The sequence below is a fragment of the Schistosoma mansoni genome, assembly GCF_000237925.1.
Source record: "Schistosoma mansoni, WGS project CABG00000000 data, chromosome 1 unplaced supercontig 0071, strain Puerto Rico, whole genome shotgun sequence".
Lineage (NCBI taxonomy): Eukaryota > Metazoa > Platyhelminthes > Trematoda > Strigeidida > Schistosomatidae > Schistosoma > Schistosoma mansoni.
The window spans coordinates 948,924-1,093,102 of NW_017385989.1; the positions used below are offsets into that span (position 1 = coordinate 948,924).

A 144,179-nucleotide genomic window follows, 5' to 3' on the forward strand; every position below is an offset into this window, starting at 1 on the left:
GGATACCAGGATCGCCCAGTAAGAACGTGATGGATGGAGTATTCCTGCTGATCACCATTAGAGCTCTTAAGTCACTGATATTCAGTTCATTTACATACGGTATGAAAAGTAATGGACCTAGGACAGAACTTCACTCAGATGCTCCACTCAGTACTTGTCTTCAGGTAGAACACTTGGAACTTATTCTTAATTTCTGTCCACAACCTACCAGGAAATCCGTAAGCCATTTTCGGAGAGGTCCGTCCATGCCTAGATTTTCCAGCTTCAAGGACATTCTCCACTCGGATACGTAATATCATCACCTGCTGTTGATAAATTCAAAGCAAACTTGGGTATCACAGTACTACAAATTGCAAGGATTATTATAAGCCGATTTACTTCCTATCCTTATTACAGAAGGCTGAAGTTTGTAGTTTGAAGGCTTGGGCGCGGGTGCAACAATAGTTAAGTTACATTTCGGCAGGCCGTTTGCTCGGCAACCTGACAAGGGTATGTTTCTCGTGACACTGCAGTTTTGAAGCATAAGCGAGGTAATTTGTGTATGCAAAGACTTCACTCGGGCCAAAAGTATGTTTTAAAACCATTTAGGTTGAACAGAATAAAACTACGTATATTCGGTAGACAAATTAAGGGTAAAATAATAATATACTGAAAACATTGGGCTACTTATTAGCCAATCAGGAAGCGTTGCCTAGTTGTAAAACAATTAGCAACGCAAATTAATAGAATCAAAACTTTGACAATAAGAAGTGAATGGCATTAAAAACCCTGACACTCAGTCTGCCTTCGAAGCAGTTGTATCACGTAATTTAGCCTCAGCACCATCTGAAATTCACTTCGTTGTTATATAAAAAATATCTCTACTGATTTCAAACATTTTGGGAGCCGAATACTGCCAATTTTTACTTAGTTGACAATAACACGTTAGCTATCGGTTTTGAATTATTTATTCAAACACATAAACATCAGTACAAAGAGGCACCGACTACATATGTACGACACTGTCATCCGATTTGTGTGAAAGCTGGAATACTGTCCAGGTGCCCAAACCGAAGGAGGTAGTCTCCTTTGTCTAATCCACAACGCAATGAAACAACGTAGGGCGATGCAATTCCATGGTAGCCGTTGACCGACAATAGGTTCATACGCCATTTGTTTCCTTAGAAGCCTGGTGTCCATGTGCACTATTGGTTCGGAGTCAGGGTCTTCCAAATCCTCTAGGTGGGTTTTCCGTATCCACCAACCTGGTTAAAGCGCCGGACATTCGCTTTTTGTCCTCTAAATTTCGTAAACAGCAGTAATGCCACGAGAAGGCAGTAATTAGGACCTCCCTGTCTGTGGTTGTGTACACGTGGCCATGTGAGAGCATTTCAAGAGGGAGAGCAAACTCTACACACTCCAGGCCGTGCCTGAGCATTTGGGGTGATATCACCATAATATGCAGTCTTTGGTAGGTCTGGGTCTGATCTAAAGGTACTTTGTGTGCTCGGAGATTGTTGAGGGCAGCAAGTGGTATAATGTAGAGGAAAAGATAATAAAGGAGAAGGTAGGCTGAAGACTCACTAAGCACACGGAATGCACTTATATTTAGTAACGGAAGCATTTGACAACAATCAGAAATAACACGAGCGTGAATGTAAGACAATCTGATAATTGAGACAAAAAGTTGACAGTATAAGGTTTCAGACATATGTACATCGCTTCACTTTAAACCTTGGGCGTTTGTATATTATACTTTTACCGATTCATGTCGACAAATTTGTAAAATTAAATCACCTGAAGTCCCAGGTCTAAAGTAGAGGTTCACAGTTGTTTATTTGGATTGTCTTTTTCCGTTGATAAGTTATTTAGTGCTAGCCTTGTCGAAAACTATTACCTAAACCTAGGTACATCGCTTCAATCAGACTATATGAAAAAGGTAAGTTTCAAAGCTAGTCAAGAGTAACCGCGAACAAACTCCCTCTAAAATAAAACTAATTGCAAACTAATAGAAGCATCCTTTGATGCAGATTGCTATGCATGTTACATAGTTTTTTCCTGACTACGTCGTTTGCACTTAAATTAACTAAGGCAATCCTCGAAGGGACATGAGGACGTATTAGAAATAGGTCAAATGTATAACACTTGGAAAATAACCGACTATAGGTTTATGAGCCTCCGCAGAATACCATACAGTGCGAAAATGAGCCTACTATATTCTCATTTTTAATACCTCTGTTAAACTATATTATACTGCTAACATACAAAAGTTCATACTTTATTCCTTGAAACTTATAAGTTTGCTAATGCATATTTACCCTTGGTTTAGTTAGTCAAGTATTTGGTTCACTAGCGTTATTAGGCTTGTGATCTACTCATCCTACTCAGACCTAATTTGAGTTTTTCAACATACACTAACCAATACTTCATTGATTCATTTGAATGCTTATGGGGAGCTTAGTGTATGTTGATCGTTTTAAACTATATCATGCAAACCATAGGATGAGATAATAAAAGAAAGGCCAAACATTATCTAAAAAATAAATTGTTGCAACTGCGAGAAACAGTACACCAGATAAAATGGTCTCCCTCTTCATCTTCGTCCGCATGAGAACTGTCTGGCTGTCAAACACCATGATGTATCTTCACTCAGCCCCCAAATGCCCTGGTACGGCCCAGAGTGGGGAGAGTCCGCTCTCGCTCTCGAAATGCTCTCACATGGCCACGCGAATATACAGCCTCTACCAGGGAAGTCCTACTCACTGCCTTCTCGTGGCATTACTGTTGTTTACGAAATTGAGAGGACGAAAACTGAATGTTCGGGGCTTTAACCGGGTTGGTGGACACGGAAACTCCACCTAGGGGAGTTGGAAAACCCTGATTCCAAACCAATGATGCGCATGGGCTCCAGTATCCTGAAGGAACGAATGGCGTATGAATCAATCGTTGGTCACCGGCTATCATGGGACTGCATCTCCTTACGATGCTCTAATGCCTTGTGGATCAGACCTGTAGGTCGAAGGCTCGGGATGTGGCCTCTTAAGAAAACCACCTGATTCGGTTCGGGCACCTGGGCAGTATCATAGCCTTCACACAATTAAATGAAATGACAATTTTTTGTGTGGCGCATACCTATCTATCAATATTTGTGTTCAAATAAATAAATCTACCTGAAGTTTGTGCTGACGGTGTTGTTTAGAAGACTAATCAAAACTTCACAATTAAATCATCTAGCTCAGAGAGCAAAACTCCACAAAAAATACTCACTGATATTGATGATAAATTCACTGAACCTCAAGTGATATTCTTATATAGTAAACCAATAGGTCGTACTGTTTTAATTTTACCATTTATTTTACTACCGTAGCAACCGTCATTGATTAACCATAAAGAGAAAATAACTAAATACGATAATACCCAAGTAAGTGCAGTACTAAAAGCTTGCTACCACTCCACTTCAAATCAGACTGCCCTTTACCAGCGCCTTCAAGCAAACTAGTCGTACTATGCGCAATAACTGTTAATTATTATTGTATTTACGTTAGTTGACTTCTATCACATTTCGACGTGTGACAGTTTGAAGGTGAAGCATAATGTTTTAGATCTGGTACTCAATATAGAGAGGACGATAAATACTGAATGGGTCTGGGCCATTGTAACCTCTTCTGAATAATATCACACAACTCTCTGATCACCGATAGTGGTTATCGTACTGACCCCAACTAGGTATTCTCCATCTACCAGCATGGCTCAGACCAGGAGTCAGTAACGTCATGGAATGATGTTACGTTTTAGTTTGACCACCCCGAAGTTTCTTACAACCTGCTTCTACACGAACTAATATCGTCGGTTGAGGTAGGCGGTATTTAGGGATGGGTAATACATGTACTAACCACTATAGGCGACCAAGATTCATAACTACGTCGACCGATATGACACCTTTGTCTAGTATCTTTGGTGTAACCTCAGTATTACTGACTCGGTCGTTTTGGATTTTGATAATATTGTTTTAACAATGATTTTAAGATTGATTTATGAGATTAAAGAAGTCACTTTTTACTGTACTGTTTACTCTACTTTTAACAACAACTAAACACTTTTCTGTTATTTAAAACTCATTGACTTTCCTCTGTATTATTTAGTATTCAGTCCAAAGTAAAGAACGTTAGTTATCGTTATAGAACTATGAACCCTAGATACTGCTCAATCCATTGAATTCGGATTGAAACTACACAAAAATGCATCCTTGTTACAATTCCTCGTCTATGTTATCTCCACCTACTGTAACTACTTTTCATTCATCACAGTCATTAAGTTCATCATCTCAATCATCATATTATCAGTCCTCAACACATGATGTGTCCAAACCAAATTCAAGCGAGCAGTATAACTTGGCTCATAGTCGACATCATCTTTATCAAAATGTGATTCTTCCTAGTCCATCTATACAACGTTTTCCTAACTCATCAAGCAATCACTTTACTCACTATTCGCAATCCCATATCCGAACAACTACTTCATATCCTTCTTATGACTGTTATCGGAACAATTCTACACATTCTCAACCGAATATTAGTAATGGTTTGCCTATTATGGGCTATCCAATCGCACTCAATTCTACAAAAAATGTAAGTTGTGTTCTTCAGCTTCTTAAATAAACTATAGTTCGTATGTGTTAAGCATCTCATTTTTTAGCCACCTCTTCAATCCGTGAACTAACCTTGGCCAATTCTACACACTGAGTTGCTCTTCCTAGCTTGCGTATGTAATAAAATGCAACATGAGAGCATGCACAATGTGTAGTATTAAGATTATTTAAAAAGCTAGCCGTTATCAACCAAAATATCACTAAAAGCCAAAGTACATTAAGTATTTTTCAACCTAGTTTAAAATGCAAAACTTTGTGTAATTTCATGATTTTGAATATTGCCATCATTTTTAGTTACTGTTAATCTTTTTATCAGTTAACTAATGACGGCCAGTATAAAGTAGTAGATTATGTTACTGATTACTCACTTACCGCATTCTATCCAATCACGATCTTAATAACACAAGCGTAAAGGTTTAAAACTTGGAAAGAAATATTTGATTCGCTCAAATTTTAGTTGCACTTCCTCGATAAGCAATAACTAGCACAAAACTTAAGTCAAGGACTTTGTGTTAACTCCTAATCAATCAATAGATATGTAGTGAAAATTCGTTTATTCATAAATAGCCACGGATTCAAAAAGCTCGTTTGGCTTTTGCCAACTTACGTCACCTATGGCGAAGACGAAGTATCCGTCTATCAATTAAGGGACGAGAATACTGCACAGCAGTTCGCTCTGTTCTACTTTACGGCTGTGAAACGTGGCCACTAAGAGTAGAAGATACTCGCAAGTTACTAGTATTTGACCAGATATGACTTATAAATATTGCTCGCATCTGCTGGAATAACCGGGTAAGTAATGGTGAGGTTAGACACAGAGTATTAGGGAATGATGGTTTATCAGTTGATGAGGTCATGAATCTTCATCGACTGAGATGGTTGGCCTACGTGTTACGTATGCCTGAAAACCGATTACCACGACGCGCTATGCTGACTAGTGTAGGGGATGGTTGGAAAAGAGTTAGGGGCGACCATACCAAAACGTGGCATCAGTGCTTGAAGTCACTAACTTCTAGTCTGAGCCATGTTGGCAGATGCAGACTACCTGGTTGAGGTCCGCGTGACTATCATAACCAATGGTTGGAGACTTTGTGTGACATGGCTGAGAATCGATCACAATGGCGTAGGTGTATACACTCTTCATGTTCCCTTAAACCTTGAGATTAAAATTGCTTCATAACGTTCTTCCTTCCTATACTATATCCTTATACACAACCTTTCCTTTATATACAACCACCACTAAATGAACTACTTCTATGAATTTGGTGTTGATCTTATTGTGCTAACGAGATATGGGAACTTGGACGGATGCATAAATGTGCCTGGTCCTACGTTGTAGCTGACTGACTGACGAAATAGCCACTTAATATTATCGGTTTGTGTGTAGGTGGATTCATGTCACATTGATATACCTTTGTTCGATAATTGTTTTCTTCATGTTTGTCATGGTTATTTACTTTTATTGCTTCTCTGTCAGCATCATTTATTATTTTCTACCATTTTTACCATATAAATAAATGTCAAATCAGTTCTTGCAATGTTTAAGATTTGCTTTAGTTAACAACTTTCTAGACTGTGTAGAGTGACATTAATAATCGTACTGATGATTCACTGTGATAGTTTTTTTCTTGTATGTTCACCAAGTTCCAGTTTTCGTCAATGTTTAAAGAATGTCAAACTAATTTTGATGATTTTTTTTGTGATAGATATTAATAATGTTCACTATAATAGGTTAGTAATTGGCTAGTTAGTTTAAATGTTGAACACGGATTCATTTGTCTATTCAATGTATCAAGTGAAGTAGATTTTTATCATGTAAAAACAAGTGTATACATGTGTGCATGTGTTAACATTGAAAAAATTCCAAAAGAAGTAATTAGTAATATGAAATTGCTTAACCAAGTCATTGACACTACTGATAAAACTTTAAAATTAAGGAGGACAAGTGCTATCTATAAACGATTTTTATAGCTTTAATGAAATTATTATATTGGTAAGTTAGATAATAACAACGTAATATCTATAACGAATCCGTACTAGTCAAAGTTACTACATTTCATGTCAGCAGGGCAAGAAAAAAATGATAAGATGAGAAACATAAAAAGGACTACTATCACAATCGCCCCCAAATGTCATGGTACGGCCGAGTGGGGAGAGTTCACTCTCATTCTTAAAATGCTCTCACATGGCCATGTGTATATAGCCTCCGCCAGGGAAGTCCTACTCACTCACTTCTCGTGGCATTACTGTTGTTTACGAAATTGAGAGGACGAAAAGCGCATGTCCGGCGCTTTAACCGGGTTGGTGGACACGGAAACTCTACCTATGGGAGTTAAAAAACCCTGATTCGAAATCGATGGTTCACATGGGCTCCAGTAGCCTGAGGGAACAAATGGTGTATGAATCAATCGTTGGTCACTGGCTACCATGGGACTGCATCTCCTTACGATGCTCCACTGCCTTGTGGACTAGACCTTCAGGTCAAAGGCTCGGGGTGTGGCCCCCTAAGTAAACCACCTGCTTCAGTTTGGGCACCTGGGCAGTATCACAGCCCTTACACAAATCAAATGAGATTTGTGTGGCGCATATGTATTTGGTGCTTCCTTGTACCAATATTTATGTGTTTAAATAATAATAATAACATAAACCTTGTGAAGGCTCTTTACTCAAACACTACCAGTCGAGTCAGAGCTTATAGCGAACTATCATCTGATTTTGCTACCTCAAGTGGTGTCCAGCATGGCTGTCCACTATCTCCATTTCTGTTCAACTTCATCATAGACCTACTGTTGAAAATAACGTTCTCGTCGAATGAATTTTCAGGAATTGATCTCCTATCAGGAGGTCCACAGGTGAATAATCCTGTGTGATGAAGACGCTGGTAAAATACTATCCTTTGGTAGCACTGAGCAACAATGCCGGGATGTCTGGGATACACTTCTCCCCCTCTAAATGCAAGTTGTTGTTTCAGGACTGACCTACTTTAACATCTGAACTAAGGATAGGGAGTGATGTGGTCGAACGCGTCAACAACTTCACTTATCTTGAAAGTCTGATCAACCCTAATGGGTTGGTGTCTGACGAAATCTCAGCTCGGATTCGAAAAGATCGTCTGGCTTTTGCCAACTTACATCACAAAATCCCCTTGTGATAACCACAGAGGAATCAAACTAATGTGGTGTCTAAAACATCAACTCTAGTTCGTGAAGAGCGAATCGCTGAAAATCAGGCTGTATGGTCAAACCAAATATTCACCCTTCATCAGGTTCTAAGACATGTTTACTGACCCCAGACCACAGTTGTGTTACTAGACCTTAAGGCAACACTCGACTCCGTAGATTGAAGAGTTTCGTGGTAGTGTCTGTCATTGGACGACATATCAAAGAAAAACATCAACCTTGTTCAGGCTCCCTACTTAAACACTACTGGTTAAGTTAGATCTCATAGGGAATCGTCATCAGAATTATCAATAACAAGTAGTGTTCTTCAGTTTTTCTCACTGTCCCTCATTCTATTTAACTCTGTCATAGATATCCTTCCACAGGTAATTCTCTCATCGTCTACATTTTCAGTAAATAATCTCACACCAGGAGATTCCCTTATTGACTTGCAATATCTCGTTTTTATTACTACTGATGCTGTTACTACTTCCAATACACTGGGATTGGACTAAAAAGCTTCATCCCAATTAGGTTTGGCAACTGTAGCCTGACTCACATGCATGCCAGGCTCTACATTGCGTATAACTGACTGACAACGCTGCAGAGATGGTCACCGATACCTGACGTATTACCGACGAGTCTACATCGGCCACCCTAGCAACCCTTCTGTTCCTAAATGCACTCTCCATCCAACCCTGTCCTGAGCAATCATTTCCAGTTGTTATTGATCTTTTTCATGTCTGCTTCCAATTCCCGACATAGTGTGTTCTTAAGCCTTCCTCTTTTCCGCCTCCCTCCAGAATTCCAAGTTAGGGCTGGCCTCATGATGAAGTTTGGTGATTTCCGTAATGTATATCCTATCCACTTCCAACATCTTTTCCTAATTTCCTCTTCAGATGGAAACTTGTTTGTCCTTTCCCATAGTAGGCTGTTACTGTCAAGTTAACTAACTATAAAATATCAGTTTTCAAAATGAAATTGAATCTTTGTTTTCTCTTTGTTTCATTTCATGCCCCCCAGACAATGTTTTATTCATTGAAAGAGGTAGGAGATTAAAAAAGGCATGAATTGGCAAATAATCAATGTCTATAATCCCAAATACACTACCATTTATACATATATTTTTGTATGTATGCTTAATTGTGTTCTGATTTGTCTGTTACTGTCATTCAAATAAAATCCTTTTTGGATTAGGGAAACTGAATGGGTATATATATTCGTATTTTTTTAAAATCCACTTAGTTCCTGTCCTTGTCTCTCACTTTGTGATTAATCAATCAGTTAGAACAAAGTAATGGCATTAGTTATATTATATTATGTCTATTCCCATTATGTTCTCAGTAAGTAGCAATACGTCTAATAGTTGGTTTCTTTATTTGTCTCTTGATATTTAACATTATGGGTTATGTAGTAAGTTTGACAGTCACATTTAAAGAAAACGGATAACAACTGAAAAGTTTCATTTGCTCAGCTTATTCTCCTTTTTCTTTTGTTCCATTGTTTCATTTCGTATGACATTTGTGATCCATTTCTTACGAGGGTGTAAACGTTTGATTCGAACTAGCAGCAGCAGCTGAACCTTCTTCCTTCATAACTTTGTTGCAGTAATAAGAAAACTATGTTCTTATTAGGAAGGAAGTGTTTTCTCAAATAGAGACTGGTAGGTCCTGAGTTGGAATCTCGCGAGGCGAGGTCGTGGATGCGCACTGCTGAGGAGTCCCACAATAGGACGAAACGGCCATCCAGTGCTTCCAGGTTTTCGATGGTGGTCTAGCTTCAATTGACTCACGCTTTCAACTATAAAAATATTAATCAATTAAATTTTTGTCAGTGTTAACAAAGGAATCCAGGTGTCCATGTTCTTTTATTGTATGGGATTCGTTGACTTGGTGTGTGTATATAGGTTCAAGTGTTAATTTTCATACTACTGGAATCCTAGGTTTCATTGTTTAAAACGTAAACCGTTTTATCTACTAAGTTATTGAGTCATGAAAGTCATAGGATTTAACTTGATCAGTCTTTTTTGATATGATAGGCTCTCTAAACAGATGTCTCATTATGTTCTTTAGCTCTACACATAAATTATATTTTGCATTTTATTTTTTTAATTTTATTTCAACACATAAATATTGGTACAAGGAAGCACCAGATACATATGCGCCGCACAAATCCCATTCGATTTGTGTAAGGGCTGTGATATTGCCCAGGTGCCCAAACTGAAGCAAGTGGTTTTCCTATGGGGCCACACCCTGAGCTTTCGACCTGAAGGTCTAATCCACAAGGCAGTGGAGCATCGTGAGGAGATGCAGTCTCATGATAGCCGGTTACCAACAATTGGTTCATACACCATTTGTTCATTCAGGATACTGGAGCGCATGTGCACCAATGGTTTGGAATCAGGGTTTTCCAACTCCCCTAGGTGGACCAGCCGTGTCCACCAACCCGGTTAAAGCCCCGGACATGCGCTTTTCGTTCTCTCAGTTTCGTAAACAACAGTAATGTCACGAGAAGGCAGTGAGTAGGACTTCCCTGGCTTCCCTTGTTACTTAACAAATATATTAGTCACTTTAAATGAACCAGGTTACGGAACCTCCGTTTGTGTATTCTTCTGTTTGATTTAAAGACTAATCGTTCTTAGTATTAGATTGATCGAAATGATGTACAATCATATGTATGTGTATTCTTTTTATTCACTATTTTTCAGTACGTTGTATATGAGGCCAAAAATGGTCCAACTCAATCAATAATGAATAATACTGATGAAACATTACAATATACTAATCCTTCTGTAATAATGAATATTCAGTCACAAATTCCATATTCCCAATATCGGTAAGTTTCTAAAAAACAACTTTTCTAATGTTTATTCAAAGGGTTTCGTATGCATTCAGTTCATTTTGCTTATTCTGTCTTCTGTTTCTTTGATCTTACTTGTTGTTATAACTTGTGACCGAGTTGATGCCCTGTTAACGTATGACGTGATAAAACCGCCAATCAGAGAGCAGCGAATTATCGATTGGAACAGTGACACACGAACCCGTACGAGCAGTCTATCGGTCCAGCTTCATGCCTAGCCCAGTCAGTTAAGTTCAAAACAGCCTCTGCGGTATGAATCATTATACTTCAAACATACTGAGTTTATATACCAAACAGACTGACCACATCGTACCAATAAAATAGAAAATAACATGTGTACATTTTGCCAAATGTGGCTGTGATTGTGGGAGTCAGTAATTAATAGACTAAGAGATAACTCAAGAATAGTAAACCGTATAATAATAGTTTATAGTTCAAAATAAAGCTCATGATTAGGGGAACATGAATATGAATAGTTTAGTTATTTAGCAATTATACGATAAAAAATACATGCATAATATTGGTCCATAAATGGATCCTAAAGTTACCACTCACTATTGTTATCAGAACATAGCACTTCTTTACTGAAAGCCAAATGATTATTTTGAGTTTAGTTTATTGATATATTCTACTTTTTTAGAGTGAGTGATCACTTTCAATTTATAAGTAGTAGGTTCAAACTTCGCTTCATTCACATAAGTTTAAGTATCTAACATTATTCGCAATGTTTTCCGTTCTCACTAAGTGGGTTGTACCCAGTGATTCTGGTCATTTTCCCGTTCAGTCTTAGTTAATGAATGCTACACATCAGAGCATAATTTTCACCAAAGGTTTCATTTCAGGCTTCTAGAGTTATCCACAACTGTTTGCCATAAACATGTCCACATACCATACCTAAACATGCCCAATGGAAAATTCCAAACTAATTAAAAGATGGGGGCCAAAATAAAGTGTCTAATTAAAATTATACTTATATGCTCAGCATACTCTTTATGTCTCTATGTCTCTATCTTTTCTCACTTTCCAAATTTATTTCACTGGATTATACTCCTTCAATAACATCTTCAAACCCTTATCTTTTACATTAATTCTTATACTCTTACTACTTCGACCACTATGGGATTTGAATGGACAACTGCATCTCTGTGCTAATGTGGTATGGCAACTCGAGCTGATGTACGTACGTACGAAGTTCTACGTTGTGACTGACTGACTGATAAGCCATTGCTGGCCATATTTGGGTCGAAGAAAGGGATTCTGGTATATACAGCAAACATACTACAACGATGGGGAACTACACTCTTAAATTGCGACTTCAAGGTTAAGTAGGAGCCCACTCCTGATTTCGAACTAACTGACTCCTTGTCTAGACTGACTGGTTCAGAAGTGAGACGTAAAGAAGATACTCTCGTGACAGCAATTGAAACGGATACAGGAGTTCACTGATTGTCGGAAGACGCAGTTGATGGTTTACCAGTTACTTTCAAGACTGTCAAAGAAGTTACGGAAGATGACGAGATATTAGGAGAACACTGAAATATACCAGGAAAAGATACCCTTCGAAAGTGGATTGTTTTGGACTCCTGTTCAATTAATATGGATAAGTCGAACTCATGAAATAGTTACTATTTTACAAATTTTAGTTTAACTAATATCAAAAGTAATCTTTCGTGTAGCCCAGTGACTTAGTGATCACACCAGTTAACTTTTAATGGAATATGTTGTCGGTTTGAGCACATCTCAGCCTACTTTGGTTTAGAAAGCTGGGTGGTATTCCCAGCACATACTCTTCAGTTATGAATTATTAAGCGACTTACTTTAAAACGATGTGTTTGATATGCCGAAAGGATTAGAGATAGATGTGTTTGTAGTTGGTAAATAGTTTTACTTTAGAGTTGGACATAATGTGTCAATCTGATGTGAATGAATTCGGTGGTAATTTATTTACAGATAGCGGTAAATATTCCCTAGAGAATGCCAACGACTTATATGACTAAATATGCTTCCGCAAATATCGGTTTACAAGTTTTCACATTCAGCATTGGAAATGTTACCACTATGAAGTATAAACATTACTAGCAAAGTTCACCTTTAATCTAAGTTATTTAAAAAAGATGACTTATATTGAAATTCAATAAAGTGGATCAAAAATGTAACGGAAAAAGTCTAAGCTAGTTTCATTGTCTAAGCTGTTTCTTCCGAGTCCTACACAGACAAAACAGCTGCCCCTTGGGCTTCAGCGGTATCACGGCTGAGATCAATCTACGATGAATACCGTGTACAGGGAATGTTTATAGTTACTAGACAAGAACTGTGTCGAAATCGGATACAATTCTATTAGCTGATATAATGTTATTGTATTTTCTTTCTTTTCACTTTCAAGTGAAGTCAGTCGTCAACCTTCTAGGCGTCCTCGGCCTCCACCACCACCTCCACCGCCTCGTAGTGGCAGTTGGATCGGTAAAATACCAGTTTCATCACCTACAATAAATGATAATACAACGAATCGACCATGTATTCAGTATGATTATGAACCACCATCTTCATGCTCTCAAATCAAAGTGAATACATTTTCTGATAACCCCACTACTACTCAATATACAAACCAACAATCATGTATTAGTCAAACGTTCCATACTAGTCCTTATAGCAATACATATTCATCACTTCCGAATGGTTCCGTTGGATTAAATTCACACTCGAACTTTAATATAAAAAGTCAGTTGCGTGAGTTTATATATTTATCGATATTATATTAAAATTCTTTTTAAGAAATAGATCATAAATACTGTATGAACTGGTGAAATTGTATATTTCATAGTGGTGCAAAGAAAAGAAATGAAGAAAATAAAGGATACATCTATATACATCCATTTATCAAGAAACATTAAGTGTATTGAATAATGTTCACATCGAAGATATAGAGTTGGATACATTTTTCTACATGGACATATTCCAAACTGTATCATCCAAGCGGCGGCCTATGCTCCATTGGGAGTAACAGGCGTAAGTAAGTAATCATCCAAGCTGTCTTAAGAAAATACATGACCAGGTAATCTATACTTCACAATCCAAGAGTTCATGACCCTATGAATTAATATCACGTTAGTTGTTTGGAGTAACACTAACTATTCAAGTTAATCAAAGATTTACGCACTTTTGAATTGAGGTAATTTTCAAACATGTCAGTATTTTCATAGTTGAAAGCATGAGTCAATTGAAGCTAGACCACCATGGAAAACCTGGAAGCACTGGACGGCCGTTTCGTCCTATTATGGGACTCCTCAGCAGGACGAAACAGCTGTCCAGTGCTTCCAGGTTTACTATGGTGATCTAGCTTCAATTGACTCATGCTTTCAACTATGAAAATACTAAATCCTCACAAAACCCCTTCTGATAATTAACATGACAGTAGTTTGTTTATCAGTATGATGTAATTTCAGAAATTTGCACTATTAGGTAACGATATTGATTTTTCTTCTTCTTAAATTTCTTTTTCCATTCATCTAGATCAATCATCTACTGATACCAACTGTTCAATTGATAATTCTCACACTGATATACCAATCCCAAAACGTTCTATACAACAAGAACATCAACATAGAAGACAACAGCAGACATATCAACAATATCATAATCAACCTATCAGAATATCATCATCTAATGGTGATAATTGTCAACCATTGACATCGACGACTAATTCTACCTCTCAGTCTTTGATGAATAATACGAATAATAGTTCCAATGAACAACGACAACAACAAAATTGTCAATATTTATCAAAACAATCATTTATAAACAGTAATAGTAATAATAATAATAATAGTCGTAAAGAAGTGATTAAAGCATTACTCAACTTATTAATATGGCATCATCCAGAAACCAACTTTACAGAAACTATGGATCCATCAGAAATTCATACATTTCATACTTTTCTATTAAATTGGTTAACTAAAACAGAAAATATTCCAGTTAATATGAATACAAATATGTATGTAGCACAATTTTCACGTCGGATATTGACACATTTAATAAGAATATTGTATAGTGATACAGTTTATGAAGAGGAAACTACAACAGATGGTCAAACAATGAGAGAAACTGAAGATGAAGAATATACAATGAATGCATTGACTAATGAGAAAGATGGTATGAATAATGAGGATAATAATAATAATAATTACTTGGAATATCCTTCATCATTTCATCCTAATACTAATGAATTTAATCAGTCTTCGGGTAGGTAGACTTTTTATGTATGACTCAATTCAGTTAGTCACTCAGCTGCAACGTAGGACCATGCACATATATGCATCGGTCCAAGTTGCCGAACCTCAATAGCACAACAAGATGAACATCGGATTCATAGAAGTAGTTAATTTAGTGGTGGTAGTATATGAAAAATACGTTGTATATAAGGATATAGTATAGGAAGGAAGAAAGATATGAAGTAATTTTAATCTCAAGGTTTAAGGGAAGATAAAGAGTGTATACACCTACGCCATTGTGATTGATTCTGAGCAATGTCACCTAGAGTCTCCAACCATTGGTTACGGTGGTCGCGCGGACTCTAACCAAGTAGTCTGCATCTACCAACATGGCTCAGACTAGAAGTTAGTGACTTCAAGCACTGATGCCATGTTTTGGTTTGGCCGCCCCTAACTGACTCAATTACATTTTTGTTAATTTCTTATAGTAATATGAGTCAATATATGTATAAAAATTTATGTGCTAGGGTTTTTTTAGTTGGTGGTGGGTGACAGATGGGATCAATTTATGAATGGTGAAGGCCAAATCGATTTATTCCAATTTTTACTATTGTTTGCGCCATTGGGATACTAGTTTAAATAAAAGGTTGGGTGCACGACACGTTATTCAGACCAGTTTTGCTTATAAACGTTGGTCTTTGAGTTCAGAATGCTTAACTCTCCTTGTTCTGTAATCGTTGTCCTGAAGGATTGCTCTCATCCGGTGGCAACACCATATTATTCACGTTGAGGCTAAAGAATATATGATTGGGCGCAGTGATGATGATTTAATTAATGTCGCCATCTTGAAATCCTGACTTCGGTGCCTTAGATAGGTTTTTTAAAAAGTCATTCGAACAACTTTCATATCGTCCATTATTTGTCGATGCTGGAACTATATGGACAAAGAGAATTTAGTCAGCTAATTACATGGAGCTGTAGTATAAAAGATGGTTGCATAAAACTTGAACCTGTCGGTTCATCGCAACTCCGTGGTTAGAGTCGTAGAGATGGCTCAACTCAGTGGTGACCTGGCTCCAGTTTCCTTTTACGCTCCATAAATATGAAAGTTGTCTTGGTTGTATTTTTAACTGAAATCCTGTTTTACAGTATTCTTGTTCTTACAATTGATTGATCATTGGATAGAGTTATCAAAGTCATGTTTTTCAAGTCCTTAGTGCTGATCAAATTCCATCGATCAAGTTGCAGTATGACCATTAGTCTAGGCGATTTCACATCATGTACACTATGTTGAGATTTAAGCTGATGGTTAATAGTCGTTGACAGGTTCCCTAATCGACCTAGGTTTTATATGAAATACCATTCATGCTATAGTCTCATTATATATTTAATTGATAGGAGTTAATAAATCCGAAATATCTATCAATTTAATTTAATACAAACAACATGGTTTTTTGTAAAAAATCCATTCTTTCCTTTAGTTAGGTTATTTTTTTTATCTCCATAGATAGGACAACATTTAGGTTAACCGTATTTAAACCCATTGTCTCCCTCGACGTACGATATTGGCTGGTGTCGGAAGAAGTGGAAGGGCGGTCATATAGTAACATGTAATCACTCTATGAAATCACTAACTGTTGAACTCATATGTTGAAAGAGTCACAGACTACCTAGTTGAGGTGAACATGAATATCGTAACCAGTGATCGAAGACGTAGAGTGTCATGGCTCAAACTCGGTGGTGATAGCTCGAGTGCATTCACTTTTAGCCCCGATCTTTATTTTATATGGGAATTTTTCATTTTCTCCCGAATCATATCGTCTATACCTATTCGTTTCTACTAACACAAATACTGCTTCTACTTCTACTGTTTTGTCACTTACCTCGATAATTTCATCCTTCTGTGGTGACGTATTATTGTACCTTGAAATGATGTACACATATGCCATTTTCTACGTTGCTTATTTCGGAATGGTTGCAGGTGGAACGTCTTTATGTCCCATTATATCTATGAAAAATCTATTAAATTATATGTTGATGTCTGATCCTCTCATAGGCACTGATGTACGTCTACTCGCATTATATACACCTTCTTTACCATCAATATTATGTTTCTATGACCATCATACCTAGCCCCATTCAAAACTCTTGTCAATTTCTGGAGTAAAGATCCAGTAACGTACAATTTAAAGCTTGGTAGAATTGTTGTTAGTTGTTCGCTGCGTTTTATTCAGTGTAAATCAATTCACTTTCGACTCAACGAATCAGTGCTTCTTACTACTACCGCTTTCGTTGTATCGCTCTCTACCAAAACATCTTTTTTTGTATGAAAGGCTAGTAAGTTGCCAATATCCTCGCTTTATTTCGGATAATTTAAGTCCACGATTCCTTCCCCCTTCGTCCATTTACTAGGTCAAGTCTAATCAAACCATGTCAACATATCCCTTAACTCTAGATACAGACTACACGATACTTCTCATTTTACTTATTGCTCGACTAAAATTGATTACTTCCGTTTTATTCATGGTACACATAAATTGTTGAAAAAAATCTTTATTAATTTCTACAAATTATCATATAGACATTCTCTGTAACAGAGAAAAATGTTGAAAATACGTGTCTGCTAACCCAGTTTAAGAATTAGACTTTTATTGTTGTTGCCCTCTCATTTTTGTAGATTACACCTCGCTTTATAAAGGCGGTGAGTTGAAAGTGGCTTCAAACACAATAGTACACTTGTAAGCTAGCTAATTAATATTTTCGATTTTACTTCATTGTTTACCGATTCATTGGTCGCAGTTTCTCAAGCAACATACATCAAAGATAAATGAATACTCAGTTATAAGCAACTTATATCTTGGTACGTATGTGCAGTTTCTCGATTTACCACAATACCATCACAGAAGGATGAAGATATCAAGATAAATGACAGTAGTCAAAGTAGATGTAGTATCAGTGATAGTAGAAACGAATAGGCATAAGGAAAATGATTTGGAGGGAAAATGAAAAATTCCCAGATAAAATAAAGACCGAGGTTAAGAGTGAATGCACTTGTGGTAATGATTAAACCATTCAGTCAGTCAGCGACAACGTAGGACCAGGCACATATATGCATCGGTCCAAGTTGCCATACCTCGTTAGCACAACAAGATGAACACCGGATTCATACAAGTAATTAATTTAGTGGTGGTAGTATATAAAGAAAGGTTGTATATAAGGATATAGTATAGGAAGGAAAAAAGTTATGAAGCAATTTTAATCTCAAGGTTTAAGGGAAGATAAAGAGTGTATACACCTACGCCATTGTGATTGATTCTGAGCAATGTCACCTAGAGTCTCCAACCATTGGTTACGGTGGTCGCGCGGACCCTAACCAAGTAGTCTGCATCTACCAACATGGCTCAGACTAGAAGTTAGTGACTTCAAGCACTGATGCCATGTTTTGGTTTGGCCGCCCCTAACTCTCTTCCAAGCATTCGACTCTTAACCGTTAGGTTGTACGTTGAAACTTCACTACATTTAATTTGGTTTGGCTAGCTGAAGTATAATATCATCATAGCCATCACATAAATAATTTGTAACGCAAATTGACCACGTAAACTTAATCAAGGACTTACTTACTTACTTACTTACTTACTTACTTACTTACTTACTTACTTACTTACTTACTTACTTACTTACTTACTTACTTACTTACTTACTTACTTACTTACTTACTTACTTACTTACTTACTTACTTACTTACTTACTTACTTACTTACTTACTTACTTACTTACTTACTTACTTACTTACTTACTTACTTACTTACTTACTTACTTACTTACTTACTTACTTACTTACTTACTTACTTACTTACTTACTTACTTACTTACTTACTTACTTACTTACTTACTTACTTACTTACTTACTTACTTACTTACTTACTTACTTACTTACTTACTTACTTACTTACTTACTTACTTACTTACTTACTTACTTACTTACTTACTTACTTACTTACTTACTTACTTACTTACTTACTTACTTACTTACTTACTTACTTACTTACTTACTTACTTACTTACTTACTTACTTACTTACTTACTTACTTACTTACTTACTTACTTACTTACTTACTTACTTACTTACTTACTCACTCTCACAATTGATTGATCACTGGGTGTTGATCAATGTCACGCGTGCCAAGTCCTTCTTAGTGCTGATCGAATGCTATCGATCAAGGTACAATGTGGTCACCAGTCTAGGTGGCTCGACACTGCGTGCACTATATATATTGAGATAAGATAAGGTCGCGGCCCGAATAGCTCAGTGGTAACGTCAGTCAGTCAGTCAGCTACAACGTAGAACTTCGTACGTACGTACATCAGTTCGAGTTGCCATACCACATTAGCACAGAGATGAAGTTGTCGATTCAAATCCCATAGTGGTAGAAGTAGTAAGAGTATTAGTATTATGTGAAAGATAAGGGTTTGAAGATGTTATTGAAGGAGTATAATTCAGTGAAATAAATTGGGAAAGAGAAAAAAGATAGAGACATGAAGAATTCAGAAGATTAGAATTTGGTAGAACACAAAGAGTGGACGCACCTTCGCCATTGTAAACGATTTTGAGCCATGTCATTCAAGGTCTCTAACCAGAGGTTGCTATCATCTCGCGAATCCCAACCAGGTAGTCTACACCTACCAACATGGCTCAGTCCATTTGTCAGTGACTTCATGGATTTATGCCATGTTTTGGTCTGGCCGCCCCTAGCTTTCTTCCAACCTGCTCCTACACTATAAAGCATTGCACGTCGGGGCAGTCGGTGGTTGGGCATGCGTAACACATGTCCCAGCCATCTCAACTGATGAAGTTTCACTACTTCATCAATCGATTTGCCATCCTTACCTAGTACCCGTTTCCTAACAACTGCATTACCTACCCGGTGGTCCCAGGATATACGAGCAATGCTTCGAAGACACCTATGATCGAATACTAGTAGCCTACGAATATCCTCTACTCTTATCGGCCATGTTTCACTGCCATAAAGTAGGACGGAACGGACTGCTGCACAGTAAACCCGTCCTTTGGTTGCTAGACGGATATCTCGCCTACGCCATAAATGGCGCAAGTTGGCGAAAGCTAGACGAGCCTTCTGTATCCGTGCTGAGATTTCGTCATACACCAGACCACAAGGGCTGATGAGACTCCCAAGATAAATGAAGCTGTCAACACGCTCAACTACTTCACTCCCTATCACTAGTTCAGGTGTCGATGCAACCCAATCCTGAAGTAACGTTTTGCACTTCGAAGGAGAGAATCGCATCCCGAACATGCCTGCATTGTTGCTTATGGTGGTCAGAAGACTCTGCATTTTGTCAGCGTCTTCACCAAATAAAACTATGTCGTCGGCGTATTCTAAGTCAATAAGTGAGCCTCCTGGTAAAAGTTCAACTCCTGGAGATTGAGATGATGAAAGTGATATCTCTAAAAGCATGTCGACGACAAAGTTAAACAAGAATGGGGAGAGTGGACAGCCCTGACGAACACCACTTGAGGTAACCAATTCTGATGACAGTTCGCCATAGGCTCTAACTCGACCAGTTGTGTTCGAGTAGAGAGCCTTTATGAGGTTAATGTACTTCTTTGGTACTCCTTTCACTGACAAACACTGCCATAGAACCTCACGATCAACGGAGTCAAATGCCGCCTTAAGCTCAAGAAATACTACTATTGTGGGACGTCTGAATGTATGTCTATGTTCTAGGACCTGACGTAGAGTGAATATCTGGTCTATGCAACCACGTCCAAGTCGGAAACCAGCCTGGTTTTCTCTAGTCTGCTCTTCGCGAGCTTTGGTTAGGCGTCCAAGTATTATTGAAGCTAATATTTTAGACACTATATTAATCAAACTGATTCCTCTGTGATTGTCACAGGGGGACTTTTGTCCTTTCTTATAGACTGGCACAATCAGTGATTGAGACCAGTCAGATGGAATTACGTCCAGTTCCCAGATTCTACCTAAGACCTCAGTCAATCTCGTTGCTAGTACTGGACCACCATCCTTAAAAATCTCAGGGGTAAACATGTCAGGGCCTGCGGCTCTCCCTCGCTTTAGATTTCCTATAGCTTTTTCAACCTCGTAGAGAGTTGGAGGACTTACATCAATTTTCCATTCAGGACGACTGGGGATCGTGGGTAACTGAAGTGTGGCTGAAGGCCAGTTGAACTGATCCCTAAAGTGTTCTGCCCATCGATCCAATCTCCTGGATTGAGAATGAATGATATGCCCATCTTTGTCTGAGATAGTTTCGCTAATAGTCGGGTTCCTAATGCCGGTTTCTTTAATAAGTCTGAATAGCTGTCTGCTGTTACCTATTGCCGCTGCCTTTTCCATCTCTCTTGCTTTCGCTACCTACCACTGTTCACGATCATTGCGTAGGCTTCTTATTAGCCTTCGCTTAAGCTGACTCCGCTCTTCGTTATGTTCAGATCCAGGTGGGATGAGTTTTCGAGCATCTATCAGTGCGGTAGATGCTGTTGAGATCCATTGTTTCTCCCTGACCTTATGGCTTACCTTACTAGCGGATATCACTGCTGTTTCCACAGCTTTTCGGATGTCATTCCACGCTGCCTCGTGGTGGACACAACTTACATGTCTCTCTAACTGTTTTTCCAGTTGTTCCTGAAATATATTCTTAGCTTGCTTATCATTAAGTAGAACCCTTAGAGGCTTCCCTGCAGTGTCTTTCCTACGTCCAGTAAAACGCAGACAGATACGTGCTCGCACTAGAGCATGATCTGAGTCTAAACATGTGCCCCAGAATGATCGACAGTCTTCTATCGAACCCCTCCATCGGTGGCTGATAGCGATGTGATCTAATTGGGTCCAACGTTGGGACGAATTCGGGGGTCGCCATGTCAAAAGATGTTTTTCCTTATGCTTAAAGTTAGTATTTGCAAGAAATAGGCGGTTATCTGAGCACAGCTGCAACAGACGGTCGCCATTATCTGTTCTTTTAGCCACGATACCATAAGATCCACCCAGGTGTCTTTCCCTTTCACTTAGTTTACCTACTTGAGCATTAAAGTCACCAGCCACTATTACTACATCAGAACGCCTAGCTTTTTGGAGAAGGTCAGAAAGTTTCCTGTAAAACTCATCTTTTATATCGTCTGAGCTGCAGTCAGTGGGAGAGTAGGCAGAGACGACGAAGAGGCAACGACGGGTTTCCCTATCTTTCCGAGTCCTTACTGATCCGTTTAGTCGGACAGCGCATAGACGACTGTCTACTGGGATCCAGTCTAAAAGAGCTAGTTCTGCCCTAGGACTTAATGCTATACCTACTCTAGCGAGGCCACAGGAAGCAGCATCAGGGCTTCCAGATACACGAAGCGTGTATCGAGATGGTTCTTTATTTTGATTAGGTGAGGTCAAATGAATGACACTACTCGGATCTTGTATGCGCGTTTCGGAGACGCAGCACACATCGATGGTGTAAGATTCTAGAGTCCTAGCTAAGGAAGCCTGTTGTCCTATTTGGCACAATGTTCGGACATTAAAAGTTCCTATATGTAGTTTAGAGTGTGGTTTCAGGAGACCAGAAATAACGTTCCGTGTACTTGAATCGTTTGCCCTAGCGGTGCGAGGTGATAAAAGGACCTGAGAAGGGTTAGTCGTGGAGATAAGAGAGTTACTAGGAGTAGGAAGGATTTGAAAGTGACCAACTTGGTCTCGTGTGCAGTTACGGGTATGGGGGCTAATATCACTTCCCGGCTGCCCACACCGTGGAAGGGTATTTCTTGAGGGACCTGAAAAGGAAGTTGGATTAGTGTTGGTCTTAACGACCTGGGAGCGCGACCGCAGTGCCCAAGGGACAACTGCTTGAGGTCGGTCATGCACGGCCTTTTTGTGGGAGATTTTTGACGTGTTAGCTCCGTTCTTCAAAGGACCTTACCACCGGAGACGGAAATCCGTGGGATAAGGCGAGGTGTGCATTTTTAGGGCCGACCTTTTCTAACCCCACCCCTCCTTGTGGGAAGGCAGCATCGCTGTCATGCTGGTTGTCTGAAGGAAACACCTTACTGCCGTCACACCTCTGTACAGTCGGCAGTACGACTTCGCCTTCGGACCTTAGGATTGCTGCTTTTAGTCTTACCGCTCTTCAACCGACCTGTCTGGCATGGTAGGACCTCGAGGAACGATTGTTCCAACCAGCATAGCTCGATTGCTTCATCACGATAGGCAAGCCCGACCACCACGTCAAGGTAGCAGCAACGGTCGGGGTAACGTCGCTGACTGTGAAGCTGAGTGACACGGGATCGAATCCGCCAGGCAGCATCAGTTCCCTCAGGATTACAGGTACACCTTGCTGACGAGTGCCAAGTAGCACGAAACTCGGGTCCAGGGTTTCCTGTTGACCACTTCCAACCACCATCTTACCCACTCACTCTGTCCTGGGCCTTCTTTTCTAGTTCTATCCAGCTTTTGTTCATTCTTCTCAAGTCTGTCTTTATTTCTCGACGTAATGTGCCCTTTGGTCTTCCTCTTCTCCTTTGGCCTTCAGGATTCCATGTGAGGGCTTGTCTTGTGACGCAATCGGGTGATTTCCTCAAAGTTAATCAAGGAGTTACATTAAATACTGATATTTTTTATATTCCCATTTATTATGAAAATATTTCAAAGAATTAACTTTGCCTTTCTTGTCTAACTATTTCTGTTTTTCACGAAAAATATACTCCAGTTTATTCATATGGACAGAACAACTGGACAAAAAACGATGATAACACATCAGAGAAAACTCCCTGTTTAACAAACTATACAAATACGTCGATTAATAATATTGAAAATAGTAGTCTTATTAGTAATAGCAGTAATTTCAGTAAAATTAATTTAACTGATTCCAAGATTCTACCACCGAACACATCTTTGATGGAATTGAAAGCTGCTGCCATGGAGGTATGTCAAGGTAGAATTAAAATTACATTCGTTTTCATTGCTTTTAGAAGTCAGATTTTGGTTGTGAAGATTGTTTAATTTCGTTAAAATCACAATCCGATCTAAGTTAGACAACCAGCGAGGATCGGAAGGCCCTGGAAGGCCGTTTCGTAGTAATATGATTGCGGGTCTTTGATGCACGCTGCTGAGGCGTCTTGTAATAGAACGAAACAGCCGTTCAGTAATTTCAGGCTTTAAATGGTTGTCTTATTTAGATCGGTTCGTGATTTCAATGAAGAACTTTAGTATTAGGTGATGGATGCGACAAGATTTTTGTGTTTAAAATTGTCTAATGCGATGAATTAAAATCTGAACCAAATCAACACTTTATGAGTTTCGTTTCACATGGCATCATAGTTTTGTCCCAAAACAATTAGTCTATACCATTAAATGAACCGGTAGTAGCTTAGCGATTAAGGCGTCTAACTTTTAGTCGGTAAGTTGCAGTTTCATATTTCAGTAAACATAGATAAAGTGTTATGTGCAACAATAGTGATTGAAATTCACGATATAAATTACCTGTAGCCTGTAATAGCTATTATAACCATGTCTGATTAATCAACCAGAACTGGTGTTTAGAATGCACGTTTCGTCCTATTTACGATTCGTCAGCTGGGTGTGCCTGCTTCCTAGTGTTTGGTGCTTACACTACAAATTAAACCCGTTGCTCATCGTTCCAAACGTCTATTCGTTATTTTTTTATCCCTACTGATTTACAACCGTTAAACATATTGTTCAACGCCTATGATATTTATCATTATTTGTAAAGAGTGTGCATCTTAGCAACTGTTAATATTTTCAAGACTAAATTTGATCAACGTTTGCTAGCACGATAGGTTTTTTGAACGAATGCATCGTTATTTCCTACAACTCTACATGTGAATTATGTTACAGTAAATGTGAGTAGTGAAATCCTAAAAAGATGCTTCCATTTGTTGGGGAGACCCAGAATATTCCTCGAAAAGGAGATCTGAAGACGTTAGGGCACATTTTATCCAATCAGCATTGAATAGAAGTAACTCAGAAACGTCTAGAAAGTGATGAGTCACTTGTCATATTTCTGGTTGGATGATTACCTATTATGCTACCATGTTTGGTAGGGTTCCAGAAGCTTAAGGCCATCTGAAATGCTGTAAATACGCTCGATCTTTTTGTATATAAACTAATCATGGAATAAACTGTTCTTTCCACATTACGCGCCTTTTCTCTCACGTTCAAGTCGTCGTATAGATTTAGCCTGGGGTTATTAGAAGAGCTTAGGAAACCGATTCAAGAGTTCAGATGGAAGATTTATCACTTTATAAAATTTTTTAATGTTCGTTTTGTTCTGTATTAGAACTATGACTTGTTACGTCATGAATTGATTAATTGATTTCAATGAATTGTTACTAACCAATTTCCATGACCTTTGTTCCTATGTTCATTTATGTATGTATGTATGTGTATGCTTAATACTGATTGTGAATAATATCTACCTGATTCATATTGTATACAATTGTATACAATAAATATCTTTAAGGACAATACATCTTACTTCGAGTTATTACGATAATGACTATTTTATATATTCGATTATTGATGTGGAGGTAAATGTTCTATCCTAACGTACTTGTATGTCTCAAGTAAACCAAACTCCATGAAACCAAATACAAATAGTTTTGTATGTGAATGCATTAGGTCAACACTGTTTGTCATTTAGGAACACGAAAATTCTAGTGAAATAATTTTAAAAAAACACAACAACACTGAGAGATCATCTTTGTTCAGTGTTTCAATCAGTCTGTCAATTTCTGCAGTGATATATTTATTTACTTCTGATATCAAGCACTGTCATACACCACTGAACGAAACTGTATATTCTATTTATATAATAATCAGGGGGTTTTCTGTGGAGATTTTAAGTAATTTTTTTATATATAGTTGAAATCATGAGTCAAATGAAGCTAGACCACCGTAGAAAACCTGGAAGCACTGGACGGCCGTTTCGTCCTATTGTAGGACTCCTCAGCGAGGCGGGATCGTGGATGCGCAACTATTTATATAATAATTAGTTAAACAATGAACGCTAGAACGCTGTATTGTACATGAAGAATTATAGTTGAATTTAGTATTTTAAACATTATTTTTGGAACAACAGATCTTTTTATTGTTGTTGCAAAACGCTGAAAATAAAGTTAACATACCGTACTTATACGCAAACAACTTGACACCTAGATATAAAGACCATCACAACAACTATTCGATCAAACCATTAACATAATCTCTGGAGATGTTGGTTATCCATAAGAATCATCCTCGTGTGTATAGTCAACTGTTTCAGTTTGGGCACCTGAGCAGTATCACAGCCCTCATACAAATCAAATGAGATTTGTGCGGCGCATATGTATCTGGTGCTTCCTTGTACCAATATTTATGTGTATAAATAAGATAAATAAAAAATGTTTGACTTTGTATTCGAATCGCTAGATTTTTGTTCTGGTTTTACTATTCTCCGATCTATCTATCTGGACAAAATATTTCAGTTAATGTCTCGAATAGGTTGTCATGCTAATCAAGCTTCACGGCTATATTTGTCAGAGTTCCTGTAAATGGTGTAGTGAACAAAAACACGGGCGGGGACAATCGAATGTATTTAAGCACAAATTACAGACTATCTCACTAAAACCTGATAACCATACAGTAAATAGTTAATTTGCAAAATAACAATCAATGATCTCAATCTTGACTGTTCCTTCTGCAAATATCAGTCCATCTTCTCTGATTTCATTGTTCATACATTTTCATATCGATTGCACTTCGTTCCTGTTCTTTCGTTATCGATCTTCCGCCAAAATACATTCTATGCCTGACCATCATCATATACTACTTATGTGGATATAAGTAACCCACACCACAATAGCTGAGACAAATCTACATAAGTACACTCGAATATGGTTTATATCTAGCGAAGCAAAGACTTAAATATTCTATAAAATTCAATGATATCTGTATTACTCTAGAAATGTAAATTTCGAGCATATATATAAATTATCAGAAGGCTTTTTGTGGAGATTTAGTATTGTTTTCATAGTTGAAAGCGCGAGACAATTGAGGCTAGACCACCATGGAAAACCTGGAAGCACTGGACTGACTTCGAGGAGTACATCCAGGAGTTTAAGTGAGAAGCCAGTGACCAGTGGAGTTCAGACCACCTCTGTTGTGAGATAGGAACTCACTGAAGACAATTTATGACCGGCTGCTCAACTTCGCGGATCAGTTGAAGTTAGACATTAATGCCGGCTCAGTGGTCTATCGGTCAAGGGCTCTGGCTCGAGACTGGTAGGTCCTGGGTTCGAATCTCGCGAGTGCGGAATCGTGGATGCGCACTGCTGAGGAGTCCCATAATAGGACGAAATGGCCGTCCAGTGCTTCCAGGTTTTCCATGGTGGTCTAGCTTCAATTGTCTCACGCTTTCAACTACCTTAATGAAAAATATATATAAATGTTTTAATATTATTTTTTAATTTTAACTTTAGGCAATTCAAAAACTTGCTCCATTATGTCAACCAGATTCAAAATTATATGGAAGAGATATGGGAATTATTCAGTTGTTAACATCTATTCATAGTTACAGTTTAAGTTTAAGCGAACGTATCACACAGACGAATAGTCATAATAATACTACCCATACTGGTGATAATGTTACTACTAATAATAATGAAGCCATGGGGAATACAATGATGAATAGAAAATGTGATAATAATGATAATACAATTTTGAATATAGAGTCATCTACTGTTTGTCCAGTTGCTGAAGTTGCTGCTCTAGTTCGTTTATCATTTGATTCAATGCATCGAAATGCTATTTGTGAATTAGGTATGTTCTAAAACAGAAATTTATGCCTCATGTTTCTTCTTTTTTGGACAACGGATTAGATTAGCCTATTGTGTCATTGTGTCATTGGACTTCGTTCGTTATCGAGAAAATCGACTTAGCTCAAGCATATCAGATTCTCAACTTTGTGTTTATTATGTCAAATGTTTTGAAGAATGCTTCATTTCATAACTAAGTCACACTAAGATCATACTGATTCAAGTTTGTGAGTATTTAATGTACAATACGGTTTTGTTGGTTTTTAGTCATTACTATAGTTAGCAAAGACTTAAAATGTCGATATAGATCCTATTTATCATAATAATGAGAGATCAAAATAGATCAATTTAGTGATTGTCGAATAATTTTCTAAAAAACTTCATTTCTGATTGAAGTAGGCGTTGTTAACGTTGTTCGGAACTATAATGAAAGATATGAAGTTAAACCCAGTCGAAAAAAGCAATTCTAGCAAATTCATCCACTTGTTCTTCAACGGTTAATGATTTCGCTACCTTAGTTAGATGCCTTAAAGTAGACGTATTTTCCTATGTAGTCTAATCTTTAATTTCAACTGACCATTATCAGCTTGTGAGGTGAGATTATAATTTATGGACGACCTTTGAGCGACGCGAAAGTGATTTTGAGAATGTCCACCTATTAACTAGGGCTAAATGAGGGTTATAAACCAGTGTCAGGAATTAGAATAACGGTTTAAGGTTAATGGTCACATTTAGGAATTAGATTTATGGTTTTCATCACGAACTGAGGTCACCTAAAATGCTCAAACGCTATTTACCGAAATGGATGAACGAATTTCGTACCGACATCCAAGACCTGTTTTTCTAAATCTGATTGATTCACTTGGTGTTGTTTACTTGTAACTCCCCATTGTTATTTAGGACTGCACAAGCAGGTGGCTATCAGGACTGAGTAGCTAAGTGGATAACGCGATGGCGTTTGAAGTGAACGGTACTGGGTTCCAGTTCCCGAATGAACATCAACTCTAAGATGCAGGTACATCCAGTTGACAAGTCCTAAATAGGACAAAATGCGTGTCCTGGATTCCACTGCTATCCACTATCCATGTTTGCTCATAAATCTGATTGATTCGTGCATAAATTAGGATCTCGCCACTTGTGATTGAACACATTATTGAAACATTGAAGACTAGTTTGTTTTGAATTTGTATCCTCTTCTATGTTGTACAGCGACAACTAAAAAACGAATCAGATAAAAAGAGGATGGATAGTATTCAGTAAAATTGAGATTACATTATCATTTATCAAATATGCGCATACTTAATCATTATACACTTATCTCATTATATAATGAGACTGTTTTGGGACGGCTCCCCCCCCAAAAAAAAACGTGATAAAACTCTCTCATTGAAATTTGGCTTAAAGAGAAAACGAATTCATATTCACAAAATAAAATTAATAAGTGAGTAGTTTTCTAGAGGACTTAACATTCCTAGAACAATAGGAAATTCAGTCTTTATAATCAAATTTTATTATAAATATCGACGCCCTTTTTTTGTCGCCTGACATATTGATAGAATTAACAATCATACAAATTCTGTCAATGAATCAACGTAATATTGCTAACTACATGCCTATGAACTAGTTGGCTAAGTTACTTATTTTTATTTATTTGAACACAAATATTGGTACAAAGGGGTTCCAGATATTTATGCACCACACAAAAAATTATCATTTCATTTAATTGTGTGAGGTCTATGATACTGCCCGGGTGCCCAAACCGAAGTAGGTGGTTTTCGTAGGGGGCCACACCCTCAGCCTTTGACCTCAAGGTCTAATCCACAAGGTAGTGGGGCATCGTAAGGAGATGCAGTCCTATGGTAGCCGGTGACCAACGATTGATACATACGCCATTCGTTCCCTAAGGATACTGGAGCCCATGTGCACCAATGGTTTGGAATCAGGGTTCTCCAACTCCCTTGTCCTCCAACCTGGTTAAAGCGCCGGACATTCGCTTTTCGTCCTCTCAATTTCGTAAACGACAGTAATGCCACGAGAAGGTAGTGAGTAGGACTTTCCTGACAGAGGCTATATACGCATGGCCATGTGAGAGCATTTCGAAAGGGAGAACGAACTCTCCCCACTCTGGGCCGTATCAGGGCATTTAGGGGCAAGCGACTTGCATCGGCCGTGAATCGAACCCGGACCGCCCGCGTGGCAGGCGAGCATTCTACCATTGAACTACCGACGCCCATGAGCACATATATATGTAAAAATCAAACTTTTTCAATATTCTCATATTATTGAATGGACTACTTCAATTGTTCTCTAATCTTTTATGGTAAATTGAGTTAACCTCATAAATTGTACTAACCTAATATATTGATTACAACTTTTTTTGATGAATTAATATCATTCATGTTGTAATTTAAATTTGCATCGTCTTTTCTTTTTTACGCCCTGTTAACTTTCTTTTTTTGTATCTAGGTGGTGTACACGCTTTAATTTCTTTATTACGCATAGAACAAATGATATGGTCAGAGTATATGAATTCATATAATAATGATATTACTAATAATACTAACAATAAAACAGTAGTACTATTATCATCAGCATCATCATCATCATCATCATGGATACATAATCAAAATTTTGTTACATTATTAGAGAATAGTTTAGCATTGAGACGATATATATGTATGGCTTTAACAAATCTAACTTATGCAGCACCAGAGAATAAATCATTTATTTGTAGACGTTTAACTAATTTAGAAGCATTATTAGCTCAATTAGAAACAGGAAATGAAGAATTAAAACAGGTAATCTCTTTGAAATGTGTTGCTGATACTTCTTCAATATTATACAAATGGTTGTTTAATCTACAAGTTATGTTGTTTAAAATACAGGGTGTGTTTTTGTAGTCTACATTCATGGACTATGTCTATGGTCGTCTGATCCTACTGTAGTGAACAAGAACACGAGTGGGAACAATGAAATGTATTTTAGCATAAAATTTTCATTTATTTTGTAAATGAAAATTGAATTCACGACTCCCTGGTTGGGGTCCGAGAGGTGGTGCAACACAGTGGCTAGAGACGTTATCAGATATGGCTCAGAATAGAAGCCAGTGGCGATCCTGCTGTAATCTTCTTTTACTTTCTTCATAAAGAGTGGTTATAACTTTCTTAACTGAGAGAGTTCTTCTGGTTGTACATTTCTGTTCCCCCCATCATTGCTCTTCTCTTTTTTTTCATCCTTTTTTCCCCTTATATATATACGCAACTTCCCCCTTTCTCTTCCCATTCTCATTGTTTTGTGTGACGCATATGTATCTAGTGCCCTTTTGTACCAATATGTATGTGTTTAAATAAATAAATAAGCACAAAATTACGGAATATCTCAGTAAAATATGAGAACCATATAGTTAAATACTTAATTTTCAAATTATCAGTCAATTGACTCAATCTTGAACGTTCCTTTTGTAAATATCAGTTCATTGTCTCCGATTATTATTGTTCATGCATTTTCATATCAATTGCGTTTCGTTTCCATTCTTTCCTTATCGATCTTCTACTGAAATACATTCAATTCCCGACCATCATGATATAATCGACCCATACCACACTACTACTTGGCATAAAAACTTCCTATATGCTAGCTCAACCTGCTACTTGAATGTTACTACTTACGCCTGTTACCCCACGTGGAGGAGCATAGGACGCACACCAGCATTCTCCATCCAACCTTGTCCTGGGCAATCCTTTCCAGTTGTTTTTCATCCTTTTCGTATCTGCTTCTATTTCCCATAGTAATGTGTTCTTTGGCCTTCCCCTTTTCCGCTTTCCTTCCGGATTAGAGCTTGGCTTGTGATGCACATTGATGATTTCCTCAATGTACGTCCGATCCAATTCCAACGTCTTTTCCTAATTTCCTCTTCAGCTGGAAGTTGATTTGTCCTCTCCCATAAAACGCTGTTACTGAAGGTGTCCGGCCAGTGAATGATAAAACCAAAAATGATTAAGAATATGTTATTGGATAATCGTAATCGAAAGTGTGGAAAAAACTCAGTCATAAAAATACAGATCCATTTCACCGAAAAAAATCAAGTCACATTTTTGTTATGATTTGACCTAGGCTGTAGCCAATCGTTATGTCTTGAACAAGGTCGTCGCCAATTTGTTATGACCTTACGAATTAAACAAGGACGTAATTCGCGTAAATTATCCACCAATAGAATACGACTCTCTGACCTTCACACGGTGACAATCAAGGACGTCCAATCAGTATGAGTAGTCTCGCGTCCTAATTGGTCCTTAACCCGCCTAGCCCGTCCACTTGAGTCCAGAAAACCAATAGCAGCTTCGGTTATGCGAATCGTTTATTTCAAACATACTTTTTTTATATACCAGACAAACAGACCACACCACACCATAAAATAGAAAATAATATTTGTACAAAATCAAGCCAAATGTGGTTGTAAGCGTGGGAGACAGTACTCAATAAACCGAGTATAATTTAGGAACAATAAATCATATAATAATAATCAATAGGTCAGAATGAAGCTTGTAATAAGATGAATATAGATATAGATAATCTAGTTACTGAATAGTTATACAATAGGAATATACATAGAATAATAGTCCAATAATAAGTCCCGTAAGTTATCCGTACTTACTTCTCCCCTAGTATATAACACCTCCCCTTTTTTGAAGCATCATGGATAATAACGATCCTTGGGATTTATTTTTATACGATTAGATTTCCGCCTGATGCGATGCGACCGCCTTGGGAGTGTTGTACACGTCTTCTTTTTATTCGGGTCCCTTTTTAATTTCATTATCCGACTCGGTTAATATATTTAATGGTATATCATGCTTTCTATTACTTCCTATCTCCCACTCCTGTCTGGTAGGTTGTATCTGGTTTGCATGCCGTACCCATATCTTTTGTCCAACTTTTACTTCATAAATAACTTTTCCTTTTCTTCGGACTATGATGCCAAACTTCCAGGTTGGCTTTACTCCCTGGAAATCTCTTGCCATTACTGCTTGTCCCACATTAAACCTTCTGGGTAAGGCACCATACCTTTTGTTGAATTGCCGTCCCATTCGTTTATTCTTGTGGAGACTGACTTCAGGTTTTGGCTTCATTTGTTCTATAGGTATTCTAATCTTTCTTCCAAAAATTGCTTCTGCCGGACTTTCTTGATTATTTGTTGCTGGGTTGGGCGTAGCGCGGTAGCTTAGTAAAAATCGTTGAATTATATCTTCTATTTCTCCTTCCCCTTCGGCTTTAAGCAATGCTCTTTTAAAAGTGTCCACGAATCCTTCTACTAAACCGTTAGACTGTGGATGGTATGGGGGTGTCTTAATATGCCTAATGGTATTGGCAATGCAGAACCTCGAAAATTCAGCAGAGGTAAACTGTGGTCCATTATCTGACATCAATATATCTGGACATTCAAAACAGCTGAATACTTGTCTCAATTTCTTCACAGTAGCTTGTGTTGAGACAGATTTCATATAGTGGACTTCTGGCCACTTGGAGAAAGCATCAACGATTATCAAGAACTGTTTTCCGTTTATAGGACCAGCGAAATCTACATGCACTCTTGACCACGGATTTGACAGTGTTCCCCAACTCTGCATTTCGGTCTTGCGAGGGGCTTTCATGGCTTTTGCACATGCGGAACATTTCGCAACATATTCTTCAATCTGCGCATCAATATTCGGCCAATATACATAACCGCATGCAAGTGCTTTCATCTGCGCTACCCCTGGGTGTGCAGCGTGCAGTTCTAACATCACCTTCCGGCGTAGGCTTGTGGGTACAATAACTCGATTTCCAAACATTAGGCACCCATCCACGAGCGATAAGGAATTTCGTCGGTGAGCATACTGTTCAATGTTTTTGCTGTCTATATGAGCAGGCCAACCATGTTCAAGGTAACTCATAATCTGCTTCAGCTCGCCGTCTTCTTGAGTGTAGCGTTTAATGTCTTCGGTGGATAATAGTGTTGCTTTTATAGCAACTTGTAGTATTTAGTGGATATCTTCCTCCAATGATATCGTTGCAATAACAGAATCTCTAGGACTATTTGTGCACTTCATCGTGCATATTTCACTCAATGGTACATCCCATAGGTTTAGTTTATCTATTCCAATAAGGTCTAAATCATGCCTGTTCGTTAAATAACAATTCCCTGTGAAGTAGTTATCTCGAAATTTAACAGAGCATTTTATAATTCCAACAAGCTTTAATATATCTCCAGATGCATTCCGTGCAGTATGCTCAGTAGGTAATACTTGTGGACAACCAATTAAATTCCATGTTCGTTTAGAGATCAATGTGATATCTGACGCTGTATCCAATTGTAATCAGACATCAACACCATTGACCACTAATTCCACATACCTTCTTTTATCTGCCATGCTTAGAGCCCGTGTAGAATATATACTGTTTATATATTTGTTTTGAAACTGGTGAGGACGCTTCGTCGGGTTTGATCCCAAATTTTCTCTAGTCCGGCAAACTGATTCTTTATGACCAAGTTTATTGCACACCGTGCATCTATGATTTCTAAATCTGCAAAATCTTGAAAAGTGCCACGCGCCTCAATACCAACATTTCGTTGAAGGTTTAGGAAATTTCATGTGATATTTATAACTTTTGGCACTTTTTTTGTCGTTGACCCGTCTTAACAGCATGGACAGAATGATTAGATGGTGCAGCACTTTTGGTTTCTAGCATAGCCGAATCCTGTTTCAAGTTTATTAATCGTTGACACTCACCAGTAACAGTTTGTAGCGTCATGTCTTCGTCATATTCCATACGAGATAATAACTCCATGCGAACATCAGCATCGCTGGGAGAGTTCAGACCAGAAATAAATAATAAGCATTTAAATTGATCACTGGTTAACACATTTAATTTAAATCGTTCCGCTTGCAAATTTACTCTTCCGGCATACGTAGTATAATCTTCATCAGCTTCTCTAGTCAACTGGAGACAATTATACCGGATACGAAATAGAGACATCTGTTCACAGAACATTTTATTTAAAATGTTAACAGTTTCATCGAAATTAACCTCTTGTGGATGTCATAATAAAATGGTTCTTATACTAGGACCAAGTTTCTGTAAGAGCAACCAGACTTTCTTTGCGTCCTCCATAGTAGCAAATTCTACTCGGAAAATATCTTCAATTCTGCCAAACCATGCTTCAAAAGTGTGACCGCTGTCTGCATCGAAAATAAATTCTGGAATTGGATTAAGATATGACTATGCTTTTATGTTCTGGAATATCTTGTTGAATAGACAACGATTAATAAACTTGAAACAGGATTCGGCTATGCTAGAAACCAAAAGTGTTGCACCATCTAATCATTCTGTCCATGCTGTTAAGACGGGTCAACGACAAAAAAAGTGCCAAAAGTTATAAATATCACATGAAATTTCCTAAACCTTCAACGAAATGTTGGTATTGAGGCGCGTGGCACTTTTCAAGATTTTGCAGATTTAGAAATCATAGATGCACGGTGTGCAATAAACTTGGTCATAAAGAATCAGTTTGCCGGACTAGAGAAAATTTGGGATCAAACCCGACGAAGCGTCCTCACCAGTTTCAAAACAAATATATAAACAGTATATATTCTACACGGGCTCTAAGCATGGCAGATAAAAGAAGGTATGTGGAATTAGTGGTCAATGGTGTTGATGTCTGATTACAATTGGATACAGCGTCAGATATCACATTGATCTCTAAACGAACATGGAATTTAATTGGTTGTCCACAAGTATTACCTACTGAGCATACTGCACGGAATGCATCTGGAGATATATTAAAGCTTGTTGGAATTATAAAATGCTCTGTTAAATTTCGAGATAACTACTTCACAGGGAATTGTTATTTAACGAACAGGCATGATTTAGACCTTATTGGAATAGATAAACTAAACCTATGGGATGTACCATTGAGTGAAATATGCACGATGAAGTGCACAAATAGTCCTAGAGATTCTGTTATTGCAACGATATCATTGGAGGAAGATATCCACTAAATACTACAAGTTGCTATAAAAGCAACACTATTATCCACCGAAGACATTAAACGCTACACTCAAGAAGACGGCGAGCTGAAGCAGATTATGAGTTACCTTGAACATGGTTGGCCTGCTCATATAGACAGCAAAAACATTGAACAGTATGCTCACCGACGAAATTCCTTATCGCTCGTGGATGGGTGCCTAATGTTTGGAAATCGAGTTATTGTACCCACAAGCCTACGCCGGAAGGTGATGTTAGAACTGCACGCTGCACACCCAGGGGTAGCGCAGATGAAAGCACTTGCATGCGGTTATGTATATTGGCCGAATATTGATGCGCAGATTGAAGAATATGTTGCGAAATGTTCCGCATGTGCAAAAGCCATGAAAGCCCCTCGCAAGACCGAAATGCAGAGTTGGGGAACACTGTCAAATCCGTGGTCAAGAGTGCATGTAGATTTCGCTGGTCCTATAAACGGAAAACAGTTCTTGATAATCGTTGATGCTTTCTCCAAGTGGCCAGAAGTCCACTATATGAAATCTGTCTCAACACAAGCTACTGTGAAGAAATTGAGACAAGTATTCAGCTGTTTTGAATGTCCAGATATATTGATGTCAGATAATGGACCACAGTTTACCTCTGCTGAATTTTCGAGGTTCTGCATTGCCAATACCATTAGGCATATTAAGACACCCCCATACCATCCACAGTCTAACGGTTTAGTAGAAGGATTCGTGGACACTTTTAAAAGAGCATTGCTTAAAGCCGAAGGGGAAGGAGAAATAGAAGATATAATTCAACGATTTTTACTAAGCTACCGCGCTACGCCCAACCCAGCAACAAATAATCAAGAAAGTCCGGCAGAAGCAATTTTTGGAAGAAAGATTAGAATACCTATAGAACAAATGAAGCCAAAACCTGAAGTCAGTCTCCACAAGAATAAACGAATGGGACGGCAATTCAACAAAAGGTATGGTGCCTTACCCAGAAGGTTTAATGTGGGACAAGCAGTAATGGCAAGAGATTTCCAGGGAGTAAAGCCAACCTGGAAGTTTGGCATCATAGTCCGAAGAAAAGGAAAAGTTATTTATGAAGTAAAAGTTGGACAAAAGATATGGGTACGGCATGCAAACCAGATACAACCTACCAGACAGGAGTGGGAGATAGGAAGTAATAGAAAGCATGATATACCATTAAATATATTAACCGAGTCGGATAATGAAATTAAAAAGGGACCCGAATAAAAAGAAGACGTGTACAACACTCCCAAGGCGGTCGCATCGCATCAGGCGGAAATCTAATCGTATAAAAATAAATCCCAAGGATCGTTATTATCCATGATGCTTCAAAAAAGGGGAGGTGTTATATACTAGGGGAGAAGTAAGTACGGATAACTTACGGGACTTATTATTGGACTATTATTCTATGTATATTCCTATTGTATAACTATTCAGTAACTAGATTATCTATATCTATATTCATCTTATTACAAGCTTCATTCTGACCTATTGATTATTATTATATGATTTATTGTTCCTAAATTATACTCGGTTTATTGAGTACTGTCTCCCACGCTTACAACCACATTTGGCTTGATTTTGTACAAATATTATTTTCTATTTTATGGTGTGGTGTGGTCTGTTTGTCTGGTATATAAACAAAGTATGTTTGAAATAAACGATTCGCATAACCGAAGCTGCTATTGGTTTTCTGGACTCAAGTGGACGGGCTAGGCGGGTTAAGGACCAATTAGGACGCGAGACTACTCATACTGATTGGACGTCCTTGATTGTCACCGTGTGAAGGTCAGAGAGTCGTATTCTATTGGTGGATAATTTACGCGAATTACGTCCTTGTTTAATTCGTAAGGTCATAACAAATTGGCGACGACCTTGTTCAAGACATAACGATTGGCTACAGCCTTGGTCAAGTCATAATATATCTCACATTATACATAGAACTCTAGCATTAGATTGTTTCATTCAAAAATTATGATTATCATTTTCAGAAGGGGATTTTGTTGAGATTGTACTAATTTTATATCGTTGAGATCATGAGTCAATTGAAGCTAGACCGCCGTGAAAAACCTGAATGTACTGGACGATTTTTTCGTCCTATTGTGGGACTCCTCAACAGTGGACATCCACAATTCCGCCTTGTGAAATTCGAACCCAGAATCTCTCAGTCTGGCGCGCAAGCGCTTAATCTTTGGACCACTGAGCTTTAGTCCCACAATAGGATAAAACGGCCGTCCTGTGCTTCCAGGTTTTCCACGGTGGTCTAGCTTTAATTTACTCATGATCTCAACTATATAAGATTATCATTTTATTTGTAAATAGCGAGCAGAAGTTTTGCTGTAGAGAGAAGAAAACGTATAATTTGTTCAATTATTCTTTTTGAAACAATAAGCAGAGAAAGAACTCAACTATTATTATTATCCTCATCATTACTACCATTGTCATTATTGATATTACTGTTATCCATTCAGGTAATCTAAGTGTCAAGCGTGACAATGGTTTATTTCATAGAATAATTATGTTGGATACACTCTGATCAAAATCCATTTTCTAGAACATTTTTTTCCATCAGGGCGACCATGTCAATTATTATTATTTACCATTATTATAAATGAATGGAGTTAATGGATGAATTATTTTCATCTATTTAATTATTTCTTTACTTATAACTTGTTGGCTTAATTTGTAGATCATATATTTATCATAGATTGATCTCACTTTTGGATACTGTTGAAATCTGAGAGATCTGAAACTCTTAAATTCGATCGCTCACAAAATCGCTAATGCACACTGCTAAGGAATTCTATTACTTACTTACTTACTTACGCCTGTTACTCCCAATGGAGCATAGACCGCCGACCAGCATTCTCCAACCCACTTTGTCCTGAACCTATCTTTCTAGTTTTATCCAGTTCTTGTTCATTCTTCTCATGTCTGTTTCCATTTCTCGGCGTAATGTGTTCTTTGGTCTTCCTCTTCTTCTTTCTCCTTCAGGACTCCATGTGAGTACTTTTCTTGTGACACAGTTGGGTGATTTCCCCAACGTGTGTCCTATCCACTTCCAGCGCTTCCTCCTGATTTCTTCCTCCACCGGAATCTAGTTTGTTTTCTCCCATAGTAGATTGTTGTTGATAGTGTCTGATCAACGGGTTCGAAGTATCTTGCATAGACAACAGTTAAAAAACACCTGTATCTTCTGAATGATGGCCTTCGTAGTTCTCCAGGTTTCCGCCACATACACTAGAACTGTCTTCACATTCGTATTGGAAATTCTTATCTTGGTGTTGGTTGGCAATCGTTTTGAGTTCCAGATGTTCTTCAGTTGTAGATATGCTGATTTGCTTAACCAATTCGTGCCTTCACATCTGCATCAGATCCACCGTGTTCATCAATGATGCTGCTCAGATAAGTAAAGGTTTCCACATCCTCCAAAGCTTCTCCGTCAAGTGTGATTTGATTGATGCATGTTGTGTTGTATCGGAGAGTCTTGCTTCTCCCTTTGTGTATATTGAGACCTACAGATGCTGAGGCTGCTGCTACACTGATCGTCTTCTGCATTTGTTGTTGTGTTTGTGATAGAAGAGCCAGATCATCCGCGAAGTCTAAATCGCCCAGCTGCACCCTAGCTGTCCACTGTATCCCGTGCTTCCCTCCAGATGTTTACGTCTTCATAACCAGTCGATCACCAGGAGAAAGGGATTCTATACTAGAATAAAATAGTTGTTCATTTTTATATTGGTTTTCAGTGGTACTCCAAGTGAGATCAATCCGTGATGAATAAAGCGCATAAAATAAACGAGCCATGTCCAGAAAACCTTTTTCACTGAACTTAGTGGTTTATTTATTAGATATCGGGAGTAATGGTGGCTGGTGTATGGATTCAAATCCAGTCTTATCTAACTACGTTTACCACTATCATATATACCCTTAAAATTTTCAAGTTTTCATTCATCTTTCACTCATTAATTATTTTACTAACTTTATGGTGAAAATTATATATTAAATACGTCATGTGCTAATCTCCTTCCAATTATCTCTTAAAAGCTTCATTGTTATCTTAACTCATTTCAGCTTCCTTCTCTCTTCTCTTCATTTCAATTTTCTCAACCTTCTGTTCGCAGATATTCCACTTCCGACTTGTGTTATATACTACTTATAAGTAGCAACCACCACAACTGTACAGATGATTTTTTTTTAGGTTTTCGGGCATCTGTTTCTATCACTCCAAGGAATATACACATATTGGAGAATTTTAAATCGTTATCGGTTCACAACTTATGACCAGATATCATTTAAATTAGGTACACTAAAGAGTGTTTACTATGGTTGCTCATATCTTCACGGGATATTTTCACTAATTCTCTATTAAATGTTTATGCTGTCCTTATTCAACTTCCTAATCATATTTGAACTATGATACTTAATTAATATGCATCTGTAAGGCGAAGACAGTAGAATAATGCTGTCTGAATAGCTTGAGGGGCTATATATTAGTTTGCGAGATAGTGTTTCGCTCTTTTCAATGATTTCGGTAGTATCCGTTTTTTAGGGATTATTATATCGTTCGAGGCTCAAACTCATGACTCATTGATTAAATAATAAATTCGTTAACCATCTCTCCATAAATGTGAAACTCTTGACACTTCATCTAATGACTTTTAAGTTTTAAAATAATTCTAAGGATGATGATGGTGGCTAACAATGTAATCCAGGACGTGTGTTTCGTCCTATTTGTGACTCGTCATCCGGATGTACCTGCATCCCAGGGTTGATGTTAACTCCGGGACCCAAGCCCAGTATCATTGGCTTCAAACACAATCGCGCTATCATCTTTGTTTATAATCCTTTTGGATTAAGGCATTATCAAGGCGACCCTCACAGGATGCACGTATGCCAATAAGAGACTGATCAATGACAGTCCCAAACATCATTGGAAAGTTATCTACAACGTTTTCAGTATGTTCACTAAGTGTATTGTATCCATCAATTTCAGTTATTTTCGTGTCCATTTAGTTGGTAGTTGTTGCGTATTAGAATGTAATTTCCAGTGATGATTTAATTTTTAGCTCTATCTTTTTCCCTACTATATTTGTGTTCTTCATTTGACATTTCGGACTAAATCACATTGTATGTGTTCATAATAGACAATAATGGATAAATACAACCGTATTCAAGTGAAACTGAATGGTAAAAGATTAACTTGTGTATTTCTACTCGTTTACCTTCTTTTAGTTTTAAACTAACGATACTACTTACATATATCAATATTATGGTTATCACATTTAAATTCACTATACTATACGATAACTATGCTATGAAACTAGAAAGAAAAGTATCGAAAGGGTGTGGTGATAATGATTTATGTAGTGAATAAATATTGGATTTTGTTATTTCCCCTCCATATACACATACATGCGTTTTACCCTTTTTTTGTGTATCGTCATTATTGTAATACCGATAGACACATGGAGTAATGATTAATTTGCACTTTTTCTTGTGGTATTTATACAATTACACTCGGTCTCTCTTATTATATGTCATCAATCATTTGTTGTTATGGTGATTGAACCTAGTCAGATGTGATTGTGTATTATACACCACTTACTAACATAAATGTACTGAATAGTGTTTCTTTTTTGTTTACTAGGTATTGTGAAAATTTTTGTGTCACTAGTGCGTTATCTGTGTAGTGTTTTTTTACTATTCTGTCTACTAGTTTTTTTAATGTCAGTTTGAGTGTTTCATATATAAGCTTGATATTATGGTTGTGGCTGGTCAAAGTAAGTCCTTGGCTGATAGTTGCGTACCATTCGGCCTGATAGGCATTAAATAACACAGGAATCACTGAATAGACGTTTCTCGCCGCATCTATGATTTCGTCCGAGATCGAACCATAGACTTGCAGATCTTTGATTTGGTAATCAGTGATAAACAATAGGGACTTCAGTATATTGAAAGGCCGCCTTTACATCTGTCCATAGTCAGTAATCAGTTACTGTTAAGACAATCAAAGCTTCACATTTAAACCACCTAGTTCAGAGAATCCAGCTCGGTCAAAACCAGTTGTAACATTCTAAATTGTGATGTTGGGTTACGTGGTTTGGAATTCTACAGAGAGTATCCATTCCTTAAATTGTTATAGATACGACTTGCTAATAAGATTTCCTGCCGCTTACCTCCTAATGCTAACCTGTTGGTTTATTTATTAAATGCTTCACTTGATTAGCAGGACTTTTCGGTACAGTCCTTCGAAATTTCGTAAACGTATCCTCTTAAACATTAGTATAAATTCAAGTGACTTAATTAGTTGGATACTTCTCTTCATAAAAGTTGATTGTCCACTGTCTTTATCATCATTTGCTTGAAATAAGTCAGTGAACTATCTGATTTACTTCGTTTTCTACTTCGTATTAGTATTCCTCACTTCGTAACACTTTCTTCCTACCACTAAATATTATTGTATTTATTCAAATAATGTCCTTATAAAAACCAACTATTTTTAATCTTAGATATACTTTGTTATTTGTATAAAATTGTGCTTTTCTAGGTATCAGCCAGTGTATTACGTAATCTCAGTTGGCGTACAGATAGTAGAAGTAAAGCTGCACTTCGTCGTGTTTGCGCTGCTAAACGTTTAACTATAGCTGCTATGAGTGCACAACGAGAAAGTACTTTGAGAACTACACTTAGTGCACTATGGAATCTTAGCGCTCATTGTTCTCAGAATAAGCGAGCTGTATGCAGGTAAAGTTTACTTATGATTTACTCAATTTTAATACATTATATATATATATATATATATATATATATATATGAACTTGTCCGGCGCTATAACCGGGTTGGTGGACAAGGCGAGTCCACCTAGGGGAGTTGGAAAACCCTGATTCCAAACCAATGGTGCACATGGGCTCCAGTATCCTGATGGAACGAATGGCGAATGAACCTGTTGTTGGTCACCGGCTACCATGGGATTGCATCTCCTCACGATGCTCCACTGCCTTGTGGATTAGACCTCTAGGTCAAAGGCTCGGGGTGTGGCCCCCTAAGAAAACCACCTGCTTCGGTTTGGGCACCCGGGCAGTATCACAGCCCTCTCGCAAATAAATGAAATGGAACATTCAGCTGACAATTATGTTCTCGTTCATACAAGAAACAATTCAATTTGCATTATTATTATTATTTTTATTATTATTACTACTATTATTATTATTATTTACCATATCGCTAATTCACCCCCTTTTATCCCCAATTTGTGTAACCTTACTTTTCAACTTATGCAGCAGCTCGCTCTTGGTGGAAAATCTGTCCTATCTAAACGATCTCCAGTCACTGTCTGGTTGAAAGTGAATGCTTCCACCGATTACGAATACTGAAGCAGTCTTTCTGAAACCACGTACGCCGTTCAAGCTGGCTTCCTTCAACGTTCGCACACTAATGCAGATCAGACAACAGATAGGGCTGACTATGTCTTTGGAAGGTCTTAATGTTGACGTTTGTTGTCTATCCGAGACCCGTATTCAAGACTCGAGTGAAGTACTACAAATCCGCTCTCCATCTGTCGCTTCGAAAAGCTTGTTTCACGTGCGCTTATCCGGGGACCGTGTGGCATCTTCGTCTGGTCTTGCAGGCGTTGGTATCGCATTAAGCGCTAGAGCTGAGGCAGCACTAATCGATTGGATCCCCATTAACAGTCGGTTATGTGCTGTTAGATTAGAAAGTTCCATCAAAGTGAGAAGAAACCGGCGAGAGAAACGGTGTCTTTTCGTCATCTCCGCCTATGCCCCGACAGATTGCAGCCCGGATGCAATCAAGGATGAGTTTTACCATCAGTTAACAGTTCTTCTCCAGAAAGCGCGTTCGACAGATATTGTAGTATTAGCCGGAGACTTGAATGCACAGGTCGGGCGTCTAGGCACAGAAGAGAGTCGTCTAGGTGGCCGATGGGGACTTGTTGGTCGCAGGACAGATAACGGGGACCGTTTGCTGCAACTGTGCACAGACCACGACCTGTTTCTGGCCAGCACTAACTTCCGGCACAGTCATCGCCGGTGTGCTACCTGGCGTCCTCCCTCTGCATCCCAAGCCTGGACTCAGATTGATCACATCGCGATCAGCTACCGCTGGCGTGGTTGTGTACAAGACTGCCGCTCCTTTTGGAGTACCTATCTGGAGTCTGATCATGCCCTGGTCTGCGCCAATCTCACCTTACTTTTCAGTGGCCGAAGGATTGACCACCACCAACGGATCGATGTTAGTAAACTGGCTGCAACTTCTGTTGCAAGTAAGTATCGAGCGGAGCTAGCCTCTAGGCTAGCTACCATCCCACCGAAAAGTATAGATGAGCATTGGTTGCATCTTCACGACGCCATGAAAATGGCGAGTAAAGCCGCTTGCGGCTTCGCGAAACGTCCCGCTTACAAGCACTGGGTTTCTTCTGGCTCCTTACAACTGATGGAAGCCCGTCGGTCTACTCCGGGTGACCGTGAGTTTGACCACAAACGAAGGCTGTTACGTAATGAAATTGGGCAAAGCTTGCGTAAGGACCGAGAAGCCTGGTGGTCGGATGGAAACAGCAGCTGCATCTGGTAACTGCCGGAAGCTCTTCCAACTCATCCGAGCCACTGGCAGCAAGAAGTCTGGTGTGAGTGAAACAATCTACGAGGATAACAGGATGCCAATCACTAACATCTCTCGACGTCTTGGGCGATGGGCTGAATTTTTCGAAGGGCAGTTCAACTGGCCTGCTGCTCCGGCAACATCGACCAGTTTGTCCTGCCCCCCATGGCCAGTGACGACTGATCCACCAAACGAGGCGGAAGTCCGCAAGGAACTCCAACTCTTGAAACGTTACAAATCACCGGGCCCAGATGACTTACCTCCGGCTCTTTTTAAAGATGGTGGTGACTTTCTGGCTAAGGAACTGACTGCGTTGTTTGCAAAGGTTTGGGAGGAAGAGAGTATTCCAACATCATGGAATGAGTCGATAGTCGTCCCTATCTTTAAAAAGGGTTCACGTTGTTCCTGTAATAACTATCGGGGGACAAGTCTACTTCCGATTGCGTCCAAACTATTGGCTTCTATCATTCTTCGTAGGTTGTTTAAAACCCGAGAACGATTGACTCGCGAGGAGCAGGCTGGTTTTCGTTCTGATCGAGGATGCATTGATCACATCTTCACCCTCCGTCAAATGTTAGAACACTGTCATACTTATCGCAGGCCAACAATCGTAGTGTTTCTTGATATCAGGGCTGCCTTCGATTCGTTGGACAGGACTGTTCTCTGGGATTGTCTATTGAAGAAGGGTGTGCCTGAGAAGTTCATTAACATCTTAAAGGCCCTGTATACGAACACCTCAGGCAGAGTGAGGGCATACAACCACCTTTCTCCCTTGTTCCATTCGAGCAGTGGGGTTAGGCAGGGTTGCCCAATCTCACCTTTCCTCTTCAACTTTGCCATCGACGACATCCTGGAAACAGCTTTGATGGATGTAAGTAATGGCGGTGTGGATATGTTGCCTGGAGAACGACTTCTCGACCTCGAGTATGCGGATGATATTGTCTTACTGTGCAATAATGCCCAAGGCATGCAATCCGCACTTAATCAGTTGGCAATCAGTGTCTGCAGGTACGGCATGTGCTTTGCACCCTCCAAGTGCAAGGTACTCCTACAAGACTGGCAGGATTCTCATCCTGTACTCACCCTGGATGGTGAGCAGATTGAAGTAGTTGAGAAGTTCGTGTATCTAGGTAGCTATATAAGTGCTGGTGGTGCCGTGAGTGATGAGATTGATTCACGTATAATGAAAGCCAGAGCGGCTTATGCCAATCTGGGCCATCTTTGGCGCCTTCGTGATGTTAATCTGGCTGTAAAAGGTCGGATCTACAACGCGTCGGTGAGAGCAGTTTTGCTCTATGCTTGTGAAACCTGGCCTCTCCGAGTGGAGGATGTTAGACGTCTCTCTGTGTTCGATCATCGTTGTCTCCGAAGGATTGCTGACATACAGTGGCAATACCATGTTAGTAATGCAGAGGTTCGGCATCGTGTGTTCGGACGCAGAGACGATAATTCGATTAGTGTCACCATCTTGAAACACCGACTTCGGTGGCTTGGACATGTTTTACGAATGTCGTCCCAGAGACTTCCACGTCGTGCATTATTTGCCGACTCTGGGACTGGTTGGAAAAAGCGGAGAGGAGGTCAGTGTATGACATGGTGTCGTGGCATGAAAGAGAGCTGCAAAGGGCTAGCTTCTGTTGGTCGTTCACGACTCCCTGGCTGGGGTCCGAGAGATGGTACAACACAGTGGCTAGAGACGTTATCAGATATGGCTCAGAATAGAAGTCAGTGGCGAGCCTGCTGTAACCTTTTTCCACTTTCTTCATAAAGTGTGGTTATAACTTTCTTAACTGAGAGAGCTCTTCTGGTTGTACATTCAGTTCCCCCCATCATTACTCTTCTCCTTTTCTTTTTCTTCCTTCTTTTATATACACGCATCTTCTTCCTTCTCCCATTCTCATTATTTTGTGTGGCGCATATGTATCCGGTGCCCTTTGTACCAATATATATGCGATTAAATAAATAATAAATAAACTTTTCACTTTAGGATGTAATGAATACTTCCCAATCTGCTGTCTTATCGAATGCGATATGGTCAGTCAGTCAGTCACAACGTAGAACTTCGTACGTACGTACATCAGTTCGAGTTGCCATACCACATTAGCACAGAGATGAAGTTGTCGATTCAAATCCCATAGTGGTTGAAGTAGTAAGAGTATAAGCAGTAATGTGAACGATTAGGGTTTGAAGATGTTATTGAAGGAGTATAATCCAGTGAAATAAATTTGGAAAGAGAAAAAGGATAGGGACTGTTATATCGCATGTTCGAACTGCATTGCCTCTACTTTAGTTCTGACTTCCAAGTAATTAGAATTTAGGAATAAACATTTAAAAGAAAAACAACATTCTTTAAATAAATTTTCTTAACAGTTGAAAGATGGACGCAATTCGAAATTGCGAACGAGGTCACCAGATATTCTTTCTTTAACAATATCTTGTAAATGACATGTAATATTATAAACTTAGTGGTGAACACGATGGCGTTTATAGTGTAAAGTCCTAGGTTCTAGTGTTAGTGTGAATATCACTAGGATGCAAGCACCATTTCAGTTGACAAGTCTCAAATGGAATGAAACACATATCTTGGATTCCATCGCTAAATTCACATTACTTAAATGTAATAGTATCAGTTTGGAATATCATTCTCAATATGAAATTTAATCTTTTTTCTTTTATAATTTTTCATTTCAAGTGTGGATGGTGTATTCGCGTTTCTTCTAAGAATGTTACATCTTCAAAACCCTATGCAAAATTTGGTAATTATTGAAAATAGTGGTGGTATTTTACGTAATATATCCACAATTATCGCTTCTCATGATGATTATCGGTGAGTTTTGTTATTTGTGTAGGAGAAATGATTGAATGTCCAGTTTCATTTTGGCTATATGTAGTCATGCTTAGGTTTCTAAAAGTAGTAAGCATCAAATCAATATGACCAAAGTTCTCTTATTCAATGCACATCACTAGCATTCTCTAAAGGTGATGACCTGATATATTCGCTAAACTATGTTTTGACAGTTGCAGACGTCCTGTTGTTCCTTACATACTCCATTATTCCTCTCATTCCGTTGTTATTTAGATTGCTCTCCAATTTCCTTTCTATTCTCTTCGATTCAATCTTCTGCTGCCCGACATTCAACTTCCTATTGCGGCTTCATACTACTTATGTCTGTCTTCATAAGTAGCATACACCACACGGATATTTTTATGTACAGCTGTCAATAACAGTTATTTTTAATGTATAGTTGTAAGATTTCGGTGGAATTGTTCAGCACTGACTCGATTACTTAATTTTTGAACACCAATTCATAAATTCAAACAGTCTTTTAAATTCATTTTGCTTTAATCAACCGGGTGTCCTTAGTTTCTTCGCCCAGTAATTACAACACGTCTGGTTTAACAATTTATCTCCACAGTCAATCCAATGTACAATCTTTTTGATGATTAAGTAGAAGTGTAAATATCAGTTTAATAGTTGTATAAGTTAGTTGATTGCTCGTAATGAATAAATCTATACATTCTCTCTGTGTGTGTTTATTTACTATGATGAATGTGTTGTTATCCATTCTGTTTGTCTTTAGGTCTATACTTCATCAAAATAATGCTTATCCAATCCTATTGGAACTATTACGTAATCCACCAAGTTTAACAGTTGTAGTAAATGTATGCGGAACATTATGGAATTTAACATGTCCTTCCATCAATAATGTAAACACTATTCCAATTAGTAGTGACAACAATAGTAACACTACTACTAATAATAACATCAGTAGTTATAATGATCGTTTGCTTCTTTTACACTTGGGTGCATTAGATTTAATAGAACAGTTAACTCAATCGAAACATGATTTGATACGTACTAGTTCACTGGCTGTCTATCGTAATCTAATACAGACAGATAAACCTGTTAATCAGAATCATTTGATTCCATCAGTGTGTAATTCAAATCAAGTTAATTCACAAGAAAATCAACTTAGTGAGTCATCATCACCGATAACAACCAGTATGACCATAAATTCTCATGACCAGCATTCGGTAAGTAATGAAAAAAACCCATGCACTAATACTGATGGTCGTAACAGTGGTGGTGATACATACTATAATGTCAATAATTCAGCACAGACAAGTGCAGAACAACAACAACCAACATGTAAACGTCGTGTGTCATCAAGAACATCTAGACTTCGTTTTGGTCTGTTATCTGTAGTATTTGAAGCTGAAAGTGACGATGAACTAGACGATGATATTGATAGTGATGATGTGGATGAAACTGAAGATGATGAAGTAGAAGTGGAAAATGAAGTTGAAGGTCAAACTAATGAACAAAATGACTGCATTAATGAATATAATGAAAAAGTTAAATATGAGCCAAATAACAATCTATGCTTATATTATCGAGGTGGAATACCTATCAGTGACCATTCTAACTATCGAGATATCACTGTGAAAACATCAAGTAATCGAAATTCAGAAAGCTTATGTGATTCTCAACTTATGTTGTCTGAATCGACTAATCGTCGACATGATTTATCAGATTGGTACGATGAAATAAATTGTCATGGACATCATCAAGTTAATCATAATGTTAATACGGCCGTTGATACAGGCGTGGATGATGAACAAACACGTGTTTATGCTGAAGAAGGTACACCGTTTCCCTCGAATTCAGCAAATGCATCATCTTTGGATTTGAATAGATCTGATGAACAGTTTTTAACGAATAAAGCAAATAATAACTTCAATACTGTTAATGATGTACATATAAGTCATAATAATAGTAACGATAACGATAATATACATAGTAATGCCCCAATATTGATCTACCGAAATGATCCAATTCCTCATGTTTATGCTGTTGAGGGTACACCATCGAACTGTGATAGTAATTTAAGTCATGAGGATAGTATAAATAATAGTGAAGTTCAATTAAATACAATCGGATTCAGTCGCCCCCAAAAAATGAATTTTCTACCTCATTCCGACATTGTGAATGAACAAGAGGATAATACCTATCTGCCCTCACCACCGGAAGATATCTCGAATCTTGTCACTCCATTAACATCAATGAATTTAGAAGTAGAGGGTGATCAATGTGTAACTTGTCATTTCCCTATGCCACCTCCACCAGCATCTTTTCCAATAGTTCATAAAGAATCCGAACTGATTGATAGAGAAAGTGAATTATTTTCTTCTAAACAAACACCATTAATATTCTCACGTGGTACATCATCATGCATGTCTTCGTTAGACTTAGAAGTTCCATTTAACGGATATCAATCATCACCGGAAAGTGAATATTCCAGTCAACAAAAAAGTAGTAATAGCAGAGAGAGAATAAGTAGTGAATTAATGTCAATTAATCGTAATCATGAGGATAACGGTATTAGTAGTAGTAGTAGTAACAGTAGTAGTAGTAAAAGAAATTGTCATTTCAGAAATATAAATCATAGTCAAAATTGTGTTGGTGAATTATATGAGACAGATAGTTGTCCTGATGAAGAAGATGTTCGATTGCCTTTCGCCGAAGAAGGTACACCCCCACCTCCAAAAGATGATACAGAAAATTTGAATGCTTTGTATTTTCATCATTCACATTCTTACAAGCAGTCTGATATGAGCAGTAATTTGAACAATGATTGTGAAGTGAACGAAGGTGTTGATGATGATGATGATGATGATGAAGACGATGACAATAATGACAATAATAATCATTCACAAATATTACAACAATGTATAGCATCTGCAATGCCATCAAATATTCCTTACAATGTAACTGGTCACAAATCATCGAATATAAATTTTAATAACTCCCCATCAACAGGTCTTCTTTACAATGAACCAGAAGATTCTTTAAAAACATTCGCTGTAGAAGATACACCATTTGGGACTTCAACGAAAACTAGTTCACTAAATGATTTACTCACAACAGAACATAAACCATTAGAAGACGAAGAAGAAGGAGAATGTGGCGAAGGTAACGAACTAATGGTTGATAGTGATATGAATTTCCATTCGGAATCACCATTCAATATAAAAATATCTAATCATACAATAAAGCATACTTCAAACAATTTAATCAAACAATGTCATACACAAAATGTTACTGTCAGTCATGGTGATGGTAGTTCATCAACATCAAGCTCCTTGAATGGTGATAATTCATCAGATTTATTATCTGAAGTAATACAATCTGCTATGCCAAAATCTGGTCAAATTAGATTATCTAATTTTTGTTCACCAATTGATCAATCATCATCAAATGATGATGATTGCTTGCAAATGTATGCAGTTGAAGGTACTCCATGTGTTGTCGGTAATAAGAACTTATTGTCAAGTTCATCTTCTCTTCGTCATGATGAAATAAGTATTCATTCAGCATTGTTACCAACAACAACAGATGCAATGACTTCTAATATGCCTTTAACTCTTGCATCACCATCATCATTGTCAACTGTTCCATATCAACAATCGAATACAACACCTCCGATCCCACCACTTCGTACAACATCTGCATTAACTAGTATTGCAGATCCATTTACTCAAGTTTCTGGTTTAACAAGACCACGTGCAACAGTTGCACCAATGTTACAAAGTAAATGTCATTCATTAAATTCACCGATTGTTTCTCGTTCTCAAAGTAAGTATTATTTGAACATAATAAACTTTAAAAGAATTCATCGACCGTAGGTTTTGGAAAATCCCTCATACTGTATTTGTTTGTGCTGTATTACTCTAAGGCTCTGTAATATAATCATTGAATGTAAAAGGCATAGGGAGTGGGTAGGGGTTTGATCACACATATCTGTGAAGTAGTAACGGCATTAGTGGTAATAGAAAAGATTCGGTATTGAAGGTACAACTTGAAACGAAAATATAAATCGAACTTTTCCGTTTGATTAAGACAGCTTGAAGCAAAACATATTTTAATTCATTCACTTGTGAAATAGATGAAAATTTTCAGACACTTGATCAAGTTCACGTCATTATAAAGGACTCAAAGTGACAATTACTACCTACTACTGCCAACTATGATGAAATGTGACAGCAGTAGGGTATTTCTCACAAATAACCAACATATGTAGTCTTGCCGTCTTCCCACAATGTAAGGGAAAAGAAAAAAATTTCCACCCTAAAAGTAGCACACCTTACCTTTTACTACCAATTGTCTGTACCGCCTGTAAAATCTCAAAAATACGAACCTTATGTATCAAAAATTATTCTCTAAAAATCACGTGTAACCGGCCTACTGTCACGCGTGCTGATCATCAAGGTCACCACTAAATTTACTTTCTAACCATCTTAAGAGCAAATATCCTTCTAATCTGTAGATAACCGAAAAGTGACAACCTCCCACACATATGATACCACTCAAACTCATCTTGTTCACATATTCATTCGTCAATCACTGATTGAGAAATCCATTAATATCCTTTCATTTTGTCTGCTGCGTTATGTTGTTGGGATTTCATATGGATACGTCTTGCGGATAAGTGGTAATCAGAGTAAAAACCAAGGTCCGAATTTCAATCCGATTGCCTCGAGCAATCTGGAATCGTTTTATTGATGAAAAATCCCACATTTTATAGTACACTTCATATTGTTTTGATCATTTTAAAGCTTAATTTTGTATCTTTCAGATATATCAGAACAATCGTCCAAATCGTGTTTAAATCAGAATGAAAATGGACAACAGAATAATGATAGTATACTTTTACCGAATTCATCAATACCATCGTCATCATCATCTCCGTTTCAATACACCGTTGGTGACAAAGATGATGTTAGTTCTTTTTCTTCATTACTCAGTATTGAATCAGTTGGTATGGAACATTCGTTATTACAAGAATGTATATCATCAGCGATGCCACGTCCAAAATCAATATCAATGCTTCGTAAACAACAACATTGTCAACAGAAAAAACAAACGTGTCAACAGTCAACATCTTCAATATCATCATCATCATTGTCGTCGTCGTCTTCATCGTCATCATCACAACAGCAACAACCATCAGTATCACCGGCTTTAAAGTTGGACACTACGGAGCATGAATCTACGAATCCTTTTGCAAACAATAATATTCCTAATAATAATAATGTGGATTATTGTAAATCAAATAACCATGAAGAAGCGATTAATCATTGTCATACATCATTATCATCTTCATCATCATTATCGTTGTCTAAAATACATCCGTATAGAGAACTATCTGTTTACAAAGTACCGACAACTTTATCATGTATATCATCAAATCCCAGAGGTCAATATTCACAAGATGGTAGTAGTAGTAGTAGTAGTAGAAGTAGAATCAGTAGTAGTAGTGGTAATAGTAGCAATCTGTCTCTGAAAAAGTTTAAAATACCTGGTCATAATTTGAATAATACAACTGTTACAAAGTTGAGTGATAATAATAATAATAAAACTGCACAATCTTTTAATAGAGGTGCTGGTACAGTACATTTTTTAGATCATGGCTCCGACGATGCACAACAACAAGAAGAAATTTCGTATCTGAATATGAATCCAGTGATAATGAATAATACAATTACACCTAAGCACAATCATGCGTCTACTGGAGCGTCTATCACTTCTACTACAAACACTACTCCTGTCACTGTGAATTGCAGTAGCAACAGTAATAATGGTAGTAGTATTATTACTAATAATCAGATAAAGCAAATTCAAATGACAAGCAAAGTTAGTTGTGCATCATTCGGAGCAGATATCACAAATGGTAAGTACCGTTATATATATTTTTTTCAGTTTTAATAAAGTGATCTTACCTAGATCACCACTTAAAACCTGGAAGCACCGGATGGTCGTTTCGTCCTATTACTGTACTCATTAACAGTAGTGCTTATACATGACCCTGCACTCGGAAATCGAACCCAGGACCTTCCGTTTGTCTCACGGCTTCTTAGCTAGTAGACCGCTGATCCGGCATCCAAAGTTGTTAATGCCTAACTTCAATCAACCCACAATATTGCGTAACCCTCATCCATTTTCTGAATTAAATAGCTGTCTACAACCTGACACTACTGATTTATGTATAAATATGTTTGATCTGTTTTAGTGCTGCTTGAATTTTATCGATCAAGTTGCAATGTGGCCAATAGTCCAAATGAAGTAATTATATATCTATATTAGCTGAAACCCTTCACAATTAAATTTGTTTCATCACAATATTTTCATTAATAATAATAACTTATACTTCGTTATTTATACTTAAGTTGTAGGATCACATTTCCTGTGTGAATTTTCTGAAGGAAGTTAGGGTGTATATATATAACCAGTTTTGACGTTTTTTCTCATTATGACTTGTTATGTTATTTTTACTATCTAGGTTAGTTATAGATAGATATCTTTTCTGATTGATTTAACATAATTCACTAATTCGTATCAATTCACTTGTCAGCTAAGGATGATTAGCCTACAACAAGTAGTGTTTGTTGTGTACGCCAATGCCCTGGTACGGCCGAGAGTGGGGAGAGTCCACTCTCCCTCTCGAAATGCTCTCACATGGCCACGCGTATATAGTCTCTGCCAGGGAAGTCCTACTCACTGCCTTCTCGTGGCATTACTGTTGTTTACGAAATTGAGAGGACGAAAAGCGAATGTCCGGCGCTTTAACTGGGTTGGTGGACACGGCGAGTCCACCAAGAGGAGTTGGAAAACCCTAATTCCAAACCAATGGTGCACATTGGTTCCAGTATCCTGAGGCAACAAATGGAGTATTAATCAATCGTTGATCACCGGCTACCATGAGACTGCATCTCGTCACGATAGTTCACTGCCTTGTGGATCAGACCTTTAGGTCAAAGGCTCCAGGTGTGTCCTCTTAAGAAAACCACCTGCTTCAGTTTGGGCACCTGGTCAGTATCACAGCCCTCACACAAATCGAATGAGATTTGTACGGCGCATATGTATCTGGTGCTTCCTTGTACCAATATTTATGGGTTTAAAATAATAATAATAATAATAAAGTGTACCGAATCTTCAAACTAGTCGATGTACTCCTATGTAGAATGATTTTTAAAAAAATCAACAGCAGTTATATTTTTTGCCATCAAAATTAACAAGTTTTTACTGTAAACTAACTTTGTTCATTGTAGTTTTACATCATAGACCGAGTTGAATTAGAGAACTATTGGAATCCAAGAAGCGCTAATCAGTTGTTTTGTTTAAGTATCGAATTCTAATAAGAAATCTCAACTAGTGGAGTTCAACCATGTCGAGTACAAGGCAGTTACCCGTCAAGATAGTTACACGATATTACAAATTAATTGGAGTTAAGCATCGTAACCAGTAGATCTCGGCTTAGTGGTTTATAGCTTAGTCGTTTACATGCAAGACCAAGGGTTCTGAGTCCAACCCCTGCTGGTGAAGTCGTGGATACTCACTCCTGAATAGTCCCACGCTAGAACAAAACAGCTGTCCAGACTTCAATGGTTGTCTAACTAAGATCGCTTCGTTATATTAACAATAAAACGGTAGCAACTTAATTTAGATGTACAATGAAGGATTAATGGTCAAAGTACTCGACTTTCAAACAGCAATCTATAATTTTGAATCTCACTACAGCTTTTTTGATTTACTCATCTGAGGAGTGTAGTATTACTGAGCCTCGTACAGATATTGTGGCACAATTGTGTACTTAGTAAATAAGTTGCGTCGTCATCATTTGGGATAAGTCTTCCATAAAACTTTCGGTGAAAAATTCCACAGAACTTAGATGTTCGTTACATAGATGTCATTAAATATCACAGCTTAGAATTCCAACCCGAGATATTGATTGATAGGGTTTTTTTTATTCATATGGCTTGTGCTTCTCACTTTATTGCATTATATATATATGTAAACTTCTATTGGTGTCTTTCTAAATGTAACTTCAGCTACAAATCATAATTATTCGAAATTATCACCATATTATGAACCTCGTCGTATTACATCGAATTTCAACAAAAGTTCATTACCGTTAAATAAAACAAAGTCTGGTTTACGAGCACCGTCGTCGATCGTATCCAAATCATTTGTTGGAATGAACAACAATAATTATTCAATAAACAAACAAGATATTGATATCATTGATGTACTTGATGCTAAAGATATCAGTGAACTACTTCAACAAGGCGCTAAAGTAAGTAGCATTCAGTAGAATCAAATCGACAGGTTTATTTGTTTTTGTTTTCTGACTTCACTTCAAACGCCATCGCGTTATCCACTTAGTCACTGAGTTCTGATAGCCACTTGCTTGTGTTATGGGGTGAAATTTAACTTCACTTAGTATTACTTGTTTGAATCTTCCGTTGGCGTTTGAAGCGAAAGGTACCGGGTCCCAGTTCCAGGGTGAACCACTGTGAGATGCAGGTACATCCAGTTGACGAGTCCCAAATAGGACGAAATGCGTGTCCTGGATTCCACTCCTAGCCACTATCCATCTTTGCTCAGAGAGGTAGGCTTATAACTTTCAATGATCCAACCAACAAAGATACAGTATTGAAAGTATTTGAATTTATATGGAATTAACAGAAGAATTTACTGGCATCTTTTCGATTCATTCACTAGCCCTGATTGATTAAACGTGGGCTAGTCAGCATAGTCAGAGCTCTATCCTGTTAGCATTTAGTTTTAGTGGTTCTATTTATTTAGAAAGATCATAATCTAATGAGAATGATTTTTTTCATAGTTGAAATCATGCGTCAATTGAAGCTGGACCACCATGGAAAACCTGTAAGCACTGGACGGTCGTTTCGTCCTATTATTGGACTCCTCAGCAGTGCGCATCCATGATTCCGCCTCGTGAGGTTCGAACCCAGGACCTTCCGAAAAAAATACTGAAATCTCCACAAAATCCCTTCTGAGAATGGTTTTATTGTCTATCTAGACAACATCATTATTATTACAACAAATATCCTTAAACCATAAATATTCTGTGAACTAAATAAGTAGTTGCTAGGTCAGTTCTATATAGCTTCATTCTTCTTCTTTAAGTTTGTCCTGATAAACACTTCGTTTAGGAAAATAATTTAACCAACACAATTGAAATGAATACACCTTAGTGTTTTTTCCTTCTTCTTTCTGTACTCTAATTCGGTTTAAGTAATTGGGTTTTCTTTCTGAAAGTTAAGCCATTTTATAATCAACCTTACGTATTTTGATGAATCTTGAAATCTGTTTTTTTATTTTATTTTAGTAACTATGTAGGTCAATACTTCAAAATAGGACTAACTTTCACAAGTATTTTGTATGACCGCTTAACTTTGATTTATTATACCATTATTCACTATCATATTAGGAATAGAATAGAAAAACTCAAGTGTAAAGCATACAATGTTTTCGTTTTTAATAGTCATTAAAAGATGAATGAATTGTTTAACAGATAAAGCAATTACATTTAATTTAACAAAAGTAAAGGCAAACCAATTAGGTAGGATAGGTTGTAATCTAAATTTACGTAATAATTCTGTGAATGATCTCAAGTGCTGTTTAAGGTATGACGAAGAGCCCCCGAATGCCCTGGTACAGCCGAGAGTGGGGAGGGACAGCCCTCGCTCTCGAAATGCTCTCACACGGCAACGCATATACAGCCTCTTCCAGGAAAGTCCTACTCACTGCTTTCTCGTGGTGGGGGTGTTTACGAAATTGAGAGAACAAAAAGCGAGTGTCCAGCGCTCTAACCAGGTTGGTGGATACGGAGCATCAACCTAGGGGAGTTGGAAAACCCTGATTTCAATTGAATGGTGTAAATGGGCTCCAGTATCCTGAGGGAACAAATGGCTTATGAATCAATCGTTGGTCACCGGCTGCCATGGGACTGCATTTCCTCACGATGCTCCACTACCTTGTGGATCAGACCTTCAGGTCGAAGGCTCCAGGTGCGGCCCCTTAAGTAAACCAACTGCTTCAGTTTGGGCACCTGGTCAGTATCACAGCCCTCACACAAATCTAACGAGATTTGTACGGCGCATGTATATCTGGTGCTTCCTTGTACCAATATTTATGTGTTTAAATAAATAAATAAGTATTGTAAAGGAATACTTCTTTCTATGAATCCTGAAATGTAAATTAAGTTAGTAGTAGTCTTGAATAGGAAGATACATGATCACAGAGATAAAGGGATAGCTATTTGAAGTTCTTTGTTGGTAAATTACGATGTTTCACCACTTTACTTTTTATGTCCTAGTATCGGCACGGAAAATTTGTGGAGCAAAATAAGCTTCTCTATTTTCGGGGTGGAGAATTTTAAACTCCTCTGTTTGTAAGAAGGCATCGTTGCGGCGAATGTGAGTTGTTCGAAGAGAAACACCTTACCATCACCACACAATACAACTAAAATTATGGTTTTGACTTTATAACTTAACTCTCTTGCTCTCTGCTCTCCGACAGATCTGTCTAACATGGTAGGATCTAAAAAAGGTACGTATCCCAGCCTATTTTAAGTTGACTGGATCATCACAATCAGCAGTGTAATCACCATTTTAATGTAGGTGCTACTGTTGGTTGAACAGTAGTAAAGCATTTATAAATAAAGACAGAATACAACAAAAGAAACCCATTAACTAGTCATTAAACAAAATGAAGATGTTTCAGCGGAGAAAATTTTCTTTTTAACGATACCATTGACTAAAGCTGTGTGATTTTATTATTCTAATTATTTTTCACTTAATCAGAAGGGGTTTTGTGGAGATTTCAGTATTTTTTACTAGTTGAAATCATGAGTCAATTGAAGCTAGACCACCATGGAAAACCTGGAAGCACTGAACGGCCGTTTCGTCCTATTATGGGACTCCTGAGCAGTGCTCATCCACGATCCCGTGTCGCGAGATTCGAACCCAGGACCTACCAGTCTCGCGCCAGAGCACTTAACCGATAGACCACTGAGCTGGCCGGCATCCAACGGTGTTAATGTCTAACTTCAACCAGTCCACTCACATGAGTCTTTAATAAAAATAGAACTACTGCATCATTCATTAGTAAAAATAATAAAAATCAATCCAAATTTTACGTTACGTAATAGTCAAAAGTTAATGGTGATGAAATAAAACGTAGAAACAAGATATGAAGCAATACGTATCAAAATAAGATTTAAAAAACAAGTATACACTTAGAGAATATGAAAAGATAAAGAAGAGAAAACAAACACATGTCAAGAAATAACTAAAAAGATACGAAGGAATGTTAAGATCATGGTAAACTAAGAAGTTGGATATAGCATAAGAATTTATATGTATCGTTTTAAATACTTATGATTAGGCATTAACACCATTGAGTGTCGGCTCAGTGATCTAGAGGTAAAGAGTCTTCGCACGAGGCCGAAGGTTCTTGGTTCGATTCCCAGGTACAGGGTTGTAAATGCGTATAGCTGAGGAGTCCCACACTGGGACGAAACTGGTATCCTGTGCTCCCATGTTTTAAATGATGATCTAACATTGGTCGGTTCATGATTTCAATGAAATTCAATAATCTACACAATGATATACTGATAAATAATTACATACTGTACTCTTTGATAATTTGTTTCTCAATCATTGTTTACCAGTGTTAGAATAGTCCCTTAACATTTAGTTTTCTCATTTCATTACTAATTATGAATGTTCTGTATATTCACCACCCCTATGTCATACACAATTGGTTTTCTTGAATTGAAAGTTTAGTTAATAATGTAAATTACAAGGAACAATAAACTGTTTTTTCAATCATTGCATTTCTGACACTTCGTGACTGAATGTAAGACACTTCTTCAAAGTAAATCAAATAACCGAAATAAGTGAACACATTTATTTATTTATTTACACACATAAATATTGGTACACAGAAGCACCACATACATAAGCGCCACACAAATCTCATTCGATTTGTGTGAGGGCTGGAATACTGCCCAGGTGCCCAAACCGAAATACGTGGTTTTCATAGGGGACTACACCTCGAGCCTTCAACCTAAATATCTGATCCACAAGGTAGTGGAGCATCGTAAGGCGATGCAGTCCCATGGTAGCCGGTGATCAACGATTGATTCATACGCCATTTGTTCCCTCAGGATACTGGAACCCATGTGCACCATTGGTTTGGAATCAGGGTTTTCCAACTCCCCTAGATGGACTTTCTGTGTCCACCAACCCGATTAAAGCACCGGACATTCGCTTTTCGTCCTCTCACTTTCGTAAACAATCATAATTCCACGAGAAGGCAGTGAGTAGGACTTCCCTGGCAGAGACTATATACGCGTGGCCATGTGAGAGCATTTCGAGAGGGAGGGTGGTCCCTCCCCACTCTCGACCGTACCAGGGCATTTGGGGGACCAAATCTAACTTTGGCATTGTTATCTATATTTTCTCAATTGTACGGTTTTTACAAAACATTAATTTATATTTGTGAATGTTCCAGTTATGTGTATGTCAGTTGTGTTTTGTTTAGAAATTCTCTTCTTGTTCTCTTTCCTAACTCTCTCTTCTATCCATAATTAATTACCTTACAAATAGGTTATTGACTTTGTAAAAATAAGGGGGGAATCATTTTTCTTGTCCAACAATTCGTTCGAAACTGTTATGGTATTGTTATGATATATCTTAATTGATGTATTGTAGTATAAAGGAATAATTCGTTAGGTTTCGTATGTTCGATTTTATATTTATATCTGGTTCTTTTGTTATTCACTGACTAACTGTTATCTACTTAGGTTGTATGAAGACTTTCGTACAAAATAATATCTATTGGAAAATCTATCTATAATCATAAAGCAGTGGTGAACAGCTTTCCGTCGTTCCACTTTTGAGATTTTTCAAGGTTTTGTGCCTATACGTGGGTACACCTTTGGGTCCAAGATAGTCAGGCTTTGTGTTGAGTGAGATATCACTCAATGAGTCATTATCTTCAACTTGACTTACTTAACTATACCTTGTACAACTCTTTCTATCGGAACTTCGCGAATCTTATTTTAATACTATCTACTATCGGTTAAATGATTGTCATCAATCAAGAATGTCAGTGCACTCTTCTCAGAAACTGTTTTATTTGGTTTGTAGTTATTCCGTAACGAATAACTGCTAGTTAATCATTTGTAAATAGTTTCAGAATCCAATTGTGTTTAAGTAGTCAAAACACTTGGTTTTCAAACAATAAATTCAACAAATTCATTCGCTGAGATTTTACAAATATATATTATTCCTATATAATGTCTTACATCAACTCGGCGCTCAAATACTGTGAAACTATTCGCTCTAATTTAGACGAGAGTTCTTATATAAATAAATTGGATGGTTTGAACTGTACTCCATTTACCTCGGCTTTATGGCCGAGTGGTAGTGTTCTGAGTTCTCATATTACTAATAGGCTAGTTGAAGAACTACTTTATAGACTTTTCAAGGTAAGTGTATTATGCTATCTATCGTTATTGTCAGTATGAAGTGGTTTCATGAATTCTATTGAAGTGATGATTTAGACACTCACCATCTTAACAGTTCGCTCGCAATACAACAGAAAAGTGAAGCATGTATCCTAAAAGACTATTACACGCGAAAACTACTTTATCAATAGGATTTTCCTCTACTTGTTCACCATTTATATCTGTGTTTTTATATGTTTCCTTATCTCCGTATCTATGATAATGTCAGTATAAGACTTTTCACGAGTGTAAATCGATCCAATTTACCTTTACGCTTCAACAAAGCGAAAAGAGTGGAATAAACAGTAATATCTAAAGTAATCAATGTCTAAACGTGAGAAATAACAGTTCATAAGATGTGATTGGGATCGTAAAATGATGAACAATTATGAATGATACTTAACTCAAGATTTAAGTAGAGATGTAATACAATTAACCCAGAATAGGGTTGGATAGAGAGTGAGGATGGTTGGCCAATGCTCCTCCACGAGGGATAACAGGTGTAAGTAAGTAATACAATTAGATCAGTCTGACTGATTTCGCTCCGCGTCACCCAACATCTCCAATCATTTTCGTCCTTCCGACCCTACTTCAGTCAACTCATTAGACATCGGGATAAATCATAATGAAATGCCCGGAATTAGGCTCTAATGCCAGTTATCTTTTTGTAAACAAAATTTGTTTCTGTAATTGATTTTCTCTTTCTTCCAGACTGTTGTTTCAGACCTAATGAAACCATGTGATTATATCAATGAAAAACAACATCATTCTAATAACAAATTAAACAATGATACCACTATTACTACTACTAATAGTAATAATAATAATAACTCTCAACCAGTTAGTAATGCTTCCAGTTTAGAGCTTTTACAAAAATTGACCGACTTGGAACAGTCTATTTCATTCGATAATGACGATAGTAATACTACTACTAATACTACTACTACCGCTACTACTACTAGTAATAATAGTAATAAGTTCAACAATAAAATGATTGTCACTAAATCAGTGGAGTCAAGCAACATTTCACCACCATCTACATGTGTTACTAATCAAATATCAAGTAAAGCAACTTCTATATCCAATATTCAATCAGTAAAGTTACATCATCCACATCAGTTGTCAAATAGAAAATTAAATAATGCCAAATTCACTAATCATACTAATAATAATAATAATGTTTATGGAATAGAGAAAACGGTAGTTTCAACCATTCAAAATCAATGTTCTTCGAGTAAACTAACTACTATGGGGAATAATCAAATGCTTCATGGTAATAAGAAAACTAATCCAAATAATCAAAATGAAGTTCAAGTAATTCATAGTTTTTTTTGTGCTTATTTTTTTTAATAAATGTTATATTGTTTCTAAGCTTTTGAAAGTGGACAAAGTATCTATTGAATGGACTTGATACTATGTTCATTATGATTTTATATAAAGTACTCACGCTTATTACCCCTGGTGGAGAAGCATAGGCCGCACACCAGCATTCTCCATCCAATCCTGTCCTGGGCGATCCTTTCCAGTTAAAATTCATCCTTTTCATGTCTGCTTCTATTTCCCGGCGTAATGTGTTCCATGGCCTTCCGTTTTTCCGCTTCCCTTCCGGACTCCAAGTTGGGACTTGCCTCGTGATGCACATTGGTGATTTCCTCAATATATGTCCTGTCCACTTCCAACGTCTCTTCCTTTGTGTATTTTGAGGCCTATTGATGCAGAGGCTGCTGCTACATTTGCTGTCTTCGTCTGTACTTTTTCATGTGCATGAGATAGGATGAATTCCATAGTGTCGAAGAAGTTTCTATTATGTTCTCCTGTCGACACTGTCAAACGCCTTCTCATGGTCAACAAAGTTGATGTATTGTGCCGAATTCCACTCAATTGATTGTTCGACGATGATCCTTAGTGTCGCAATTTGGTCTGTGCACGACCGATCCTTGCGGAATCCAACTTGCGCGAAACCTAGATATTAAAGCTTACTCCTAACTATCTTAAACCGCCTAAAATAATTACTAGTTATAGGTATCATTATTAAGGTTTTACTTGATAGTTTCGAATAAATTGAGCATTGGTTAGATTGTTATAAATAAATTGATGTATTTGTAATATCCTAATGATCGCTTAAAGATCCCAATCCTAATGAATACAAAAAAAAAAGATTTTCTGACGTTTCGTGATTCAATGTAAACCACATCTTCAGAGGATAAATAACCGAATTCATTTGGTTATTTGGGATATTACAAATATGTTAATTTATTTAATCACTAGTTATGGTCTGTGAAATAAAAGTTTATCACAGCGGTTAAACGTCAAGGAGCACTGAATATTGTTTTCTCTATAATATGGGAATATTCCCTATCAGTATTCACGTGAGACTCCCACGGATCGAAAATCGAACTGTCAATTCTCACAGTAAGTACATTTTTACTCATACACCATTGAGTTTTCACCTGGTGGTCGGTATTTATAATTTCAATCAGTTATAATTTATTCAGAGATCCATAACCTATCGGATCAAACTCCTGCTCTAATCGTTTCGATTTTTATTTTAATTATTATTTTGACGGATCTCAAAAGCTTTACTGGATAGGGAATTCCAGTTTCCAACTGTGTCTTTCTATCTTGGACTATTGATGATATGTATAATTATGCCTAAACTAATCCCGTCACTTGTCTGTATACGATGTACTACAATCCGTAAATTCTCACCATCACCTTATATGCTGTCCTGTAGGCTATGTTATGTCTATTTAAAAATCTATTATAATAGGTTGTCAACGTTTTTCAAATATTGGAATACGTGGCACGAAATTATCAGTATTCCTATTCTTTAGTCAATGAAATTTTTGAAGTATCCGCTTATGTGTTTGTAACGTAATTGAGGTACGTGCCGTTCATAAATTTTACGTATGTAGTGAACAAGAACACGAGTGGGGACAATCGAATCTATTCGGGCACAAATTACAGACTATCCCACTAAATTCTGATAATCATACAGTAAACTGTTAATTTACAAACTATCAATCAATAGTCTCAATCTTGACTGTTCTTTCTGCAAATATTAGTTCATCTTCTCTGATTTCATTGTTCATGCATTTTCGTACCGATTGCGCTTCATTCCTGTTCTTTCCTTATCGATCTTCTGCCAGAATACATTCAATGCCCGACCATCACCATATACTACTTATATGGATATAAGTAGATCACACCACACGTATCGCTTGTAAATCTCTCATCAAATCGAACGTGATAAAATTGAAATATTTTTTTTTCAAAAACTGTGATTAGCTTATTAAAATAGAGACGTGCTAATTCTATGCTGAATAAGAAGAATCCATCACAATATTTATCATACAAGATCAAGCATCAAATTATATGAAATACTTTTTGTTAAGCAGATTGTATCATAGAATTTGTTTACGTGGCATAAATTTGAATGTTCGCATCATTCATTCATTTGCATAATGTATGTATCTACTTGATTGTGTGTTTCTGCTCCCAAATATCCATACATTAAATGAATCTTTTCGTATCTAGGAAAAGTTATACATGTATCGTCACATTGAAAGAAAATATTACACATGGATTGTCTAATGTAATGTAGATTGTTTTATTCAACTGAAAAATTGGGAATATTCAAAATACTATGAGAGTAAAAATTATAAAATGTATGATAGAGAAATTAATTCTAGTCGGGTTATGATACTGTCCGGGTTCCCAAACTGAAATACGTGGTTTTCATAGGGGGCCACACTCGGAGCCTTTGACCTATAGGTCTGATCCACAAGGCAGTGGAGCATCGTAAAGAGATTCAGTCCCATGATAGCCAGTGACCAACGATAGGTTCATACGCCATTTTGTTCCCTCAGAATACTGGAGCCCATGTGCACCACTAGTTTGGAATCATGGTTTTCCAACTCTCTCCTAAGTGGACTCACCGTGTCCACCAACCCGGTTAGAGCGCCGGACATTCGCTTTTCGTCCTCTCAATTTCGTAAACAACACCCCAGCCACGAGAAAGGGGGTGAGTAGGACTTCCCTGTCAGAGGCTATATACACGTGGCTATGTGAGAGCATTTCTAGAGGGAGATCGGACTCTCCCCACTCTCGACCGTACCAGGGCATTTGCGTTGTTGTTCAATCATGGAATATATAAATTACGAGAACAAATAATAATTACAATCCAGCTTACCACTACTCATGTTGTCATACGTTTGATTTCCGTTGCAAGCAGTTGAACAGTAGTGGTGTTGATTTGAAAACAAAAAAATAGAGTGGGTACATAAACGTTTACATTTGGTAAGTGATAATGTTAGAGATTAATGAGCGATTGGTTAGAAATACCTTTGTGTTCTTTCAGCATGAAATAAATACTCAAGTACTGATATGTACCAATGTTTAATTTGATCATAGATCATTAAATATTTGATCCTATTCTTCATCATTATTCAACTGATCTCGAGAAACTCATCAGTACGTGTTGTTTAGTGTCTGAAAAAAAACGTTTTGGCCCAGATATCTGTTTTTGTCTACTAAAGAGAAAGTATATAGTTCACAACAAATCGTCTGGTATTCTAAAAACAAAAGCTTTGAGTGAGAGTAGGTTGTAAATCTTTGATCATACGTGCTTTCCAAGCTGACTTATTGAAATTACGACTGTGCACAAAATGTTATCCGATGTTATGCTCGTTATCCAAATATTTACACCATGAATTTTAAATTATTTATTTCCCATGTTTTCTACTCAACACGTTAATTCCAGCCTAACCTTGTGAATCATGCAAGCTCTTCGATCAGCAGTGGTAACACCGTTTACAAATACAAGAAGAATGTTATCCAGCCTACCACAACCATGAATAGTACCCATAAAACTACAATTAATCTTGATAATAAAAATACTGCTCAAAATTCCACTAAACGTACTATCAAACAACGGCAACAACATCAACGTATTGCAATGACAGAACCACCGTCGGTACAAGGTCATTCTTTAGCCAGTAGTCGTTCAGTATCTGCTGCAAGTTCAATATCTAATTTAAAATCAATCAGCCGATTAAATAATGAATCTAATATTCAACCTCCATGTAATAGTATTACTCCCAAAGCTACTAGTATTCAACAAATATCTGTGGAGTCGGTCTATGCAGCTCTTGTTAAACAGAATAAGTCATTGATGAACCAATACTCACCAAATCGCACATCTAATACAACAGTAAACAATAATACTAATAAACTTGTCAGTAAAACTTCTAATACTGGGTTATACGCAAAAAATACATCTAGTCATCGATCATTTGGTACAATTAGCCGTTCAAATCATTCTACTGAACGTCTTACTTCAGTTGAAGAAGGAATACCATTAACAACAAAATTGCAACAGTCTAAACATAATTATTCACGTCATGAATCTAATGATTGCATGCCTAATGCATTATTCTGTGGAAACTCTACTGTTGATTTAAACACTAAAACACCTGATGGTACACTGTCAAAAGCAACGGAGTCGTTTGGATCTGGTACAATTTCAAAAAATGACAATAATACACAAGCATCAGATGTCCCTAAGCCTATTCGTGGTGGACGAAAATCTTTGATAGGTTTGTTCAAATTTGAGATTCATTTGTTTGTTTACTCGCCTTTTTAAACCATCATGAAAACTAATGGATTTATGTAAACGTCATGACATCAGTCCATAATTTTAATGATTGTGTTAGGCTGGGCTGTGCTAATTATTGTAAACTACACGATAGCCACAAACAAGTAGTTCAAGTCTCAGAATCGGTCTCAGTTGCACAGATGTATTTAGTGTGTTATCAACATTTAGATCTTGAGTTTCGACATCCTTTCTTCTAAGATTTTATTCTTTAATGTTTGATCTTTCTCACTATCCTTTATAATACTGCTATTTCGATGTGTTCACTATATTCCTTGTTAATTTCTTCTTGTTATACCGATGTGTTATAACAACACATCTGTGTTAAGCTGTATTTTGATTGTGACTGACTGACCACATATATGTGATAGCTTATTTCATTGTATAATCCCCAACCCAGTCAACCATCAATCAAAATTGTCATCTGCGTCCATTACCCAATGATTTCACGCACTAGTGCTACATTTTGGCTTGCCCTTCTCCAGCTTTCTTCCAACTGATTCCTACACTTTCAAATATCTCATGCTAAGGTCAGCAGTGGTTTGCCATACGTAATACATGTCCAATTCACTTCAGTTGATATAGATCCGCTACTTCATCAACCAACTTTCTATCTTCGCTTAGTATCCCGTATCTAATATCATCATTGTTCACTGGGTGGCTCGAAGAGGATCTCTAGTGTTGTTAAAGGTATCTTAAGTTTCTGAATTCATCAAAAATCTGTTTTATCCCACTAGTTTTCTTGTATTGCATCTTCCGTACCTAATCTTTTCTATGACCACTAGTGTTGTTACTACCTCTACTACTCTGGGATTTGCCCCAACAATTTCATCCTGCTGTTCTAATGACGCATAAGAACTTAAGTTGATATACACACATGCCAGGTTCTACGTTGCATCTGACTGACGGTGGTTCGAACATAAGCAAACGATGCTTCAAAGATATATAATGAAATACTATCAACCTATAAATATTCCCTTTTCTTTAAAAAAGACCGCGTTTCACAGTTAAGCTCACCTTTTGGTTGAAAGACAGATATCTCGCCCATACCATAGGTGACTCAAATTAACAAAAGCCAAACAAGCTTTATGAAATCGTCTTGAGATTTCATCAATTATCAGTTAGAATTAAGCCATTCAATTCCGAAGCTTAAGTTTGAAGATATTGTTCCTGATGCCCCCAAATGCCCTGGTACGGCCGAGAGTGGAGAGTGCCCGCCCTCTCTCTCGAAATGCTCTCACATTGCCATGCGTATATAGCCTCTATCAGGGAAGTCCTACTCACTGCCTTCTTGTGGCGAGAGTGTTGTTTACGAAATTGAGAGGATGAAAAGCGAATATCCGGCGCTTTAACCGGGTTAGTGGACACGGTGAGTCCACCTAGGGGAGTTGGAAAACCCTAATTCCAAACCAATGGTGCACATGGGCCACAGTATTCTGAGGGAACAAATAATGTATGAACCAACCGTGGGTCACCGGCTACCATGTGACTGCATCTCCTTACGATTCTCCACTGCCTTGTGGATCAGATCTTTAGGTCTAAGGCTCAGAGTGTGGCCCTATAAGAAAACCACCTGCTTCAGTTTGGGCACCTGGGCAGTATCACAGCCCTCACACAATTCGAATGAGATTTGTGCGACGCGTATGTATCTGGTACTTCCTTGTACCAATATTTATGTGTTTAAATAAATAAATAAGTTGTTCCTAATGCAAGACTGGAAAAGCCTGTTTTCCAACCTTCATTCAATGTCTTATGTCTTAACTTTTGAGAAAGAAAAGGTACCAAACTGTTGAACTAGAAACAATAGTATATCATATAGAATAAGTGTGCCCTAGTAACTCCCCATTCCTAAATTCAAATTTAAATGATCTTAGAATCATTTAACAATGGTAACTTTGAAATTATTTCTTTTTTTTCATTATGACAGATTCGAGTTTGTTTTTTTTTGTTATTCAATATTGAAACATTTGTTCAAGATATATATAACACAATGGTACCATAGTAATTGTATTTTGGTTTTTGTTTTTTTTGTTACCATCACAATTATTGGACATGGTATAAATTTTGACACATTATAAACAATACCATATGTTTATATATATATATATATATAGTAATAGTAATACTAATATTACTATAACTATTATTATTATTTCCTCAGTATCTGTGTCAATAATTTTCTTCGAAATTCTTTTTATTCTATTTCTATTATTCAATCTAAATAGTAAGTAGTTAGGATGAAAGGGCCGTCCAGTTCTTTCAAGTTTTCCATGATGGTCTAGCTTCAATTGACTGATGATTTCAACTATATAAAAATACTTAACTTCAGAAAAAATCTGTACTGAAAGATTTTTAAAGAAAAGAGAAAAAGAAAATTCTTAGTTTCAGGATCTGTTTCTATCCAATTTGATGACTAGATTTATTAACTTGTAGAATCTTTCACTATGACCAATAGGTAATATGATTTTCAGTCATATAGATGCGCACTGCTGAGGAGTCCCATAATATGATGAAACGGACGTCCAGTGATTCCAGGTTTTCCATGGTGGTCTAGCTTCAATTGACTCATGATTTCTACTACAAAATTACTGGTAGAATCTTTCACTATGACCAATAGATAATATGATTTTCAGTCATATAGATGGCACTATTTTACTCAGAATTGTAGATATACGATATCAACTCTATCTATCCTATGTGAATACATAAGTAATGGTACAAGATGGCACCAAATATATATGCGCCACACAAAAAATCGTCATTTCATTTAATTGTGTGAGGGCTATGATACTGCCCTGGTGCCTAGACCGAAGCAGGTGGTTTTCTTGGGGGACCACATCCGGAGCCTTTGACCTAAAGGTCTGATCCACAAGGCAGTGAAACATCGTAAGGAGATGCAGTTCCATGTTAGCCGGTGGCCAACGATTGATTCATACATCATTTGTTCCCTCAGGATACTGGAACCCGTGTACACCAATGGTTTGGAATTAGGGTTTTCCAACTCCCCTAGGTGGACTCACCGTGTCCACTAACCCGGTTAAAGAGCCGGACATTCGCTTTTCGTCCTCTCAATTTTGTGAACAACAGTAATGCCACGAGAAGGTAGTGAGTAGGACTTTTCTGGCAGAGGCTGTATACGCGTGGCCATGTGAGAGCATTTTGAGAGGGAGAGCGGACTCTCTTCACTCTCGGCCGTACCAGGGCATTTGGGGGCACGCTATCAACTACCATCGCACTTTGGTTTATGGTCTTTTTAGATTATCACCTCTAACCTTTACTGAACATCTTAATATTGTTTGCGATATCAAGTCACTGAGACTAGCAACCATATTGCAATTCGATTGATAGAATCTTGGGAAAGACAACTAGTGGATGTATGTATGCCATTGTGATTAACTCTGAGCTACATCACTCAACGTCTTTAACTACTGATTGCGGTTTTAACGCGAAACGCAACTAAATAGTCTGCATATACCCATATGTCTCAAAACAAAAACCAATGCTTTTATCAATGAATTCCACGTTTCTGGCTATCTGTAGCTTTATTCCAACCTACTCCTACATTAGCGCATGTCACTTTTCGAGGTAAGCAATGGTTCAAAAAATGATTGATTCATGTACTGGCCATAATTTTAAAAGTTAGGTATCCGCTAACTAATCATGTGTGACATTTCAATGTTCCATGGGTTACATTCAAAAAGCTTCATCCAATGTACTCTGTAAAGCAATATTTTTAATTTACTGCGAGTTGTTAAAAACTGAAAACTTAAATCTGTACTATTTCTGCTATTTCAATCAATTTTCTTTATTCTGTTTCGTATTTTGTTTTATTTAGGACGAAAAACCAGTCCATCAACCGCTAATATGATGAATATGCCGAATAATGGAATACCTGTTGCTGTGAAACCAATATCAGCTGTTAAACCAACACAACATTCTTTGTTGAATAATAATAATAATAATAACAAAGATGATAATTCTAAAATCTCTATAGATAAGTTTAAAAAGTCGACCACTGAATCCCCAGTTGAATCGGATATTAATAATAAAGATGAGGTGAAATCATCAAAAGACATGAATGGTTATACAAAGTATGAATTTGAACAAAATTCCCGTAATCACGATAAATCTATTCCAGGAACTAATGATTGTAATATTAATGATAAGTTAGAGAACACACCTCCTGGGATGTGGATCGTTCGTGAAGATCAGGATGTAGTTGTTAGTGATTTCCACTAGGTACTTTGTTCTAAAGAATAAACAAGAAGTCAACCTCATAATTATCAATGATTATCAATAACAAAGTACTATACACCGGTTACTACACTGTTCCTCTGCTTTCCTCATTTTGAATCTATGCTTTTATATACTACTTTATTATTTGTTAGTAGTTTAAAATAATTGACTGCATTTTTGACTCGTCAGATTAATGCTAATATTGCAAGAATAGTTGAAATAATATATTATTTTGAGTTACTATCATCACTATTACTTTCGCTTTCAAAATTATTTCACATCCACTCGTCTATTTATCATGCTAATTGAGCAGGGTATATTCATGCCAGTACCTTTTAAGATGAATCTATGCACAAATGAGAATTCCTGGAACATTTTCAATATGCTATGTTCAAGCTTCTTAAATTAGTTTTTGTTTCTTTCTACAGTTCTTTTACTTTTCATTATTTATGCTACTTGTAAGTAATATATATACAACATATGTCGTTTTGTATATATCACCTCAAAATTCTTTTTCTTCTGTCTTGCCAATCGCTTGCACATTTATGTGTTTTTGTATGTAGGTACTAACTTTCTGCATACACTGAATGTATGTGTGTCTGTGTGTGTGTGTGTTGGTTACTATAATTACTATAATTGCAAACAACATTTAATTAAACCAGTAGGGAATCATTCATATTTACTTCTTAACTTCAATCGTAATTATAGCATTTGTGTTGACTTTGAACCTTTGAGCTTTCTATCCTTCTTTATTATATTATTCATTTATGTTTATTAATGATCCGACTCTCTTTAATTTCTTGTGTTGAAGTTTTTGATGTGCTTCATTGTATGTAAATGGTTGGGAGGGGGTTTTTCTTTTTGATGTAGGTTTGTTCTCTGAGCTGGATGGTTTGATCGTGGAGCTTTCATCATCATCAGCTGATGATGATGATGATGTCGTTCAGAAGGACAATGAAAGCTTCACTATCAAACCGTCCAGTTCAGAGAACAAACCTACATCAAAATCACCCACCTGAGCTACAAATCTTCTCCACCATGGGTTCTTCTATTATATTTTAACAAGTTTTCAACCTTTATTGTTGTTGTTGCATAATGGTTATTCTTCTGCTTCTGGCTGATATTCCATTCTAATATATTTTGTTTGTTATTCAATACTGTTTCATAAAACATATGTCGGCATTTCATTTTGTATAATGCAATGTTTTAAACAGAATTGTATTTTTGGTTCTTCAATTACTCTATCCATTTCTAGCAGTTAGTCAACTCATCTGTGAAATGGATATAGAATACAGTTTTGCATGGAGTTTAATTATTGAAACTCTAATAATGAAATTTACATCTCATTCATATTTAAGGGTTATCTGATAAGAATAGTTGGGCAGTGACTTTAGTTAGTTCATCCACTTATAGTGATCCACTTTCTCTTGCATCTCACTTTCTATATCGCATTAAGCTTGCATGTAATCGTAGTGAAATTTGTAGGAGTTTTCTGTATTGCTAAGTGCTAATTAATATTCATGAGGTTAGCTTAGTAGTATAGGGGCTTAATCATTTTCACGTGGGACCGAAGATTCTGAGTCCGACCATCAGATGCAGGTTCGTCGTTGAACACTGCTGAGAAGCCCCATACTAAGAAGAAGTGGTGACTCAGTGCCTCTAATTCTTCAGTGGTAGTCTAGCTAAGATTAGCTCTTGATTTAAACTGCGAAAATAATACAAAACTATCGTTAAATGTAATTTGAGTGGTTAGTATTACTATCGATTAGTTAACAGGGTTAAACCTGTCTAACTGCACGATTGAGATATGCGTGAAACTGTAGTTCATAAAATAGCTATCCTCAACTCGCGAGGTATCTGTGGCGCCTAGCGCGTCTTTAGGTCTGAAAGAAAAGGGGCTGTGAACAACCTTGATAACAGTTTATCAACAAGCAAAAAGAAACCAAAAGCAAACGAATATGAAAACCATTGCGTCTAAAAAAAGATTAAATGGCAACAAAAAAATGAGAATAACTGCCACAGGTATCGAGAGAATGTAATTCTAATGATAAATACAATACATGTTATGAGTATGTGTTAATATTTTTAGAATATTAGACGACAAACTGGCGTTACAACATCCGCGTAGAAATTGCTAGCAATACAACTATTTGCTGAACAGTAATAAGTAGCACAAAAGAATACTCAAAAAATTAGTTGATAGAGGGAGGGAAAGAATAAGCACAGAACGTAGTCTCTGTCTTCTTTATCTTCACCATGACTTTGGGTGGATTATTCAGTTAAAGGAGATAGTTGTGTTTAAATAAGGTGTTGAGACAACTTTCTATTGAAGTGATTACAAATTGGACTGTCTAGAAGGACAGTGAATGCTCTCGTTACCAAGCCATTCAAATGAGAGATTTCACCACCATCAACTTATGTTACATACAGATATAAAGCTTATTAGCCTATACTTTCATGAATTCTATTGAAGAGTAGGTCACAGTAAGTGAGTTCCAATAAATGCTTCTGTATAAGTGGGAAATATTTGCCTTGATCCGACTAACAGTGTTATTAATTACCCCTTAGTCAATCGATGCACTTATTTAGTATATCAGCCGAACTAAATGTAGATCTCGTTATCCCTATTGCTATTTGACACACAGTGGCCACTGACTGGAATAAATGCTTGCTTACTATAATTTGTTGGTGAACGATCGGGCAATGATTTCAACCTCAATATCCTCAGAGTTATTTACTTGTTTATATCACTTAATGACTTTTGTTAAGATAGCCAGCGGGTACTAGACAGTATACTGTCCTAGTATAAGGCTTCTCAACAATGCAAATCCGTGATTCAGCTAATTGTTCAACTTGGTTAACATCTAACAACTTGAACAAATTAAGATCAATTCATTTTATTTCATCAGATTATCATCGACGACTTATAGCTTATGATGTTTTCAACTTTAAATCATTAGGTTAATTGAGAATTATTGCAGAAACGATTTGGATAACAATGTATTATGAAAATTTGTCAGTCAAATGTAGCAAAGAACCAAATAAAGTAAATATGGTGAATAAAATATTATAAATGATATTTCGGAACATTAATAGCTATGACTTACGCCTGTTATCCCACGTGCAGGAGCATAAGACGCCCACCAGCATTCTCCATCCAAACCTGTCCTGGGTAATCCTTTCCAGTTGTTATTCATCCTTTTCATATCTGCTTCTATTTCCCGACGTAATGTGTTCTTTGGCCTTCCTCTTTTCCACTTCCCTTCCGGATTCCAAGTTATCGCTTGCCTCGTGATAATCCTTGGTGATCTCCTTAATGTATATCTGATCCACTTCCAACGTGTTTTCCTAATTTCCCATTCAGCTGAAAACTGATTTGTTTTCTGCTAAAAATACGCTAACCAGAAAACAATAGTTATGAAAGCAATATTTAATTGTATAACGGATATAAGCTGCTAGAACTAGCGATACAATTGTAGTGATGAAGAACAAAAGTGCGGATAATCAAATGTATTTGAACAAAAAAATTATAGGATTTCTTAGTAAAATCGGAAAACTATACAGTAAATACTTCATTTGCAAAATGTCATTCATTCGTCTCAGACTTCACTATTCCTTCATTTCCCTAGCATTTGCTTTCTGTTTCCCTTCTTTCCTTTTCGACCTACTGCTGCCAGACATTTTATTCTTGAATAGCTTTATATACTACTTATGTCGATACAGGTACCACACACCATAAAATTGAAAGCATCATTGATGAATAAGGAGATTCTGGTGCAGATGTAAAGGCGAGGATTAGCAAAGCAAGGACTGCATTTCTACAATTAAATCATATATATGTAACTCTAAACAACTGTCAACTAATTTCAAAGTCAGAATTTTCATTACGAATGTCAAGACAGTCTGTTCTACTGTATGGAGCTGAAACGTGGAGAACTAGTACAACCATCATCAGGAAGGTACAAGTATTTATAAACAGTTGTCTAAGCAAAATACTCAACATTCCCTGGCCGGATAATATCAGCAACAGCGTTTTATGGGAGAGGGTAAACCAGCTTCAAGCTGAAGAGGAAATTAGGAAAAGACGTTGGAAGTGGATCGGACATACATTAAGGAAATCACCAATGTACATTACAAGGCAATCCCTAACTTGGAATCCGGAAAGGAAAGTGGAAAAGAGGAAGGCCAAAGAATACATTACGTCGGGAAATAAATATGAAAATGATGAATAGAAACTGGAAAGGAAGGCTCAGGACAGAGTTGGATGGAGAATGCTGGTGAGCGACCTATGCTCCTCGACGAGGGGTAACAGGCGTAAGTAATTAATGATAGGCCCACATTTTTTTCAAAAAAAGACCGTCTACTTAGTAAATTATCTAGTAGCATTAATTTTTAGAGTAAACAAAATTTAATACGCTTGGTGTTGTTTACGTCTATCGTCCCTCTGTCATTTAAACGCAAGTAAACAACACCAAACTAATTTAAAACTTCACCCTATTGCACAAACTAGTGACTATCAGGACACAGTAGCTAAGCGGATAAGGTGATGATGTTTCAAGCGATCAGTACTGGATTCGAGTTTCAGGATGAACATCAACTCGGAGATGTAGGTACATCCAGTTGACGAGTCCCGAATAGGACGAAACGCACGTCTTGGATTCCACTGCTATCCACTATCTATTTTTTCTTACAAAATTTAACACTTTATGAGTAGTCTTAATCAGAAGTCGTTACTAATTATCACAATCAGGTTTACCTGAAATACTAAGACAAAAGTTTTCTTGTTTTTTTTTATTCTGAGTTCCAACGATTTACCAATACAGATTTTATTATTTTTATAAATATCCTAAGAATCGAGGAAAATTAAGATGTCAGTGAGCGGACAACCTGTATTCGGATCAGAAAAATCAATATAATCTTATAATTTTATGGTTGAAATCATGAGTCATTTGAGGCTAGACTACAAAGGGAAACCTGAAAGCACTGGATGGCCGTTTCATCCTATTGTGGGACTCCTCATCAGTGCGCATCCACGGTCCCGTCTCGCGAGATTCGAACCTAGGCCCGGATTAGTCTCGCGCTCAAGCGCTTGACCTCTAGACCACTGAGCTGGCCGGCATCCAACGGTGTTAATGTCTAACTTCAACCAGTCTATGAAATTGAGCAACCGTCCACCATTGTCTTCAGTGAGTCTCTATCTCCACAAGACTCCCTTTAGAAACTCGTATAACTGAATTGTGGCTTTTTTCTAAATAAAATTCTTCACAGTATCATCAGAATCTACTCCAAATAGAATTGAACTTTATTGAATTATCTTCAAAATAATCAAATCAGTTTGATCTAATAGTTTGATTATCACTAACTGCATTTACATTTTGACCGGAAGGAATAGTTAATCAGAATATAAAACCAGGAAAATCTAATCAATGATGAACTAGTTGACAATTTATCTTGTTTTCTTATATCCTCTCGATCATTTTTCATATGAACTATTCAATCTCCATTATCATCACTAATGAAAAGATGCTGAATTGTTTACACTGTTATCACACTTTGTAAAATATATTCAGACCCAAATCTGCCGAATCATGGCTCTTCTATCACACAAGCAACAACAAATGCAAGAGAAAACGACCAGTGTAGCAGTAGCATCAGCAGCAGTAGGTCTCAATATAAACAAAGGAAAAAGCAAGACTCTCCGATACAATACAATATGCACCAATCAAATTACACTTGACGGAGAAGCTTTGGAGAATCTGAAAACCTATACATATCTGAGCAGCATCATTGATGAACACGGTGGATCAGATGCAGATGTGAGGGCGAGGATCAGCATAGCAAGAGCAGCATATTTACAACTGAAGAATATCTGGAATTCAAAACAATTGTCAACTAACACCAAGATCAGAATTTTCAATACAAATGTCAAGACAGTTCTACTGTATGGGGCGGAGACATGGAGAACTACAAAAGACATCATCCAGAAGATATGGGTGTTTATTAACAGTTGTCTAAACGAAATACTTCGGATCCGTTGGCCAAACACTATCAAAAACAACCTACTGTGGGAGACAACGAACCAGATTCCAGTGGAGGAAGAAATCAGGAAGAAGCGCTGGAAGTGGATAGGACACACATTGAGGAAATCACCCAACTGCATCACAATACAAACTATCACATGGAATGCTGAAGGCCAAAGGAGAAGAGGAAGACCAAAGAACACATTACGCCGAGAAATGGAGACAAACATGAAAAGAATGAACAAAAACTGGATAGAACTAGAAAGGAAGGCCTAGGATATAGTGGGTTGCAGAATACTGGTCGATGGCCTATGCTCCATCGGGAGTAACAGGCGTAAGTAAGTAAGTAAAGTAATATTCAGACCCAGATTTGTATAGTAAGGACTGAAGGCCTACGGTCTATATTATTCCTTTTCTAGTATGCTTCTGTTTCTTGTCCTCTCTGGATCGAGTCCATTGAAGGTGCGGACTATACTGCTTTGGGTAACAGGTTCCAAGAAATGATTACTCGGTATAAAAACCTGTATGTCCCAGGCATTTTGTCCCTTCTTGGGTTTTCTACTCGTCTGCTATATCCTGTGATGTCTCGACCTGGTTGGAGGAAAAAAGGAGGATATATTAGGCACAAAATCACTTCCTAATATTCTGTACAACAAAATCAGATCATCACTTATTCTGTGGTAAGACAGAGTACAGAGGTCTAGCTTTTCAAGCCGTGCTTTGTATAATGAACCCCGGAGTTGTGGAATTCCACGGGTAGATGGCCTCTGTACTCTTTTTCAGAATATCTAATTCACCAATAAAATAAGGGCTTGCAGCCTAAAAGCAGTTTCCAAGCTTAGTTCTCACTAAGGTTGTGTATATTATGGTAAACATAGTAGTATCCAACTTGATGAATGTCCGTCTTAAAGTCCATAGGGTTCTAAACCCCTTAGCTGCGGCCTCCCGGCAGTAGGCCGTCATTTAAAAATCATGACTCACTATCAACCCCAGATCCTTGTGAAACCGGAACATGGGTACAGGCACTTCTCCTATGCTGTAACTATTTACCTTTGTATCCCCAAAGTGCATGTGGACGCACGTTGCCTCTTTGATAGATATCAGACACTCTTTAGACCAACTAATCACAATATTTAAGTCTGTCTGAAGTGTTAACACATTTGCGTCTCTTGATATTTCTCACCAGACATTTACATCATTAGAGTATAATAACATTAGGGACTCAACTATACTCGGGAGTTTATTTACATACAGTATAAAAAATTATGAACTTAGGACAGTACTCCACTCAGTAATGGTCTTCAGGTCGAGCATTTGTAATTTACTCTTACTTTCTATCTATGACCTCTCAAGAAATCCTTTTCAGAGAGGTCCATCAATCTCAAGATTTCCCATCTTCAATAGTAGTCTATTTTTTGACACCATATCCATTATAGTTTAACTTCAACATTCATATTTCCTAATCAAGATCATATAAACATAAATATAAAATAAATAATAATATAAACTGATACAATATTGTTTATATCTTATTATGAAAGACAATCAATGATAGAAAGAATGATTCTTATAAACTATATTGATTGACAGATCATAATGATAATTCACCGTTTACAATTCCATGCATCACAAAAAAAGAAGAAAATCATCATTATCATTATAAGCGTCATCAACATCCCCCCCAGTTCCCTATACATACCGTTCTGTCTTCGTTTTTTTTGTATTGTACTTAGTCTCCATCATGTAAACATAATTATCAACGACAAAGTTTGTTTACTTTAAAAAGGATATCGCTTTCCCTTTATCTCACATGAAAGTCATCATTTTATTTTCTTTCTCTTTTTTCTTTTCTTCCATATTTCAATCATACATAATTCTCTGCTGAACTATTTACTACTTACTTACTTATGCCTGTTACACGTCGTGGAGGAGCATAGGCTGCACACCAGTATTCTCCATCCAACCCTGTCATGCACAATCCGTTCAAGTTCTTTCCCGTTAAAATTCATCCTTTTCATATCTGCTTCTGTTTCCCGACGTAATGTGTTCTTTGGCCTTTCTATTTTCCACTTTCCTTCCGGATTTCAAGTTAGAGCTTACCTCGTGATGCAGTTTGGTGATTTCTTTATTGTATGTCCAATCAACTTACAATGTCTTTTCCTAATTTCCTCTTCAGTTGGAAGCTGGTTTACCCTCTCCCATAAAACGCTGTTGCTGATATTATCCGGCCAATGGATGTTGAGTATTTTGCTTAGACAACTGTTTATAAATACTTGTACCTTCCTGATGATGGCCGTAGTAGTTCTCCACGTTTCAGCTCCATACAGTAGAACAGACTGTTTTGACATTCGTAATGAAAATTCTCACTTTGAAGTTAGTTGAGAGTTGTTTTGAGTTCCATATGTTGTTCAATTGTAGAAATGCTACCCTTGCTTTGCCAATCCTCGCCTTTACATCTGCATCCGATCCTCCTTGTTTATCAAAGATGCTTCCCAGGTACGTGAATGTTTCCATCTCTTCCAGAGTTTCGCCATCAATTGTGATTGGTTTGGTTGGTGTTCTCCGTGTTGTGTTTGAGAATTTTGCTTTTTCCTTTGTGTATGTTGAGGCCTATTGATGCAGAGACTGCCACTACATTTGCTGTCTTCGTTTGTATTTGTTCGTGTGTATGAGATAGGAGGGTAAGGTCATCTGTGAAGTCCAAATCGTCTAATTGGTTCTGAGATTTCCATTGTTTTCCGTGCTTCCCCTCAAATGTCGAAGTCTTCATAATTCAGTCAATCACCAGAAGAAAGAGGAAACTATTGATTTTGTCAGTGAGTTATCGGAATTCAAACTGTTTACTTCATTATTTGAAATACTTCAATGTATCTTATAGCTTTGTTGTTCACTTATTGGGATATACTGATAGAAAGAAGCTTACTGTATATTATTTTGGATTTCTTTTATTATACACCTCTACTGAAGTGTTTCCTTTTTGAAAAGAATTCGCCATTACTATTTATAATTATTTATGTGAACATGAGAATCGATCACAATGGTGTAGGTGTATACACTCTTTATCTTCCATTAAACCTTGAGATTAAAATTGCTTCATACTTTTCTTTCTTCCTGCACTATATCCTTATATACAACCTATCGTTTATATACTACCACCACTAAATTAACTACTTCTATGAATCCGGTGTTCATCTTGTTGTGCTATTGAGGTATGGGAACTTGGACCGATGCATAAATGTGCCTGGTCCTACGTTGTAGTTGACTGACTGACTGATATGAGAAATTTTCGACGTCTTCTCATTGATATAATTACATCATGTACTGTGTTATAAACTACTATTGAATTGACAAAAACAGTGTCGAAAGGATAATCATTTGTAAATAATTTTTTTTCTTTTATTGTATATTGGATGATTAATTACTTGATTCTGTAATGTCTTCAAGTAATCAATTGTTTAGTAGTAACTACATTATGAGTGTGTATTGCTTTGTTCCAAAATAGAAGAAGACGAGTGGGGACAATCGAATATATATTCAGGCACCAAATTACAGACTATCTCACTAAATTTTGACAACCATACAGTAAACACTTAATTTGCAAACTATTAATCAATTGTCTCAATCTTGACCATTCCTTCTATAAATATCAGTCTATAGTCTCTGATTATTATTGTTCATGCATTTTCATACCGATTGCGTTTCGTTTCCGTTCTTTCCTTATCAATTCACTACTGAAATGCATTCTCTGCCAGACCATCATCATATACTACTTATATGGATATAAGCAACTCACAACACAATATAATCAAAGATACCCTTCTCAATAAACAATTTATGAAATCCACTGAAAGTTATGATGCTAGAACTAATCATATTCTCAAGCTGATTTGTACTTAAATTATACTCATTGATAAAATTTATATCACAAACTAATTCATCATTATTGATCATTTTTAGGTATATACTACTGACAAGTCTTAGTTAGGACGAAACCTGAGTTCTGAATTCTATTGCTAAAGAATTATTCATGATTCCTTAAAAGTCGTGTCTGTTACATTTGCAATTTACTTTTTTTTTATTTTATTCGCCCCCAAATACCCTGGTACGGCTGAGAGTGGAGAGAGTCAAATATCCCTCTTCAAATGCTCTTACATGGTTATGTGTATACAACCACTGTCAAAGAAGTCCTACTCGCTACCTTCCCCTGATACGGGTGTTGTTTATGAAATTGAGAGGACGAAAAGCAAATGTCCGATACTTTGACCGGGTCAGTGGATTTGGAGGATCCACTTACGGAAGTTGGAAAACCCTGATTTCAAACCAATGGTGCACATGGACTTAAGGATCCTAAGGAAACAAATGGCGTAGGAACCTATTCTCGGTCACTAGCTACCATAGGACTGCATGTCCTGACGCTACTCCACTGCTTTTTGGATTAGACTTTTAAGTCGAAGGCTTGGTGTGTATCCCGCCAGGAAAATCGCCTACTTCGTTCTGAGCACCTAATCAGTATCCCAGCTATAAATGTCACAAATGGATAACTATATATAAATATGTATTTATTCAATTCAATATAACAATTAATACCCATGCAAACATTATTATTATCATTATTATTTTACAAATGTAAACACAAATTATGCCCAATAAAAATGCTACAAGTCATAGTATTCTTTTAATAATTATAATCATAATAATTCACTCCATTTCAGTAGTATTAATAGTAGTATAATTGTTATCATTATTATTAAACTGGGATATTTCTTTTCAGAAGGGGTTTTATGGAGATTCCGGTATTTTCATAGTTGAAAGCATAAGTCAATTGAAGCTAGACTACCATGGAAAGCCATTCAGTACTTCCAGGTTCTCCTTGGTGATCTAGCTTCAATGGACTCATGCTTTCAACGATGAAAATATTTCTTTTAAAAAAATTTTGAATCATGTAAATCTCATTTAGCTTGATTGTTTTAATTGACTGATCGAAAAGAAAAAAGACGAAAAAGGAAGAAGGCACCAATTTCAAGTGATTGATTCTATCCAGTTCCTGTTCGATTATCACAACAAATCAAGTGTTGTACATTATGCTCATGTAATAATATTATACCCTTGAACCATACATTTATACATACATACATATATATTATAAGTAGATAGGTAGATGGGGAGATACAGAGAGAGGGAGGGAGAGATTACGTCATAATAATATAATAACTATGTACAAAGTATAATGAAGCTGTACTAGATCCATGATAGAAATGAAAAACCTTTTGAAATATAGAAAAGGAACCTTTGGGAACTTCTTTCAACTATGAATGGATATCAATGAAAAGAAGAGAAATATAAACAAACAGACAAAAATTTGATTCGTACTATGCTTACTACTTTTAAATTGGTATAATTTACACATTTAAGTAGTATGTAAACGCTGCCAAAAACATTTATATTCATTTACAAACTTAATGTTATAATGTAAATAACTAAAAAAAGAGAAAAGGAGAAGTAAATTGACCACAATAGTTAAGGTGAATAGTAGGGTTCATTCAACGTTTGAAGATGAAATGACATGATTGAGGTCTATGGAGTTATATAATACTTTGAAAGTGGTCATATATTATCATTGATAGACCGGGATCCCAAAACTAAAACTTTCGAATAAGTTATGATACTACTGAATTAAAGACTTTACCAATTATAAGTATTCAGATATGTGTTATTGGTACTGAAGACATAAGAAATAAATTATTCGCATCAATTTTACGTCCATTTTGTTGTTGTCCAGTTAAACTTGTACCACTACCACCACTTATAGCAGTACCATCTAATGGACCATTAGTAAATGATCCCGAATTCATTTGTAAACCTGTTAATGAAACACCAGATGTTCCAATCACTGATCCAACTGGTATAGACATTGTATGATTCATATGAATACCATTAGAATGATGACATTCAAGATTTGTTGACGGTGTTTGAGGAAGTAATCGATTATTATTATTATTAGGAATGTAATCATCTTGCCATGTTGTACAATTATTATTAACACTTAGATTCAATCCACCAGATAATTTAGGATTACTATTACTATTCATCCAAACATTTGATTGTCCTGTATTCCAACCAATGGTACTTGGATTTTGTAGTGGTTGTGGTTGTGGTGGTGGTGGTGGTGAACGATTTGGTAAAAGAGTTCCAGTATGATTTAAAACATTCACTGATACTATACCTTGATTTCGTTTAGAATTTGATTGATATGAACGACTGAATACACGTTTTAAACATAATTGCCATGAATTCACAGTTTTACTAGACCATATCCAAAAACCTGATGTAATACCAACAACAAGTGACATAAAATATTTTAACATAAATATTGCATATTCCGGTTGTACATTAGCATATATTGGAGGATTTATATGTAGTGTAAAACCATCATCCGCTTTACCTTCCAGGATTCCGTCATTCGTACGTGATGAAGGTTGATCAGTATGGATCAATAATGATTTCAGTCTTTCTAGTATATTCTCTTGTGTTAGATCTTTCATATAGGGTATAGATGTACATGGACAATTGTGTGCTTTATTCCATATATCACGATTATATAATTCATAACAATAACATGCAATCACTATGGTAGCTGGTACGGTATATAAGACACCGAATATACCAATACGTATCATTAATTTTTCTAATTTATCCGTTTTTAAATGTCCACGTGTTTGTAATTTAATTTCATTACGTATTTTAAATAAAGCAACAAAACCAGCTAATAAGAAGATAGTCCCCAATGTTAAATAAATACACATTGGTATAAGAATGAATAAACGTAAATAGTTTAAATGGATTGAACCAACAGTACATAATCCACCAATTGGATCACCATCAATAGCGGATAATATTAATATTATAATTGCTTTGGTGCCAGGCAAGAACCATGCAAAAAAATGATAGATCTGGAAAAGAAAAAGGAGAAAAGAAAACTATTATAATATACTGGAGAGAGTTACTTACTTACTTACTTACTTACGCCTGTTACCCCGTCGTCGAGGAGCATAGACCGCTCACCAGCATTCTCCATCCAACTCTGTCCTGTACCTTTCTTTCCAGTTCTTTCCGGTTAACATTCATTGTTTTCATATCTTCTTCTATTTCCCAAAGTAATGTGTTCTTTGACCTTCCACTTTTCCGCTTCCCTTCACCATTCCAAGTTAAGGATTGCCTCGTGATGCACATTGGTGATTTCCTCAATGCATGTCCGATCCACTTCCAAAGTCTTTTCCTAATTTCCTCTTCAGTTGGAAGCTGGTTTGTCATCTCCCATAAAACTCCGTTGCTGATAGTATCCGGTCAGTGAATGTTGAGTATTTTGCTTAGACAACTGTTTATAAATACTTGTACCTTCCTGATGATGGCCGTAGTAGTTCTCCACGTTTCAGCTCCATACAGTAGAACAGACTGTCTTGACGTTAGTATTGAAGATTCTGACTTTGAAATTAGTTGACAGTTGTTTCGAGTTCCATATGTTGTTCAATTGTAGAAATGCTACCCTTGCTTTGCCAATCCTCGCCTTTACATCTGCATCCGATCCTCCTTGTTTATCAACGATGCTTCCCAGGTACATGAATGTTTCCACCTTTCCCAGAGTTTCGCCATCAAGTGTGATTAGGTTGGTGTTCTGCTTGTTGTATTTGACTATCTACAGATAACTCCGGCTGTAGGTCTTCTAGAGTTACTACCAGTCTGAAGCCCAGATAAAGGAGGAGGGTTAGGGATGGAGTTAGTGACCCTATCCCGTAGTTATTGAGATAATATTCATGTAATACTGTGGTGTGGTCTACTTATATCCAAATAAGTAGTATATCGTGATGGTCAAACATAGAATGTATTTCGGCAGAAGACCGATATTGGAAAGAATTGAAATGAAGCGCGATTGGTAGGAGAGATGGATTGATATTTTCAGAAGGAATTGTGAAGATTGGGACAATTGATGGTTATTTTGCAAATTAAGTGTTTATTTTTTTTGTTATTAGCTTTATTCAATATTATATTTTTGGTACAACATAGAATTCTCAGAACAAAGTACTTCAACAAGTTTCCGTTTCTTACTTCTTCGTCCTTCCTGACGATAAATATTGAGTGATCGCCAGTTAGAAGTTAGCAGCCCAGTCAATCGACATACGGATAATGTACATTCTTCTCGCTGCATATTGCCAGCAACCACGATATCTCTGATTAGGCTTTTTATCACCTTTACAGCGATAGGTCTTACACTCTTCAGAAACGCACGAAATTAGATAACTTGTTGAAATATCTAGATGACAGGAACAGGTAGCCCAGATGTTTAGACAGGCCGCCAAATTTACTGTATGGTTATCAGATTTTAGTAAGACAGTTTGTAATGTGTGCTTGAATACATTCGATTGTCCCACCCGTGTCTTGTTCACTACAATACTATCTACAGATAACTACGCCTGTAGGTCTTCTAGAGTTACTTCCGGTCTCAAGACCGGATAAAGGAGGAGGGTTGGGCATGGGGTTAACGACTTCACCCTGTAGAAAACTAATTCACTTACAAAATTAACGCTAACCAGTACTATCTACAGATCTTTTAACTAATGAACTAACTAAATGAGATTGACTAAGATTTGGTTGATAAGATTCAGTCAACTTTGAGTACAATATATACATATAGGTATTGTTTACAAGTTTATGAACGGATAGTGAATAACCATTTTATTGTGTTGTTATATATTCCATGCTGAATACTATTCCGTTATGAAGATTTCCCTATCGTTTAAATAGTAGTAAGAGTTGAAAATGTTGATCAGAACAATGATAGATGTTTCATGGTCAAAACTATCAATTGTTGTTTACATTCTTCATAGTTGAAAGCATGAGTCAACTGAAGCTACACCACCATGGAAAACCTGAGAACACTGGACGCTCGTTTCATCCTATTGTGGGACTCCTCAGCAGTGCGCATCCACGATCCCGCACTCGCGAGATTCCAACTCAGGACCTACCAGTCTCCTGCACTAGCACTTAACCTCTAGTCCACTGAGCCGGCATCCAACGGTGTTAATGTCTAACTTTAACCAATGCACGAAGTTGAGCAACCTTTCAACATTGTCTTCAGTGAGTTGATATCTCCCAACAGACCCGGTTGAAATCCACTGGTTAATGCTTCTCACTAGAACTCCAGGAAATACCTCATTGAGCCAGTCACTAGTGAGCATATGATTATTATTATTAGAAGGGGTTTTGTGGAGATTTCAGTATTTTCATAGTTGAAAGCATGAGTTTACATTTTTATCATTAACTTTGACCAGAAACTACAGAATAAAATAATTACCATTTTAAATCAAGTGTGTTAGTAATAACATTATATTATAAATGTATAGACCAGATGACAATAAATCGTTACTGGTGGTTTAGTTTTTTGTTTTATTTTGATTGGGATCATGAATTGATTGATGTTACAGCACCAATGAAAACCTGGAAGCACTGGACGGCGTCGTTGTCCTAGTATAGGACTCCTCGGCGATGCGCATTCATGATCCCGCACGCGGGTTTGATTCCTATACTGATAATTACCATGTAGTCACTAGTGAATAGCTTCGTGAGGGAATTAGGGGAGTTCTAGTGAAAAGCCGTGATCAGTGGAGCTAATCCGTGTCAGGTGGACACAGGTATACACCTCATTACAATGAAAGATCACCTCACAATTTCATAAATTGATTGAGATTAGAAGTTAACACTGTTGGACTTCGGCTAGGTGATGAAGAGATTAGGCGCTTTCGCGCAAGACCGATGGTCCAGGTTACAATGCCGTGGATAATGTCGTGGATGCGCACTGCTAAGGAGTCCTACAATAGGACGAAACGGACGTCTACTGCTACCAAGTTTTCCATGATGGTCTAACATCAGTCGATTCATGATCTCAATCAAAAATTGAACAGTCTTCATAAACTCATACTGGTTTAATTTTTCTCAAATTATGATTATAATTTGGTCTTTAATTTGGTGAAAATTTCAAATATATCATATAATCTCATTGAAATCAAATGTATAGAATAAAAATAAAGGGTAGAAATATATTCAGTGTTATTTATTATTAGAAAGAAGAAGAGCTTGAAGTGTACAGGACACATATTGGCGAAAGCACTCAACTGCATCACAAGACAAGCCCTCACATGGAATCCTGAAGGCCAAAGGAGAAGAGGAAGACCAAAGAACACATTACGCCGAGAAATGGAAACAGACATGAGAAGAATGAACGACGATTAGATAGAACTAGAAAGGAAGGCCCAGGACAGAGTGTGTTGGAGAATGCTGGTCGGCGGCCTATGCTCCACTGAGAGTAACAGACGTAAGTAAGTAAGTAAGTAAAGTTATCATAAGAAAATCAGATACTTTTTCTGGACGGTTAAGATTCCATTCATGATATAAATTACAAAAAAATTCTTAAATAAAATTCAACACTTCTATATTACCTGAGAATATTTTGCAATAGCTTCAGTACCCCATTTCAATCCTGCTGCTAAAAACCATGTCAACGTAAGTATTACCCACCAAACAGATGAAGCCATACCAAAAACATAAGTCAGTAGAAAAACAACACTACATTGTGCAGGTCCAGTTGTACTTATTCTAAGAATTGGTCCATCACATGCAATCGCTTCATGTCCCATACCAACTCTTATTAAATAACCAAGAGCAATCATAAAATAACAAGCTGATAAATAGATTATTGGACGTTCAGGATATTGAAATCTACTTGGATCAGCAAGGAATGTTGTAACAGTAGCTAAAGTTGATAAAATACATAAAACAGCCCATAATCCAAGCCAAAATGTTGCAAATGTTTTATCTGATTGATTACTAAATGTTGGACTATGACAAGATGGTAAACAACCAGATATATCACCAGTGATGACTTCATTAAATGGTGGTTTCATCCATACTATAAATGGATCACGACATTTACATGGTAAACATATAACTGGACCTAAAGTTTTTTGATAAGTTTTGGAAGTTTTTAAATCTTCTTCAAGTTTTCCATTGACTTTTCGATGGCTTGATCGTTTCTGACCATCCATCAAACTGCTTGACAAATGTTCATGCAACTGATTTAATATCTCTGATGGAGGTATATTTGGATAACTATGGTTTTTATGAAATGATTTATAATTTGATAAACTTGGATTTAATCGATTGAATGAATGAATTTGATTCATTAAAGTTAATAATTCATGACTAGATGAGATTTCATCACCTTTACCAAGAATAATATCTTTCATCTTGTTATTATCGGTATCTTTACCAGTTATTCCAACTTCTTCACCAGAAGACCCTGATGATGATGACGATGTTGATGATGAGGTTGATGTAACTTTTCGATTGTTTGGTGTATTACTTCGACTTACACATTCATTCTAAGAAAAAAATTTGGAATAAAACAGAAAAAGGAAACGGGTTACTATTCAATTGAAGTAATTCAATTTCTTAGTTCCTCTTTGATGATAAACATCGGTCTAATTACTGAGTTTCAATACCTATTTAAAGTTATGTGTATTCATCATTCAGAAGGGGATTTGTAGAGATTTCAGTATTTTTCAAAGTTGAAATCATGAGTCGATTGAAGCTAGACCACTATGGAAAACCTGGAAGCACTGGACGGCCGTTTCGTCCTATTATAGGACTCCTCAGCAGTGCGCATCCGCGATCCCACACTCGCGAGATTCCAACTCAGGACCTACCAGTCTCGCGCCGAGGCACTTAAGTGATGGACCACTGAGCCAGCATCCAACGATGGTAATGTCTAACTTCAACTAATCCACGAAGTTGAGCAACCATTCGCCAATTGTCTTCAGTGAGTTGTTATCTCACAACAGACGTGGTTGAACTCCACTGGTCACTGCTTCCCACTAGAACTCCAGGACATGTATCTTGAAGTCAGTCACTAGTGAGCATATGATTATAATCAGAAGGGGTTTTGTGGATATTTGAGTATTTTTCAAAGTTGAAATCATGATTCAATTGAAGACTGGTAGGTCCTGGGTTCGAGTCTCGCGAGTGCGGGATCGTGGATGCGCACTGCGGAGGAGTCCCATAATAGGACGAAACGGCCGTCCAGTGCTTCCAGGTTTTCGATGGTGGTCTGTATTCATTATTCTTAAAATAAAATAAATAATCAACCGATTGTCTCAAACGTGAATATTCCTTTTGGAAACTACAATCAATCTTCTTAGACTTCATTGTTCTTTCGTTTCTACAACAAACCTTTCTTTGATCCTCTCAACCTTCTACCTCTAGGCATTCCACTTTCGATGATTGATACATACTACTTATATCTGTCGACATCAGTAGTACACACCATAACTTTAGAGCGACGTATTTAACACCATAAAACCCATCAATTTAATGAATCCAGATATTTTTGATTTCAAATGGTTAGTTACTGAATATTAAATCCGTTTGTAACAATTAAATGACTGGGAAATTTAATTACTGACATATGAGGACTAAGTGTACGCTGTTACTCTGAAGAAGAAGCTTAAACTAAGTTGAGAAACGTCAGAAATCTTATTTTCCACTCATCAAAATATTATAAACATATCTATTTCATTAATAATGATAGTATGTTGAAAGCTGTTATGTTCAGGATATATCCCAAGTTCTATTGCGTTAGTCTATTTTCCCTAGATGGTATCCCTTGGAAATAATTTTAAAATTTTCTTTTATTTTTCAAATCTATAAAGATCTTTGTCAACAACATCAGATGTATTCAGTCCCACGTAAACAAAAGTTAGAAGAGATAATAGTTTCCTACCTAAATTCATACACACATATGCAAATATAATCAAAGTATAAACATCAGATCTCAGGGAAGTCACGAATTACAATGGATAGGTTGCATGCAGCTAAAACATTTGGATTTCCTAGATCTTTGAGCTAACCGATCCCATATACACCAGCTAATGCAGGTCAAGAGAGCCAGTGTAGCAGCAGTCCCTACAGTAGTAGACCTCAACATAAACAAGGGAAAATTCAACATCCTCAAGTATAACTCAGAGAACATCAACACAATCACACTTGATGGAGAAACTCTAGAACAGGTGAAAACTCTTAAGTATCAGGACAGCATGATCGATCAACAAGTAAGATCTAATGCAGACAGAAATGTAAGAATCGATAGGGTAAGGACAGCATTCCTACAACTGAGCAACATAACAAACTCAAAACAACTGTCTGCAACCCAACATCAAAGTCACAATCTTCAATATCAACGTCAAGACAGTCCTACTGAGAGGAGCTGAGACTCACACAACTACAACAACCATCATCAAATATGTACAAGTATTTATAAACAATTGTCTACACAAGATACTCAATGTCTGTTAATCGAAAACCATCAGTAACAGACCACTATGGAAGTAAACGAACCAGCTTCCATATGAAGAGGAAATGAGGTAAAGAAATTGGATTTGATGAGTAGGACATAAATTGACGAAATCAACAAACTGTATCATGAGGCAAGCGTAACATGGAATCCTGACGATAAAAGTGAAAGAGGAAGACTGGGGGAACATATTGAGTTGGAAATTGGTGTGAGAAATTAAATCAAGACTGGATAACAATAAGAAACAACTGGAAAGGAGAATAGATAACAGAGTTCTATGGAGAATATTCGTGGATGACTTATTCTTCTCCAGGAGGGGTAAAAGACATAAATAAGTAATAACATTTAGTTACATCAACCAAATTTTAATATAAAGATCATCATATATATATATATATATATATATATATATATATATATATATATATAGTTGAAATCATTAGTCAATTGAAGCTAGACCACCTGAAAGCACTGGACAGCTGTTTCGTCCTATTGTGGGACCCTCTTAACATATGATCACTAGTGACTGGCTCCATCAGGTATTTCCTGGAGTTCTAGTGAGAAGCATTAACCAGTGGAGTTCAACCAGGTCTGTTGTGAGATATTAACTCACTGAATACATTGGTGAAATGGTTGCTCAATTTCGTGGATTGGTTAAAGTTAGACGTTAACATCGTTGGATACCGGCCCAGTGGTCAAGTGGTTAAGCGTTCGCGCGTGAGACTGGTAGGTCCTGGGTTCGAACCTGACGAAGCGGGATCGTGGTTGCGCACCACTGAGGAGTCCCACAGTAAGACGAAACGGCCATCCAGTGCTTTCAGGTTTTCCATGTTTGTCTAGCTTCAATTGACTCATGATCTCAACCATATATAAAATATATATCTATGTTTATATCATCAAACTGAATATATAAATGATTCATTTTATATATAATAATAAGAAAATAACTGAGTCATTACAATTTGTCTTTAGGCTAATTTACATCCTGCTGTGTAAACCAGGAAAAAGAAAAAAAATAAAGAAAAAATAGGAAACAAATAAACCTTGAAAGAAACTGATACAAAAAAAACAAAAAAATGGAAAAATAGATAAACGTTCCTATTCGTTGATGAAGATCATTCTTTCAAAGTGAGAATCTTCAATACGAACGTCAAGACAGTCTGTTCTACTGTACAGAGCTGAAACTCTCAGGAAATTCACGGATACCTATCCTATCAGTTTGAAGAATATATGCAACTCAAAACAACTGCCAACTAATTTCAAAGTGAGAATCTTCGATATGAACGTCAAGACAGTTAGTTAAACTGGACGGAGCTGAAATGTGGAGAACTACTACATCCATTGTTAAGAAGGTACAAGTATTTATAAACAGTTGTCTATGCAAACTACTCAACATTCACTGGTCGGATACTAGCAGCAACAAGTTACTAAAGGAGAGGATAAACAAGATTCCATCCAGTGAAGGAAGAAATAAAGGAAGAAGTGGTGGAAGTGGAAAGGGTACACATTGAGGAAGTCACACAACTGTGTCACAAGACAAGCCATCACATGGGATCGTCGAAGCCAAAAGAAAAGAGGAAGACCAAAGAACACATTATGCCGAGAAATGGAGACAGACATGAGAAGAATGAACAAAAATTGGATAGAACTAGAAACGAAGGCGCTTGACAGAATGAGTGAGTTGGTGAATGCTGGTCGGCGGTCTATGCTCGATTGGGAGTAACAGGCGTAAGTAAGTGAGTAAGTTAGTAAGTAATTAAGTAAGCAAGTAATATTCCTAGACCATATCTCTGAACAGATAATAAATGGTAAGATGATAGAGATATTCAGATCTATATTTTTTTAAATGAAATGAGTAACTCATCTATCTGGAATTAAATGAAACGTCTTCTTTTGTAGTAAAACAAGGATCTGTATAGCCTCTAATTAGCATCATCTTTAAGAATACAGGCTATTGACCCGTTCAGCTCTTACAACCAGTTTATTTATAAGATAAAGTAATATAGAACATTCAAATCTTTGCTTGCATGCATGAATTCCAATGTATCGACACCTCATTCTACCAGAAGATATCAAAGAAGAAAAATAAGAATGAAGTTGATGGTTAGCATTTAATAAGTTGACATTTACCAGCTAATTTTATTCAACGAAGGAAGCTAAGCTCAGCTCAGGTTAACAAGCTATTTAAGCTACGATTACCAAACTTGAACACTTAACCTTATTCTCAGCTATCGCTGAACATTGATATGCAAAATGTATGATGACATAATACGTAGTTACATTTTCTCTTTTTAAAAAATTATATAATCAACTTACTCCTTCTGGTAAAAGATCACAATTCATTCGTTCAGGCCAACCAAATCCATAAGTACGCATCACTGGTATACATCCATCACGTGCACTTTCACATAATGATTTACATGCAGTTAAACGATAATGCCAATTTGGTAAACATATTGGTGTATACATACTACATAAAAATAATCTTAAATCTTCTGAACAATTAATTTCAACTAATGGATAGAATTGATGAACCTTTATTTAAAAGAGAAAAGAAGAAAACAATAAAGAATGTACAACATATCATGTCGCAAATGGTAAAATTCAAAAATGTTCTGATCGAGATCATCGATCAACCAATATTAGACAACTATTCGAAATCTGAAATCATTAGATGGTCGTTTAATCGTAGTATGAGACTCCTCATCGATCAGTATCTACCATCCCAGGACATTCAGTCTCTCGCTCGAACACGTAACTTCTAGACAACTGAGCTAGCATCCAACGGTGTTAACGTCTAACTTCAAAAATCCAACGATATCACGAGAACATCTTCCAATGTGTTTGGTGGATAACTGCCTCACACTCAACACAAATTAGCTACGCTGGTCACAGCTTCTCACTAGAACTCCGAGAATTACCTCTTGAAGCTGGTCGCTAGTGAGCACATGATAATCATCAGTAAAGAGTTGTAGAGATTGTTATTAACAGAGGGAACTAACACTGACGAACAGTCATTTGTTTAATTATAACAAGTTGCCAATGATTATCCAGTTAACCTCAACTCACATACTTTTATTAAAACCATTCTAAAAAAATTGAAAACTCTGATGCAAAGTTATGTACCTTAAACAAAAGCCGATTATTTGGGATTTCACACACACACACATACAATTCCCTTCCAGAGTTTAGATTTAGCTATCAGAATACCATGGAACTCAACAGAATTTTACATGAGGTCAGACTATTCGTCTACAATCATAAACGACTGAGATAAAACGAAATACTTTATATCCATTTTTATATTGGTTGTTTGGATCTTCCCATTGATGTTTAGAAATACAATTGATCAGTCTCTTATTAGCATATTTGCATCCTGAGCGGATTGTCTCGATATTGCCTTAATTCAAAAGCATTATAAACAAAGATGGATGGTGGCTCACAGTGGAATCCAAGGCATGCGTTTCATCCTATTTGGAACTCGTCAACTAAATGTACCTGTATTTCATAGTCCCGGAATGAACATCGATCCTGGGATCCAAGTACACCAAGCTGATGAGTCTCATATAGAACAAAACGCTCATCCTAGAATTCACTGTTAGCCACTATCCATCTCAGCTTATAAATACTATACATTTTCAAATTTAAATCAATTTTGTTGATCTAGCATGATCTATGATCAATGTGAATATTAAATATCTACTGGTGTGAATTGTTTACATCAAAAAGGGACTCAGACAAATAGCAGATTTCCATGAACTAAAAAGTAGTAATTAAACTATACATAGAGATTTAAGTTTTCTGTCAGCTGATATTAACAAGTGGTCTGTTTATAACCCAGGTGCATCCCCTCGAAAATACTTCCGGTCACAATTTTATAAAACCGGATTTTGCCGTAGTCAAAATCCAGGATTGACATTACATCGTATATGCTACTCACCAGCTGAGTCAGCATAATCCCCTGGGTTGATGTTCATATTAAGACTCGAACTTGCTACCAATATCGTTATTAGATAATAAGCAATACTTTATAATTATAGATAGTCTGTTTTCAATGAGAACTTGTAGATAGAATTCAAGTAAAAATGTATTGACACTCAGAAGAAATATTCATAAAGAGGCAATTACCCATCGAAGACAATGGAAGATAGTTGTGCAATATTGTGGGTTCTTTGAAGGTAGACATTAACATCGTTGATTGCCTACTCAGTGGTCTAGAAGTCAAAAGTTTGCGCATAAGACGAAAGGTCTCAGATTAACGCAGGATCGTGATTACGCACTGATGAGGAGTCCCACATTATGATGAGACGGCTATTCAGTGCTTTTAGGTTTCCAACGGTTCTCCAACATTGATCGATTCATTATCTTAAATGAAACTGAACAATCTCTACTAACCTATACTACGAAATATTCATAGATTTCGATAAGAAACAGTCATATTAGTATCACTATTCATTGAATAATTACCAATGATTATAGCAAACTATCAAACTAAGCATCGATGCATCTACTCCATATGACAATGTATGGTTGAATGTAATGAAATCATTAGAAATTTTCACCTGTTACAAGGGATCATAGTCGAAGTTATAGTAAGTTAAATAGTATATAAAGAATCCCACCTAGTGAACACATATGTGCCCTTTAGAATATTTCATGTTTATTTACTCTGACAAAAGCCATGACCATATGTAATTAGTTAGTTAGTTGGATAGTTAGTTATTCTGTTAATCAGGTTTCATACACATATGTCTTTGTTTATACAGATGACTTTTCTACGTTCATTTGTATACATTCCATGTGTTTTTTTTTATTACATTACCTAGATTGTTTTTTTTTGGTATGTTCCTTTCTCCCTCTTAGTGAACATATAACTTTAGGGCACCCCTCTCCCCCCCCAAAAAAAGAGAAGACGAGTGTAGATACAAAAAAAACTTGAAGATATTAGTATCGCTATTGTTGTTGTTATGACTGTAATCAGTACAATAGTAGTATCCTTTAGAAAATCTACTGACTAATGAAAGTTCTAATTGGGTTCAGTGATTGTATCGAATTTTGAATGAATCAATGAATGATACAATTAATGAGTAATGTAACTAGTTTCTTTCATCCTGAACCTTACTTCAGTTTTGTTACCTTAATGTATGTATTCGGTTTATGATTATTCTGAAATATATATTTCCCAATTAGAACATGTTGTGAAGTAGCTGATATAACAGTACCATCATCATAATCAAGGTCTGTTACCCTTTCATGAAGAAAACATAGGTCACCTACAACCAATCTACAACCAACTGTGTCCTCCGCTCTCCTTTGCAGTTGCTTCTGATTGTTATTTATTCTTGGTTTGATTTCTCACATCAATTTCCAACTCAATATGTTCCCCAGTCTCCTTCTTTCACTTTTATCGTCAGCATTCCATGTTAACTCTTACTTCGAGATGCAGCTTGTTGATTTCCTCAATCTATGTCCTACTCACCAAATTCAAATTGTTTTCCTTATCTCCTCTTCACAGGGAAGCTGATTTGTTCTCTCCCATAGTGATCTGTTACTGATGGTTTCCGATCAACAGATATTGAGTATCTTATGTAGACAATTGTTTATAAATACTTATACATATTTGATGATGGTTGTGGTAGTTCTGGAAGTTATAGCTCCTTACAGTATGACCCTCTTGATGCTCATGATGAAGATTGTGACTTTGATGTTGAATTGTAGACAGTTGTTTTGAGTTCATTGTGTTGTTGAGCTGTATGAATTCTGTCCTTACTTTATCAATTCTTACCTTTCCGTCTGCATCAGATCATCTTGTCCATTTATGTGAGAGTTTCCACCCGTTCCACAGTTTCTCCATCAGGTGTGATTTTGGTGATGTTCTCTGTGTCATATGAGAGGATGTTGAATTTTCGCTTGTGTATGTTGATGTCTACTACTGTAGAGGCTTCTACGACACTGGCTATCTTCACTTTCTTTTGTTGGTGTAAGTGTGGGATAGAATAACTAGGTCGTTTGCGAAATCCAAATCTCCTACCTGCATGCAAGCTATCCATTGTATTCCCTGCTTCTGCTGTGATATAAAGATCTTCATAGTCCAGTCTATTACCAGAAGAAAAAGAAATGGTGAGAGCAGACATCCTTGGTTGACACCGGGCCTCACTTAGATTGTATCTGTGAGCAGCCTATACTACATCATGAAACCATAATCATTGCTACCATTTTGACCGGACATTATTCCTTGCTTTCTAATAGAACATGATTGTAATTGTCAACATTGTCATTTTGGACTACTTCCACCAAATTTTTAATTCAATACTTAATTATCTCTTGAAGTAATATTGTTGTATAATCTTCATCTTATCAATGTAATACATTCAGATTTTCATTATCAAATGACACTCAGTTATTTCAGTTAACATACTTTTCAAACCACTTTTATTAGTGAATTGTTAGATCATAGTTGAAATCATGAATCAATTGAAGCTAGACCACCAGGGAAAAATTGGAAGCACTGAACGGCCGTTTCGTCCTATTGTGGGAATTCTTAGATGTTGAAATTTATAAATCAAGGTAACAGTTGAGTTATTACTTAAGGATTCGTCTTATATGAAAATAGAATGATAAGTAAAGAATTTGTTATGAGTAGTGTGTTCTTTGGTCTTCCTCTTCTCCTTTGACCTTCAAGCCCTCACATGGAATCCTGAAAGCCAAAGGAGAAGAGGAAGACCAAAGAATACATTACTTCGAGAAATGGAGACAGACATGAGAAGAATGAACAAAAACTGGATAGAACTAGAAGGGAAGGCGCATGACAGTGTAAGTGGATTGTAGATTGCTGATTGTCAGCCTATGCTCCACTGGGAGTAACAGACTTAAGTAAGTAAATTAAGACTTAATCATTTAATTTTATGGAATCTATTCTATCATTAAATATCTTTTCAATTTTAAATTATAATTACTTTTATCCATCTTATTCTACTTCGCCTTACTACTTTATCTTCTTTTCAGAATTACTTTAAAACCTGCTGTGATACTAAACTAGTGATTAATTTTGTACTGTCCAGAGATTGGTATTATATCTATATATATATATATATATAGTTGAGGTCATTTTGAAGGAGCCTGCTGTGTACAACAACATTGCTTCCCTTCTTGATTTAATCATATTTACTTGGAATGCTGGTTATTATTTATAAATAGTGATAATTGATGGCTAAAAAATCACGTACTAACTTAAATGTCACTCATCCTATAAGTGGGAGACACTATAATTTATGCACATACATATATACTTGTACATATGTACATAGTGTTTGTATGCATGTGTGCATGTGTGGTTGTATGTGTGAATGTATGTATCGGGTGCATTCAATGCATTTTTTTCACTTTTTTTTCTTCTAATTCTCACCCTCTTACCCACCTTCAACAATGAGACCCTCTATTTTATCTCTTACCTTATGCTTAACTATCATCTTATGACCCCTGCTAAGTTGTTGCGTGTTTTTAATAAAGAAAGATTATTAACTAAGAGTAACTATGTCTATACACCTATTGTGATGATACAACAATAAATTGGTCTAATAAATAGTCATAGTTCATTATTAATAATAATTATGATTAATTATTAACCATTCGTTAAGTAGTATGTTTAATCAGTAGTTAGTTATGCATAGATGTGAAGTGAATAAGGCGGTAAATTAAATTGAAATATCTCCCAATTACTTCTACATATTGCATAAATTAATATATTACTACTAATAATAATAATATTAATATCAGAAAGGGTTTGGTGGAGATTTTAGTAATTTTATAGAGTTGAGATCATGATTCAATTGAAGCTAGACCACCAAGAAAAACCTGGAAGCACTGGATGACCGTTTCGTTCCATTTTGGGACTCCTCAGCAGTGCACACCCACGACCTCACCTCTCGAGATTCGAACCCAGGACCTATACAGTCAACTATACAAATACTAATGTAATAAAAGCCTTTGATAATGATGAAGTTAAAAGTTTATGATATATTTCTTGGTTCTCTATCATCTTAAAAGTTTTGTCCAAATCATGAATCGACCTAAATTAGACCATCATTAGAAACCTAGAAGCACTGAACAGACGTTTCGTCCTAATGCTGAACTTCTCGACAGTGTCCAACCATGACCTTGCAAACCGGGAATCGAACACAGGAACGGTAGTTTGAAGTGGGAACTCTCAATCTCTAGAGCGCTGAGCCGACATTCAACGATATGCAGATCTTACTTCAACCAACCCATGATATTGCACTCACATCTTCCATTATTATTATGAATGATAATCTGTCAATAGGCCAAGATATTCCAATATTGTAATTGCTCAAGACTGTAAACTGTTGAAAAACATCTTAAATGAGAAACTAGTTTTAATCCCTCTTTTCCAGTGGTATCTTAAACAATCTTGATCCCCTCAAACCAATGTAAATGGTTTGATTATGACTAACTGTATAAAAAGGACAATGATTAAGATAATTTAACATAAGTTTAATGAAAATTGAAACTTTAAATCAAAATCAGACCATTTGAACAACTAATTTACCTAACTGATTTCTACGCATCAACTGAGGAAATATTAAATTCACTTAGTATTACTTGGCTATCAGTGGATAACGCGATGGTGTTTGAAGCGAAAGGTACTGGGTTCGAGTCCCAGAGTAAACATCAACTCTGAGATGCAGATACATCCAGCTGACGAGTCCCAAATAGGACGAAACGTGCGTCCTGGATTCCACTGTTAGCCACTATCCATCTTTGCTTACAATGAGGAAATGTTAGTTTTGTTTAGTAAAGTTTTCAGTTTCCTTGTTATTGGCATAGTGGATTACCTTAGGTCTTGACTATTTTTTTAAAAAGAATCAAGTTTGAGCTAGCAATGAAATCCGGGACACATCGATTTTTTCTATTTTAGACTAGGCAGCTTGATTTACTTAAATCGTAATACTGACAGTCATACTGAAACTTAACACGTGTACTACTCGACTCGAACACCAACTCATCATTCAATGAGTGAATGATTTGAAATTTATAATTTATTTATTTATTTGGACATACAAATTTCGGTACAAAGAGGCGCCGAATACATATGCTCCACACAAATCACTTCATTTGTTTGTAGGCTATCATACTGTACGGGTGCCCAAACTGAAGTAGGTGGTTTTCTTAAGGGACCACACCCGGAGCCTTCGACTTAAAGGTCTGATCCACAAGGCACTGGAGCAACGTCGGAAGATGCAGTCCCATGGTAGCCGGTGACCAACAATTGATTCATACACCATTTGCTCCTTCAAGATCCTGAAGCCCAAGCTCACTATTGGTTTGGAATCAGGGTTTTCCAATTCCCCTAGGTGGACTCTTTGTGTCCACCTACCCGGTTAATGCGTCGGACATTCACTTTTCGTAAACAACAGTAATGCCGCGAGAAGGCAGTGAATAGGACCTCCCTGAAAGTGGCTGTATAAGCATCGAAATGTGGGAGAATTTCAAGGAGATCTGACTCTCCCCATCAAAATGTTAACTTTCTTATAATGTAAAATATCATCATTCATAAGAGTTGATTGACATTTCGAATTTATTTACAATCATCCTCCATCAACACTTTCATAATCATAAAATGTAATACTATTCATAATAAACAGTATGTTACATCAGATACTAATGGCACACATTACATTATTATTATTGTTTTAATCGGCAACATGCTGATTTTCCCGCTTTAATCCTCTTTTTCAAACTAATAACTAACCGACTCCTATTTCTTGTTCTTGTTGTTGTTGTTGTTATTCCCCTCATGCTTCTTCTTTTCTTTTCTTTTTTTTATATCTCTTTCCGTTCTTTATTCGGGGTGGTGGAGAAGATTTGTAGCTTCATACATAACTAAAGTATGTACAATTAATCCTTTTTTACGATGATAATTAAATTTTTATATCCATTAATAGACCGTATGTATATATATATATACATGTATATATATATACAATTAATTCATAGTGGGGGAGAGGATAATCATTTAAGAAAAGAACAGAGGAATAGCAACTGGTAACAACTGGTAAGAATTGTCCAAGACAGAGTTCAATAAAGAATCCTGGTGAGTGAACCACACTCCTCTAAAAGTGGTTACAGGCGTAAGTAATTAAGGGTGTATAGCGGTAATAATCATAATGATTATCATTACAAAAGTCACAATGTGTATGAGGTAAGGAAACATGTATTTGCTACCTTAATTTTCTTTTCCTCTATACACTTTTCTACACTGTAATGTATTATTTATTGTCCATCCATGCAAAGGATAGATAGATAGATAGTTTAAATTATTAACATACTACTTAATTATTTATCAGATAGATTAGTTATAAAAAAAAGTTCCTTAGTTGATTATGTTAACACTCCAGGTGATCAACTATGTACAAGAAACAAGAAGAATGTTCCATTCTATTTTCATCATTCATTGTGTATGTAAATTTACCTATTCAATGAATAGGGGGGGGGTAAAACAAAAAACAAAAAAAGAAAAAAAGAAGGTACTATTTTATACTTTTCCTATAGATACATACTTCATTAATCATTTATTGTAAATAATTCTTATAGTTAAAAGCGTAAGTCAATTGAAGCTAGACCTCCAGGGAAAATCTGGAAACACTGGATGGCCGTTTCGTCTAATTGTGGGACTCACGTTTTCAACTATGAAAATACTAAATCTCCACAAAACATCTTCTGATAATAATGATAATCATATGCTCACTAGTGACTGACATACAGAGGTAAATCCTGGAGTTCTAGTGAGAAGTATTGACTAGTGGAGTTCAAACCACGTCTGTTGTGACATAGGAACTCACTGAAAACAATGGGTGAACGGTTGCTCAACTTCGTAGATTTGTTGAAGTTAGACATTAACACCATAGTCTGTCGATTAAGTGCTCTGGCGCGAGACTGATAGTTTCTAGGTTCGAATCTTGCTAGTAGGGATCGTGGGTGAGCACTGCTGAGAAGTCCCACAATAGGATGAAACAGCCGTCCAGTGCTTCCAGGTTTTTCCTGGTAGTCTAGCTTCAATTGACTCATGCTTTCAACTATGAAAATACTAAATCTCTGCAAAACCCCTTCTGAAATAATTCTTATCTAACTATGAATGAATGAACTTCACAAACCATTTGTAATAACAAACAGGGTGAAACGTAGCACAATTTACATTTAAAAACGCCATAGCAACTGAACTGTATCGCTTGCTTAAAGATTGTTAAAACTACGTTTTTGATAATAAGTGACAATAGGATCTAGAATAGACATTTTCTTTTCTCTACATTGGATACAGCAGTTGAACGTATCGATATTTCAGCGTTGATGTTCACACTGAGACTCAAAATTCAATACATATTACTTTAAAAACCAATCTACTATTCACTAAGCTACTGAATCTACATAAACACGAATTTACCTAATCGGTATGAAGCTACTTATATAAGGGTTATAGACAATATATAAAGGCCTTGTCTCAAGGAGTCCATATGATAACAGAGGCTAACTATTACTTTTTTTGTTCTTTGTGCTGATATAACTCACGGTGGGATAATGGAAACTCTTAAACGTCTTAATCCATAAATTTTTTAAGAGTAGATTAATGGAGCCTAAGAAAAACCACCTTATCTACCCAATATTTAACCAAAAAAGGGTAGATTTAGGTGGAGCTGAATGGTTTGGTCACTGTGCTTTCATCGGTATTCTGAACGACATCATCAGCGCAAACTTCAGGTAGAAGTGGAAATATGAACGAAAGTTATAGACAAATATAGGACTAATAATCAAATCAAGGGGAGATGCTATGAAAATAAAGAAGTAAACAATGACAGGTTAAAGGTCAACAATAACTAATCAAGATCAACAAGACAAGATGTGAGTCATATATGGAGGAATTCCAACACTTCACTTCTATCTGAATTTTATGCTGATCATATCGTTTAGAATAACAATGGAAGCTCTACAACCAAACCATCCAGATAATAGAACAAAATTTCACCAAAATAATCCACCTAAGCTACAAATCTTTTCTACCACCTCAAAAATGGGTAGAAACCAATTTTAGGCAATGAAATGGGGAAAAAGTTAAATAGATCGTAAACTTCATTGGAGTGTGCTAGACTAGAAATTATACTGCCTAACTTATTCCCACAGAAACACTGTACCCATTACAATCTACCCAGTAAACAGGATAAAACCTTTTTAAAGTTTAATAATTCCATGAATTCATTCATGTTCACTGATATTCTCTTTTATCATTGACAATATGAAAGGGTGACAACAACTTATCAGGATACCAAACAGTCTATATTGAGAAAAAACGAATCCACAATTAGATAGATATAAATGTTTAAATTTGAATAGTACACTGGTGGATACTACTTATATTGACAAATATAAGTAGTATGTAGTACCTTTTGGCAATAGAATGTCTGCCAATAGAAAGTTAGATTAAAAACAACAGGTAGAATAACAAAGAGTTATCAAAATAACAATAGAATTGAAAGAAACATGAAGTATGTCAAGGATAACTGATGGAAGATGTACAAATTATATATGTGGTAGAGAAGATTTGTAGCTTAGTTGGGTTATTTTGATGTAGTTTTGTTCTCTGAACTGGATGGTGTGGTCGTAGAGCTTTCATCGTCCTTTTGAATGACATGATCAGAACGAACTTCGGGTGTGATGATGTCGTTCAGAAGGACGATGAAAGCTCCACGACTAAACCATCCAGCTCAGAGAACAAAACTCAAAAAAATTATGTATTTTAATGTATAGTTTTCATATTTTTTTTTAAAAAAAAAGGGTACTTTTTAGTTTCCCACTAACCAATATATTGATTGTCTCCACCCAAGTCTTTGTTCATTACATTACTACATACATATATATATTATAAATGTATTCTCATTATGATTAATCTTACACAACATTTGTTTATGAAACCTTTTGTTAATAGAAGAAGAAGAAAAAAAAAGAAAAGTAAAGTAAAGAAAAGAAACGACAATAACACAGATACTAAGATGAATGATTTCAACTAATACTTCATCTATTACAGTTGTCAATCAACCTTTTTAGCATAAAATTAAATTGAATTAGAATTTAAGTATTTCCGTTTTTACCATTACTACTACTAGTACTAGTGGTAGTAGTAGATCCGTTATGACGTATAGACATAAAATTCAATTCCTTTTTAACTTTGTATATAAATAAGTAAATAGATACAACGAGTATCAATGAAGATGTTGAATGAGACTACTATAACTCCTCCTCCTCCTCCTCCTCCTCCTCCTCCTACTACTACTACTACTACTAGTACTACTACTACTACTAGTGGTGGTAGTAGTAGTAGTAGTAATAGTAACAATAATAATAATTTTTTTACCTTCCTCTAACATTTCAATTTACATATTACACATCAACAACAACAACAACAACAAAAATAAATGTATTTGTACCCGGTAATTTTAAGTTGAATGATACCACTTGACGTAATGTTAGTTAGTTAGTGAGTTAGTTAGTTAAGTGGATTGGATTCCCCTTGTCAATCTATTTATTATTGTATTGTCTTCCTGACTAGACTAATCTAATTATTTATCTGATTGACTTTTAAGACTATAGAAATAAATATTGAATTGTATATATGTATATTATATTGAACATCAAAATCTTTACAATGTAATCAATCATTTAAGAGTTAGGTATACTTCAGTACTAGCTATCATCCATCTCTGTTCATAATCTCTTTGACATCATGAAAACATGAAGGCTAATCTGTACAAGATGTACATATGCTCAAAAGATATTGATCAACTGCAGTCCTAAATGTCATCCAACCAATTGAGACTATCTCATATGTCATTGGTTAATGATTGGCAATCAAATATAATTGAATAGTTGAAAGAGTGAGTCAATTGAAGCCAGACCACCATGGAAAACCTGGAAGCACTGGACAGCCGTTTCGTCCTATCATGGGACTCCTCAACAGTGCCCATCCACCATCATCAAATATAAAAAGAACACTTTCCTACTACTTCTTAGACGTCAACTTGTTCAATCACATCAAAATAATGAAGAGATCTATAGAAACAGTCAGTTAACTAGTCAGTTAAATTGCATGCAATAAAAATATCAAGAAGAAGGAGTTTCAAACCTGAGTCAGTGAGTCAGTCAGCTACAACGTAGGACTAGGCACATATATGTATTGGTCCAAGTCGCCACACCTCATTAGCACAACAAGATGAACACCGGAAGTAGTTAATTTAGTGGTGGTAGTATATAAAAGAAAGGTTGGATATAAGGATATAGTACAGGAAGAAAGACAGATATGAAGCAATTTTAATCTCAGGGTTTAAGGGAAAAGAAAGAGTGTATACACCGGCGTCATTGTGATCTATTCTGAGTCATGTGACCTAGAGTCTCCAACCATTGGTTACGATAGTCGCGCGGACCACAACCAAGTAGTTTGCATCTACCTGAAGTCTAAATTCATTTATTACATAATCAATAGTTGAATTATTATATCACATTCACCATGTACAGTTTTATATCCACATTAATGATAAGCTTCAATATATGAATGATTAAGCTAATACATTCTTCACTAAATGACGATTATTCTCTGGTCGACATTAATGGGTAGTAAAAATGAATAATTGTGAATTATGCATTTTAAAGTTAAGAAAAAGTAAAACACACAAATCAATCAGTCCCAGTATATGATGAATATGCTCTACCTCAATTTATATATTCATCGAGGTTATAGATGAATTCAATGTTCAATTAACATTTCACAATACCCTTTACAATATTCCCCAGGATTACAGGTACACCTTACTGACGAGTGCCAAGTAGCACAAGACCCGAGTCTAGGGTTTCCAGTTAACCACCTCTAACCACCATCTTATCTCAACATAGTGCATGCAGTGTTGAGTCACCTAGACTAGTGACCACATTACAACTTGATCGATAGTATTCGATCTGCACTAAGAAGCACTTGACACACGTGACACTGATTACCACCCAGTGATCAATGAATTGTGATTACATCTCAATCCTACAGGAGGTCGGTCGAAGCCCAGATACCTCAATGTTAACGTCTCTGACTGTGAAGCTGGGTGACACAGCATCTGATCCGTCAAGTATCACAAAATCCGGATCTAGGGTTTCGCTGTTGACCACCTCCGATCACCATCTTATCTCAATACTAAATCGGAAATACTTCATCATAGCAAAGAAGTATTTTTTCATGTTAACGATGACAAAATTTCAGTCAACAATAAATATATGTCCATATTTTTCTTTACATGCAACTAGACATAATTCCATTATGTTTCCGGCTATCTCCAATTACCATCCAGAAAAGTACTAATTCTTCCTAATCTATTCTAAGTGTTGCTTTGCATATTCGAAATGCAGTTACTAGGTAAACACCTATCTTTACTAAAGAATGTACATTATGTCGTTTCATATACAACCAACCGTATTATTAGACTAAGAATATCAACTGTCGGATGATGTTATGTCTCTTTTCAATTATGACTGTATATCAATGATGTCATTTTATTGAACTGATCGAATAAATAATGGAATCAATAATCGTTTTTTCTTCTTGTCAGCTGACAGAGATTAGGCTGATCAATCTTGTTCATTGTTCTTTTTTTATCGAAAAACTCTACAGACTACTTGTGTGTGTGTGTGTGCTGTTGATGTCGACAGATATAAGTAGTATGGTATCATCAATCAAATATGAAATACCTGGCGACAAAGTAGATTAAGAAGATCGAAGAAAAAAGAGAAGGAAAACAGATAGTGATTAGTGGCGGAAATGAAGGAACAATTAGAGTCTGAGACAATTGATAGACAGTTTGCATATGAAGTATTTACTGTATGGTTCTGAGATTTTACCTAGATATTCTGTAATATGTCAGAATACATTTAGTTGTCCCCACCTGTGTTCTCGTTCATTACACTACCATTATTAATTGCTCTGTTTTTTATCAGACTAATCATTTTACTGACAGTATGTACCCAAATAAATGAGATTGTTGAAATGAAAAGCTTACGAAATAAGAACTATATCCACTACTTGAAGGATATTTTCAATACAAACATGAGTTAAATTCAATTAGTATTGTTTGTTTGAATGAATCTTCCAATTGATGTGCTAGGACTGCAACGGGTCAGTCTCTTACTGGCACATGTGCATACTGTGCGTATTGCCTCGATATTGTCTTAACTCACAGGCTGACGAGCCCTAAATAGGACGAAACGCGCGTCCTGGATTCCACTGCTAGTCACTATCCATCTTTGCTTACAAACAGTCTATGATTGTTAGATCTGGTCGTTAATTGTTATGTCAGAATCGCTTATGACTTATACCTAAAAACAAGAAACCACTGCAATTCCCACTATTATTATTATTAGCTTTTTAGCTTTATTAGATTTTTGGTACAATATAGAATTCTCAGAGCAAAGTATTTCAACAAGTTTCTGTTTCTTACTTCTTGATCGATCCTGACGATAAAGATTGAGTGATTGCCAGTTAGAATTTAGCAGTCCAGTCAATCGACATCTGAATAATGTACATTCTCTTCGGTGTATATTACAAGCAACCATGATATCTCTGATTAGGTGTTTTGTAACCTTTACAGAGAAAGGTTGTACACTTTTCAGAAACTCACCTGAATAGGTTATACGATTAATAGCCATAATGATGTATTAAAAAAAAATTAGATAAGTTGTTGAAATATATAGATGACAGGAACAGGTAGCCTAGATGCTTAAGCAGGCCGCCAGTTACTATGCGAAGTAAGAACTCTAAGACTGGTACAAGTGAAGATTTATTAAACCCAAAACACGACGACTAGTTATAACAAATTAACGATGAGATATAACAATGATAAATACTACAATGTTGCCTTTGAGATTTCGTAAAACGGTGCTTCTAGGTAATCGTTACATAACTCAAAGACTAGTAGGTTTCATTTGTCATATTCATGTCTTACTCTACCAGGTAAACCAAAGTTGAAAATGTAGATTATTGGAAGTATCGGGAATAATCAATGGTCGGAAAGTTTTATACTTAAATCTTGTGTGAGGTTGGGAATATACTTTACTGTTCAATCTCAAATGGGAATGAATTATCTGTCCAACAGTTTCGTATTCCCAGTGGTTCTAGAAATGATGTTAAACTCTAATGGGAATTGAGGTCAGATTATATTGAATTTCTAGAAAAGTTTCTAAATATATAAATAATGACGTTTTTAACCACTGAACGTCAACATATTCAAGCTTGTACGAATATTGTCTATGAGTTTATGGATTCCCGACCGTTGCTGCTCCCTTGACGTGGTGGTCGGGATTGCCTATCGTGATGAACCAATCGAGCTATACCGGCTGGAACAATCGTTCCTCAAGGTCCTACCATGTCAGACAGGTCGGTTGAAGAGCGGTAAGACTAAAAGCAGCAATCCCAAGGTCCGAAGGCAAAGTCGTAATGCCGACTGTACAGAAGTGTGACAGCAGTAAGGTGTTTCCTTCAAACAACCAGCATAACAGCGATGCTGCCTTCCCACAAGGAAGAGTGTGTTTAGAAAAGGTCGACCCTAAAAATGCACACCTCGCCTTATTCCACGGATATCCGTCTCCGGTGGTAAGGTCCCAACAAGTACGGAGCTAACACATAAACTACCCACAAAAAGATCGTGTGTGACCGACCTCAAGCGGTCGCGCTATCAGGTCATTAAGACCACTTCTAACCCAATTTCCTTTTCAGATACCTCTAGAAGAACCCTTCCACGGTGTGGGAAACCGGGAAGTGATAACTGCTACCATACCTCTAAAAGCACTCAAGACCAGTGTTTATGGATTACAGAACCTATTATATGAATGATATGATGACATGGGTGACATGGCTCAGAGTCGATCACAATAGCGTAGGTGTATGCTCTGTTCGTCTTCCTTTAAACTATGAGATTAAAACCACTTCATATCTATCTTTCTTCCTATATCCTTATATCCAATCTTTCTTTTACATATTACCACCACTAAATTGTCTACTCCTATGAATTTGGTGTTCATCTTGTTGTGCTAATGAGGTATGGCAACTTGGACCGATGCATATATGTGCTTGGTCCTACGTTGTAGCTGACTGACTAATTGATGATATTTAAGACTATTTTTTAGTATATAGAATAATAAATGAAAATGACGTTGACTGACTGACAAATGAAAGTAGATAATACCTGATTCTCTCTTTTACTGATTAACAACTTTCTATTTGGTTGATAACTAATAATTCCTGACTCTTTTATGAATGATTTGTGCTCACTCAATAAACAAAAGCCTAAAAATTGTTTTCACGTATCACTTAAGAATAGGGATCTGTAGAGATTGTTAAGTCTTTTATGTTCCATCACTGGATGGTATAAATTAGAAAACCAGCAGAAACTAAGGAGTGCTGGACAACTTTTTCACTTTAGTATGGTACTTCCTATTAGTGAACATCCTCTAGTTCATCATTGACTGAACCTATGACTTTGAAGTTCCGTGGATGGCGTTTAACATTCAAACCACTGAGCATCCGAGTGCCCAAAGATTGACATTTCTATCTTGAATCAGTTCATGGTATCATCGTTCAATATAATTTAAACGACAAATGCTTCACACTAGATATGAGTAAACTCAGCTAGTGATGGTTCCTCACTAGAACTCCTTTTTGTAATTCCTTACTTTTAGATCCCTGAAAAAAACAGATTTATCTAAAACAGAGTGCATGTATGACAATTTTAATTATTTAATACATCCTAGCTGACTGTGGCTTAATCTCATCCACCATTAAATTTTCTGCAAAATTCTTTAAAAGGAATTAGTATCATCTGATGAATAATAAATCGGTTTTCAGATGGTGAAGATTTGTAGCTCAGGTGAAGGATTTTGATCGGGGAGCAACCGAAACAAAGAAGTAAACAATGACAAATTTAAGGTCAACAAGAACCAATCAACATCGAGGTGTACACAGGAAAAGCTGTGAACCATATGTAGAGAAATTCAAACACTTCATTTCTACCCGAAGTTTGTGCTAATGATGTCGTTCAGAAGAACGATGAAAACTCCACGACCAAACCATCCAGCTCAAAGAACAAAACTCTATCAAAATCGGTTTCCATTCTATATTTTTATGGTCCTAAATACGACTAACTTGCATAGATTTGATTATCATCATAAAAAATGTAATACTTCAAAGACACTTATTCTCCTAATTGATTGATCACTGGATAATGATCAATGTCATGTGTGTCAAGTGCTTCTTAGTACTGATTGAATGCTATCGATCAAGTTGCAATGTGGTCACTAGTCTAGGTGACTCGACACTGTGTGCACTATGTTGAGATAAGATGGTGGTTAGAGGTAGTCAACAGGAAACCCTAGACTCGGGTCTTGTGCTACTTGGCACTCATCAGCAAGGTGTACCTGTAATCTTAATGGAACTGGTGCTCCATGACGGATTCGATCCCATGTTACTCAGCTTCACAGTCAGAGACGTTACCACTGAGCTATTTGGGCCGCGACCGAACAACATACAACTATTAATTTCCATAAAATATAGTCATCATGAAGTGAACAATGAAACTCCTATAGAAATAGATATATTTGATTCTTAATCGATACATTTCTAGGTCACTATTAGGTCAGTAATATAAATGGGTAAACTTTCTATCTTTGTGTCACTCATGAATGACATTTTTTTCCAGTCAATAAACAAAGCTTGTTCCTTATTCTTCTTAACTTTCTTTGTTTTTTTAACTTTTTAAGTGTACTATTACTACTACTAACAACACTACTAATAAGACCATTATGACTATCATTATTAGAAGGATAGAGAGAGAGAAAATGTAAAGTGTGTGGTGTTGTTGTCTATCATTGTTTTTTGGTTTTATAGTGTTTCATTTCCTGTTGACATTTTAAGTTAACATTGATATTAATCTCTTATGACAGCTATCAACAGCTATCGTACATTTGTATATGACTAATTTCTGTGGCGATTTCATCTGTAATTCATCCAATACTATCTTGAATGATTCTATTATCATGTGACGATTAATATTGATTATTTGGACGGAATATATACCTGAAATACTATTTTTCCATCATAACTAAATGGATTGTATTGTTTTGTTGTTTTGTTATTTTGTTATTTTACCCATAGTTAACTGTTCTTGTTTTTCTAAGACAATTTTCAGCAAAAAGAAAGTACGGGGAATATTGAGCTGTTTTTTTTTCTAGTTGAAATCATGAATCAATTGAAGCTAGACAACCATGGAAAACCTGGAAGCACTGGATGGCCGTTTTGTCGTATTATGGGACTCCTCAGCAGTGCGAATCTACGATCCCGCACTCGCAAGATTCGAACTCAGGACCTATCAGTCTCGCGCGCAAACGCTTAACCATTGGATCACTGAGCCGGTATCAAACGATGTTAATGTCTAGCTTCAACCAATCCATGAAGTTGAGCAACCGTTCAGCATTGTCTTCAATGAGTTAATATCTTCCAAAAGACCTGGTTGAAATCCACTGGTCACTGCTTCCCACTAGAACTCCAGGACACGTATCTTGAAGTCAGTCACTAGTGAGCATATGATTATAATCAGAAGGGCTTTTGTGGATATTTCAAATTGTTTTCATATTATTATTATTATTATCATTATTATTATTATTATTACTATTATTATTATTATTATCCTTGTCTACTCTTACCCCCAATCTAGTTGACCTTTTATTTTTATATATAAATGTTCTTAACAATTATCTTATGTGTGTTCAGATTGATTCGAAATGTATTGCACTAATATATCATCACATGGTACTGATAATCATCGTCTTCTTATTACACAATCGAAGGATGAATCAGTTGTTTTTCAAAAATTTCCTAACCATCAAGGATTCATCAGTTAATATGTTACATATTGTTATTATTAAAATCTTCAAGTTGGGAACAAATAAGAAGTTAGACATTAACGCTGTTGGATGCCGATTCACTGGTCTAGAGGTTAAGCGCTCGTGCGCGAAACTGATAGGTCCTGAGTTCGAATCTTGCGAGGCGGAATCGTGGGTTTGCACTGCTTAGGAGTCCCACAATAGGACGTAACGACCGTCCAGTACTTCCAGATTTTCCCTGGTGGTCTAGCTTCAATTGACTTACTCTTTCAACTATGAAAATATGATAACAATTTAAAAAGAAACTTACTTCTAAACCAGCTTCTTCTTGTGTTTCATGATTAAATGCATTTGGTAAATAAGTTAAATTATAACCAATATTTTTACATAATGGTATTTCAATTGGTATACATTTCTCTGGTCTAAGTACTTTATCATTATCCAATGGATTATGTAATGACTGACTAGAACTTAATGGATGATAATTAGATGAACTAGATAGTTTACTATTAGAATTGATTAAATGTTCATTATTCACAGCGCTTACAACATGATCAACATTTTTACGATCATCTTGATGATTATCATGATCATTCTTATCATTGGAGTTACTAGGATCTTTATTATTATCAGTTGAATGATAATCTTTAAGATCTTGGGATTTGGATCGTTTAATTCGTTGAATTGAATTGAAATGATCAGGAACATTATGAATGTTAAGACTTTGATGTTGTCTATTTATATTCCATTTGGATTGTTGAATATGACGATTGTTTCCATGAACAAAATCATTTTTGGGGGGTAAAATACTGATTGCCAACAACAGCAATAAGAAAATAATCCACATATTTTTTATTGACTCACCTGAAAAAACAAACAAAATCTAATGAAAATCATGAACTGTTTTTTAATAGTTGAATTCAACAGTCGATGAAAGGTAGATCACTGTTGAAAACTTGAAAACACTGGACAACTATTTCGTCCTAATATGAGACTCGTCAGAAGTGAGCATCTAAGATCCCGCAAGCAAGACTCGGATCCAGAACTGCTGAGGAGCTTCATGTTAGGAAGAGACGATCGTCCAGTGCTTTCAGGTTTTCAGTGGCAGTCTAGCGTAGATCGACTTGTGAATTCAACTGTTAGGAATAATACAATCTCCACAAATCCCTTTAATGATAAAAATCACTCATGACAAAATGTCATAAGACTGAATTTGGTTTTACAGAGAAACCAGAGTATAAGTAATTGTATCATGAAAATTTATGGTTTCTACGATAATGTTGTCTCGAGTATTTCGTTTCGTTGGTGATATTCGTCACTGATTGATCCTAGTTACTGAGCTAGAGACTACAGCAGAGTTAATTCAACATATTATGGAAATAATCAATAGTACGCACTGGCAAAACTCCCAGAATCTCCAGGTCCCATGACATGTTCTTAAGCTTTGCAACCATTGGGTTGTTATCCAGTGGTATACTGTTCTAACTTCACTTAATTTGCAATTTAGCATGACAATCACTCACATTTGATGAGTTAGTTTAGTATGTTAAACTATCACAAGACTCAATGAGTGAATGAATGTTTGTGTAAACCGATCTGTACTAGTTGATCGAAATATATTCTTATCACTGCAATTTTTATGACCATTGGTCCCAAAAGAAAAATTCTCAGATTAGAATTAGAGAAATTGTATTACAAGTAACATGCGCCTATTTATTCACTCTATTCTTCTTGTTTCTACTCCATAAAATCTTATGCTTTTGTAGTTAGTACGTGTGAACTCCTAATCTCCGGATCACTGAGCCAGAATCTAATGGTGTTAATGTGTTACTTCAACCAATCCACGAAATTGCGCGACCATTCATCACTGTCTAAAGTAGATACCTGTCTCTACCTGACACTGATTGGACTCTGGTGAGAAGTCGTGAAGTCGTGGAGTCAAATACGTGTCGAGTAGAGGCATTTATCTACTTCAGACAATGGATGAATGGTTTCTTAGCCATTCATGAATCAATGGAAGTTAGATATTCACACCGTTGGATGCCATCTCATTGGTCTAGAAGTTAATCGTTCACAGGGTCCTGACTCATTCCCTATTAACGTTGTTTACTACTACTATTACGATTACTTTTTATTATTATTATTATTATTATTATTATTAGGAATGTTGTTTTGACTCGAATTTTCTTTTCATTCTCTAAAATACCAGAATGCCTGATCTCATTTTCTTATAATAATAAATCCTTAAATAAACCTTAGAACTTGACTATTACTTATTCGCTATGCATCTAACCCATCTATCCATCTGTTTTTAGTTTTAGACTTATCCATCTCATATGAAAGTTCACACACACACACACACACCCACAAACCCATACACAAACATCTATGCATGAAAGTTAATGCACGAAAATGTATTCAGCCACATAAACAATAAACCATATGGAAGTCTTTATTATTATGATTACCATTATAATTTAGTATTAGAAACACGCAAATTCAATGAAATGGAAAAAAATGGAAAAAAATAATAATTTCTTCTACTGCCATTACTACTACTAGTAGTAGTAGTGTTAGTAGTATCTGTCACTTATTCATGCATCACCAAATTAAAGTTGAATGAAAGTGTAAACACGTATGTATATATATACATATGTGGTATGCCAATCAATCTGAGCAAAGAAAGTTTATAGGGGTAAGAGACAAAATAAAATTTTCTATACCCTAATGAAACAGTTAAAACAATGATATTTGAAAAAAAAATTGAATAAGGGAGAATTGAGAAGAGTCAAGTAGTCTTAATCATAATACCAATGTTATTACTACTACTACTACTAGCACTCCTCCTCCTCCTCCTACTACTACTACTACCACTAATAGTAATAATAATAATGATAATACTCATAGTAATATTTGTAAAGAAAAGAGGGAAGAAGTTTGGGGGGTGGGGTGGAGATACAGGAAAATAAATGTAATTAAAAATATTTTACACCATCAACAACAAGAACAAAACTGAATGGGGTGAAAAGTAGAATCACAAAAATAAGGAACGATAAATGTGAAAACGATAAGTGAAAGGAGTTAAGGAATACAAGACCAGATTCTTATCACCCTCTTTATAGTTAAAAGTAGCTCCATCACGATAAATACTACTTATTAGATCTGTGTATATTTCTAATAAATCTTAATAAACCTTAAACTTGACTATTCTTATTCTTATTCATCTAACCATCTATCCATCTGTTTTTAGTTAAGAACTTATCCATCTCATATGAAAGTTCACACACACACACACACACCCACAAACCCATACACAAACATCTATGCATGAAAGTTAATGCACGAAAATGTATTCAGCCACATAAACAATAAACCATATGGAAGTCTTTATTATTATGATTACCATTATAATTTAGTATTAGAAACACGCAAATTCAATGAAATGGAAAAAAATAATAATTTCTTCTACTGCCATTACTACTACTAGTAGTAGTAGTGTTAGTAGTATCTGTCACTTATTCATGCATCACCAAATTAAAGTTGAATGAAAGTGTAAACACGTATGTATATATATACATATGTGGTATGCCAATCAATCTGAGCAAAGAAAGTTTATAGGGGTAAGAGACAAAATAAAATTTTCTATACCCTAATGAAACAGTTAAAACAATGATATTTGAAAAAAAAATTGAATAAGGGAGAATTGAGAAGAGTCAAGTAGTCTTAATCATAATACCAATGTTATTACTACTACTACTACTAGCACTCCTCCTCCTCCTCCTACTACTACTACTACCACTAATAGTAATAATAATAATGATAATACTCATAGTAATATTTGTAAAGAAAAGAGGGAAGAAGTTTGGGGGGTGGGGTGGAGATACAGGAAAATAAATGTAATTAAAAATATTTTACACCATCAACAACAAGAACAAAACTGAATGGGGTGAAAAGTAGAATCACAAAAATAAGGAACGATAAATGTGAAAACGATAAGTGAAAGGAGTTAAGGAATACAAGACCAGATTCTTATCACCCTCTTTATAGTTAAAAGTAGCTCCATCACGATAAATACTACTTATTAGATCTGTGTATATTTCTAAAAAGTAATAAACATTTAGATGGAATCATTTTTGATTGTAAGGAAAGTGGAACGACTAAACGAAACTGGTAAAGATCAGAACTTTATAGATCAATGAATCTTTCTGTAACCCATTTCCCGATTATTATTTTGATCATATTAATAATATTTATTATTATTACTAATATTTATCAATAGGGGGATTTGTGAAGATTGTAGTATTTTCACAACTGGATTCACGAATCGATCTAAGCTAGACCACTGTCGAAAACTTGGAAGTACTGGATGACCGTTTCATCTTAGTATGGGACTCCTCAGCACTTAACCGATAGACTGCTCTGACGCGAGACTGGTAGGTCCTGGGTTCAAATTTCGCTCGCGTGCGGGATCATGGATGCGCACGGCTGAGGAGTCCCATAATAGGACAAAATCAAAAGTACAGAAAAAAACCCGGTAACTACATACATACATACATACATACATACATACATACATACATACATACATACATACATAAATGAAGTAGATAAACTATCTTGAATTTAATGAAATGTCGTTTAAAAACATTAGGAACCTATACAAATCGTTCAGTTAGAAACATGTTTAACAACACAAGTTGTGGACTAGGTCAACTCGAACAACCTGTTCATCAAAGAGTATATCTGTTAGATAAGTTATTGTAGAGCTTCTATGCTTATGCTTGTGTGCATGCATTCTAATGTACATTCACCTCGTTTTACAATGATATATGAGAGGGAGAAAGATATGAATGAAATGAATGGTTAATATGTGATAATATAACTTCTACTAGGAGTTTGCATGATTTTAAATATCTATCCATGAGTATTTTAGGAACGAGCTTCAAAGATTGACCACAAAGCTTGTTAACTTACTTACTTACTTACTTACTTACGCTTGTTACCCCTCGTCAAGGAGCATAGGCCGCTCACCAGCATTCTCCATCCAACTCTGTCCTAAGCGTTCCTTTCCAGTTCTTTCCAGTTAACATTCATTGTTTTCATATCTTCCTCTATTTCCCGGAGTAGTGTGTTCTTTGGCTTTCCTCTTTTCCGCTTCCCTTCACCATTCCAAGTTAGGGATTGAGTCGTGATGCACATTGGTGATTTCCTAAATGTATGTCCGATCCACTTCCAACGTCTTTTCCTAATTTCCACTTCATTTGGAAGCTGGTTTGTCCTCTCCCATAAAACTCCGTTGCTGATAGTATCCGGCAAATGGATGTTGAGTATTTTGCGTAGACAACTATTTATAAATACTTGTACCTTCCTGATGATGGTCGTAGTAGTTCTCCAACTTTCAGCTCCATACAGTAGGACTGTCTTGACGTTCGTATTAAAGATTCTGACCTTGAAATTGGTTGAGAGTTGTTTTGAGTTCCATATGTTACAAAGCTTGTTAACTACCTTCAGCAAAATCTCTTCTCAAAAACCCGAGAACAAATAGTGGGGAACAGTAATAAAATTATTTTTTTTTACTTTTTATTACCATTATAGGAATGATCCCAGGACAGAGTGTGTTGGAGACTGATGGTCGGCGGCCTATTCTCCATTGGGAGTATCAGGTGTAAGTAAGTAAGTAAGTATAGGAATGATAGTAATAAGACCACCTAATTATTTCTTCATATATCATTTTCGGTATTTTCACACCTCATTTAACGGGTCATCTTTTCATGCATAAAATAGATTCATACAGTTTTTTTTCTGGTCATCAAAATAAACGATGCCAATCAGTGATTAGAAATTTGTCGCCAACACTGCTATCCTATGCCTAGTGTTATAAAGAGTCTACTGACTATATGAACCACACCTATAAAGATAATGACGACTTGAATTGTTGAATGCATAGCTAATTGTTTATAAGTCGTCAATTATCTTTACTATTGTAATAACAATTAAATAGATACTTTAAATGTAATTTTATCGCAGATACAAATAGACAAAAATTCGAATAGTAGCGATGAGGTCTTCATTCGTACCCCCCATTAAAATTACCCCTAACCAAAAACAAAAAAATATTGACATACATATAGAACTAGACTTATTCATTCATTATCAGATTGTCCCCACCCCACCCCCACAAATCTCACTACAAAATGATAGACAGCTGATTATATTGATGATAATAATAATAAAGGAAATTTTTTTTCAAAAAAAAACTCAAAAACCTGGCAATTAGTTTAATCTTTTTTTTGTAATTTTTCAAATTTTATTTAGAAAGGGGGAAACGCCCCGAATATCTGCGCATTATGTACATAGTTACTGAAATCATCTACTTTGTCTATCTGGTATTAAATATACTATAAAGTTTGTAAAAAGTGATTCTACAGTCTTAAGTGTTAGTCATAAATATAATAGGTGAATGTTCTTTGAATCAGTTTAAATGTTTATACTCATCGACTAGTGAGTATAAAACAGTGTCGGTTAGTGTTTAGTTCTGTCTAGTCGACAATGAATCAATATCGTGGTGCAATGTGTTTGAAAACAATCGAAAAGATATCTAGGATCAAGTTTATATGGAAGTTGATACTCGTTGTCATGGTATATCTCAGAACCTTGAAGAAAGTGATGTTTCCTCTTTGATATCGTTCAACTATACAGTATCAAACAAATGGCACCACGATGTTGATCTACACATTAGTACTGACTAGACAAGATTCAATTAGAAATTATAACTAAACATGGAGTTGAATTCCACTAGAACATCATTACTTTTAAAGCTCTAGCAATGCTTTACTGATAAGTTCCCCACAATAAGTAACGTCATCGTGTGCTTGTTGATCATCGCTTGTCACTTAATCTCAACGTAGATAACTTTAAAACAACTAAGTTTTTACAGATTTCTAAGTGTGTGTTATCCGAATAACAGTAGTATTGTGGTGTGGATTACTTATAACCACATAAGTAGTATATGGCGATGGTCGGGCATAAAATGATTTTGGAAGAAAATTGATAAAGAAAGAACGGAAACGAAGCGCAATCGGTATGAAAATGAATGAATAATGAAATCAGAGACTATGGACTAATATTTGCCGAAGGAAAAATCAACATTGCGACAATTGATTGATAGTTTGCAAATTAACCGTATGTTTGTCAGATTTTAGTGAGATATTCTGTAATTTTGTGCCTAAATACATTCGATTGTCCCTAATTATCTTCTCATTCTCTACAGTATCATTAAAGAAAAGTGGGGGTAGTTCTCTGAAATGATCAACCCAAATGATTTTGTCAAAAGTCATTTATCTCATAGGGTTATCACAAACAAAAAATGACAACATTCATCCTTCTCTATTCGTTTATTGTTTATGATTCAAAAAAAGAACCAAGATGTATTAACATCAGTTTGTTGTAATATGAGCATTTCATATTAGAGTGAATAATTTCGTACAATTTGACAGATGAAACTCTTAATGAAATGAACGAAAACTGACTACTTCACTTTTCTTCATTCGATTTGTTTATATGGCAACTACTTTACTTTTGTTTTGAATCTATAATTTACTCTTATGAATAAGTGTAGTGTGAAAGTTTCAAACGAATAGGTAATAAGAGAGAGAGAGCCGTTGGATGCCGACTAAGTGGTCTATCGGTCAAGTGCTCTGGCGCGAGACCGGTAGGTCATGGGTTCAAATCTCGCGAGTGTGGGATCGTGGATGCGCACTGCTGAGGAGTCCCATAATAGGATGAAACGGCTGACCACTGCTTCCATGATTTCCATGGTGGTCTAGCTTCAACTGACTCGTGATTTCAACTATGAAAATACTGAAACCTCTACAAAACCCCTTCTGATCAACAATAGAATAGTTTCAATAGACAAATATCTCAGCTGTCATGTATATATAAAGAGAGAGGGAGAAACAGAGAGAGGTAATTAATCTGAGAAATATCTGTACAATCTTATTTATAGTGAGTCTATAGTTTAATAAAAAGGAGTTGCTGTATACTTCCGATCCCAACTATAAATTAACAATAAATAACTATAACTAGAGAAGGTGTTTAGTCTTATTTAAACTTTCGAAACTTTTGTCACATAAGATGATTAGTCGAGTCACCAATATATACTTAGTCTATCAATCTAATGATGTTAATTAGTTTGTGATAAGCCAAACGAATTGGAAAGTAAATGCGAAAATGGTCTAGATGTTAAGCGTTTGTGCGTAGCGCCCAAGGTCTTGAGTCCGAATCGCGCGAACGGGATCGTCGAGGCGCACAAGTGAAGAGTCCCATAATAGGACGAAACGGCCTTCCAGTGCTTCTAGGTTTTCAACGGTAGTTTAACATTCATCGATTCATGATCTCAACCAAAAAAATAACTGAGTCAATAATTGAAGCTTGAAAGTTTATTATAATTTCTGTGGATCGAAATCAGAAAAAAACACGGTTATCTCTAAATACATTTAGTATTGTTTGTTTGAATCTTCCCATTGATGTTTAGGACTGCAACTGGTCAGTCTCTTATTGGCATATGTGTATACTGTGCTTATTGCCTCGATATAGTCTTAATTCACAAGCATTGTAAGCAATGATGGATAGTGGTTAGCAGCGGAATTCAGGACGCGCGTTTCATCTTATTTGGGACTCGTCAGCTGGATGTACCTGCATCTCAGAGTTGATGTTCACTCTGGGACTTGAACCCAGTACCTTTCGCTTCAAACGCCATCGCGTAATCCACTCGGCCACTGAAGATTCAAACAAACAATACTAAGTGAATTTAAACTTTACTCCATTTCACAAGCAATTGGCTATTAGGACTCAGTGGCCGAGTGGATAACGCGATGGCGTATGGAGCGAAAGTTACTGGTTTCGAATCCCAGAGTGAACTCTGTGATGCAGGTACATCCAGTTGACGAGTCCCAAATAGGATGAAACGCGCTTCCGGGATTCCACTGCTAGCCACCACCATCTTTGCTCATGGTTATCTTTGTTAAAAAAAACGCCTAATTTATTTGATGGGAGATTCATAAACTTTTTATTAAAGCAAACTATTGACAATCATAATATAGTAGTGAAGTCTATTTATTCATCAAACAAACAAAAATAAATATCAAGTTTAATAGTTACCATCATGAACTTATCTTAGTTAAACAAGAAATTGAAACTAGAAGGCACTGAACATCTATTTTTTTTACTAGAATAGGACTATACTACTACTATTTTAAATTGATTGAGTAGACCTTAAATAAACAGAGGGGAAAAAAGTGGAGTTTAATGAAACATTAAAGATATAAAGGTTATCTCTCAAAAGTAAACAATGAACTGAAAAGAACGTTAGTTTGAGTAATCGTTAAAGATCAAGGATTTATGTACAAATGTTTCATTTTAGCTAAAGATAAGTCAGTAGTGTTGATATATTACTTCAAACATTTTTTAAAATAAACAAACTAAACTTGAATCAGAAGGGTTATTGTGGAGATTTCAGTAATTTTATAGTTGAAATCATGAGTCGTACCAGGGAAGTATCGTTGATAAACAAGGAGGATCGGATGCAGATGTAAAGGCGAGGATTGGCAAAGTAAGGGCAGCATTTCTACAATTGAACAACATATGGAACTCAAAACAACTGTCAACTAATTTCAAAGTCTGAACCTTCAATATGAACGTCAAAATAGTCTGTTCTACTGTACGAAGTTGAAACGTGGAGAACTACTACAGCCATCGTCAAGAACGTACAAGTATTTATAAACAGTTGTCTACCGAAAATACTCAACATTCACTGACCGGATACTATCAGCAACGGAGTTTTATGGGAGAGGACAAACCAGCTTCCAGATGAAGAGGAAATTAGGAAAAGACGTTGGAAGTGGATAGGACATACATTGAGGAAATCACGAGACAAGCCCTAACTTGAAATTCTGAAGGGAAGCGGAAAAGAGGAAGCCCAAATAATACATTACGTCGGAAAATACAAGCACATATGAAAAGAATGAACAACAACTGGAAAGAACTGGAAAGGAAGGCTCAGAACAGAGTTGGATGAAGAATGCTGGCGAGCGGCCTATGCTCCTCGACGAGGGGTAACAGGCTTAAGTAAGTAAGTAATCATGAGTCAATTGAAGTTGGACCTCCATGGAAAACCTGGAAGCATTGGATTAATTTGAAATTAGTGATATACATCTTTTTATTTTTAGTTACCTTATGATATAACATAACTAATATAGCGTAACATTGATAATGGTTTTGTAATCATCAGCCAAAAAAAATCCTTCTTAAAACTTCTCGTTGCGAGGGAATGCTCAATCGATGATAAACAGCTGTTCGATACTTTTTGATCTTTAACATTGAAGTAATAGTTAATATTACAGAAATTTAACAAATGCCGAGAATAAACCCATTGGTGAACTAACTATGAGGATAAATCCTAAAGCATCGACAGGGAAATCAAAATCAATTAAGTATAATTGCATCGAAAGTAATGATTGATCAGTACCATTCATTCAATGAAAAACTAATCTTGACCTCACTTTTCAATCATCACTACAACTACCATTAACAACCAATTTGTAAAGCTGAATGTATTCGAAACTGAACTATCAAAGTGGTCAGTTCATTCTCTAAATATAATATCGATTACTTTTTTTGTTTTTATTACATTCTCTATTTTATTTTATTTATTTAAACACATAAATATTGATACAAAGGAGCACCAGATATATATTCACCACACAAATCTCATTTGATTTGTGTGAGGACTATGATACTTCCCGAGTGCCCAAACTGAAGCAAATGGTTTTCTTAGGGAGCCGCACTCAGAGCCTTTGACCTAAAGGTCTAATCCAAAAGGCAGTGGAGCATCATGAAGAGATGCAGTTCCATGGTAACCGGTGATGATTGATTCAAACGCCATTTGTTCCCTCAGGATACTGGAGTCCATATGCGCCATTGGTTTGGAATCAGGGTTTTCCAACTCCCCTAGGTGGACCTTCCCTGTCTACCATCTGGTTGATTTACGTCTAACCTTTCATTGCTTTTTCCAAAAAACATCATCAGATCACCGTATTTTCATTAACCAACCGAACAAGCATAACATCATCGAAACCCTAATATCTGAGCAACAAATCCCTTCGATCACTTCCTCATTTTTCTAAATAGGAATTACTATCTAGTCCCTATAAGGCTTTAACATTTTATTACCCTTCAACAAACCAATGAAACAACAACTACCAATGTAGAAATTCCGAATTGCCATAACAAAAATAGGTAAAAGCGATTTCATCAAAACCTTAGGAAAAATAAAACACCAATGTCTTCAGTGAGTTGATATCTGATAGGTCCTCCGTTCGAATCTTGCAAGCGGGTACATGGATACGCACTGATGATGAGTCCCACAATAGGACGAAACCGCCCTCCATGGTGGTCAACCTTCAATTGACTCATGATTTCAACGATGAAAATACTGAAATCTCCACAAACCCCCTTTCTGACAATATCATTCAGTCAATCAACATTATTCCCTAATATCATCTATCATCATACATTAACTTTGTTGTATCCTAACTTGTTTATTGCATAAAACTTCATTGGTTTGATTATCTCTAACAAAAGTCTAATGATTATTAGTTTCAATGATTGATGGACAGACTGACTGTAAAATGTAACATTGTTTAAAGAAAAACTTTAAAAACAAATCATCATGAATTATCCCATGAATGTCTCAATTGACTGATGAATACATTTCATTGTTACTCTCTACAGGAAGAATGCATTTTTTTTGTTACCAAGACGAAATTGATCTGTATCCATTGTCAGATTCCCTATAGGTAAGCCATGAACAAACAGATCGTGTGTGTGTGTATGATTGAGTGATTGAGTAATAAATAATAGCCTATTCAATCTCTATTATCTTAGTGGAAAAGCCAATAACCAAACAAAAACAAAATCAGAAATGTTTTCTGATGGATATCATCATGACTATTCAACAATAGACTCGTTTTTCATCCTTGTATTTCTCTTGTGTGTGTGTGGAGGGGTGTTTGTTTTCATTTATGATATTCAACGAGTTGGATTATTCAATAATCCAGATTTCTTTCCATATGTCCATATATATGAACAGATGGATATTTTTCTGTATTGATAGTGTCCAGTTACAGTATAATAAGATATTATGTAAACATGATTACATTCAATTATCGTTTATATGTTCGTACTATTGTTATCAATACTACTAGTGTGGTGTGGGCTACTTATGTCCATATAAGTAGTATATGGCGATGGTCAGATATAGAATGTAGTTTTGCAGAAGATCGGTAAGGAAAGAACTGAAATGAAGCGCAATTGGTAGGAAAATGCATGAACAGTGGAATTAGAGAAGATGAACTTATATTTGCAGAAGGAACAGTTAGAATTGAGACGATTGATTGATAGTTTGCAAATTAACTGTTTATTGTAGGGTTATCAGAATTTAGTGAGATAGTCTTTAACGTTTGATTAAATACATTCGATTGTCCCCAGTCGTGTTCTGTTCATTACATTAGTACTGTTGTAGTGCACGAGAACACAGGTGAGGGATGACCAGCTGGTAAAACGTGTAAAACACCATATGTTCAATATTTTATTGACAAATCCTTCATCAATTATCTCAATCTTCATCAATCCTTCATTAGCATAACAATCACTCTCTGTTCCCGTTCTCTCCGATTCGATATTCCTGACCTTCTGTTGTTAGACATTCCATTTCTGATTGGTTTAATATACTACTTATGTCAACAGACATAAGTAGTATAAACCACTCTACTACTACTTCTAATAATACAAGTTAAAAGATACATTTACAGAGAAATATACACCAACAGATATAGACAAATTCGTCTACATGTAGGTTCATATTAGATACAATTTATCTATCAACACATGTCAACCATAGAAAGGATAATTCAAAATCGATTGAATATTTTTGTCATATCTGATCGATCTGTACATGTTTTGTTATCATTACAATGATGAATAAATTGCTATTATTGTCATTACCTCTCATTCTTTCTCCCTTTATGAAGTAATCGAATAACATCCATTGTATATAACTATGATATTTACAATCTATTATTCTGATTATTATTATTATTATTGTAAACAAAGACGGATAGGCGCTAGTAGTGGAATCCAGGACTATTTGGGACTCGTCTGCTGGATGTAACTACATCTCAGAGTTGATGTTCACTCTGGGACTCGAACCTAGTACCATTCGCTTCAAACGACATCACGTTATCCACTCAGCCAGTGAGTCCTGATGAATCTCAAATAGGACGAAACGCGTGTCCTGGATTCCACTGCTAGCCACTATCCATCTTTACTTACAATGCTTGTGAATTATGGCTATATCGAGGCAATACGCACAGTATGCGTATATGCCAATTAGAGACTGATCAGTTGCAGTTCTAACGCATCGATGGGAAGATTCAAACAAGCAATACTAAATGAAATTATTATTATTATTATTATTATTCGTATCAGTAGTAGTAGTAGTGTGGTGTGGGTTACTAATATCCACATAAGTAGTATATAACGATAAGGAAAGAACGGGAACGAAGCGCAATTGGTATGAAAATGAATGAATAATGAAATCAGAGAAGATGGACTGATATTTGCAGAAGGAACAGTCAACATTGAGACAATTAATTGATAATTTTCAACTTAACTGTTTACTGTATGGTTGCCAGATTTTAGTGAGATAATCTGTAATTTTGTGCTCAGATACATTCGATTGTCCCCACTCGTGTTCTCATTTACTGAAGTAGCAGTAGTAGTGTTGGTAGTATGATTATCACTGAACTCTTTAATGTGATAACTAGCTAATACTTACTAATGGTACTGATTGTTTCCTCATATTATTTATTTATTTATTTAGACAAATATATATTGGTACAAAGGGGCACCAGATACATATACGCAACACAAATCTCATTTGATTTGTGTGAGTGCTGTGATACTGCTCGGGTGCCCAAACCGAAGCTGGTGGTTTTAATAGAGGGCCACATATGGAGCCTTCGGCATACAAGTCTGATCCACAAGGCAGTGGGGCATTGTAAGGAGATGCAGTCCCATGGTAGATTGGTGACCAACGATTAATTCATACGCCATTTGTTTTCCCTCAGGATACTGGAGCCCATGTACGCCATTGGTTTGGAATCAGGGTTTTCCAACTCCCCTTGGTTGATTCGCCGTGTCCATCAACCCGGTTAAAGCACCGGACATTCGCTTTTCATCCTCTCAATTTCGTAAACAACACCCCCGCCACGAGAAGGCAGTGAGTAGGACTTCCCTGGCAGAGGCATGGTAGCATTTGGAGAGGGGGAGCTTACTCTCCTCACTCTCGACCGTACCAGGGCATATGTATTCAAAAATCAAATTAGGTAAGCCATAAATTGTTTACTTAATTATCTATATTTGAAAGACTGAATTATATCATGGACTGACTAGAGTTAGAATGACCGTTAAAAACCATGAATCGATAAGCAGCCTTTTTGAATTCTAGTATAAAACTCCTTTACAACCTCAGCGGAAGAAACCAAACGTATAACTATCAATGAGATTCAAAGTTCATGAGTTCAATTTGTGCTATGCTAGAGAGAGAGTTAGGGGCGGCCAAACCATCACAGCTTGAAGTCACTAACTTTTAGTCTAAGTCAGATTACTTGGTCGGTGTCTACGCGACTATTGTAACCAATTGTTGGAGACTCTAGGTCACATGGATCAGAATCGATCACAATGGCGCAAGTGTATACACTCTTTATCATCCCTTAAACCATGAGATTAAAATTGCTTCATATCTGTCTTCCTTCCTATACTATATCCTTATATACAACCTATCTTTTATGTATTACCACCACTAAATTGATTACTTCTATGAATCCGATGTTCATCTTGTTGTGCTAATGAGGTATGGTAACTTGGACCGATGCATATATATTTGCCTTGTCCTACGTTGTAGCTGACTGACTGACTGAGTTCGATTTCTAATAGAATTGTAAATCTGCATTCAAGCGTTTATCCATACCAGTTTTTTACATTTCATTATACATTCTAATAAAGGTAAGATATGTTTTCTACCATTCAATATTCATCCCAATTACAACTTTAGATTATGATAGAAATCATTAGTCTTGAAGGCAGTAATGAAGATTATACTGTATGTATCTATTATTCTAGGCATAAATTATCATTCCTATGCTTCTTCTGTCTATCTATCTATCTCCACCTATCTATCCATTCATTCATCCATCCATCTATTCATCTATCAATCAGTTCTATATATTTGATCAAATTACCTACACGAGAATGCAGTGAGTAGGACTTCCCTGTCAGAGGCTGTATAGGCTGTATACACGTGGCCATGTGAGAGCATTTCGAGAGGGAGAGCGGATTCTCCTCGCTCTCAGTAGTACCAGGGCATATGTATTCAAAAATAAGATTAGATAATTATCTATATTTAAAACACTGAATTACATCATAGACTGATTAGAACTAGAATAACCGTTAAAAAACCATAAATCGATAAACAGCCATTTTGAATTCTATTATAAGAATCCTTGACAACCTCAACGGGAGAAACGAAACACATAGCTATCCATGAAATGCAAAGTTCATGAGTTCGATTCGTGCCATGCTGACTAATACTGGGGGTGGTTGGAAGAGATTTAGGGGCGGCCAAACGAAAACGTGTCATCAGAGCTTGAAGTCACGAACTTCTAGTCTAAGCCATGTTGGCAGATACAGACCACTAGTTTGGAGTCCGCGCGACTATTGTAACCAATTGTTGGAGACTCTAGATCACATGGATCAGAATCGATCACAATGGCGCAGGTGTATACACTCTTTATCTTCCCTTAAACCATGAGATTAAAATTGCTTCATATCTGTCTTCCTTCCTATACTATATCCTATCTTTTATATATTACCACCACTAAATGAACTAGTTCTATGGATCCGCCGTTCATCTTGTTGTGCTAACGAGGTATGGCAACTTGGACCGATGTATATATGCACCTAGTCCTACGTTGTAGCTGACTGACTGACTGAGTTCGATTTCTGATAGAATTGTATATATATACATTCGAATGTTTATCCGTACCAGTTTACATTTCATTATACATTCTAATAAAGGTAAGAAATTTCAATATTTATCGCAATTATAACTTTAGATTATGATAGAAATCATTAGTCTTGAAGAAAATATGAATGATTATACTGTGTGTATCCATTCTTCTAGGCATAAAGTATGATTCCTATGCTTCTTCTATCTATTTATCTATCTCCACCTATCTATCCATTCATTTATCCATTCATTCATCCATCCATCTATTCATTCATTTATCCATCTATCAATCAGTTCTATATAACTGATCAAATTACCTACATCAGTCAAGAAAACAATGTCCACAAAATTTATAAATATTTTTCACAGATTAATTTTAATGTTTCTATATATATATAGAAATATAAACAAAAATTAAGCGGAACTTCTTTATTTTTTAGTTTTTTTTCTTTTTTTTTATTTTTGAAATGGAAATTTTTTTGTTGTTTCTCTGGTCTTTTCTCTTTTTGTAAACAATCCAACAACCTTGCATACACACACACACTCACAAACAAACAAATATACATACAGATATATTGAATTGGTGTAATGATATTCTTTATTCTACTAAACTGTACTAATTAGTTGAACAGCTGCTTTCTCGTTTTTTTTTTGTTCTTCTTTTCTATTACCCTTTCACTCATTTTTTGTAACTATGGATTGAATATCGAGTAAGAAAAAAAAAATTTACAAATGAAAAATATTCAGGAAACAAGTGAACATTGTGTTCTGTTATCCTCACTCATCTAATTATTTATCATTATTGTCATGAATAGTAGTGGATGTGTCAGTCAATTTCGTGGATTGGTTGAGGTTAGATAATAACAACTTTGGATGTCAGCTGACTCATTGGTCTAGAGGTTAAGCGATCACGAGCGAAACTGATAGGTCCTAGGTTTGAATCTCGTGAGGCGGGCTCGTGGATGCGCACTGTTGAGGAGTCTCAGAATAGGACGAAACGGCAGTCCAGTGTGTGCAGGGCTTCCATGGTGGTCTAGCTTCAATTGATTCATGACCTCAACTATTAAAATAATATTATTGTTAAGATCATAGAAATGAGTTTGTTCATCTTAAAGAAGAAAAAAAGGAGTTTTTGTAAGGTGTTAGGTAATAATAAAAATTGGATTACAGTTCTTAGTTCGTTCGTCTGTATTACGTTTTGTTTATGCTTAGAAAAAAAACAACAGTATTATGGCTATTCTCAATAATGGTAGTATTGATGGAGAAGATTTGTAGCTCAGGTGAATGATTTTAATGGAGTTTTTGTCCTGACCAATCAAAATAGAAGTCTATAGAACAAGCTGTAAACCACATGTGGAGAAGTTCGAACACTTCACCTCTATCTGAAGTTTGTTCTGATAATATCGTTTAGCATAACAATGAAAGCTCTACGACCAAACCGTTAAGCTCAGCGAACAAAACTTCATCAAAAAGGTAGTATAAGTGTTCATATGATTAACCAATTTATAATTTATGAGATCTTTATTCACTAAACACTATAATTTATCGATACCATTTATCACTGGAATCCAGTATAAGTATTTCATTGGATATAACTAAATCTCATTTTATAGTTAAAATCATGAGTCAATTGAAGCTAGACCACCATGGAATGCCTGGAAGCACTGGATGGGCGTTTCGTCCTATTGTGGGACTTATCACCAGTGCGCATGAACCCGCCTCTCGAGATTCGAACCCAGTTAGCCGGCATCCAACGTTGTTAATTTTTAACTTCAGCCAATTCACGATATCGACCAACCATCCACCGTTGTTTTCAGTGAGTTGATATCTAATAGGCCCTGGGTTCGAAATTCATGAGGCAGGATCGCGAATGAGCACTTCTGAGGAGTCCTACAACAGGACGAAACGGCCGTTCAGTGCTTCCAGGTTTTTCATTGTGGCCTAGCTTCAATGGACTCATGACTTGAACCATAAAATTACTAAAATCTCCACAAAAAACCCCTTCTAAATCTCATTACTGATGATCAGCTTGACATTTAAATCCAAATATTGGACTTCTCATTAAGTTCTTACAACTTGGTAAAATGTCAATTCAGAAAACCAATAAGTATGGTTTAAAATACCTACAGAAACGAAGTTGATTCGAACGATATAACTGGACCCATATCATACAGTTTGCATACATTAAAGACACTCAGATCCTTCTGAAATTCACTGGTATCATGACTTGGTAAAAACTATGATCTGCATACTTCCTATCTATGAATGGATATTCATATAAAAATTGAATCCCTAAAATACCAACAGAGGCTAATTGTTCACTCCCGTAACATAAGTATTCATGATAAATGAATAACTAAGATATAAATAATTATAACTTGATGATATTGTCATCGTTCCAGCGGACAAAAGGCGCGCCACAGTGATTAAGCTACAAATCTTCTCCACCATCTCAAAACTTGGTGATGCCTGAATTCGAGGATGATATCAAGTACTGACTTCAACTAGACGTTTATTTCACCTATTAATTATGACATATCTCTTTTTAAACTGTATAACCAAATTATGAAAAGATTATTTGTAATAAATCTCTTTCTATAAAGTTGAGATCATGAGTCGTTTGAAGCTAGATCACCATGGAAAACCTGGAAGCACTAGACGGCCATTTCGTCCCATTGTGGGACTCCTCAGCGGTGAGCATCCACAATCCCGCCTCACGAGATTCGAACCCAGGACCTGATAGATCCTAAAATCTCCACAAAACCCCTTCTAATAAATCTCTTTCTTCCTAACTATCTGAATATGAATAATGTTTTGAGTACACTATGATTTATTTTTATTCTACAAATTCACTGCTTATCAACAATTAAACTGTATTCATAAATGGTGTTGAGTAAAAGAAAAAAAAAGGAACCAAAACTGGAAACAAAAAAATTATACCAGACTAGTAGAACTCTTTTTTTTTGTTGTTATTGAATATCCCTTATCAGATCATAGAGGAATATACTCTCTTCCTCTATCTATCTAACTTTCAATAAACATTCGTAAGTGCCTACATGTATTACTGTACAAAATAAATAAACAATGAAACATATGTGTTTTTCTACATCAACGCATCAGAGCTGATATTCAATGGTGAATGAAAAATAGTATATCAAAATTGGCGTACTATTATTATCATTATTATTATCACTATTACTAATCATCATAAATTTCATCTTTATGATTGACGTTGATAACAGAATTCAGTAGTCTTGTATGATAAACAAAGAATACTAAATTTCATGTTGTTAACTATTGGTTGAAGACCCTGGATCTGTTTTAGACATTTGTCAATAAGACGAAACTGTAATTGAAGCAGAATCTAAATCAATTAATCTCACAAATCGTTGCTACTATCTTGGTGTGGTGGTCGAGCTTGCCTATTGTGATGAACCAATCGAGCTTTACTGGCTAGAACAGTCGTTCCTCAAGGTCCTACCATGCCAGACAGGTCGGTTGAAGAGCGGTAAGACTAAAAGCAGCAATCCCAAGGTCCGAAGGCGAAGTCATACTACCGACTGTATAGAGGTGTGACAGCAGTAAGGTTTTTCCTTCAGACAACCACCATAACAGCGATGTTACCTTCTCACAAGGAGGGGTGGGGTTAGAAAAGGTCGACCCTAAAAATGCACACCTCGCTTTATCCCACGGATTTCCGTCACCGATGGTAAGGTCCCTTGAAGAACGGAGCTAACACGTCAAAAATCCCCCACAAAAAGGCCGCGCGTGACCGGCCTCAAGCGGTTGTCCCTTGGGCACTGCGGTCACGCTCCCAGGTCGTTAAGACCAACACTAATCCAACTTCTTTTTCAGGTCCCTCAGGAAATACCCTTCCACGGTGTGGGCAGCCGGGAAGTGATATTAGCCCTCATACACGTAACTGCACACGAGATCAAGTTGGTCACATTCAAATCCCCCATACACCTCCTAATAACTCTCTTATCTCCATGACTAACCCTTCTCAGGTCCTTTTATCACCTCGCACCGCTAGGGCGAACGATTCGCCTACACGGAACGTTATTTCTGGTCCCCTGAAACCATGCTCTAAACTACATGTAGGAACTCTTAACGTCCGAAATGGGATTTGAATCGACAACTGAATCTCTGTGCTAATGTGGTATGGCAACTCGAACTGATGTACGTACGTACGAAGTTCTACGTTGTGACTGACTGAATAACTGAATCTCACAAACCAAAAATACATTGACATTGGATTATTATATCAGAAACTGATCTTATTTGTTTGAACTGAGATGTCTAAACACCAAACTAACTACTAAATAACAATAACCAATATCGTATTTATCTAGTTCATAAAGCTGTTCAAATGATAAGGAACAAATGAAGATGTAGCCACTAGTCTATATTTTTTCTACTATCGCTGTACTTTTAATTCAATGTTATGTCGTTTAGAGTAATAAAAACAGATAACCCATCTTTATACGATGTATATTTCAATTTCAAGAGAAATTATGTTCTTTCGTGAGAATAGAACCTGGTTACTCTGTCGTATTTCTAGAAACATCTATATTTTATTGAAAAGCTTCCTTTCTCATCAATATTCAGTCCACAACTCATAACTCTACTTAAACAAAGTATAGATTCAAGAGGGAATTCTCGGGGTTCCACTGAGAAACTTTGACCAGTAAAGTTAAACTGTGTCGAGAGTGAGGCAGTTAGCAACTGACGAAAATGAAAAAATGGTTATGCAATGTCTTGGATTGATTGAAATTAGATATTAACACCACTACATGCTAACTCAATGGTCTAGGTGTAAGGCATTCTCGCGCGAGACAGACAGTCCTGGGTTCGATTCACGTGTGCTTAGTCGTGGATGAACAATATTGAGGAGTCTCATACTAGGACGAAATGTCCGTCTAGTGCTTCCAGGATTCTGATGGTTATCTAACTTAGTTCGGTTCATGTTTTTAAAGAAAATCAATAGTCTCTACAACTCCCTACCCGAAAAGAAAATCACATAAAACTTTATAAATGTTATGTATTCTAAGAAAGTATTCAACTGTAATAAAGAACTAATTGTAGACCATCTAAACAGAGATGTCAGCAGGTTTAAAGAATGACTGTTTACATTATATTGAAACTGCTTATCAGTCTTGCTTATCAAAAATGGTTCATTTTTCTCAAATTGATGTTGATCACAGTTTAGAGAGGGGTTATTTTTTAAAAAACATTCGATCAATAAAATGTGTTTTTAAAGAAAGCGCTTCTACCAACCACATTATCAAAATTGTTTGAGTCATTATTCAAATCATCTGATAAACTTTAGAAGAAAATATATCATTGTCAAGTACTCAATAATCAATAATCAAATACTGATTGATTTTTATTTTATTTTATTTAAACACATCAATATTGGTACAAGGAGGCACCAGATATATATTCACCACACAAATCTCAATTGATTTGTGTGGAAGCTGTAATACTGCCCTGTTGCCCAGACAGAGACAGGTCGTTTTCTTAGAGGGCCACAACCGGAGCCTACGACCTAAAGATCTTATCCATAAGGCAGTGGAGCATCGTGAGGAGATGCAGTCACATGGTTGCCGGTGACTAACGATTGATTTATACGCCATTTGATCCCTCAGGATAGTGGGGCCCATGTGCACCATTGGTTTGGAATGAGGGTTTCCCAACTCCCCTAGGTGGACTTTCCGTGTCCACCGATCCGGTTAAAGAGATGGGCATCCACTTTTCGTCCTCTCAATTCCGTCAACATCAGTGATACAACGAGAAGGCAGTGAGTAGGACTTCCCTGGCAAAGGCTATATACGCGTGGCATTTCTAGAGGAAGAGCAGACTCTTCACTCTCGACCGTACCAGGTCATTTGGGGGCTGATTGAGTTCACTGTCCAAATCTTATTATTACTTAAATAAATCAATAATCAATTCAATATAACCAACTATTGCTGACTAGATGATTTGTTTACTGTTCTTCTAATCCAGTAATCTATTCTATAATAAACTGGGAACATTTAAGGACTGTTGTAAAATATAAGATACTAAACAACTATTTCATCATCCTCTGCGCTTGCAAGTGTTCAACAACTAGCTCATGGATTGGTTGAAGTTAGACAATAACAGTGTTAGATGCCCGCTCAGTGGTCTAGAGGTTAAACACTAGTGTGCAACCAAAGGTACTGGATTCCAAACCCGCGAGCGGGATCATGGATACACACTGATGAGGAGTTCCATACTAGGACGTAACCGCCATCCAGTGCTTCCGGCTTTCTCATAGTGGTCTAGGTTTAATGAACTCATGAACTCAAGTATTAAATAACTGGGTTAAAATTCAATGATCCAATTTTTACAAGTTCACAATCAAGGCTAACTGTCAAGACGGCATTAGTCATTCAATAATTCCTAGAGTTTCAGAAATTCATACTGAAACTATTTCTTAATTATTTCGATGATTTAAATTTCTTATTTTAATCAGAAGGGGTTTTGTGGAGATTTCAGTATTTTTCATAGTGAAAATCATGAGTCAATTGAAGCTTGACCGCCATGGAAAACCTGGATGCGCACTGCTGATGAGTCCCATAATAAGACGAAACGGCCGTCCAGGGCCTCCAGGTTTTCCATGATGGTCTAACTTCAATTGACTGATGAATTCAACTATGAAAAACTTCTTACTTTAGTCTATCTAAAAACTTAGTCAAGTATCATTACCTTACCATTGGTGACATTTATCTCAAGTCCAAATGGGAATTATGTTTACAAAGTTTGTCATGTCTCGTAAGAGAAAACAAACAAACATTCCCTCTATCGAATTGAATCTAATTTTCCTTTTTCATTATAAATGAATAGACTACTTATTCACTAAATAGCATAAATTATAATTTACTTAGTATTGTTTGTTTGGATATTCCCATTGATGTTTTTAGGACTGCAACTGGTCAGTCTCAAATTGGCATATGTGCATACTGTGCGTATTGCCTCGATATAGCCTAAATTCACAAGCATGGTAAGCAAAGATGGATAGTGGCTATCAGGACTCAGTGGCTAAGTGGATAACGCGATAGCGTTTGAAGCGAAATGTACTGGGTTAGAGTCCCAGAGTGAACATCAACTCTGAGATACAGGTACATCCAGCTGACGAGTCCCAAACAGGACGAAGTGGCGCGCGTCCTGAATTCCACTGCTAGCCACTATCCATCTTTGCTTAGCATAAATTATAGTTTTAAATTATTCACTAATAAATCGATAAATGATCATATAAATTCTTGATTTTATCAAACTCAAATATCAGTGTTAACGCGTTCGCACACACACACTTACTATCTGTCTCTGTCTTTCACATATACATTTATCTTGTCGACCGTTTAATCTTCATTAACCCCCCTCCTCCCATCTAACCATAAACTCTTTATCCTTGTTTCCATCACACACAAAAAAAATTATTTATTTTTTTGCTCATAAAATCAGAAGAAGACAGTTAGGGGGGGGGGTTAGGTGGAAAAAGAAAGGGTTATTGAATGGATATATATATATATATAGTTTTCTTCAGGAAAGTTAAAGAAACTGAAGAAAAACCGACTTATTCTTGCTGTAGATTTTTTTATTTTTTATTTATTGTTTATCTTTTAGTGTACTGCAACAAATCGTGTTGTTCTTTTTTTTTCTTGGGTAAAATAAAGAAAGTTTATTATTTTTTGAGTTCATTAATTTATTACTTAATTTGTTGATTGATTGATTTTTTTGGAGGGGGGGGAATATGAACTCTTCAACGATAATAATGCTAAACTACTTAGTTAGTAAGTAGTATATGTATATCACTAATGGTCTAATAAGTAATTTTTGAAGTTACTACTATGGATTGATCAAAATAAGAAAGATATTGAAAAGTAGGGAACAAAATTGGATGGTTCTATAGAACTCCTCAACAATATGTACTCACAAGTCATCGGAGTTCGAACTCAGGACTTTCAATCCTCGGAATGATCATTTAACTTTTTCACTGCTGAGTTAATATTCAATTCCATATATACCTTTGATTTTTCAAGGTTTATGAACAGTTACGATGAGTTACTAATTATTATATAATGAAAATGATCCTGAGTAATATAAGATCAAAGGTTTTCAATGGTGGTCTAGCTTAGATCGAATCGTCAATTCAACCATTAAAATTTCATATTGTACATCTTAGATGAATAAAGCTCATACGACATACTGAATTGAATGTCATCTGTATATTAGTGATGGTAAAAAAAAAGGTGTTAACAAATGACAGATTTGATTTTAGGTCAGAAAAGTTCCGTTTACTATTATCATCATCAATAATACTACAATGAATAACCCATTAACAGGTAAAGATTTTTGTAGTTGGTTTCGAGCGTCACCTTAAGTATGAAGCCTAGTGATATTACCTGGTTACACAAACTGAAAAAGGTGAACCAAGGCTTTGAACCTATGGGCTACTACCCTACTTGACCACATCAATAAGCACTTCTAAATTGAATTCAAATTGATTGAAAGATCTAGATTAAGTTTAGTGAGAAAATTTCGATATGAATTTATTCCTAATGCTTTCATATTCACCAGTTGTGTATCATTCAACACCTTCAATAACTTTTTAGTTCATTTAGTAAGCGAGTATTGCATATTGAAGTATATACCTTACTAAAGACTTCGTTTAAAGATCTAACGTTGATTATATTTTTGTTTCTTGTCCGATTTGTCGAGTTACACTACACTCAACATGTGTGTAACAAACAGTTAAGGGGTAAGGATAATTTTCATTGTCATTCGCAATTTTGAAATTGCATCTGGCAATAAACCAAAATGAAGAAGCAATTACTATTTATATTATCATAGTCTATGATGATGGGCATTTTAATCGGCTTCAATGAAAAAATGCAAAGTTTCCTACGACGAAGATACCACTCTACCATACTACGGACGTGTCAGAGGTATGGCAGTCAGTCATAAGGGAAGACGAATTACGGCATATTAAAAGATATACCTCTGATCAACTTTATAGTAAAAAGTATTCAGAAATATCAACAACTGAGTGATCAAATAAAGTAAAACATATTCACTTTTGCTGACAACGATACACTTAGATAACATGATAACGTGGAGCTTATCTCCAGACCTTATTTACTAACATACGTCTGTTGCCCCTCGTAGAGGAGCATGGGCCTCCTATCAGCATTCTCTATCCAGCCCCGTCCTGGACAATACTTCCCAGTTGTTTCCAGTTACTATGATTCGATTTATTTACTCGAGTTAACTTTTTTTTTAACAAGGTTGTTTTCTAAGGGATGAGATTGCTGATCCCATAACCAATACTCTTCCTTTACTCGAGATTGAGAACGACAATACACCTAGAAGAGCTACAAGCAGAGTTTATCCGCAATCAAGTTAAGGGATAATTACAGTTAGTGTTTTCATAGTTAGTTACATTTATTATGGGTAACTAAGTAATTTATCTCATAAGACTTATAACAATTAACCAATAATTGTACCCACACAAACCTTCATTCATACTACTTACAACTACAGTCCATATAACCATGAATAATCCAATCTTCTTTTTAAGATACCGAACATTATCTTTAAACTACAACACTGAATATTTTGTAAAAAAGAAAATACATTTTTCTTAATTATCACAAGAGGTTTTTTGTGTGGAGATTTCAGTAATTTTATAGTTCAAATCATGAGTCTGTGGTCTGGTGATTAAGCCCTCGAGTGCGAGACTGATAGGTCTTCGGTTCGAATCTCACGAGTCAGGATCGTGGATGCGCACTGCTGAGGAGCCCCACAATAGGACAAAACAGCCGTCCATTGCTTTCAGGTTTTCCATGGTGATCTAACTTCAATTGACTCATGATTTCAACGATAAAATTTTCTTAATCAATTCATTAGTCTCAAAAACTAACACATATACCTATTCATAAGTATATCAGTAGACTATAATCGACACTTATACATATGACTAATAATGATGATATCTTAAACATGTGATTCTATATTGAATGTAATTAACTAATCAGTCAAAATGTTAGATTCACTTGACAACTATCACATGTATGAATAAGTAATGACTTGAATAAAATTTTACACCCATATATACCTTTTTATAAAAAAATCTCTTTCTGGTTTGTACTTTTCAGTGGTTTTTTTCTCTTATGAATAAGAAAAACTTATGTCTCAAAAGACTTGACAACTATTAACATGGTTGTCAAATCAATATTTTTGTTGTTATTATTATGTTTATAACTTCCCTTTACCTCCCCCCTCTCTCTCCCCCTCCCTAACCTTCTTGACAAAAGTAATTCACTTATCTCCAATTGATGAAAAAAACGAAACAAGACAAAACGAAGTGAATAGAAATGACTAATTCTCTGTACTGAATAATAATAATAATGGTAAAGCTGTTAATTCGAAATGAGAAAAGTCTCAAAAATATTTTTTTGCTCTTTATTTCATGATAAGCGGATACTATCCATCTGTAACTTTTTGTTTCAGATTTCTTGTTGTTACTTACTCACGCCTGTTAAACCTCGTGGAAGAACATAGGCAGCACACCAGTTTTCTCCATCGAAATCTGTCCCAGCAAACCCTTTCCAGTTATTCCCAGTTAACATTCATCCTTTTCATATCTGCTTCTATTCCCTGACTCAATGTGTTCTTTGGCCTTCCTCTTTTCCGCTTCCTTTCCGGATTACTAGTTGAGGCTTGCCTCGTGATGTAGTTTGGTGATTTCTGTAATGTATGTCCAATCCACATCCAACGTCTTTTCCTAATTTTCTCTTCAGCTGGAAGCTGGTTTGTCCTTTCCCATAAAATGCTGTTGCTGATAGTATCCCGCGTAGACATTTCTTGTTGTTAGTTAACGAGATTGCAACATTATATGATATCGTATTAGTTTAGCCATTCAATTCAAATATTATTAATTATCTTTCGGTTACTCAATGGTATTAGACGACTATATAGTTTGCCTGAAGTTATGTAGATACTACGAGTTGAAAATTAAGTACTGTCATCATTAAATAGCTACGATATAGATGGTTGATTCAGTTGAATGACATAACAAACAAAACCTCCAGCTTAGTAACTTGCTATAATTTCTAGTCATTGTTCCGTTTTGTTTCATTTGAACTAATATTATTTAGAAAAGATGGATAGTAGCTAGCATTGGAATCCAGGATGCGCGTTTTTTCCTATTTGAGACTCGTCAGCTCGATATACCTCCATCTTATGCTTGTGAATTAAGGCTATATCGAGGCAATACGTACAGTATGCACATATGCCAATAAGAGACTGATCAATTGCAGTCTTAAATACTAATGTTAAGACTCAAGTAAACAATACCGAGTGATATTAATATTACTTAGTCTGTTATTTAGTACCCCAACCCTGATGTCATTTCCATTCACATGTTACTTTTCATCTTTTAAATTTCTTTAGACATTCTACTAATCTGAATTGTGATTTCATGGTGGTTGACAAGCCTTTATGTTGGAGTTCTACGTAGTCTATGATTCACTGATTGTTCAATCCTAGAGAATTCAGTTGTAAACTTTTAATTGCTGTTCAATATGAAAGTGATTTTACAAGTATTGTATGAATTTAATGGGGTTTTGTTTAGCTACATAGTTGTGTAATATGGGCATCACTAATAGTAAAAGATCTGTCTATTCAGTGGACATTTTGCAAAATTACACAATTATTTACCTAAACCTGATGCTGGATGATTGAACTTAATAAATAAAAAGACCTAAATATCGGTTTCATACCATTCGAGGATTTACCAGGATGGAGTAAATGCAATACTGAGAGAATCGATACTTAAAACCTTCTTTCAACCATATAACTTAGTTCACTCTTGATGAAGTTTTGTTCTCTAAGCTAGATGGTTTGGTCGTGAAGCTTTCATCATCCTTCTAAACGACATCGTCAGCACAAACTTTAGAGAACAAAACTCCATCAAAATCATCCACCTAAGCTACAAATCTTCTCCACTATCTCAGTTCACTCTATCTAGATTGATTTGTGATATTATTCATATTTGGGGGGGGGAAGGAATAAACTTATTGATGATAATTCAGTTTCATACACTGAAAATTATAGAAAAAATAAATCTACACTTACTTCTATAAAGAAGTAGTCGTTGTGCAGAAATGATGTAATCTATGTATGTATATATCACTCAATTAAACTACATTTAATCCTTAAACAATACCATGGAGATAGTAATAGATCTTAATTGAAGTGATTTTTTCTTTCCACTAACCAAGAGTTTCATCAATCTTTGTATAGAACCAGAAAGATAGTGTAACCGACCTTGATTTGTTATCCACAAACTGTTTAAGTTAAAGGTGTAACAGCACACAAACTCACACACACACACATATGTAAATATATATATCTATATGTGTATAAATTAATCAATGAACACGGTGGATCTGATGCAAATGCGAGAGCACGGATCGGCAAAGCAAGAGCAGCATATTTACAACTGAAGAACATCTGGAACTCAAAACAATTGTCAACCAACACCAAGATCACAATTTTCAATACAAATGTCAAGACAGTTCTAATGTATTGAGCAGAAACCTAAAGAACTACCAAAACAATCATCCAGAAGATACAGATGTTCATTAACAATTGTCTACGCAAAATACTTCGGATCCATTGACCAGACACTATCAGAAACATTCTACTGTGGAAGATAACAAACCAGATTGAAGTGGAGGAAGAAACGAGGAAGATACTCTGGAAGTGGATAGGACACATATTGAGGAAATTATCCAACTGCATCTCTAGTCAAGCCCTCACATGGAATCCTGAAGGCCGAAATAGAAGAGGAAGACCAATGAACACATAAGGGCTGAGAAATGGAGACAGACATAAGAAGAATGAACAAAAATTGGATAGAACTAGATAAGACGGCCGAGGACAGAGTGGTTTGGAGAATGTTGGTCGGCAGCCTATGCTCCATTGGGAGTAACAGGCATAAGTAAAGTAAGTAATATATACATAAATTAAAAAAATGAAACTCACTTTGAATGTCACTTTATTCTTTATGAAAATTTAATGTTGATCATAAATCACACAGATTGTTACTAGGCTAAAAGTTTTTTTTGTTATTATACATTTACTACCATTGAAGAATATCTATGTTAATTCCATATAATATGTAATATGATTATATAATAGTAACGGTTATAATTCCTGGGGGTTAGGTATCTGATCAGTAATCAACGTTGTATATTGATGCTTCTTTGAACATTATTTATTCACGTACTTATTGTTCAAGTGTGAAAGTTCAATTATCAATGTCTGTATTGTACATCCATCATTTGGTCTCCTTTTAACATTTCACTTTGATTAATTTTTTTTTCATGATTTACTAGAATATATAGCATATTGTATTTTGTGCACCAAATAGTAAAACTGTGTCAACCCCCTTTTTTGGTTGTGGTGGTGGTGGTGTTGGTGTTGCTAAGACTGATTAATTCAGTCACCAGTAGCTGTTATGGTTTCACGGATTAAAAAATGGATTGCATAGTGTTATACACAAATCAAGTCAATGGATAAACAAATCAAATATAGGATAGGGAAATCATGATACATTTTATAGATATATAAATCCTTTAATATCTTAACCATAATCTGAATGTAGTTGTAGGTTTGTTGATAAGTTAAATTGCTTTTTGCATTTTTTTGGGGGTCTTGCTAAACCATTAGTTTCTATCTGTGTATGGTGTGTGTGTGTGTATGCGTATATATGTGCTATGCATAAAGTTTTAAGCACCTGCCGATCATCTTAGACATAGGTTAAACACCACTAAAGTATTCATTAGAACCAATTACTTCAATGGACTAATCATTCATTCATTCAATTTAACTAACCAATCTATCTAACACTAGACTAATACAATCATTCATTTTGAACAAGTAGTTAGATAGATAGACAGATGTGAATAAACAGTTAGTAGTACTGGTTACACAGGTAATATATATATATGTGTGTGTGTGAGAGAGAGGGAGAGAGTATATATACATACATATACTGACAACCATCAGAATTGGGAATAGACTGTGGTATAAATTTGGATTTGTTCCCCTTTGTTAAGTAAAGTGTGACTAATTTTTAGATTACCACTTTATTCAGTATCTATCTCCTCAGCTGAGATTAAAATTTTTTTTTTAAAAATAATTTAGAGTATCTAAGTCATTATCACGTGGATAATGAATCATTTTTGTTTTCAAAATGAAGATGATGATTGAATTTAAACAAAATGAAAACATATAAATCTTATTGGTCACATTGGACAGTTACTAGTTAACAATCAGTATACTTGTATTCATTTGGTGTTATTTACTTGTATCTCCCCATTGTTATTTAGGACTGCAATTGATCAGTCTGTTGTTGGCATATGTCCATCTTTTGCGTCCTGGATTCCACTGCTAGCCACTATCTACCTTTGCGTATAAAGCTTGTGACTTCAGACAATATCGAGGCAGTCCTCATGTATATATGTCAACAAGTGACTGATCCATTACAGTCCTAAATAATAATGAGAAGATATGAGGGAACAATACCAAACGAATTTAAAACTTCACCCCCCCCTTTGCACAAGCAAGCAGCTAACAGGACTCAGTAGCAAAGTGGATAACACGATTGACATCAACTCTAAGATGCAGGTATATCCAGCTGACGAGTTCCAAATAAGACGAAATGCGCATCCTGGATGTATAAATAAGTTAAACATCATTAGCATTGGATACCGTTTCAGTGACCTTGAGGTTGAACATTCATGTGCGAGGCCTAATCGCCTGGGTTCGATTTCCGGATATGAGGTCAATGATTTGCAGGATGAAAAGGACAGTCTAGTGCTTTCAGGTTTTAATTATAGTCTAACTACGATTATTTCGTGATTTAAAAAACAAAATTGTCATCTTATTTCTATTTGACATATCGAATTCTCCGAGAAAATACTGATTACCAGCCATTCATCTGAAACGATGGATTTCTTCTACCAATTCTGCTATTATGACAACTTTTTCTATTCATATTTTGTCGGGTACTTAAAGTACACAGTAAACTCCTCAGATTTCTATTAAGATAAGAAGAATACTAATCACTGCGAGATGTTCTCTTGAATTTTTCAGGATAGTAAACACCGAGAGTCTAAGCACTGAACAGATCCCCCCAGACGTTTATTGTTCCTCCTCAAAATTTCATGAAGAGAACTATTTGTACTAAATTACAATCTCATTTCTAATCTGTTGAGTCGGCTTCCGGAGAACTTCAACGGAGCCTCCAGAGGCCCAAAAATGAGCCAAGGAGCCCTAGCCAATCAGAGTATGATGGAACATTCTAGAATTCCAACGTGGCGTGCTACTATTGGTCGGTAGTATAATATGTCGTTAATTGATTGGCTGAAATATGATGTTGATTTAACTTACGCTAACATCTATAAATACCCATGATTTTCTGTACAAGATTGAACCTTGGAGTAAAGTGTTTCTCTCATACTCGTGTCTTCTCTCTGGTGTTCAAGTCGCTGAGTAGTTTCTAGCCTGTGGGTTACCAGAATAGCTTAGAAAACGAATATAGCGTTCAATCGACGAGACGTATCATAATCATTAAAGATTGAAGAGAAATGAAATAATGATTCCATAGTGGAAATGACAAAATAAAGAATAATAATGATTAAGATTGTGATTTTACTATACACCAATAGTGCTAACGTAAGTTACATTAACTACTGTCATAAATAATAAGAATCTCGGCTTTCATCCTGAGACGTAATAATACTTCCATCAACTCTGTGGGAAGAGTTGAAATGGTTTGATTTATTTATTTCTAGTTAGTGTTTTTTTAGCGAGTTAGTTTTCTACGGGATCAGGTCGATATCCCCATGCCCAACCCCCTTTTACCCGGGCTTGGGGGCGGAAGTGACTCTAGAAGAGCTAAAGGCGAAGATTGGCAAAGCAAGGACCGCACTCCTACAATTGAAGAACATATGAAAGTCAAAATAGTTGTCTACGCCAGATACTTCAGATTCATTGGCCAGCACTATTGCCAACAACCTACTATGGGAGAGAACAAACCAGATTCCATCCAGTGGAGGAAGAAATGAGTAAGAAGCGCTGAAAGTGGATAGGACACACATTGAGGAAATCACCCAATGGCTTCACAAGACAAGCCCTCACATGGGATCCTGAAGGCCAACAGAAAACCATGATAACCTGAAGGCCAAACGTCAAGAGGAAGGCCAAAGAACACATTACGCCGAGAAATGGATACAGACATGAGAAGAATGAACAAAAGTTGGATAGAACTAGAAAGGAAATGGCAGGACAGAATGTGTTGGAGCATGCTAGTCAGCGGCCTATGCTCCATTGGGAGTAACAGGCGTAAGTAAGTAAGTACTTACTTACCTATTTACACCTTTTACCCTTCGTGAAGGAGCATAGGCTGCCCACCACTTCTAACCATTAAACTCTGTTCTGAACAATGTATTCTAGTTCTTTCTAGTTGCTATTCATCATTTCGATGTCGGCTTCCAATTCCCCACATAATGTGTTCTTTGATCTTCCCAAATAAATCATTGTTACTTTTATTATTATCATCATCCCTGTTGTCATCATCATCATCATCATAACTATGCTTGGAATATTAATCAATCCGGAAAAAGCAAACTAATAATTGTATGATGAATAGTTTTTCATGGTTCCATCAAAAAAAGGGACATGATAATAATTATGCTTATAAGTGATTAGTAACATTGAATAGTTAAATATAGTGAAAAAGTTTGTTTTTGTTGTTGTGTAATTATCGACATTTATCAAGGCTATAATTAGTGATTTATATTACAATCATGATGGGATGACCTTACCCGGTTATCATGACAATCTGGTTGAACTATTCTCTCTAGAATATTCGTACTTTGTGGTTCTACCATACGAAGTTGGTCAGTTGAAGAATGTCGAGAACAAAAGTTACAGACCTTGAGTTCAAAGAAGAAATTTTA

General features: G+C 36.3%; 3 protein-coding genes and 1 non-coding gene across 4 annotated transcripts; 1 reads left to right on the forward strand and 3 right to left on the reverse strand.

The window, feature by feature from the left end:
- Positions 1-4,217: 4,217 nt before the first annotated feature.
- Positions 4,218-70,921, forward strand: Smp_139190 (adenomatous polyposis coli protein, putative; the record flags this gene model as incomplete). Its single annotated transcript, XM_018791827.1, has 15 exons — positions 4,218-4,607; positions 10,493-10,620; positions 13,028-13,104; positions 14,524-14,883; positions 27,596-27,685; positions 30,328-30,479; positions 42,271-42,467; positions 47,032-47,166; positions 47,921-50,976; positions 51,977-52,119; positions 52,690-53,071; positions 55,230-55,474; positions 61,430-62,032; positions 65,481-66,315; positions 70,207-70,921. The coding sequence occupies 15 exons, from the start codon at positions 4,218-4,220 to the stop codon at positions 70,608-70,610; spliced, it is 7,197 nt and encodes a 2,398-aa protein (XP_018645050.1). The 3' UTR covers positions 70,611-70,921.
- On the reverse strand, positions 29,841-29,910 carry Smp_tRNA_01312_Gly_GCC.1.1. Its single transcript has one exon. It is a non-coding gene (tRNA).
- An 11,405-nt stretch (positions 70,922-82,326) lies between the features above and the next one.
- Positions 82,327-87,924, reverse strand: Smp_139180 (frizzled, putative; the record flags this gene model as incomplete). Its single annotated transcript, XM_018791828.1, has 4 exons — positions 82,327-82,733; positions 82,851-83,063; positions 83,187-83,577; positions 87,118-87,924. The coding sequence occupies 4 exons, from the start codon at positions 87,922-87,924 to the stop codon at positions 82,327-82,329; spliced, it is 1,818 nt and encodes a 605-aa protein (XP_018645051.1).
- A 19,251-nt stretch (positions 87,925-107,175) lies between these two features.
- On the reverse strand, positions 107,176-111,846 carry Smp_139170 (hypothetical protein; the record flags this gene model as incomplete). The annotated part of the gene is made up of 2 exons (XM_018791829.1): positions 107,176-107,256; positions 111,547-111,846. The coding sequence occupies 2 exons, from the start codon at positions 111,844-111,846 to the stop codon at positions 107,176-107,178; spliced, it is 381 nt and encodes a 126-aa protein (XP_018645052.1).
- Between the last annotated feature and the right edge of the window lie 32,333 nt (positions 111,847-144,179).